This window comes from Microtus ochrogaster, linkage group LG3 (genome assembly GCF_000317375.1).
Source record: "Microtus ochrogaster isolate Prairie Vole_2 linkage group LG3, MicOch1.0, whole genome shotgun sequence".
NCBI classification, from domain to species: Eukaryota; Metazoa; Chordata; class Mammalia; order Rodentia; family Cricetidae; genus Microtus; species Microtus ochrogaster.
The window spans coordinates 12,841,220-12,963,692 of NC_022029.1; the positions used below are offsets into that span (position 1 = coordinate 12,841,220).

General features: G+C 40.4%; 1 protein-coding gene and 2 pseudogenes across 1 annotated transcript; 1 reads left to right on the forward strand and 2 right to left on the reverse strand.

The window, feature by feature from the left end:
* The first annotated feature begins 1,728 nt into the window (after positions 1 to 1,728).
* Positions 1,729 to 67,439, forward strand: Gprin3 (GPRIN family member 3). The gene is made up of 2 exons (XM_013351279.2): positions 1,729 to 2,066; positions 62,951 to 67,439. Exon 2 carries the CDS (start codon positions 63,059 to 63,061, stop codon positions 65,324 to 65,326), a length of 2,268 nt encoding a protein of 755 aa, XP_013206733.1. The 5' UTR covers positions 1,729 to 2,066; positions 62,951 to 63,058; the 3' UTR covers positions 65,327 to 67,439.
* On the reverse strand, positions 40,959 to 42,088 carry LOC101987243 (annotated as a pseudogene).
* An 18,120-nt stretch (positions 67,440 to 85,559) lies between the features above and the next one.
* On the reverse strand, positions 85,560 to 87,151 carry LOC101987796 (annotated as a pseudogene).
* Positions 87,152 to 122,473: the final 35,322 nt, after the last annotated feature.

Sequence of the window (122,473 nt, forward strand, 5' to 3'; positions counted from 1 at the left end):
GTTCGAGGCCAGCCTGGTCTACAAGAGCTAGTTCCAGGACAGGAACCAAAAGCTACGGAAAAACCCTGTCTCAAAAATTAAAAAAAAAAAAAAAAAGAATCACCCAAGTCCAGCTTATCTGAAACAGTCTCGATCTGTTGTTTACCATCCTGACCATAACCCTATATGGCCTCTGCATGGCATTGAAAGTATTTCTTGCCAGTACTTATTTACTGATGTCATTTCTTGAATGATTTTCACAGGTGAGCTTAAGTAGAAGAAACTTCCCAACAGTTTAAAACATCTGAACAAGAAAGGTGTAAGTAGAACCTAACAGAAGCTGTGGAACTTACTCTGTGCAATGGGAAAACAGAATGAAGACCCTGTGTATGCCCTGACCTTAGGAACTTATGAAGGTGTCTTACTTTATATTGCAGAAGAGATTTTTGCCTATCATTAACTGGGTGTGTATATGATTGAAATAATTATGGGAATATGGAAGAGGTATGTGCATAAGAAGTGAATATGCAACCTATTTATCAACTGACAGAGAGAACCACCCAAATTATGCCCTTGAGACCACACCTTTCTTCTGTGGCTTTGAGAAAGAACTCTCACTTGTGTGGTCTGCTGTACTGCCTGTCTTGACAGTGTAGCCCTGTGTGACACTACACTGCCCCTGCCCCCTGAATAAAGTTATCTTGCTCTGTTTCCACATCACTATGAGCCCTTTCTTTCAGTCTCTGCTTAAAAGTCTAAGAACCTGGGAAGACCAATCCGCACTCCAGCCACTCTTGTGAGACAGCTATTCCAGGAGTGACCTGGGGCCACTGCAACCTTTGCACTCCCTTCCTCCTTCAACCCAACAGAGACTCGAGGACAGCTTTCCACTTGAGTGCTCGGGAGCTACGATATAAATTCTCTAGCCCTCAACCCACCTTTGGGAAGTATCTATTACTAACATTAAAGAATCATATTTAAACTCTTGGCCCAGTGACTGAGACTTTTCCGTCTGACCTGGAATCCTTTTTAAAACTCAGATCCCTGAGCCCGGCTATAGTCGCCATTTCAACTGGATCCCTGGGAAAGCCCTGAGTTCTAGCTGGGAGGTCATTGCTTGGAGGGGTTGGCACCTCAACCAGGCTGCTCACTATCCCAATCTCAAGCAAAGTATCAAAACATGATGCGCTAAAAGGAGCAACACCCCCTTAATAAGTAGTTGTGAGAATTACAGCTGCATATTTTGCAAACCAGTACTCAGTTATAATAGTCCATGCGGTGTTATTTAGCATCATCTAACAGCAGCCGCTAGACTGCACCCTACCTATCTGGTGTTGCCACAGCAGAACAAAGGGGCTGTGTCTAAAGCCATCTAGGGGAGGTATGAGGGAGAGGGACAATTACAGTCACAATTCTAAATATTTTTGATGCTTTCCATTTTACAACACATACCAAACTCCTATGGTCTGCTTGCTTTCAAATCACAGTACATGACTTTAGAAGTAGCCATCTAGTCCTCTATACTCGGACAGTGGGCATGATGAACTGCTGGAGGGAGTAAGAGTCAGACTTCCTACGGAGTGGCTCTGGGTCCCCAGCATTCTTCCTTAATCTCCTTCTTAACTTTCCATCTGTCACTTGTCCCCCTACCGCAGAAGCTCAGCCTTCTAGTCCTCTGAGCTCCCTCTGGGCGCTAGGCTTCCAGCTCTGTGGCTCATCCGGTCGGCTAGGGCGGAGTTCGCCTTGCAAGGAGTCTGTGGAGTTGCAGCCAGGACTCAGCGGCTGGGGCCTGGCCACGGGGGCGCGCAGGGCGGGCACGGACCTATCTGCCAGCACGTGAACTCCACCTCCACGCTGGCTTGGCGCCGAGCGGCGGGGCTGCTGGTCTCCGCCCCGCTCCAGCGCCGCCTCAGCTCTTGGCATAGTAGTCTCTGTTCCTGATCGAGCGGAGCTGGCTCCTGGCTGCAGAGCACCGCGGCATGCCCCCCAGCGTCGGTGTGGCTGAGCCAGGACTGGAAATACGCGTGCGACTGGAAGCCTAGCACCGCGCAGGCAACGGCTCAGCCAGGGACAGCCCGCAGGAGCAGGTAAGCAACCCGCCGCCGCCAGAGAGGAGCCGCCCCCGCGGCCACCTGGCCCAGTGGCCAACCTTGGGACAGGAGCTGGCAATGTGCCCTGTGCTAGTGAAGGAGGAATTTGGTCCCACATTTTGGTCGTGGATTTTTTGCCTGTTGCTCATGTCCCCAGCCCATCTTGCTTCCCAAGAAAAGCCATGTTCCCCGCAGGTGATGTATTTCTCTGCAAGGTTATTGCTCCCTACGCTCTGACTCAAAGGTAAAAGAGGAAAGCCGCTTGATGTTTCCGATCTGGAAATCCTAATCAGTAGGATATGCACACAGCGAATATGCGAAGAGGGGCGTGTTTCTCTCTCTCTCTCTCTCTCTCTCTCTCTCTCTCTGTGTGTGTGTGTTGTGCTTGCGCGCGTGTGTTTGGCATTTTTATTATTTTCCTGTAAGGTCAAAAACCAAGTCATATGCACTATTCCCCCGTTTACATGCGTACATGTGTATGTATTTATTAATCTATTTGCATATGTTGAGGTAGGAAGGAAGAGAAGAGGAAGGTTGGACTGAGGCTGATAAAGGGAAATCAGTGCCGAACATGATCAGCGTCTAGAGGTGAACTTTGGAACCACAGTAAATCAAGGCAGCGACTAGTGGGTGATAAACCCTTCTCCGGGTAGATTATAAAGAAGGTCTGAGATGTTCATCCAGTACACAGCAAATCTTTTTGCTTCACAGACAAATGGAAAAGACAGGCGTAGGCAAGCTTTTAAACACTGGACAAAAGGGGAGGAGACAGAAGGGAGACTTGGCGCTGGAAAGTCAATTGGGGTGGAGGGAAGGCAGATCGGGCTTTTGAGGGGGTATAGAGAGAAGTCTCTGGTTGCATGTGGGCAGTTCAAGGTTAGGGTGATGTGAGAACAGCTGAGGAGGTGGGGGAAAGGCAAAAGACCGGAGTGGGTGCTTTAGAAAGGGAGCTATAGGTAGCCACCCTTCTGCAGCCGCCTTGTCTGAAGGTGTCCAATTCCCTCCATTTTCATAGCACATTTGTTCAGGATCCATAGGTCCATGCTTTCATTTCATTTTTTTTTTTTTTTTTTTTTTTTTACAGCTTATCTCTAGCTTTTTGTTTTTTTTTTTTTTTTTTTTTGTGAAATCTGGGTCATGCCACAATGGGAAGAAACTGAAGTGTTTACAACACCAGAAAGATTTGGAGAGAGAGTGATTAAGGCTTAGCTTCATGAAATATTTACACAGCTCTTGCGTGGGCTTTTGTTTGCTCTTGTTGGTGCTTCTGCATATTTTACCTTGATAATGCGTTGAGCAGACTTCTCCCGAAAGAGCCTATTTTCCGGCTGGAAACTATTCTTCCCTTTCCATTGTGTTCACCATTGGCCTGTCCTGAGTAACAGTTGTGGGAAGAAAGATACATGAGTCAGAGTACAAAGAAGAAAATCTCTATTGCTAGCCTCAGATGGCCAGAGTTTACATAGAGAATCTTCATTGATGAAGAGTAAGGAAGAATTCGTTCAGTTTTTTTTTTCCAAATTTGTGGTGTGTGTGTGTGTGTTTAGTGGGGAGACTGTATTGATCGTAAACAGGAAGACAATGTAGTAACCACAATTCCTATCACCAGTCTAGACGTTCTGTCACTAGAACGCCAAGAACTCAAGAAGACACAATTAGCCTGCTGCTTCAGGGTGGTGAGATGTCACCTAATCACCAAGTACTGTGGGGAACGTGGTATAGCATGGCATACTCACGGGGGTAGGGGGGAAGGAGGACTAGCTAAATCAGTTAATCTCAGTTAGTGAAGAAGTGTACTTCCGACAGTATGTACTAAAATTTGAGTGTTTTAATTGCCTCGAAGACTTTCCCAGAACCGTTATTAGTTCTTGATTATGTCTGAGATATACTTTAAAAGACGCATTTAGATACAGCTATCCTTCACTGTTGGAGTTCTGTCACAAAATCTGCCACTTACTGGGAAGTCGTTAAATATCAGCCATAGAATCCCAAAATGATAGAATACTGGCTTCAGACAGGGAAGGCACAATTTCCCACACAGCTTGCAGGGGGGCTCTCCAAGGTGGCTGCGTTCTCCCCTTTCTGTACTCGCTCCTTCATTCAGCCATCCAGTCACTTGCTCATTCAGGTACTCAACTTGTGTTTTCTTGAACAAGGCATGGCCCTTGAATGTGAAGAACAAGAATAAGTAAGACAGAGTCTGAGCTTAAAGCACCTAATGAAGAGACAGATGACGATGCCTAAGAAACTGTGGGAAGGAGCTTCAGTGGTCAGGTTGAGGAGGTGAGGCAAACAAGGCAAGTTTCCTAGGAACCATACCGATGAGAGCTGCCACTCTGATTAAGGGGAGAGGGAAGGCCCTTAAGTAAGCAGATGCCTTGGAAGGCAGTCCTGGGATGGGAGTCCCTAAAGGTAGAAGATGGGGAGAAAGAAGGAAGCAACTGTCTATTGCCAAGCTCAGTCCTGAAGGGCTTTGACCTCAGCCTTAAGGAAACTCTTCTGTTTGGAGACAACGAATCCATTCATAGCAGGGCTGTTCTAGATTATGCTTATCCACATCTATATGCTTCCAAGATCGGTAATTCATAGTTTAATTTACATTTGTCTGCTTAGAGGAGGGAAGGGCCTTTGAGTAAGCCGTGACTTTCTGTGCCTCAGCCACTTCATCCCCAGTGTCCATCACTGCTTGGTATGTTGTGAAGGCCCATGAAGGAGTAGAGATTGAGTTCATAAAAATGAATTTTAGAAATGTGGGGAATCCTTCCTGGTTTTGCTTTTAATTTGTATTTATTTACTTCTTTACTCATTTGTTTTGAGACGTGGTCTTGCTCTGTAACACAGACTGCTTTTAAACTCACAATCCCCCTGCCTCAACTTCTCAAGTTCAATGAAAGAAGGCATGCACTACCACACCCAGCTTGGAAATCTTATTTTTATGATAACAGAATTCAGGGATAAAGGATGGAACTAGTGACTACAGAAAGCATTTTAAATACCTAAAATGACTCCATAAGACAAATACAATCAACAAATAACAGTTATATCTGGAAAATGGATCAAAGAAATCCCAAAAGACACATAGAGGTTTGTGTTAATTTTTAGTCGAGAGATATAATTATATCAACCATGTGATAATTGGTAACCAACCTCGTAGACCTGGGCATTTAAAACCTCGAGGACAGTTTAGGGAATATGATCAATATTTTTATTGTTGAATATACCAAGGATAGCAGTTAAAGGTAGGTGCAGCCCAGAGGAGTTTTAAATGGTTTGTTTTTACGTAAGTACATAATAAACCATGATGTAGTGTGTGCTCCTGCTACCCATGTCCTGACTCATCCGGCTGCTACTTACTGCTTTAGGGTTACAAGATGCAGGAGTTGAACTAAGATCACCATGCAGGCTTTTTTGCACTGACCTGAGCAGTAGAGCTGCATCACTGAGAAGATAACACCTGGGAACTGCCCAAATGTGTCAACAGAAATTCAGAGGACAGAAATTAGTGCGGAATCCATCCGAAAAGCTTCAGCGAGGGGTTGGAGCTTGAGTTAGTTTGCGAACGATGGTTGGATTCAAGTGGGTAGTGAGAAAAGGGTGGTACGTAGACGTGTAGAAAATAGGTGTTTACTATATAGAGAAACCATCAACATATGAATCATTTTCCGAGTTGCTAATTTCTCACTGCCTACTCTCTATCCACATCCCACTCTACCTGGCAACAGCAACAGTCACTGATACAGCAAACTCTGAATGACTGCACCCTGTCATTAATGACTGCCTTCATGTTGTAGCCAAGAACTTTAATTGCTCTTCCTGCAGGTCTTCTGCTTTATGTCATTTGTCCTATACCTTTCCATTCCTCCCCATTTCCCTATAACTGATAGTTTATTCTCTATATCTGAATATATAGCATTTAGTGTTGTTGGTCATTTTATAGCTAAATTTTCTTTTCTTAATACTTGCAATTTCAGGAAAACCTAGATAGAAAGGTCATTGCAGCAGGAACCTGTCCTTTCCTTCATGGTTTTTCTTGTTACAGTCGTTCCCTGGTTGGACCTAGATTCGGTTGAATATGATAATTGAACTTCTGACTATTGACACGATGTACCAACGCGTAGCATGACTCATTTCTCAGAACACAGCTACAAGCACTCGAACAGAGGGGGCAGGGAGGTGGTCAGGTTATTGTCACGTTCAAACAGCAAACATGCATCATGAACATAATCCCAGGCTGGGCACCATCACTAAGCAACCACAAACCTAAGGAGCTTCAGTGGTCAGCACGCCGTTGGCCATATTTTCTTTCCTTTGGTTATTTGGAGTTATGACTGTCATTTTAGTCTAATGTTTAAATATGTTTGTGTGAAACATAAATATCTTGGGTTGGCAAAAGGGCTCAGTGGATAAAAACACTTGCTGCTGAGCCTGATGACATGTTCTATTCACACTTTCTGGAAGGAGGGAACATCTAGGGAGTGTATCCCCTATGCCAGACATATACTCAAGAAAGGAAGGAAGGAGGGAAGGTGGGAGAGAAGAAGAGAGGGATGGAGAGAGGGAAGGAAGGAAGGAAGGAAGGAAGGAAGGAAGGAAGGAAGGAAAAGTGATAAAATTAAAATTTTAAAAAAGGCAGTTTGCACCTGCATGCTCTGTTGTGGGTGCCTAATGGTTATTGTGAAGAGAAAAAGTCACAAGAGAAAGTTTTAGTGCCCTTAAAAACAATTTGACTTTCTCCCATGTCTTGCTGTCTCCCCTCTGGAATAAATCCACACTGTGATATTGACCCCCCCTGAATGAAGCTATGCCTTTACTCAGAACAACAGCACTAGGCCATATAGATTCATCAGCATGAGTTCATTGATTTGGAGTCAAGATATGAGGATTTTAGTGTTTCCCTACTCCATCGTTCTTTTCCTATAGCTGAGTGTTTATATTAGTGGTAATCTGACAGCTTAGCATTCCATTTAGGTTTGGGACGATAAAATTGGAGGCTGCATTTGAATTGGAAAGACATTCTTGAATTAAATGGGGGAAATGTCTATATAATCTTATAGCTTAAATGACTCAGTGTCTTGAATGCCAATGAAAAAAATCGCTCACTGATTTTTAACTGGGCATGTGTCGGAGTTAGCAACATAGTAACAGCACTCCAGTCTTCAAGCTTGTAATTAGATGGTCTTATTTTGAAGCCAGCTATAACTTAGGACCAGATCATAAAGGCCAGATAGCAATAACTGACCCATGACCAGACAGCTAAATGAAATGACGTCTTGGTTCCTAATCCCAAATCCAGGGGTGTTTAGAAATCTGTATTGTTTTAAGGCTCCCAAAAGATTCTGATAGGCATATTTTGGACCATTATATAGCAATAGCAGAGTCCCTGTGAGTCTGTAACATTTCTTCAGTCGTGTTAGGTTACAGCCCAGGCACAGGGCCCAGCGGGGTTGCTGCGTGGCAGTGGTAGTGATGATGTGTGCTGTCAGAGTCTCCTCCTTGGAGGCAGAAGAGACTAACATGTAGTCTTTCCTCCCAAATTGAGGGTGAGTGAAATGTGCCTTTCTAAATCACAAACTAAGATGAAAGATGGACCAAAAAAAAAAAAAAGCAAAAAAAAAAAAACCAACCTTCTGTTTTATGCAGTATGTCTCTCCTACAGAGTCACAATTCAGAATGAAAATCTGGAGGCCATGACCAATTTTGCAGCACAGAGAATTTGCATAGTGTGCTCACTAAGGGCAGCGTATGGGAAGAGCCATGAAAACTTCAGACCCACTCTGGCCCTATGGTTCCAGGTGATGCTGGATGGTTCCATTGGGAGTGTTTAATTCCTGGATCCTCATGACGATGTGTACCACCCTTGCTGCTGCTGGGAAGTTAGCTGTAGTCAGGATTCACAACCATGAGGCTTTCAGAGCCAAGAAATCCATCAAACAAAACAACAACAACAACAACAACAACAAAAAGACAAGTCCCAGGCCTCTCTGGGACCTCCATAGTGTTGCTAAGAGAGTGGTAACTATCACAGATCCAAAACTCCTTCAAAACTCACATTTATATCTAGCAATTTTCTGTAGAAAAAGGAAGCCTCAGACAAGATATTTTAAGCATACTGCAAACAAATCACTGAAGCGGGAGATCAAGTCTGTGAAGAACAAGATATTGATAGATTCCCGATTATTTTTCAGGTCTATTGATTATAAATAGCCTAAATGTTAAGTAAGCATATTGTGTCATGGGAAGTTCCTTATAACGGATGCAAATTTGCTTACATGTAATCCTTTAAGAGATCAGAGCCCTTGTGCTCTGTTTCCTGAGTGACGGGAGCACCCTCATTTCAGCACTTGTGGACCACTGATTTCTGAAGTGTAATTGGCTCTGCCCATGCACCCCCCTTAGTGAGCACTCTGTACAGATTCTCTAAGCTGCAGAATTTGGCATTGCTTCCAGATTTTCATTCTGAATTGTGCCTCTGTAGGAAAGAGATACTGAATTAGAGACGTCTTGTTGTTCCCACTCTGTGTTAGCCTGTGATAAGAGTGTGCTTTCCCATGATAAGCTTTTGTAAATTGTTATAAGCACTGTTCATTGTGAGTTCCACTTTGTTCAAATCTGGTCTTTGTCTTTGCTGTATGGCATTTAGAAATAAATGTTCATGACTTCTAAGTCAGTTTCTCAGTGCACTCAATCATAGGTTGAAGCTTTGCTATTTTCCCAAACCTTCCTTGATTCTTGAGCACTGTGTATGGAATTGGTGAATAAATAGCCTCAACGTTTTCACATGTGCTTAGTATATCAGTATTTAAGAATGCCCTTTAAAAAATTCTTCTATAAATTATTTTCCTTAAAAATAAAAGCCAAATGAAGCAATAGTGAAACAAATAGAGTTTTAAGTAAAGGCTGGTTTTGTTTTCATATTGAACATTCTCTGAAAGCAGAGAGCAGAAACTTGTCATTTAGGGGGTAGAGGCTTAGCTCTGAGTAGGTGTGAACCGGCTTGGCAATCCCCACCGCCTCAGCATGATTTCTTGTCTTTACCTTGCTTCTTAGAACAGATGACGGCATTTCAGGGATCCTCACTGCATGGGCCTCAGCTTTGTGGAGCTGGATAGGTACCAGCTCAGAAACTAAAACCCATCAGTCAGCAGGCTAGCCAAAGCATCTTAGCCTGCAGGTGTTTGATTTTCACTAAGTCAACGTTCAAAGATGAAATCTATTATAAAAACATGAAATACCGGCCCACGTTCTCTGGGTAGGCACAAAACAGCTGCCTGTGCTACCTGCGGTAACATTATTACAATCTCCACTTCCCCCTGCTGCCCCGCTGACCTTGATGCTTCCTGTAAGTCACTTGTGTTCACTCCTTCCACTTTCTTCTGACGTGCACGTAGGACTCCCAGGTAGGAGTCTTGGAACTCTGCACGGGGTGTTCCAAAGGGGCCACGGGACTCGAAACTTCCGTATCTCACCTAACTCCTTTAAATGGGCGAGCTTACAAAGTTCCCATCTTCAAAACATGTAGATTGTATAAAATCTTAATAAATGCAAGTTGAGTTGACCTAGCCTGTTAGTAGGACTAGAGGCGTTTTGTTTGTTTATTTGATTGGTCGCTTACTTGATTTCAAGTGTCTTGAAATTGCAATCATTATCAGTTTTTACAATAATTTATTTTTTTCTTTCTCTGAAAGAGCCATTTGAATTGCTTTACATAATTTTAAATGCATTGATGCTTACATACAACATCATATGTTGTTTATATATGCCATATTTGCATAGCCTTCTGAAAGCTCAGAGCAACTCCTAGGCTTTGGAGTATGGGTACTTGAACTAATCCTCCAAGAGTAGCATGGATGCATATCCCTGTTCCTGGCTGGGTCTTGTGAGCTGAGATAAATTCTCTAAGATGATTGCTGCCTCTGCATATGACCCTTCGCTGGTGCTAATTACGAATATGCTTGCCACTGGAGCTCAGAATTGTGCTGTTGATAAGGATAGAGGGATAGAGTTGAGGTGCCTTTGTCAGGGTTAATGAATTTGTGTTGCAAATAAAGACAGATGCCCCTTTGCTTATTTTGTTTGCTTTTTGGTCTTTGTTTTTAACACAAGGTTTCCTGTATCCCAGACTGATCTCTAACTGGCTGTACAGTTGGAGATGACCTCGAACTTCTGAGCCTCCTGCCTCTACATGCAGAATGTTGGGGTGTATATTCTGTCCTGACCAGATTTTGTGTGGTGATGGGAATCAAAACCAGGACTTCATTCTCCTTAGGCACTCTGCTGACTAAAATGCACCCCCAGGAGACAACAGGATGAGATCCCAGACCAACCTTTGGGAAGCAAAAGCTGCCTCAGTAGCTCTGAAGTCTCTCAGCCTTCTTCAGCTTTCCTTTCTTGTGAGCACTTCATAAGGCACCCCCACATCAGACCTCCTACCTTCTTTCTAAAAGCATCCCCTCATCTAATTATTAATCCTAAAAGTGTCGGTGCTGCAGCAGCTTCATGCCAGGAAGACAGTGCTGAGAATAGCATCATTGGAAGGGAATAGGGGATGCAGCACTGCATCCACTTCGGGCTCTCTGCAGCATTTCCTTGCGCCTTAGGAAGTGTGTAACTGTTGGTGCCATGCACTCTGAGATGCACTGATAGCATGGAGGCTCATGATCATAAAATTTTTCAGAAATAGTTTTTTTTTCTTAGTAAAGATAACGTAAGTTTAATATTTCTGTAAGAAAGTGACCTTTAGATCTCCTACTGATTATTTTGAGGTTTGAAACTGTAGTGATGGCTGAATAAGCAAATACCCCTGTGGGTTTTGTGACTTCTGAGAGGGGGGCCCCTCGAGGTAATAATGTAAGCCAGGATGGACTAGGGATATGTCAGCTCCTTAGCCTTTATAGATTAAAGAAAAGCGTTGATGGACTTATTCTGAAGCTGGCTTTTAAAAATGTGACTGGGGAAGTCCCTGCGTGGAGGAAGTGCAATTCATTAGTCATTAGTCTAAGCATACTGAGCCTGGGCTATGTGCTAGGGGGATCTAGAGTTGAAGGAAATAACCTAAGCATTTAAATAATCCCCAGCCTCCTGGAATACTGCTACCAGTAACTGTGATTCACCAAAGTAACAGTGGGCCATTTTCCCTGCCAGGATCTCAGGAATTCCCCAAGTAATCTGACAACAAACATCCCCGCCTCTGTCCCCTGTATCTCTTCCTTCTGGAGGCTCCATCAGTTAAACTTAGCTTCTGTGCATATTCCTAGTTTTACTACATGCTTGCTTCACCCATGTTTCTTTCTTCCCTGGTAGGTCAATCTGAAAACTAGAAATAATTCTCTGTCTAGTTTTAATGTTTCAGGAAATAAGACCTCAGACACACATCTTCAACTGTGTGCTAAAGTTAAAACTGTTAACATCCAGAAACCAAGGCACAGTAAGAGCAAAGAGGCAGACTAAAGAAAAACCTTCCAGTTTCTACTGATGGCTGGCCTTAGCACAGGAAGTCTCTTCTGAGTCACAGCCTTGGTAAAACTTCAAGAAAATAGCTACAAATAAGATAATCAAGAGTAACATTATTACAGAAATCATTTTATTATAAAGATAATAATATAACAAATGTTATAAAAGATTCATTATACTGATAAACCATTGCTGAATTGCTGGTGGTCCTCCAGTAAACGTTGAGTGGTTAATGACTATTGGTTTGGATAATTGCATAGACCTGGGGACACTCTCTACCCTAGAGCCTCATTATTGGGGCTCCCATTCCAGTATGCTGGAAATGTCCAGCTGTTCCCTTAGCTGCTCTTTCAAATGCCTCAGACCCTCTTGCATTGCCCTCCCCCCGCCCTGAGCCCCAAGTTGGTGCTGCCCATCACTATTCTGTGGATCTCCCCTCCGGACCACAAACCTGGGAACTGAAGTAACAATGCTCACCTCTGGAATTTTCAAGAGTGATTGTTTCTAGCGCAAACTGAGGGGAGGAGTCCTTGCTTTTTCACCCAAAAAGCAAGAGAGGAAGCTAACGGCAGGGTGCCACTTCTGTGTGAAAGAGCAACCAGACCTGTCGGGGAGATGGGGGAAATAGTGAAGAGGGAGCAGGAGCTGAGAGGAACCTTGCAGCCGCTCAGCCGTGTTGACTCTAGGCAGTAGGAGAAGGCTGGTGTGTTATATTCTATCCATCTACTTTTTAAGAAATGGATGACAAAGATTACAACTCATACAATTCTCAAACTGCTCTTCCATATTTCCTGTTGGTATCATTCTGCTGAACCCATTTCTCATGAAAGCTAGAAGGTTACCATGTTATCCTCCCATTTAAAAAATGAGGAAACAGGTTCGGCAAACTCTGCTGAAGGGAATACTATCTATTCAGAGGGCTTCCATATGCCATGCTGTGCTGAACCTCGAAAATTATCAATAGGAATGACTAACCAGGGTTTAATGGATAGATTTCTCCCAATTTGAATTTCATTTGATGATTCTTTAAAAATAAATGTGAAAACTTCTGAAATAGGCATTAGACATAGTTTTTAATAAACGGGTAAGTTTCTGGACAAGCCTTTTAAGTCTGTAAATCATTGTATAGGCAATAAAACCAGCAAACATGACTTTATCAGAATATCCAGGTAACACATATGTTCAGCAAACAACATTTCTTTGTTTCTCAAAAGCAAAGCTAAGTGCATTCTCTATAGTCACGTGCACAGGCAGTACACACATGTGCGCAAGCACGTGAACACTCACATGCACAGAAGGGATAGCCAGGCCTGTGTTTTGTTGAACTTGCCGTGGACTTTGGACTTAGGAACTATTTATAGAACTGGTGTTTCCGAGATTGCTCTTTTAATCTTAGATATTCATTACTCAGAAATGTTAAGCAATGCCCTATGATAGCTTGTAGCTAAGTGTCCTGCGTGAAAACAACTGAAAAAAGAAAACCATATGCACGGGAGGCTGAAGATAGCCTTTAAACTCTGATGCCACGCAAATGCAAAGGTCTTCATTATTGGTGTTCTTTATGGCACTCACTGTCGTACCAGAGCCTCGTCCATGCAGTGAGCTACTTCACCACTCCCAAGCTATGTTTCTGATGCAGCAGTGGACTTGAAATATATCGGTCTCAGTCAACTTCAACGATGAAAGTTAACTATTCTTAAAAGTCATTGATATTTTCCTAGTAAATAAGAAATTGAGGGAATTCTCCTCAGGGCTGGTTTTGTCCTGCTCCTCTAGAAGCCGTTCACCACCATTACCATGTCAAAAAACCCCTCTCTGTTGCAAGGGGTGGTGGCAAGTGTTCTTCTTAAAAAATAATAAAAGGGGGGCAGGTGTGTTCTTCTTGAACACGGGGCACAGGACAGACACGCACGGCGGAACAAACACAGACACGACAAGGCGGCTCCCACGTGGGTCCACTTTAATGGGGGAGGGAAACACAAAAGGGCGAAGGATGTGGGACACACGAGGAAAAGGCAGGACGAGAGGGGGGCCTCGTGTGGCCCTGCCTTTTAACGGGGGGCACAAGGCAATCTGGGAAGAATATCCCACACCTGCGCGCAGGTGTGCGCACAGGCAACCATAGTCCAGGGGGAGTCTGGGAGTTGTAGTTTTCCAAAAGAACAACAGCAAGGACTGTGCTCTGTTGTGTCTGGAGACTTCCAGTGGCTTGTGAAATGAACTTCGATAGTCAAGGGTTTTCTTCTAAGTTTAACTGTTACGAAAATATGAGTATGTCTTTTAAAAATATCTGACTGGCATGCCAAACCTGTGATATCATGGGTGAAATTCCTTCTGCAGAGGCTAATCTTTTCTAAATAGGTCAGTAGCTAAAGTCTACTTAATAAAAATATTCAGTAAAAATTAATTTAGATAAGTAGCATCTAAGAGAAGATCAAGTAATGGAAATATTCACGTGGTCCAGGAGGCCATGCTGTGGGCCTCAGTTCCTGCTGTGGATGTCAGCTCCAAGTTCTGCTCCTTTTCACCCCGTCCATCAGGGTTCGTTCTTTAGCCATGTTCCATGCTCATGGAGTTAAGATGCCCTTGACACTTTTTCCAAGACACATCCTTTTTACTATATACCCTTACTTACCATATACCCTTACATACACCCTTCTGCTCACCAGTAAGATTGCTTTTGTTCACTTATAGGTAGATTTTTAACGAGATGCTCCATAAAACACTCATGCTCTAGGCCAGTGGTTCTCAATCTGTGGGTTGTGACCCCTTTAGGAAAGTGTTGAAGGATCGTTTCACCGGGGTCACCTAAGGCCATCAGAATGTAAACAGAGATGTTTACCTTACAACTCATAATGGCAGAAAATTCCAGCTATGAAGTAGCAATGGAAATGATTTTATGGTTGGGGGTCACCACAACATGAGGAGCTATATTAAAGGGTCACAGCCGTAGGAAGGTCGAGAAGCACTGCATCAGGCAGTGTAGATACGTAGGGAAGCTGTGAAACTCCTCGCTGCCATCAACAGTGTTCTTGTGAGTGTTGAACATCTGCCATTCCTGCTGAAGACAAAGCCCTTGAGAGCCCTGTACCTCTGCCATAATCTTTTCTTTGTCCTTCCTGAACGCTTAGAGATCTTTGGTAGGAAGTCCCTCCATTGATAACGTGCACTGTAAGAGACTCATATCACAAACCTCAAGGTGTGTTCTGAAGGAAGGTATTATGAGCACAGACAAAAGGGCTCTATTCTCACAGCTAGACACGGAGACTCTGAAGCCACTTTAGACACTGGAGGAGAAACTGGTGCTGATTTAGGGCTGTAAGGTAATTCGTTTTTGTTCACTTGGAGATTTTACAAGGTCAAGACACATGTGAAAATTTAGCATGTCTGTTTCTTGGAATTTTAAAAACATCAGCGACATTGAGATGGGAGCTAGATTTCAGTAGTATTCCATTGCTTTTTTCACATAAATTACGCTCCCCCCCCCACACACACACAATAAATGATTAAGGTGAAACTATTACCGAGGTTGTTTGGCCTCAGGGAACGTTTCCGACCGTACACATGCTCCCCGATGCAGCGAACGCACATTTTCGCGAGCATCTGTGTACTGTCACATCTGCTTTACGCTGGCTGGCGATTCCTGTGATTTGAATTGGTGAAGAGGAAATGGCTGTGGTTTCCTGCCGGAGTTTCAATGCAATGGTGAGAAGAGCAGAAAAGGACACGGCCCTTGTGGTTGCCTGCCTGCCTGCCTGCCTGCCTGCCTACTGCTGCTCTTGTCTCTTTTGTGAACAACAGGAAGCCAACATTTGTACTTAACTGATTTCAACTCACGTTCAGGGAGGACTAATATGCACGCCAGTGTGGAGAGGATCAAATGAAGAAAAAAAAAAGATACCTACCTTGAAGGAGTTAATTCTAACAAAGAAGGTGAAATATCAATAATTTAGGCAAAGAAAAGCAAAACACAGGAGAGTTTCTCTATGTTTACTAGAAACACATTGTGATAAGTCTGATTAATTGGAATTGCTTGCACATGTATAATGTTATATTTCATTGTGAGTACATGTAACTCTTCAGGTAGCCTGAGATTAGGGCATGTTTTAAAGGAAGAACTGGTCAACTCTATTAGTTTGGGTGCTGATTGGTAAGTGGGTTGATTATTTTTGAGACAGGGTCTCACTATGTAACCTGCGTTAGCTTTGAACTTACTTTGTAGCCCAGACAGTGAGAACTCCAGGCATATCTCCTGCTTCAGTCTCCTGAATGCTGTGGTTATGGTTCTATGCCATCAATCCCTGCTATGGATAGTTTTTAAGTCTGCTTATTGAACCAAAGTACAAATTATTTTGGCAAGTTTTCTGTTCTTTTAGCATGAACTGAACTCCAAAATTAGTTATTTGGAATGTGTGTGTGAAAGAGTTCATGTGTGTGCACACACTCACACATGTGCATGCATGCATCTGTGCAAAAGAGCATGCAGATAAGCTTGCATGCCAAATCCAAAGCAAGACATCTATGGCCTTCCCTGTTGCTAGTACCATTATTCCCTTGAAACAGAGCCTGTCCCTGAACTATAAGCTCACAGTTTTGCCTGAACTGCTGGCAAGTGTGATCTCAGGGTCAATCGGATTGCCCTCCAATGCTGGAGTTGCAACATCTATGCCTGGCTTTTCACATTTTCACATCAGATGCTAGGGATTTAAACTCAGGTCCTCATAGATGTTCTTCCCACTGAACTACCTCCTCTGCCACAGTCTATTATTTTTATATGAAGAGAGGAAAACACATATTCCAAACCCCTGCCACAAAAAGGAAAAATAAAATGATATAGTTTAATAACTTAATACTATTTCCTGTGTAGTACCATAACTTTTCAAGGATTTATATTTGTTGATGTGAGTGTTTTATCTGTACATTATATGTGTCCCACATGAATGCAAGGCCTGGTGAGGACAAAAGAGGTCATTGTATCCCCTGGAACTGGAGTTACAAACTGTTGTGAGCTGCCATGTTGGTGGGAGGAACCAGTTTGGGTCCTCTGCAAGAGCAGTAAGTGCTATTAACTACTCAGCACCTATGATAATGTTATAATGGGCATACATAGAAAAACATTTATAACCCAACACATACTCTTAACAGCAAAGACTCCATGGAAAATTACTATGGAAACTAAACAGCTCTAACAATACACAATGGTGAATACATCCTAACCTTCACATTCTATACAAGGTGGGCGCCCCAAATTGCTTTTGCAATGACATAGTGCATCTTCTATCTTCTTTGTAGGCCCAGGAAATCCATGCATGAAATATTTCAACATTCCATTTGTATCACCCAATTCTCTTCTTTCTAAAGTGGGCAAATAAAAATGTATGGTTTAAACAAGTATCCATGAAAACCACTAAAAGTTTAAAATTCCAGGAAAAAAAGGAAGATGGTACAATGGTTTATGTGAAATTCTTCTACTATTCTAAAGAGATAAAATTAGACAATAGTACATGCCTCGGTTATGTTGGCGAATGTGTTAGTCTGTTCTGGTCATACAGGACTACTTCATACATAACCAAGTAGAAGGGGAGGGAACACTGAGCATGGCCTTACTATGGAAGTAGAAATATTATGAGACTAAAAGATTAAGTTTTCTAATTTTATGGTTATTCTGGCAAATGTTCAAGAAAAGGTGATGGGGAAATGCTGAAGAAAAAAAAAAAACCCTGACAACAAGTATAAGCAAGAACATAAGTCATCAGGGACTCTCTTTTGATGGTTATCTGAGGTCCTGGAACTGCAGGGGCCTCTATATTTCTATGCAGTTACGAAGATCTGTCTAAGCTAAATCGGCATTAGAGTAAAATGTATTTAGCGCATTAACTGAGCAGCTATCTTGACTTACAACGTAGAATAAACACAGAACTGGCTGTTTTCTCCTCTGCTTGCAGAGCTGAATGACCTGTGGCTCCCTGTCGCTGCTCAGTGTTTCAAGACAGTTTAATATTATATGTCTTTAGTCTGGACAAAAACCAGATCCCAAATTTGAAACATATTTTTTATTCAATGTGTATTGAATATCAGTGAAGTAAAAAAAAAAAAAGGCATTCAGTCAAGAGCTCTCTTGATTGTGGTGATGGTTATACCTTAAACATTTGCCAGGATTCACAAACATAAAAAGAGTAGATATAACTGTATGTGAATTTTCATTATTAAAAGCAATAAAATCCAGCTGAGAATTATGGCCCAGAGTATAATATCCTCCTTGTTCTGAGGTCAGAAATCTGAGTCATCTGGAGAAAATGCTTATCCTGATCCTGTTAACATGGACCTCAGATTTCAGCTAACAGCTCCATTGCCTGAGATGACACTGTGTAACCGCTCTGGTGAGCACGTGTGTGAGACGCACGTGTACGAGACTCACATGCCGTGTTCCCTCTGTTGTCTGTGTGATTCGGGCATCCCTGATAGCCACACTCCCATTCAGACAGGGGAATGATGCCTTCCCATTTTTCTGACTCATGAGCAGTGGCTTCCTGTCATAAAGGCTAATGTTGAGATACTTAGGGTCCCATGAGATGTGGGACTTGTAACCTAGCACGAAAGAAAGACACACGCCTCAGTAACTGTCATCCAGACTACTGCAAATCCTGTAATCGAGGTTGCTTCCCTGTATTGAGGCTATAGAGAGGGCTATCAGGAGAGGATTATTATACAGACTGGCATTTTTCCAGAAACTGAAATTTTCCCTGTTCCTAACCTCTTTGAGGAATGATTTTTTCCCCTGGCATTCTCACCAGCTTTTCTCCACACATATGCAGGTGTGGATGGTGGGGGCGGGGGGAGAAAGAAAGGCAGGGAGGACAAGCACGGTCAAGGCAAGCAATGCCTGTTCAGCCCAAGCTGAGGAGGACAGGCCAAACCGCTGCCACCTTCTAAAACTGGAATGATTCTTGTTGGCTGCGGTCCAGGCAGATTACTGGAAGCAATGTTTTAAAGCAGTGTTGGAAACACCATGAACGACTGGAGCTTTTTCACCGTAATGAACCACTGAAGGGTTTTTGAGCTCAGACTCATGGGATCAGACTGGTTTCAACAGGATGTCATTTGACACAGTGAGACTGGGAGATTGACTGGGGATCGGCAGCTACTGCACTATTCTACCTGGAGAACAAGAGGGAAGAGCTGGGACTGTGCTCTTCGTTTGACAGCAACACAGCACAGTGTCTGAAGCACGGGGTATCGGTGACGTCACTCTGGATGACCTGTGAGTGCTGTGTTGCTGAGAGCTGTGCTAGGATAGTTGAGTCTCAGCTGCTGCTGTCAGAATCAAAGTTACAAATACTTCTGGCAGATATGAGCCAGGAATCAGTGACTTCATCCCTGGAGGCAGGAAGGATGCCAAAACCACCAAATGACAGAGAAAACATTGGTGTTGTTAACACGAATAAGGATGCCAAGAGTTAGAGTCTGTGCGGGTAGAATAGCACTAAACCCAGTGGCAGATGTGGCTGGTGGCATTCAGACACAACACTCCGCTCAGCTGTCCAGCTGCACATGGAGCGCTGAGCAGGAGAGGGAACGGAGGCCTCAATCCGCAGTCAGTACCCTTAGACACTGATTCCCAGGGACTGGCGCAAGTGTTTTAACAAAGGGAATTCAGAGCCAGGAAAAGGGAAGTTGAAGTCAAAGCCACAAAGAAGCCATCTGCCAGCAAGAGGGAGCATCAGGCAGAAGTGACGGTAGCAAAATGATCCCAGACATTATTGCAATTAGGAATATGATTGGGTTTGCTGTGGAAAGGAAGTAAGATCTAGCACTAAGCAGTCTCACGCAAGAGGTGGGAAAGTAGGAGCAATTACCAGGCAGTCATAGAAAAAACACACTCACCTTCCCTCGCCTTTAGGGATGCTGAGAACTGTAACCCAGACCTTACGAGGGTTGTATATGATGCTGCCTTTTTCTTTAAAAAATAAATCGCAGGCTAAATGTGTTGCATAATAACATCTCCTGCCCTTTAAAGGGTAAAATGATGTAGCTCGCTTCAGTTTAGAAGAGCTGTGTTTTCCTGACAGAGCATACTGTTTTCAGTAGCTCCTGAGAATACCCTGTTTGCAAAAGCAAATTTTCCTCAACCAGGCTGAAGCTGAATCCCATCAAGTTGCATGAGCTAAGAGCAACTTGCATGCCAGCTTTCCTCTTCTCTTGAGTAGTGTGTATTAAAGACTCGGTTGCAGTCCTGACAGTGGCAGGCACGTGTTTTTATGAAAACGCAATTGGCTCAAAATCGATACTTAAGAGAAAAATTAAACAGAATGTTCGGTGGCATGAACATGCCTGTAATTTCCTATGCATGAGGAAGGCACAAGAGCATCATCCAGTCTGTTTGCATGGTTCAGGCCCGAGAGACTAAGCATCTCTACTTTGATGCACACAAAAGTCAGCTTGCTTTGCTGAGAAACAATTTGGAAAGTGTCTTTCTTCCAGGACCATCAACTTTTTACTATTTCAAATAGGCCCTTTAAAAAATGTCCGCAACTGAGAAATCACAGTGAGAAAGAAGGAAGAAGATATCTGCAGTTCCCCAGGAGAAACCACTGCAAGGAGTAGGTTCTTCCCACAATACATTATGGCATGCATAAAGGTGACTCATCAAAAAAAAAAAAATATCTGGGCACTCCCAGGGCTAAGAAGATGCCTCGGATGGAAAAGTAGTTGATATGCAAGCATGAAAACCTGAATTGATATCCCAAGCACTCTTGTCTAAAGCTAGCACACTTATAATAGCAGCCCCAAGAGCTGGAAACAAGAGGATCCCTGGGGCTTGCTGGCTAACCAGCCTAGCCAACTAATAAACTCTAGGTTCATTGAGAGACCCTGCCTCAAAAATAAAAGTCGAAGAGCAAGAATAAGACACAATGTCTACCTTTATCCTACACATGCACACATTCACACATGAATGCACACACATATATGTACACACACACACACACAGGAAATAAAATACTGTAGGGTTTCCAATAAAATATTATATTAAAAATATGGACACTCTCAAGAAAATTGATGCAAACATCTGTTCCTGATGCTGACACTCAAGTCAACACACAAGCCCTCTGGTGATTAGGACACTTGCTTGTGCATCGCCCTTCCACTTCCTTTTTTATTCTAATACAAGAGTTACCTTTATTGGTATAGCTTTCCTACAATGTTCAATTTGGAGGAGCACATCCAGATTTTGTATGTCTTAATTCATCTGTGTAGCACTTAAAGCACTTAGCACAAGGTATGTATAAGTGGAAGCCTCAATGTATATTTACTGAATTCATTTCTATTTTCCATTGAGTTTAGTACTGCTGAATGCCCCAAGGTCCTGAGACTTGATTAGTATATTTGAAAAATCGTTTGCTTTGTCAATATTTTTGTGGAGATGTTTCTAAATCTTTATACCATTTGACAGCGGGTTGTTGTTTTTAAATGTTTTAGTATGTTTATTGCAATAAGAAAACCATGTATTTCTTATCAGTACTTGGTTGATTTTTTTTTTCCTTTTTTATTTTGATTTTTTGAGACAAGGTGTTAATGCCACCCAGGTGCAACTGGAGCTCATGATACCGCTGCTGAGAATGTCCATAACCTGACCTCCACCTCCACTTCCCCCATGCGAGGATGGCGTGCATGTGCCACTGTACTCTTGAGTTGCCTTTTTAATTGCTTTCTTCTTTTTAAATTATTTTTTCTTTAGAATTTCATACCATTACTATGTTTAGATCATTTCTTCCTTCTTCTCCCCACTCCAATATATCCATTTACAGTTGCTATCATGTGTATGTATTTAGGACTGACAACTTAAATTACATAACCTAGAGGTCTTATTCCCACATAAGACTGTTATTCCCTCTCTTAGCAGCCCTTACTTGCCTGTAGCTATTAATTTGGGTGTGAAGCTTTCTGAGATGTCTCCCATCCACAGTTACATGTGCTGTCAGTGTGCATGTCTTGGTTAGGCAGCAATATTGCTAATATGTTAAGGCTGTAGCTCCCTGTCAGATATATAAGACATCCCACCTGACATCCTTGTCCTCTGGCTTTTACAGTCTCTCTGCCCTCTCTTCCACAATGCTCTATGAGCCTTAAGTATAGAGTTGGTATTGTATAACTTGGAGTTGGACACCTCATGACCACTTGCCTTCTTCATTTTAACTAGTTATAGACTTCTGTAATGGTCTCATCTCCTACAAAAAGAAGCTTCTTTGATGACGAGTGAGAACTATGATTACTTATGGGCATAAGGATGGGTATTTTGGATGCAATTACGAATTAAACTGGTTTAAGAAAGTGATGATAGTAGATTTTCTAGGGATCATGACCTCACCAGTTGGTCATATGTACAGTGTGAGGCATGAATTTCCTCCTCCTAAGTGATTCTTAAGTAAAACGAAATGACTGATGGTTACTTCCAGTAGAAGCCACTATTGCACCTTTGGTGCTATCTTGCTGTGATGGCCATTGTTGTGGTTCCTAAGCCTTACAGCTGACTGGAACTGTTTATTGGTTTTTTCCCCCTGGCAACTTACATTGCACCTTAAGATAGTCTAAGAGCTGGTCCTCAGGGAGGAGCCTCTAGGCCAGTTCCCACTTGATTCCACCAAGTCCTATGTCTGAAGTACGTAGTGTCTTCAACAATAAGGTCTTACTTTCAAGTTCTGTGGGGCAGTCACGGGCAATGACAATAGTCTATATTATTTTAGTCTTCTTGAACTCAAAGGAAGATTCCCCAGTCCTGGCCCTGGGGCTTTGTTAGATAGTCTATAACTCCTATAGAGAACAATAGCACAGCAAGATGAATAATTTCATTTAAACAATATTGCATACATATATTTGCTATATGTAGTTTTTAAAGGTAAAATAATTTATTTTCTATGCATTTTCAAACATCCTTATCCCTCTTCCTTCCCTCTCTTCTGTATTGCCCTTCCTCTTCATTCCTGTTTAAAGTCCTCCCATATTTCCCATTTCCTCTTTCATACCATCTCTGTCCCTCCAGCCCCCTCTCTAGAGCTCCTTGCCCATCCACCCATGGTTTACTTTCTCAGCTTCTGTAGTTATTTCAGATTATATACTCATAACCAACAGCTTAGAGATAGAACCCCAATATAATAGAAAATGTGCAGCATTTTCCTTTAGGGTCTGAGTTACCTTACTCAATATAGTAATTTTGGGTATCACTTATTTTACTTGCAAATTGCATGGTTTCCTTCTTTGTTACTACTGAATAATAGTCATTGTATATGTACCACATTTTCATTATCCATTTATCTGTTAAAGGACAAATAGGCTGCTTCCATTTCTTAGCTATTCTGGTTTGAACCTGTGAATGCTGTAACAGTGTCTGTGACTTCATATGTGTATTAGCCTTGTGCCTGGAAGCCTGGGTTCTTGGAGTCATTCACCACCTTTGTCTCTCATAGTCTCTCTGTCTCCTCTTCTGCGTAGATGCCTGGTCTTTGAGGGGAGGGTTTTGATGAAGACATTTTATTGAAGACTAAGTGCTCCAAATCTCTTGGCCCCCACATACTGTCCTGTTGTGGGTCTCTGTGTTAATTGCCATCTGCTGCAAGAAGAGGCTTCTCAGATGGGAACTGAGTGATGCTAGGCTCTAAGAGTATAGCGGTGTATCGGTAGGAGTCAATTTATTGCTATGTTCTTGCAGCAAAATGGTAGTAGCAGGTCTTCTCCCAGGACCAATCTATATAATTTCAGGTTTGTGGTGACTTTGGCACTGGCAGGGTTGTAGGTTCCATCTCACGGAGTGAAGATTAAATTAAATTAAAAAGTGGTTGATTACTCCTACTTGTTTCATGACTGCAGTCAGGTCATTACTGCAGATCACAGGGTTTATAGCTGGGTGATACTGATGATGACAGTGATAATAACTTTTTTGTATAGTAGCGTGTAGGTATCTTCCAACAATATGAGTACTGGTCAGTAAGGGTTAAGCTTCTTGGTGAGTACCAGCTTGATTTCTCTGTGTTCGATGACATAAGTAAATAGTGTCTTCACCAATATGGCTCTACTATCAGGTTGTAGAGAGTAATAGCCTTGGAAATGGTCTGTGATATTTAAAGCTGGGGGGCAGGGGTCCTATGAGACCTCTTTAGCCAACAATTCAACAAGATGTAGCTAACTCCTGGCATAGGAGGTTTTACTTGGTGGCATAGGGTGATGAAATCTCAAAGTAGTTTTAAGGATGAAGATGTTGGACAATTTTTAAGTGTTTCTCAGACATTTGTGTTTTATCTTTTGAGAATGCTCTGCTCAGTTCTCTACCTGATATTTTAATTGGGTTATTTGTTTAATTGATGTTGAGTCCTTTATATATTCTAGATAGGAATCCTCTATCAGAATTATAATTGATAAAACTCTTTTTACATTCTGTAGTTTCCACTTTGCCTGAATGCTATTTTTGTGAAAAATGTGCTTTTCAGGTTCATAAAGTCTCATTTATTAATTGTTGGTCATAGTACCTGTGCTATTGGTGTCCAGTTCAAAAGGCTGTATCCTGTGCCACTGAGTCCAAGACTATCCCTCCTCTTCTATCATATTTTAGTATATCTGGTCATATATTGAAGTCCTTGATGTATTTAGAGTTAAGTTTTGTGCAGAGTGATATAGGCCTAGTTACATTAGGTCCATATTTACATTAGATCTATTACAATAGATATGGATCTATTTACATTCTTCTACATGCAGTCAAACCAGTTTGACTAGCACAATTTGTTGAAGATACTGTCTTTTCTCCAGTGTGCATTTTTGGCTTTGGTGTGTGTGTGTGTGTGTGTGTGTGTGTGTGTGTGTGTGTGTGTGTTTGCAGCTGTGTGGTATTATGTCTGGATCTTCAGTTTGACTCCCTTGACCACTATGTCTATTTTTATACCAATGCCAGGCTGTTTTGATTGCTATAGATCGTTAATACAACTTGAACTCCATAACGGTGGGTGATTCCTCTAACAGTTCTTATATTATTTGGGATTGTTTTACATATATTGGTTTTAGGGAAGTTCCATAGGAAGGTGATTTAAAAAAAAATCTGTGAAGAATTGTGTTAGAATTTTAATGAGGAATAAATTGAATCTTTATGTTGCTTTTGTTAGGATATCCATTTTCACAATATCAATTCTACTCATCTATGAGTATGGGAGCTCTTTTCATCTTCTAGTGTCTTCTTCAATTTTTTTCTTTAATGTCTTAAAGATTTTATTAAAGAAGTTTTTTTTTTCTTGCTTGGATAGACTTATCTCTAGGTATTTTATTTTTTGGCTATTATGAAAGGTAGCTTTTTCCTAATTCCTTTCCCAATATGTTCCCTATTTGTAAAGAAGAGGATAGATTTTTGTACGTTAATTTTATACACTAAATTTTGCTGAGAGTTCATCAGCTGTAGAAGTTTTCTTGTGATGTCCTTAGGGGATTTATGTATAAAAACATGTAAACTGCAAAGAACGATGCTTTGACTTCTTCCTTTCCTGTTTGTATTCTCTTGTTCACCTTTGGTTGCCTTACTGCTCTTGTTAAGATTTCAAGTAGTGTACTGAGTAGCTATGGGGAGAGAGGATATCCTTGTCTTCTTCCTGACTTCAGTCAGCACTTTTGTCATAAAGAGATGTTGGGTTTTGTCAAAAGTCTTTTGTGCAGCTAACGAGGTGATAATGTGACTTTTGTCTTTCAGTCTGTTTATGTAGCAGCTTACATTTATCAATTTATGTATGTTGAATGATCCTTAAATTTTGGTGGATGATCTTTTTAAGTGTCCTTGTATTCAGTTTGCAAGTGTTTACTGAGAACTTTTACATATGTGTTCATCAGGGATACTGGGCTAATGTTTTTTGCTTGGGTCTTTGTGTGGTTTTGATATTAGGGTAGTAGGTGCCTCATAAAAGGAACTAGGAGGGGTTTCTTCAGTTTTCTATTTTATGGAATAATTTCAGAAGAATGGGCATAAGTTTTTCTTTTAATGTCTGGTAGATTTCTCTGCTGTGTTTATCTGGTCCTGGGAAGTTTTTTGTTGGGAGATTTTTTTTTTAATTAATGCTTCTATTTCCCTTAGAGTTATGTATCTTTATATTGTTTATATCATCTTTGTTTACTTGGTTTAACTTTGTTAGGTTATACATATAAAGAAGTTAATACTCTTTTAAGGTTTTCACTTTGATGTAGTACAGATTTTTAAAACATTTTCATTTTTCTCGTGAGTTTCCTTTGTGTGTGTTGTAACATTTCTCTTTTCACCTCTATCTTTATTAATTTGGATCTTCCTTCTCTGTAGTTTAGTTAATTTTGCTAAGGGTTTGCCAATCTTGTTGATTTTCTCCAAGAGGCACGTCTCTATTACATTGATTTTTTTTGTAATTTTTCTTTTGTTTGTTTATATCTCATTACTTTCCATCCTCAGTGTGATTATTTCTTCCCATCTTTCCATCTGCTGTTTGGACACTATTTCTTCTTGCTTTTTTATTGTTGCCAGGTGTGTCATCGATGGCTGTTTATTCCCATGACATTAATGGCATTATTGCACCCATGAGCATCTTGTCATTTATGATGGTTTGAATGAGGATACCCTCCATAGGTTCAAATATTTGAATATTTGCTTCTCAGTTGGCAGACTATTTAGGAAAGATTAAGCGGTATGGCCTTGTTAGAGGAAGTACATCACGTGGGTCAACCCATGCCATGTCCAGTCTTGATTTCTCTCTGCCTCCATCATGTGGATCAAGATTCGAGCGATCTTCTACTGTTCCAGTGCTTTGCCTGGCTTCCTGTTGTGATGCTCCCCTTCATGATGGAAATGAACTAACTCTCTGGAACTGTAAGCAAGTTCCCCTTAAGTGCCTTCTTTTATAAGTAGGTTTTGTCTCTTCACATAGCAGTAGAACAGTAACTAAGACACCATGGCACTTACTTTTTAGTTCAAATGGTTCACAGCTGGATCAGACTGTTTATGCTTCTCTTCAACCCAGCAATCTATATAACATCTTCTGATACTTTGAGCACCAGCTAACAGGAAAGGAGTATCCTGGTTGATACCAATATTTTTTTTTTCCATATCCTATGACAAATAAGTGTGACATCTCTAAAATTAGGGTCTTTTCAAGTTCTGGTTGGAAACCAAAAGCAGTGACAATTGCTTGTATTTTTTTCAGGGGTCTCTGGGACACCTCTGACCAACAACTTGATTTGTGATATCCAAGACCTGGCACTGACCTCTTAATTTGGCACCCTATAGCTTTCTGAATGAACATAATACACTACATAGGATACATAACTCCAATCAAACACATGCACGTATCTTATCAAATAGGTAGGTTTTCATGTGACTTTCCCAAACATCCTTAAAGATAGTTTTCCTTTCTGATACTCTTTTCCCCACCAAAAATAGTAAATCACTACAAAAAGGTATGACTATACTTGATTTCATGTTACAGTACAGAGCCGTAGTAGTTAGAATAGAATGTGGTACTGGAGCAGAAACAGACACAATGAATGGCAGAGGAGAATCAAGGGTCCACATACAACTCAATGAACCTGCAACCACCTGACTTTTACAAACACCAAAAATGAACACTGGAGGAAAGACAACATCTTTAACAAATAATACTGGAAAAACTGAATATCCACATATAGAAGGTTGAAACTTGATTCTTCTCTCTCATCCTGCAAACAAATTAATTCCAAATGAATCGAATATCCCCCAAAAGACCTGAAACTCTGAAACTTCTTCTTAAAGAAAGACCAGGGTTCAGGTTAGGATGTAGGTTCAGGTAAGGACTTTCTGAATAAGATTCCGGTTGCCTAGGAAACAAGACCAACAATCAAAAAGTGGGACTTAATGAAATTCAGAAGCTGTTGTGCTGCAAAGAAAACTGTTAATTGACTAAAAAGGCAGCCTACATAATGGGGGAAAATGTCTTTGCCAGCTATATATCTGACAGAAAATTATTTGTCTAGAACATACATGGAACCAAAAATACTAAAGACTGAGAAAGAAAGAAAAGAAATAGTTATATACTGGGCTATGGAATTGAATGGAGAATTCCCAGAAGAAGAAATATAAATAAATAAAGCATATTTTTAAAAATGCTCATCAACCTTAGTCATCCAGGAAGCACAAGAGAGAACTACATTAAGATCTTATCATGGACAGTAGGGCTGAGATTAAGAAAACAAAAAGTAAGATATCCTGCAGAGGATGTTGGAGATGGGGAACCCTCATGCACTGCCAGTGGGAGTGCAAATTGGTGTAGCTATTACAGAACCTTAGGAAAATGTATGGAACCAAAAAACAGTAGACAAAGTGAGGTAAATCCAATTCAGAAACAGAGGTATTACATAATCTCATTTCTATGTGGATCCCATTAGTCAAAGCTTCAGATTTGTATGCTTGATTTGGCATACCTGAAGAATCTTGAAGTTAAAGAAGAACCATCCTTAGGTTGAAGGAAGAAGTTCCCTAATGGGGGCAAGAGAAATAGAAGAACATGAAAGCACATCGCCTCCCCAACAAAATATCTGGTAGAAATTTAGACAAAAAAAAAAGAATTGTGTCAGAAGTCACCTGCCATTAACAATTTCTTCCCAACATCCCTACCCCCAGCTTGTGCATTGGAACACACTAGTTTTCATATTTCTTTTCCTCATCAATGTACATTTTTGCTTGTGCATGGGTGAGTATTCGGTAGTTTCCTTTAGGGGTGATTATGCAGATAGGATTAAATGTCCTACTTTGGAAAAATAAAATGATGTGCATTTGAATAACAGAACAAGAAGCTGAGGTTTATGCAATACCACCTAACATTCCCAGTGCACCTTTAGAGTTAAAATACCTGCCGTGGTTCATTATCCAGTTACTCTGTGAGGGATGGAGTAGATATTGTAAGAAAAGGGAGAGTATAGTAATATGTAGTGGAATGATGAGACTGGCCTAGTGGTGAGTTCTATTATTAATAAATAAGTAGATTAAAATAACAGATAATTGTACTACTCATATCACTAATGCTAAACAGCAAAATCGCTCTCATTGGTATATTCCAAACCTCTCCTAAGAGCAGACACTGGCACAATAAGTTAGGTTCTTTCATCTTTATGAGAAAAACATTATAAATGCTAGGCACCACATAAATATATTTACCTATGTAATATATTTACCTATGGTCACACACTAATGAGTGACAAGCTGGATGTGAACCTAAACAGTCCTGCTCTGGAGACATACCCCTAACAGCTGTTCTTTCAAGGACAGTATTTACGGTCAGGCACACAATCATTCTGAACAACTAGTAAAGAGTTCCTGGTTGTATCTACCATGTGCCATTGCTCTTCCTCCCCTGCTCCTGTTGCTTCCTTGACCTTCCAAACCTTCACTTGACTAACTCCCCACATGCAAGTCAAAGCTCAGGTGCCAACAGGGACACCGTCTTCCAAGGTCCCTAAAAGCGGGATGGGTCCCTTGTCTCACAGACTTACAGTGAACAGCCTATATGTGAACAGACGCATTCACAGTCTTGTTTCCTTTCAGCTGGCCTTAGAGACCTTGCCTATTTATTCCTCTTCTCACACGCACATGGTACGGCTGGAGCAATACCACGTATATTCTAAATCCATTGCTTCTCCAGCTGCCCTCTGCCTAGACCTTGGTCCTCTGTCTTCCCCTGACTTCCAACAGGGCACACCCTGGACTGTCCATCACCTGGTCCTACTGCAGCCTGCTTTGTCAGTTTCCTTTGGCCTCCTCCCTCAAGAGATGGCTGCTGTGCATAGAACGCTCCAGCAACATCCAGCTTTTCTTTGTTCCAGCCCCACTGCACCCTCAACCACTCCTCCACCGCCCTCTGCCAGCCAGCTGTCACTATACCTGGCCTTGTGTTCATATGCACCTGAAATGCCCTCTGCTCTCTCTGGCAAGCCCAAAAATGCAAGGTTGCCTACACTCCATGGTCCTGGCCGGACCTCTCCTGAACATAGTTACAGCGTGTGCTCCTGATGTTCTGTGCCTGACCCAAATGCGCAAAGCAATCCCATACCAGTTTGGACTTATTATTTAAAAAGGTTATTTATTTGAGGGGAAAAAAATTACAGAATGCCGTCCTACATGACCAGGAAAGGAGTTTAGTCAAACCGGTTTTTAAAGAGAAAAAGACCACGCCCCAGTGGGCTGGTATCTCAATGGCTATTGGCTGAAGGAGTGGAAGGATTTCTGCAGCATGGCCCTATCTAAGGACTGGCTGCATTGCCTTCCAATCTCTCTTTCCTTCAGCCACTAGGTGCTATCACCCAAGAGCCATCGTAAGGAATATGACCAATTAAACACTTAGGCTGATCCCGATGGTTCTGCTTCTAGAAATTTGCAGCAGATTTTCCCTAAATGCCCAGGAAGCTTTCTCTGATTGTAATGTAGTCCATTATGGTCTTGTATAGTATTAAAATGTCTACCACTGAAACAGTGTTTTAATAGATACAAGTCTCTCATGTACAAGATTGGGCACTGGTTGTCTTCCTGACTGCTTAACCTACCTGGCCTGGCACAGATTATCTGCTAAGCAATTTGGGATGGCCCAAAAAGTATGCTTAATACATGCATTCTCTTATCTCACAGCCCTCAACTAAACACGAGAATCTATGAGTGAAAGAGTAAAGCCCCCTACCCCAGTCCAGCTCTGCTTATTTTGATAACGGGTAATCTTCTTGGCCTTGTACAGGGAGAATATTATTAATCCTTTTAGGGGGAAAAGAACTCCATTACCACCTGGGGCAACATCATACATACACAGGAAATAACCAAAATGATGAATTCTGAAAAGGAAACCATTTCTGATCAGTATGTCGTTATTAGAAGAATCTCCAAAAATTGATGAGATTGTGGCTATGATTCCTAAGTTTCATGACAACAACTTGGAGATAGCTTATTTCGATCCAAGGAGAGGTTGCTTCTACGAAGTACCGTGCCTATGCTTCTGACAAGCAATTTCTTGGCTACCTTTATATATTTGGATTGCCCATTTCTAAATGAACTCTTGAATATCCAAGTGTTGATCCCCACAAAAAATGCAAAAGAGAAATCCCAACTCTCCCATGGTGCAGCTAACAAGATAAGCTGTACGTATTTCTGATTTCACTTAGCTTATTGTTTACAAGCATGTGTCTATTGTGTATAATTTATTACAAATTCCTATCCAAAGCAGAAAGACAGATTCAAAGCAAATAATTCATTATTGGATATACCATAGACATAATTCTCTTCATTGCTAGTGAATAAAATTAACCCATCAATGTAAATAGCTATTATTTTTATATTAATTTTGTTGGTAATGGACTGTATATTGCTGACATTCTGTGACGTCTTACTTTTCCCATTAATATACATCCACTCTACTTAATGATTTATTTGCAACCATTTGAAGAAAGTAAAATCAAACTTCTTCTAAAGCAAGTTGAAATCACCCAACCTTACTGGGCTCCTTCCTATTCTTTTCTTGCCTATGTTGTACAAGATATTGAAGATGTCAAGTAAGACACCCTCATTTCCTTCCTGGATTTCATCATGTATTTTGAATATAAAGACCAAAGCAAATGACAATATAGCAGTGAATATTCATAGATCTAGTCATAAATTCACTGAAAGGACAGGGACAGCTGAGTAAGGGGTTGGCATAGGCCAGGGCAAGTGACTTTCCCACGTTAGGTTATGCTGAATTAACTTGAGGTTAACATTGGAGAAAGAATCCAGACAAGCTGCTGGTTTTCTAGAGCTAGAACATTGAAATCAAGCAACACACATTTTTTTTCTATCATCATAATCTAGAGAGACTGTGTCATGCTGCCTTGGATTTGCTGTCTGGCAGTGATTTGTCAATCCACTGCGCCCATGTCTGTCTCAGTCCTGGTCAGATTTCTCCCGTGTGACTGTATTTATGAATACACTGGTCAGACGGGATTAAAAACCAACTCTAACCCAGAATGCCTTTATCATAAATTGATTATATCTGTAAAAAATTTATTGTCAAGTAAGATCACATTCACAAGTAGACCAGAAATTTAGGGAATGAACCCCGCTCAGACAACATTTGGGAAACAGACAACAGCGTGGATGAGAGCAGAAAAACTCTTGCTGTGTTTGAGTAACCATCAATCCTTCTCACATGGTTGAGCTGAAAGACTTTGGGAACCCCAACAGGAAGGATGAGGCATGAAGAATAATGAAAGCCTCATTGCACAGATTTGAGTTCCACACTCAAGAATGTGAATTCCATCCTGAAATGGATGTATGCCATTGTTCTAAGAGTCACAGGATGCAATTTGAAGTTTTAGAAATGCCCCCTTGGCAGCAGAGTGGAGAAATGAAGAAGGCACAGATTAGAAGAGGTGAGTTCAAGAAGTCACTGAAAAAATTCTGGCAAGGAATGATAGGAGTCTATACAAGACAGTTGTAGGCTATATTACAAAGAAAGTGTGTTTAAGACTTGGTGGCTGGAAGTATGGAGTAAGGACAGTGAGACAAGGATACCTTGGACATTTCTGGCTTGAATAAAAATAGAATTGCCTTAAAGGGGATGAGTGTGATCACAGTAAAAATGGATGTATGGATGTGTTGGGGATGTCTTTTACAAGGTATCAGAAAGACTAGTAAATGGAACTTGTCAGCCTTGAGACTAGTGGAAGCTCTGGGTGGAGACAGCTTGGATGTTTGGGGTCATGTAAGTGAGCAAAATTTTAGGTGGAGTGCATGGAGTGAAAAGAGCAGACTTCTAGGGAACGCAGCATTTATCAACTGACAAGGGAAAGGGGAAATATGTAATGAAATTATAGAGCCCTCCATAGAGAAGAGAAGAAAACAGACTAAGAGCAAACCACAGCTAAAGAAACTTCCAGAAGGAGAGTATCCTGAGATTTCTATTGCCATAATAAAATATCGTAGCCAACCTGGGGAGGAAAGGGTTAATTTCACCTGCCAGCTTGTCGTCTGTCACCTAGGCAAAGAAAGGGCAGGAACATGGAGGCAGGAGCTGATACAGAGGCAATCTTTACTGGCTTGCTCCTCATGGTTTGTTCAGCTGCTTTCTAACAATACTGAGGACCACCAGCCCAGAGGGAGCACCATTCCCTGTAGGTAGACTCACCTCATCAATCATCAATGAAGAGAATTAATGGCAGCCTTGCCCACACGCATTTTTTCAGTTCAGGTTCCCTCTTCCCAAATGCCTCTAGCTTGGCTCAAGTTGACATGAAACTAGCCAGCACAGACACAGTGGTCAAAATAACAAATGTTCCAGGGAGGTCCTCAAGATGGGGGTGGGGGATAGGGGCAGTGAGCCCATCCATTCTCACAGAGGCTAGCTAGTCATTTAACAAGGACCATTTCACTGACCAAAGAAGACAGCCAATTTGGGAGTGACTTCAGGAAAAAATTGTGAAGGGTTTGTAGCCTCATCACAAAGTTGAGTTGTGAGGGAGTCAGAGCTCTACACAAATCTATAGCCACCCTGGTCAGGAAAGAGTGTGCTATGATTCCACTCAGGTTTGAAAATAGGGTGCTATAGAATAGCCTCACAGGTGGGGCAGGACCTGGGAAGACATCGGGGCATCTCCCACATTGGGGACAAGGGGACATACTTTTTCAGGCAGCACAGGGTTTCTCACATTACTGCCGCTATTATTCATCAGGAATAAAATGGTTTCCTTCTTGTTCCATATCCTGAACTTTGTTCACTGCCCACCCTTCCAAGATCTGTTTTGGTGTTGTTGTTTGACTGCTTTCTGCAGCACTCCTGTGTTCTGCTCTTCCTATCTGTGTTCTATTTTCTCAAACCTATCAGTAAAGAGTGCTCCAGCCCCTCCATTCAGTGCTAACTAGGCCTCAAGTAGAAAATATTGGCGATGGAGACTTTAAGTTGGTAAAAGGATATAGGTGATGGGGATGATGAGAACAATATCCCTTGCCCACCCCTGTACATTTCCTGGCTTCCCCCTTGTTATGAAACTGCTTCCTTAGCTAACATCTCAATTTGTTCACATTGAACCTATGGAGAGGATGTAGTCCCCTTTGTCTTCCAAGACTTCTGAGTCAGTAAAGAGAAGCCATGAGAAAAATCACCTATAGTTTCTGTATGGGGACAAAGAGAAAGAATTGGGTTTTAAAAGGAAATTGCATATATAAATAATAAGCAAAAGTAAAATCAAATTTTGAGTAATAGAAGTAATTAGTAAAATAGGAAATGAAATGGGTCTATAATTATATTAAAAATTCACTAAAGCAAATTAGATTATCATCAGCTAATGTCTTGTTGCTCATATCAAGATAGTCTAAGAGACTTAAAGATTAACACACTCTGCAGAATAAAGAGAAAAGTAAATACATAAAACAAAAACATGGTTATACTGGTGCAGAGTATGTAATTTTCATCAATAATTTTCAAAGAATGACTGATGTATTTAAAAATTCATTGCTCATATAAAATGATACCTATACTGTTTACTGGAAGAGGGACAAGTTATCTCTGAAAAAAATCTTACTGTTTTTCCCTGTTGTACAAGTTCAGCCAAGAATTCCTAGAATTTATTTCTCTTGAGATAGATGATGCTCACAGAATGATCCTTTGGAAGAAAGTGTCCCTGACCTACATTTAAACTGTAGACATGATTATAATAGATTTGAGCACTGCATACAATGGCCCACATCCCTTTAAGATGAGTGAGGCAGACAGGGTTTTATCTTTCATATTCCTTTATAAAATATGTGACCAAGCATTAGCTCATCACATCAGAATCACATCAGATTGCATTTTAGAGGGGGCGTTATGATCTGTCATTGCTGGGGATGAGGACAGGCAAGCAAACAGAGGTCTGCTTCATTAAGGGAAGAAAAGACTCCAGGGAACAAGATAACCAGAGTTTCTGCAGCTCTGAGCTGAGCTGTGAGGGAGAAGAAGATTCTGAAGCTCGTCCCAAAGCAGATGTCATTAGTGTTCTGTTAGCTAGGGCACAAAACTGCCAGAGCGAATCTTATCCAACTGTTCACTGTTCTCAAGGAAAAAGAAAGCTGGCCCTTTGCTTCTTTGTCATTTTCCCCCTTATTCCAAGATAGCACATACAGTCCAAGGTCAAAGAGTACGCAAACCTCATCCAGCAAAAAGTACCTACCTGCTCTAAGCAGGTACGGTTATTTGAATATTGGTTAGACTTGACTAGAATGTACACATCATCAGACATTTTCAAGTAGAGTTCCAGAGTTTGTGTATGTTATTCAGATCAGAGACCCAGGATTAACTTGGAATGTAGCATTCTTCTTACACAATGCAATCGCTGAAAGAAAAAGTATCAGCTCAGGACCCCCACGACCAAGTTCTCAGACCAAAGGAAGTTTATTTGTCCGAGAAGGACAGAAGGCAGGAATTAAGAGACAAACACAGGGGACAGAGGATAATGGAGAGGAGGGGAACAAAGAAACGGTGGGAGACTTTGTTCCAGAGAGACAAAGGACTACGTCTGGATAGAGAGGAAATACATGGTACACAGGAAAAGGGTAGTTTCATCAAGGTAAAGGAGAGACCTCATGTTAGGAAGAGGGGTCTAATTTATTTGAGCATGTTAATTAGATGAGCCAAAGGGAGCTTTTGATTGCTGGACTTAAATACTTTGATAGCTGGATCTTGGTAGTTAGCCTCAGAAGGAGGAAATGGTCAAATAAGGGAATAGACCTTGGTGGGTAGTTTTAGGAATGAAATCTAATGTTTTCTTAGCAAGAGCGGAAATCAGAAGACGGCCACAACCTCCCAGATCTACATGCTTGAGTTGGCATGTGTCCCTTCAACTGCTTTACCCTCAGGGTAATGTGTGCCCAGCACCCCTTCCATGTGAAGGAAACACACACACACACATACACACACACACACGAAAGCAAGAGGGTGTGAGAAGGAGGAGAGGAAGAAAAGAGAAAGAGTTTGAGAGATAATCACTAATCCCTGTCCCTTTTCACCTTAATAGTCAGTCATATAGGGTGTGTGGGTGTGAAACACTCCCACCCAATATATTCATCTCTCAATACTGAACATTGTCAGGGTAGGATGACGGGATGGCAGCCACTTAGTCTTTATTTACTAGCCAGTTTCCATATTGATGTAATTAGCTAAGAAAGCTCACTGGGAAGGCAGATACGCTGTAAAGTTTAGGGTTGGAAAAGAATAGTTGCTGGCTGACATGCACTAACTCATTCTGCCTTCCCCACCACAGCATCAACCCAGGAGGCGCCAGTCTCTACAAGGTCCCATGAGTTCTTGACCTTGATGCCACAAAAACTGCTGCCCACCTTAGGTTTCTGCGTTCTCTCTCTCTCTTTCTCTCTCTCTCTTTCTCTCTCTCTGCCAATTCCCAGTTCCAGGCTAGGCAGAAGGCACTGCTAGAGCAAGCAGTTGGGGCTTAAGAAAGCTTCAAGACACAGCTTGGCAGGTAGGAGAAGCAGGGAAATATGCTCCCAATCAGATGGTGGCACAGGAAGCCAGCTCCCTAAGCAATCTGAGCTGTTCATTCACCAGATGGTCATGGGGCTTCAACTTAGAGTCTATGTGTACTTTATTGAGAGTGAATCTTCAGTGTTTGATAATACTTGCTTAATTTTCCCCCTAAGAATTAAACTGTTGCTACCCTTCATTATAACCTAGAGGATGTGGAGCAGAATGGATTGATTGGCCTTTGAACGAAGTTTGTCCTTGTGCATGAGAAATCTTTTGGCAGGAATGATTGCCCGTTAATCAGGCATAAGCCCATCAGACCAAAGAGATTCCATAAGAGAAGTAAGTGCTTCCATGTTGACTTCTATATGAAGCTGCTCCTGGTGAGCACAGAAGTTAACTCTATAGAATTGGGTGAACATACACAGCAATCTACATTTTCCAGAACTTTCCAGATCATCCTTATATTTGGGCCCACTCATTCAAGTCCACCCAATTGTTTCCCAGATGAAGATCCTGTTTCTTTTCTAATTCCCAAGTCTTCCTCCTTTCTAATCTTCCTACTGCTCCATGCTATCTTACAGCTTATTCTCTGGAAAAGCATCCCAGGCACCATAAGAATCAACACCATTACATGTACGGGCCAATCAACGATGGGAATGTGTTCTGAAAAGTGCATTATCAGTTCATCTCAAAATTGTGATGCAGTTGTGCTGGTCCACAGTATGGCTTCTTGAAGCAATCAAATGCGGTGCATAGGAATGTTGGAACTGCTGCAGGAATATTATGTGCTATTTCACAGTAGACATTTTTTAAGGACAAGTACACTCTAAAATAATAACAATTCTGGTACAGTAAGTAAGCAAACCAATATGGTCACCTACTATCATTAGAGAGAGTTACATCTGCACATCCTTCTTTGCCCAAGGCTTAAGCCTACTGTCAGCTTCCTTGTTTAGGATGGTAGCATCGCACTATGATGTCTAAATTGTCACCCTTATGACCTTATGGGAAAACTATTCTATATCTGGCCACAATTGACAGAAATGTCACCTAGGACTCATAGCTGCACTATCAACTCAAATATTTCTTTTTTGCAGCATCACTGTAAGCACAAGTCAGCTCCAACAAGCAGCATTAAAGACTGTCATGATTCATCTGGACATAAAATACTCAAACACACTTTTGTGTCAGTGTCTCTTGGTGCACCATGTTCTCTCCATACTTCTGTGTGTTGTGCATGCTTCAGGCAGTAGTACTATTCCCTCCCACACTGCTCAACTTAACCCCTTTGTTTCCTGCTCTCTATCCTCATAGACTTCAGCTATCCCTCCCCTATGTGCCTTGGCCACTCTGTAGTTAGCATTTCCTTAGACTCCTCTCTCTTGCTGATTTCAACCACTCTTCTTGAGATCAGAGTCCATGCTGATTTTGTGTCTTTAGTGCCTACAGCAGTTGTCTGTGAACTCTGGGTACTCTGGGTAATGGGTGGAGCTGAACTCAACTGCAATTGGAAACAGCAGGAAGGAAGATGTGGTGCTTGCGAAGGACATGGACCATCACATATAAAGGCACAGATGCCAGACACAAATCAGGGTACAGTGTGTCACACAGACTTTCTTGTTAAAATGAATCTTGGAATGGGTGCTTTTACAATCACAGAGTAAGTTCTCAAAGTTTGTGTGGTTTCTAGAAATTTCTGAGGCAGGAGTGAGTGACGATGCTCTGCTCTGATAATCTAGTCCAGACTTCTACTCCTGTGTCTTACCTCTGCTGTTGAAAATGCTTTCAAGCACTGTACTATTTAGATTTAACATGGCTATCGCTTTCAGGGGGTTAAACCTTATTTCTCAGTGATGGTTGGATTAGTGATATAATTAAGCATTTTGGTTAACTTGAATTTTAGGCTTGGGAACATATTTACTAAATTTTCATATAATATTAACAAAGTGAGACTGCCATTCAAGAAATGTTTAATGTTTCAAATTAAGATTGCACAATTGCCCAGTGGTGGTGGCTCACACCTTTAATCCCAGCACTTAGGAGGCAGAAGCAGGCAGAACTCTGTGACTTTGAGGCCAGCCTGGTATACAGAGTCCAGGACAACCAAGACTGTTTCAGAGAGAAACCCTGTCTCAAAAAAAAAAAAAAATTACAATCTACCAAGACGAAAGGAGTGCATTCACTCCTTTCTTTTTGTATCCAGCACTTCTGTGAACAAAAAACTGCAGGTCTCACCTTACACAGGAAAGAAGAAACTTTCCTCTGTAACCAAGCATGAGTGACAATGGCCTAGGAACAGAGTTAGGTTTTTCAAATTTCATGGTTGATGATGGAAGCAATTTCATGAAGTTAATTTATAGTAACAGAACAAAGAAATGAATCAAGTCACTTTGCTAATGCGCTGGTGAGAACATTAAGAAGGTAATTACAGCACAGCGGAGAAGTCTCAGCTATGGGCCTCAGATGCTGTCGGATGACAGGCTTTCGGTTGGTAGACACTAAGGTTTTGTTAAGTTATTCCATTATAAAGTATCTCTTTCAGATAGTCGAAGGGGTTAGGTCTGACACAGAGGGGGAAAGAAAAATCTACTGAAGGGGCTAAAGGTGACTCAAGGTAAATTTTAATTAGTAATGGACCTGCAGTATCCCAACCTCCACCTCATTGAAGTTCTGATCAGTTAACCAGACTTGCAGAGGGTTTGGTCTAAAGGTGCAGCTCTTTCTGGAAAGTTTTGTTCCCTATTCTAAAGCTCCATACACTGGGTTCTGCATTAGGCACCAGAGCACACACTCAGCACATGCCTGCACACATGTGTTCTATGTGTGTATCTCCAGTGAGTCTCTTTGGATTTATGAGAGCATAGAAGAGAAGTAATTTATAAGAACATGAGTATCTTGTCAGAGGCTATGCCACTGGAAAAAAAAATGCCTCTTCTTCCTCCATCAACCATAGACTGCCAATAATCTTCAGGGAAGATTGGAGCATCATGAACCTTTTTCCCTTTCATGACAGGATATTGAGGGTGTCGTTCTCAGGCTGATCGTGTGCAGCTGCTGAGAATTTAAGAGGCAAGACCTTGTTATTTCTGGAATACAGTGTTCCATAGCTCCCCGCCCCTTCTTCCAGCTCTTGCATTCGGTATGCCCTCTTCTCCATGATGGCCCCTGTGCTTTATGGCAGGTGATGTAGATGTCCTATTTAAGGCCGGTCATTTTACACTCATTCAGTCTCTCTCGGGTGTCTTGAGTATCAGCCTCAGCAACCCCACAGGGTCCAGCTAGATTCTCTATGGCAAAGTGAAAACCTGGCTAACTGAATCTGAGGATAAAAGGAAATAAATCTGCTCTCATTCTTTATTTCCTGGAGCGAAGAAACAGCAAGAAAGAGAAGTAGGAAAAAAAGAGGTGATCTCCACCAGGTTTTTAATTTTTACAGACATGGTTTAAAAAATTCCATAGGCAAAGATGATTATATGCATATCAAAATCACACAAAGGGCAGGTACAACCTGACAAAGCAGCAAAGCAGCGCCCCAGAACAGGTGGCACCACCCATGGAGTCAGCATCCAATGGGAAATACCTAACATTCCAAACCATTAGATAAAGTTACTAAATGTCCCTGAACCTGGACTTCATCCACACCAGACCTGTCTGACTGGTAAGGATGGAGTCTTTCTATTCTTTTGAAATTCCTATGTGATCTGTTAGTAGGTAGTTTTGTGGGACTTACTCTATGTAAATCTGAGTGTTAGAACAAAGAGTTAATGTTATCGCTCTAAGGCCTCGTGGTATGGGGGAATGGGAAGGTCTTTCCATTGCCCATGCAGAAGTTATTTTGGGAATGAATCCCATTTTGAAGGGAAAATCATGGCTTGACAAGGCTTTTATAGATTTGACAATGACTTTTTCCAAAAGACAAGTGTTCCCACAGCTCTGCTGAAGGGGTTACTCCATGTGGATGTGTATGTATACACTTCCTGTGGATTAGTCTATAGATTTGTCAGGGGTACATCTACTGTATAATACCTGTGGGCTCCAAGAAATCTCAGCACATTGATCAGTAACCTCCTCCCGCTGCAAAAAGAACCTTCTATGCCCAAATACAAAAGCAGCACTATGAATCTCTCAACTTAAACAGAGTTATTTAGAAGGCAGTTTGACAGGCACATCCTATCCATTTATCAAAATGTTACCAGTGGTCAGGAGTAGGTCAGAAGTTTCTAGGTTCTTGGCATTTTATTCAAAGACTTAAAATAAGTTCACAAAGGTTTTAAAGTAGCAGGGGAAACTATTTAAGGGCAAGGCAATAATACATTCAAGATATGTTTGTGAAAGGGGGCACATGGGGGAGAGCACTCGAGGGTCCCAAGTCACTGTCTGTCTTCTTTTGTGGAGTCTGAAGAAAGACAAGCTGTTTGCTAAGAAGTATGTGATGCTTTGAATGAAAAATGCTTCCCAGAGGCTCATGCATTTGACTTGATTCCCAGCTGGGTGGTGCTGTTTGGGGGGAATTTTAGAATTTTTAGGAGGCGCAGCTAGTGAAAGTACATCACTAGCGGTGAGTTTTGAAGGTTTACACGCTTGATGGTTTCCTGCTCCTCTCTGCTACTTCTTGTATACAAATGCAATGTGATCAGCCTGCTTCTTGCTCCTCCTGCCATGGCTATGGTCCCTCTGGAACCAAATCAACTTCTTTCTTCTCTAGACATATAGGCCAATGAAATAAACTTCTTTCTTCTTTAGGTTGCTTTTGATCATGGTATTTTTCATGGTAACAGAAAAGTAATTAATACAGGGTAAATTTGCATAATTCCCTATTTTGATTGACAGATTTGAGTTAGGAAAGCTTTTGATCACTGTGCACATCTTTTCTCATGATGCACTTGATTTTTTTTTTGTCTTTAGATATTTTTTATTTCTTCAATTTTTATTATCAGGAGTGACTGAAATAAAAAATATAATTGAGTCCCTTCATTATTGTCATTATGGAAATGGCTTTAAGAGAAAACTGGTCAGATGAATATTATTGCTTCCCACTTTTCAACTGGTAAATAGTTGCCATTGATAAAACAGACAAGCCCAGAGAATCTGTCTAGAATGTTCAAGATATGGTGTATTATACAACATGCCTGTTCTCGGGGAGAACACCTTCGACATAATTATGTGTACTTCTTGATCTCATCATACAAGACAAGCACAAAGGCACCCACCACCCATTCCCCTGAGAACGTTGGACCATGTACCCTTGAAAAAGGCCTTCCTTCGTCACGAGCAATCTTCCTCCAGCAGTTGATCGTGCCTGTGTACATGATGTCAGTTCCTTTGCGTCCTGACTGCATCATCATACGACGGCGAACCGTGTCAAAGGGATAGGAAGTCAAGCCAGCGACAGCAGTGACAGACTGTGCAATCTTCCAGCTGATGAAGATGTGAGTGTTCTTGGAATCTGGAAGCATTCCCTTTGCAGTGTCATAGATGCCAAAGTAGGCAGCTCGGTAGATGATAATGCCCTGGACTGACACATTAAAGCCTTGGTACAGGCCCCTAATCCCATCAGATTTGTAGATCTTAACCAGGCAGTCACCAATGCCTTTGAATTCCCTTTCAGCTCCAGCTTTGCCCACATCAGCTGCTAGACGGGTACGGGCAAAATCAAGGGGGTACACAAAGCACAAGGATGTGGCCCCAGCGGCACCACCTGATGCCAGGTTCCCTGCAAAGTAGCGCCAAAACTGGGTCCTCTTGTCTACACCACCCAAAAAGATCTGCTTGTATTTATCTTTGAAGGCAAAGTTGAGAGCCTGGGTGGGGAAGTATCTGATGACATTGGCCAGGTTACCACGCCAGAAGGACAGGACTCCCTGTTCCTTGGGGATACAAACCACTCAGTCTATACTGCCCTTGTATTGCTTATCTGCCGTGATTTGCTTGCTGGCATGCTGCACCTGCAGCAGCAGCTTGACCCGCTCGATGGGCGCTACCGCCGTCTTAGAGATGGCTGCGGCCACTCCACCAGCCAATAAATCCTTGGCGAAGGACACAGCGGCATCTGTCATGTTGAAAGAGAAAGAAAAGGCAGGGGAGCACGGAAGGGGACTGGCTTGACAACCGGCTTCTACTCCCGGACTCTGGGGCGATGCACTTGATTTTAATCATATGCACATCCAAATATGCACAGGTATAAAGAATTCTCCAAAAAGTTCCAAGTAGAGGACACACTTTACCATATTGCCTATACATCCAAAATTATTACAGGCCTGATTGCTCTCCCTATTCTGCACTACCTAGATATAGCTGGAGAGCATTTCAGTAGAAACTGTCTATAACTGAAGGTCAGAAATTACCAGGAGGAGAAATTATATTATTGTTCAGAGAAGGATGTGCACGCAGCTCCACACAGGGAAGGGTCGTAGGCTGCTATCTAGGTGTTGGTGCTCTGTTCAAAGAGGAGTGCCTGTGTATAGAACTGTCAGACAGAGGTCTATTATGGCTCTGTCCTTGGTCTATCCTTGACACACTTTTGGTTTTAATTTATCTTGTAACAGTTTTGCACACACACATAATCCATTCTGATCACATCAGTCTATTTTCTCTTTTCTTCCTGATATGCCTATCTCCTCTCCACTTGCCACCAAGTCCCCACCCCACTTGTGTCTTTTTGCTTTGTTTTGGTTTTGCTTTGTGACTCATTGGGTTTAACAAGGGCTGCCCAGGTGGACTTGAGTAAGAAGCTCTCTGCTGGAGCCTTGGTAACTCGACAGTGCTAGGGCAGCTTTTGATTAGATTGTTTGTTTTCTTCTTGTTTTTCTGGCTTTTACATTCCTTGTGTTATCTGGATAGTAATCTTCTATCAGCTGTGTAGCTGGTAAGAATGTTTCAAATTCTGTAAGCTATATCTTCCCTTGATTTTTTTTTTTTTGAATTTTACGAGCTCCCACTTTTCAATGTTTACCCTATTTCCTGAGCAATTGTTTGGAGAGTATCACCCTCCCTTTTTCCTCTATCCCTCACACACTTTCTGGACATTAAGGGGCTGAGTTTTGTACAAAGGGAAAGGTAAGAGTTTAGCTTTGCTCTTCAACGTGCAGCTATCCAATGAGAGCTTTTGATATTTTTGTAAAAAATGAAGTGGCTATGACTGTGTGAACTTTTACCTGCAGCTTTTGTTCTTCTGCATTGGTCTATATGTGTGTTCTTGCGGCAGGAGCATGCTATTTTTGTCACTACGATCAGGGATGGGGATAGGTTCAGGAGAGCGCTATTCTTTTTGCTCAGAATTATTTGATGATCCAGGATCTTTTGCACTGTCATATGAATTTTAACATTGAAAAATTTCTGGAGAATGGCTTTGGAACTTTGATTGGGAGTTCATTGGAACTACAGACTGTCTTGTAGAGATGGCCATTTTCACACAGACTCCTCTGATTGGAACTACAGACTGTCTTGTAGAGATGGCCATTTTCACATACTGACTCCTCTGATCCATGAGCACGGGAGGACTTCCCACCTTCTAGTGTTTTCCTCGGTTGTTTCTTCCATGTTTTCATCGTAGAGGTCTTTCACGTTTTTGGTTAGGTTTATTATTCCAAGATGCTATGTTTTATTTTCTGAGGCTATTGTAAATGGGATCAGTTCCCTCTTTCTTTTCCAGTATCTTTGTCATTGGTGTGACCCAAAGGCTACTGATTTTGTATGCTAATTTCATATACTGCCATTTTACTACAACTATCAGTTCTTAGAATTTTCTGTTTGAGTCTTCAGGGTCTTTTAGAGAAAATTTAATAAAAAAAAGCAGAAGATAAGTATTGCTTGTATCAATATTTGATTTGGGAGAAACAATAAAGCACTTAGATATAAATATGTATATTTGGTTTAATATATTTAAATCAGGTTGGATCAAAAGGTTTACAGTTCATTGATATACATGAATGATAGATAAAGTTTGTGTTTGTGAAACCTTAATATTTCATTGAATTGGTAATCCAATTAAACCACTTAGAACAATTAGAAACATGTTATAAAGAAAGTAAAAAAAAACATTTAGTGCAAATGCAAGTTTGCTTTGCACATTCAAGCAATTGGGAATGCGAAGAGAAAATTTTCTTCTTACAAATCCTGACTTCAAAAACGCTGAGGTTACCTTGACTAATACCATAGTGTGGTTGATTATGAGACTTCCGAAGAAGGCTTCTCATGGGACTGTCAGAAATATGTATACTGGGAACGTGGCTCTTCCCACTTCTGAAAGTGGGTCACACCCCTGTATAGAACATATACTAATGGAAATTAGGAAAAAATGGCAATAATAAAATCAATTCAAAATCAAACAACTAATGCATTTGAGAGGCTTCTGGAAGTATTCTCCCTGGTGTAGTAGAGACTCGGTGCAGCTTTATTTCTGAGCTCATAGCATGTGCACATTGCTGTCCTACCACACAGCAGTGAATACTGCCTGAAATACCTCCACTAGCATTCATGACACTGTGTGTTATGACCTGAAGTGTCATTACTGTACATATAACATCTTCTGCTTCTACAGAAACATAATATTTTTATTTCAAGACTTTTAATATTTTCTTATTGTAATTCCTCAGCTTAGGTCTTAGTATATATTTGGATCCTGTCATGTTAGAACATTTGGCTCTGAAAATTGCTTTTTAGTGGGCCTGCAGAAATGGCTCAGCAGTTAAGAGCATTTTCTGCTCTTGTAGAGGACCTGGGTTTGGTTCCCAGCACTCACATGACTTACTCACAGTAACACCATCTGTTACTCCAGTTCTAAGGGATCCAGGACTCTCTTTTGGCCTTTTCAGGCACCAGGAATACATGGTGCTCATATGAGCATACATTCAGGAAAACACACAAAATAAAAAGAAATAACTCTTTAAAAGTAGTTTAAATTGCTATTTAAGTTGCTGAATTGATTTATTTATTTATTAAAGATTTCTGTCTCTTCCCTGCCACAGCCTCCCATATCCCTCCGCCTCCCCCCAATCAAATCCCCGTTTCTCATCAGCCTGAAGAGCAGACCGGGTTCCCTGCCCTGTGAGCATCCAAACAGCCTAGGCTCCCACAAAGCCAGTACGTGCAGTAGGATCAAAACCCAGTGCCATTTTTCTTGACTTTTCAGCAGTCCTCATTGTCTGCTATGTTCAGCAAGTCTGGTTTTATCCCAGGCTTTTTCAGACCCAGGCCAGCTGGCCTTGGTGAGTTCCCGAAAGAACATCCCCATTGTCTCAGTGTGTGGGTGCACCCCTCGAGGGCCTGAGTTCTTTGCTTATGCTCTCTCTCCTTCTGTTCCTGATTTGGACCTTGGGGTTGTAAAAAAAAATATTTGTTGAATTTGACTTGTTATTCAAACAAAATTTGCATCATTTTCTGAGTTGGCCCTCAACAGACTTCTGCCATTTTGTACCACATATTTATGTGAAGCAACATTCTAGCATTGGCAGTTGTACAAAGTACATATCATTCTAAAAAGCAATACTCAGTGTCCTGAAGTGACAAGCATTCAACCAAGATTTAATTATTTATATAAAAGTAAACAAGGATTTGCATAGCATTAGTATGCAAATGTACTTTAATCTTTAATAAACAATACATTTATATGCATACCAAAGAACTGTCTTGAAATAAATTTATTTTAAATCTATCAGTAAATGTTTGTGTTGTATACTTTTTTTGTATAGCTATGAGAACTAGCAGAGCATTCTGGGAGCAAAAGTAACCACAAGTAAGAAAAGCTTAAAAATTTCTTGGTTGTATGATGTTACTGTAGCAGCCTTAACCGTTGCTGTGCTGGGTCACTGATGCCACCCCTGCCCGGCCTCTTTCTGCCCATCCCTTTACTCATTTATGAATCCTACATGTTGCAGACATTCATCATGGTACAGGCTGAATCCCTGGTTTTTGTCACAATCCTCCTTAGCATATTGATGTCTGTCTGAACACATTAGGGCTATGTGACAAGAACCATAGACCTGGCCAGCTTAAACAACAGGGATTTCCTCATGGTGCCGAAAAGGCATGGGCAGACTGGAAGTCTGGTGAGGCAGCACCAGAAGGTTCCTGTCTTCTTGTATCCTAGCAAGGCAGAAGGGCTGAGCGATTCAGTCCTTTTTACAGGACCAATGATCCCATTCATAACATCTGCGTCCTTAGGTTCTCATCATCCAGCCATCATTGAGATTAGCTTTCAAAATCTGAGTTTTGAACCACAATTATGCAGTCCAGAGTAGAACCCTTTTCTTACCTTTGTTTGATTACTTTGTTTGTTTGTGTGGGGTGTTGCTGCTGCTATTGATTGATTTGCTGGGGGTTTTGAGGTTTTTTTTGCTTGCTTGCTTGCTTGCTTGCTTGCTTGCTTGCTTGCTTGGACTGGATTTGGTTTTCCGGTTGCAGATGGGCTTTCTGAGACAAGGTCACACCTATCACAGTCTCCTCTAATTTCTGGGATCACAGGCACATTCTACCACATTCAACCGAGTTTACACAATTCTCTTTTGAAAAATATTGCTACAGTCTGGATATGGAGTGTCTCTCTCCAAAGAGTCGTGTTTTGCAAAATGGTCCTGAGCTAGCAGTACTATCAACTGATAACTAATCATGAGGCTTTTGATTTCATTGATGACAAGTTAATAGGTCAGTGGAGGATGGAGATCACTGTCACTTGTCCCTGGACCCTTCCTGTCCCTCTCTATCCCTATCTGTGTCCTCTCTACCATGAGGTGAGGTGCTTTGCTTTACTCCGTGTTCTCAGCATGACCCTCTGTCTCTGTATATACCATAAACCTGGCTACAAACAGTGGATCTAAGGAACCTGGAACTGAAGCCCATGAAACCAAGGCAAGCCTTTCCTCTCCAAGTTGATTAGCTCAGGTAATACATCTTCATGGGGGAAACTATTCCGATATAATCCCTCTCTATCTTCTCTTCCTACTGATTGTCTAGACTGTTGATTTAGCCATAGGCATCCCCCCCTTGTCCCCTGCAGTATTCTCTGATCCCGCCATTCCTGTCCTGGAATGATGTCAGTGAGCTAGGAAAGGATGCAGATGTGGGTCAGTCATTCTACTCATTTTTTTTAATCGGACTTTAGGGAAATTGATTAAATATTTTGAGCTTGGTTCATCAATTCTAAAGTATGAGTGAAATGAGTACCACCTCTCCGGATTATTGTGGGGTGTAAGTGAGAACTATACAGTCTTCAGAACACAAGGACACCTGTAGCAAGCCACGTGTACAACAGGATGTTTCCATCTCATAATTCGCTGTCCACCTACAAGAGACAGAAAGCACTCTCAGACTTTCCGTAGACTGACACATAGACTCCTACTTCACAGCCTGCCGCATCCCTGAGTGGTGTAGATTTGACCTCTCCTTTGGTGCTCCTTCTCATATGCATGCGGATTTTTCCAGCCTAAACCAAGTCCCCACTTCTGCATTTTCAAATTACTGTTTTTATCCAGCATTAAACACTATCATTTTTAATAGACTTATTTCAGAACATCTTTCTCATATAAACTAGCCCGAAACCTTTAACACTTGTCTACTTCAAATTTCGCTACAGTGAAGCGAAGCAATGCTAAGAACAGGAATGTGCAGTGCTGTGGCAGATATGACTCAGCTGGTAAAGGTGTCTGCTGCACAAACCTGGTGCCTGTGTTCAGTCCTGAAACCCAAGAGAAAAGAGAACCAGCTTGACCCTCCTCACATGCATGGTATGTGCGTGCCTACACATACACCTCCCCCAACATACACATACATGTTAAATAATGATTAATAATAACAAATTATTTTAAAAGGTGATTCAGTGTTTACAGTTCTTGTCCTGTTTTCCCAGCTATTCACTCAGTAGCAACATTTTTAGCAACCACCATTGCCAAATTTTTCCAAAGATTTCATAAACATAAAAAAAAAAACAATGTTGTATTTCTATTCCATGCTTTCAGGCAAAATAATTAGAGCCAACTGATGTGGTGGCTAGAACAAGAACTGACTAGTAAGCTGAGAAAGAGTTCCTGGCTCCTGCTGAGCAGACACCCCAAGACTGTCAGCTGATGGGACTCCATGTCATGGGCCTCATCAGTAAATTTGTTGCTGGGAACAAAAAGCTAGTCACTAGTTAGAGAACTTCTACTGTGAACCCTCTGGTGAGCTCCATCATGTCTATGCCAGTTATTTCACTTGCTTTTCAAGCTCACTTCCTATAGGTAGAATTATCAGGTCAAAGTTTACCTCAATGATATGGGTACCTCTAATCTTCTCCGTCTGTTCATGTTTTCAAAAACAGGACTAAAATGTCCAGTCTTACCCTGCCCATGTAACTACTGTGGCTGTAGCGTCAGTGGTAATTCACTTGGATGTAGTATCAGATAATGTAATGGAGTCTTTCATAACTGCATGTATATGAGTTCACCAAGAAACTTCCTTAATTTGCATCTTCTACACAACCTTTTGTGGTGGCTTGAGTGAAAATGGCCCCATACGCTCATCAGTTTGAATGCTCAGTCACCAGGGAGTGGTACAATTTGAGAAGGATTAGGAGGTGTGGCCTTGTTGGAGAAAAAGAATATGTCACTGGAGTGGGCTTTATGGTTTCAAAAGCACATGGCACAGCCCACTTCCCTTTAGTCTCTCCCTTCTTCTCGCTCTGCCTAAGGAGTAAGATGTATCCTTAATAAATAATAAATTAAAAAAATAAAAAATAAACTATTATCTCATATGATACTTAGTTACTTTTGCTGACATATATCAATAAAATGATATATATATATATATATATATATATATATATATTCATAAAAAAAAGATGTAACTCTCAGCTACTGCTCTAGCTCCTGCCTGCATGCTACCATGTTCCATGATAATCATGGACTAACCCTCTGAAGTTGTAACTAAGACCCAATTAAGTGTTTTCTCTTATAGTAGTTGCCTTGGTCCTGTTGCTTCTTCACAACATTAGAGCAGTAACTAAGACACCATTGTATAATTAATTGTAGCTACGAAGCTTATTACTTTGTTCCAAAAGAAATAATGAGAACAGCATTGTGATTTACACTGTTGCTTTGTACTATTATAGAAATTTTTCAAATAAATTATACTGGGTATGTCAACAAAATTGTAGATGCAATAGGAAGAAGTCACAGGAGGCAGGGAGGGAGGAGACCACCCAAGCATAGTATGACCCTAACTTATCATCAGCCTTAGACAAAATCGTAATAACCCACAACATATCCCACAACCTCTGTGTTCACAGTCACTTCTTGAGTTTGTCAAAAACCTGTGAATATGCAAACGCAGCTGCTCCCTAGACAAGAAGATATCAGAGAAGACTTCTTAATCTTTTACATGTTTCTGTAAATCAATTTACATATCACATTTTCCCCTAAGTATTTGGAACAAACAAATGAAAAGGCATTGTAAGCACTTTCTTGCCAGCCCCGATAAGCTTTACCCATCTAGACATGGAAATAGAAATTCCCTGACTTCTGATAGATATGAGATTTATCATCTAGATGAGTCACCCCTTTGGATTAAAACAGTCTGTTTATAAGTAAAAACTACCCCGGCACAGGGATAGTCCGGCACAAGTGACTTAAACAAGATTTGTTCTTGTAACTTCAAGACATCACTGCAATGTCTTGTCAACTATGGCCAATGAATATTACTGACGATGCCTGGAGCTTGTAGATAACCAAGAGAGATAAGTGTGACTTCTTTAACTACTTGTGACCAGCTGGCCTCCTTACTTAACAAAAAGCAAGTAGGAAGTGTCTTAATGTCAGAACAGCACAAACCCTCTCCTCTAATGGAAATGTTACAGGGTATGGACTATGTGAACATTGACTTTGAAATTTTTGTATTGTTTTTGAATGAATTATGTCACTATATATACATTAAAATTTGAAATGTATAAAATAGTTTAGGATAAAATATTTCTCTACCCTGTCCACTTCACTGCTCTGATCAATTCCATATTTATCCTAGCAGAAATAGTTCCTTCATGTATGAATGAAGATCTTTATGTCCACCTTTCAGTGAGAATGGTAGCACTCTGAAGACATTCTTTATCTTGACATTTTTTTAATTATTACTAGTTTTTTTGTTTTGTTTTGTTTGTTTTCATTTCACTTAAAATTGTACTAATGGGCTTGTTCCTTCCCATTTTGCGTTGCTGTCCTCATGAGATACGCTGCTCAGTGTGTTATACTCACCAGGTGCGATGTTGCCATTCATGCAAAGAATTGCCAGTGCATGCTCGTTTAAATTTCTTCTAATTTCATGTGCCAAATAACCCAGTGCATATATGCATTAGTACACTCCCATAAAGTCAGTACCTAAAGTGGCTCAAAGCTCACATGGCCTTGCATTTTTACAAAGATTTCCCTCCACAGGCTGCCCTAACTTACAATCCTCAGAGGTCGAGTATCAGCTATCAGAGCACTCTCTTTACCCTGAGATCAAACCCCCAGTATCTCTTCATGTTCAGCTGGAAGGAGTTATTTACTTTGCAGACATGTTTCTTGCTGTTAAAGACTACATTTACCTTTGCCCCACAAAGTTATTGGATGATTTCTAGAAACAGTCTAGACGGGTGGTTCTGAATCTGGGAGTGGCAACCTCTTTGGGTGTCAAATGACTCTTTCACAGGGCTCACATATCAGATATCCTGCATATCAGATATTTGCATTACAATTTATAGCAGTAGCAAAATTGCAGTTATGAAGTAGAAACTAAATAATTTTATGGATGTGGGTCACGACAATGTGAGGAACTGTGTTGATGTGTTGCATCGCTAGGGAGGTTGAGAACTACAAGTCTCAATTGTCACAAATAGAGGCTAGGTTGGTACTAGAATCTAGTGAAGAGAGGAGAGGAGAGGAGAGGACAGGAAAGGACAGGACAGGACAGGACAGGACAGGACAGGACAGGAGAGTGGGCTGCTCGGCCTCCTATAGCGCATAGGACAATGATCTTTAACCAAAAGGAAGCACAGAATGTTCCTAGTACTAGGGTCCCACACAGCATCTGCTTTCCCTTCATCACACTAAATACATTTTTTTGCAAAGGTCTACATCCTTTAGGGTGAAGTATGTGCCAAAAAAATAAAATGAACCCACTTCTGTGATACATTGGCCTTTTTATTTCTCTTCTCTTACAACATGCCAGTTTTACCCAACGCCTTGCAGGAATTGGGAGCCCCTCACAAGCACGAGGATAGTGCTTTGTTTTGTTTTTTTTTTTTTATCTTGAACCTGTGGCACAGAGAGGCACTCATGAGTACTCAGTCTTACCTTTGAGTCTGACTTAAAGGTTTTCATTTTAATCAAATCCGATTCTGTTTACATTTACTCCCCTGTTCTCTAGATTTTCATGGGCAGTTGTTTTTTCTGAACTTTCAGAATAACAGTGACAGGAGTTCCCAGCTGAATTAGTTATAGTGTCCTACAGATTTGAACACCTACAGGGTATGCTTCATTGGCACAGCATTAAGTCACTGTCACAAGTCAGCATTCTGGGGTGACTTCTGCCTTGATCCTAACCACAGCTGGTTTGTACATTCCAGGATAGGGGCATACTGAGTTCTGAGTTCACCCGTGTTGATTTTTCATACACTTTTATACCTCAATACAAAAAAAAACTACTTTAACATGATACAAAGGGTAACCATTACAGTTACTTGCTCCAATACTTGTTGAGGCATCAAACCACTAATTCCTGAGTAAATTTGATGTTTGGGGCAGTGAACCCACCCTAGACAAGTATCCTGCAGGCAGCCACTCCCTAAGTCAAACCTTTTATTTCAAAAGAAGGAGCTTGAATTCTCTGATCTGTGGTCAAGGTTCAGTGAATCTACCTCCTCGGGCCATCTTGATGTGAAAAACCCCAAGAACCACACCCTAGGTCAGGATATCTTGTTTTGTAGCCACATCTGTTGTCAACAACTTTGAAAGAGCAAAAACAAGCTCAAACTCTCTGACGTTCAGAGAAGCTGGAATGGGCTCACGTTTTTGTCTTCCCACAAGTCACTAATTGCATACTGTTGTGCTCACAGTTAGCCTGTGATTGAGATTGTCTTCTTTCTTTAAGTGGGTTAAGTCTCTAAGTTTGGATTCCTGATGCCTAGCGGTGTTTTATCAGCAGGAAAGCAAGATTGCTTTTGTTAGTATGCAGTGCCTTCCTGTTGGTCACCAACACAGGCTTTCTCTGCCCCCTCCTGCCTCCCGTTTTCCCATCACCCAATACTGCATGTTTGGAAAACCTCATAAAGAGCTTTGGTACTTTGCCACCTGCATTTTTGAGTGTGGGTGTCTGTTATGAAAATAGGGGGTTGATATCCTCAGGGAACTCATTGTTTTTAGAAGGAACACTAAAGGTGTAGGGAGTCAGCAGTCCTCATTTACCCTACGGTCACCAGTTAGGAGTGACACTGTAAATTTCAAGATGTCAATATTTTTTCTGTGAAAATGAACCACATTTTCCTTTTCCATTCTTCAGTCGAGGGGCATTTAGATTGTTTCCAGGTTCTGGCTATGACAAATAATGCTGCTGTGCACATAGTTGAGCACATGTCCTTGTGCTATTGAGCATGCTTTGGATACCCAAAAGTGGTATTGCTGGGTCTTGAGGTATGTTGTTTCCTAATTTTCTGAGAAATTCCCATAGTGATATCCAAAGGGGCTATAAAAGTTTGCACTTCCACCAGCAATGGAGGAGTGTTCCCTTTACCCCACATCCTCTCCAGCATAAGCTGTCATCAGTGTTTTTGATCTTAGCCATTCTTACAGGTGTAAGATGGAATCTCAGGGTTGTTTTAATTTGCATTTCTCTGATGACTAAGGATGTTGAACATTTCCTTAAGTGTCTTTCAGTCATTTTAAATTCCTCTGTTGAGAGTTCTCTGTTTAGGTCTGTATTCCTTTTTTTATTGGATTATTTGTTTTTGTTTTTTTTTTGATGACCAATTTCTTGAGTTTTTTGTATATTTTGGAGATCAGACCTCTGCCTGATGTGGGGTTAGTGAAGATCTTTTCCCATTCTGTAGGCTGTCATTTTGTCTTGTTGACCGTGTCCTTTGCTTTAGAGAAATTTTTCAGATTCAAGAGGTCCCATTTATCAGTTGATTATTTCAGTGTCTATGATGCCAGGGTTATGACCAATTTCATGAGTTCTTTGTATATTTTGAAGTAAATGGATGGATCTAGAAAACATCATATTGAGTGAGGTTACCCAGACCCAGAAAGATAAATATAATAGGCACTCACTCATAAGTGGCTTTTAGACATAAAGCAAAGAAAAATCAGCCTACAGTTCACAGTTCCAGAGAACCTAGACAACAAAGAGGACCCTAAGAGAGAAATACATGGATCTAATTTACACGGGAAGTAGAAAAAGACAAGAACTCCTGAGTAAATTTGGGGCATGGGGAGCATGGGAAAGGGTAAAAGGAGAGGGGAGAGGAGAAGAGGGGGAAACAGAGGAAAATATATAGCTCAACAACAGTTTGTTTGTTTTTTTTATTAAAAAGGGGGGAGTTGCCGGGCGATGGTGGCGCACGCCTTTAATCCCAGCACTTGGGAGGCAGAGGCAGGCGGATCTCTGTGAGTTCGAGACCAGCCTGGTCTTACAGAGCTAGTGCCAGGGCAGGCTCCAAAGCCACAGAGAAACCCTGTCTCGAAAAAACCAAAAAAAAAAAAAATTAAAAAAAATAAAAATAAAAAGGGGGGAGTGATATTGTAGTCAGTGTTACTTGCATCTCGGCTACAAGCACTGCTGTGAGTCACTTGCAAAAAAAAAGTTTCCTCTCATGTATGGAGCTGTTGGTGTGTGTGTGTGTGTGTGTGTGTGTGTGTGTGTGTGTGTGTGTACCTGCATACTTTCTGTCTTCTTTCCTTAGTTATACAATAGAAAGGAGCCAATCGTGAGCATTCATTCGAATTTAGTTAAAGAAGAGTTAGAGGTAGTCAGCCTTGAAGTGGTTCTAAATTCTGAGTTGCAGTCTCCTTCCGTTCCTGTAAAGGATGGGTAGTGTTTACACCATACTCCAGGTGCATTGTCAGAACACGGTTTCCTGGTTTAGCCTGGAGAGACAGAAATTACCTGGTGCTAGTGAGAAGGAAGAATGAAACAGGCAACAAATCCACTTAGGAGTTTATGGGGGGGGCGGTATAGGCCTGGTGAGGTGGGTGTACAGGAGGCTAAGATGGCAATCCAGCTTTTAAAGGTTACCTAGCGTGTGTGCACAGGGAGATGACATGACTATGTCGTACGCATATGATGAAGCTCAGGCATGCATGCAAGGGCTCCCGCAGCTGTGTCATGCATAGATGATGCAACCATGCCATATGTGGGTCACCCAGGGGCCCTTTTTGATACCAGGGCCATTAGGCACTTCTGTCCGAGGGCTTGTCTGCACATGCGTAGCCCTAGAACCTGGAAGTGTCAGCCATGGTGTGACTGAATCAGCCATGCTGTGGCTGAATCATAACAGAGACCAGAAGAATGTGCACCATGGGCACAGACCCCATTATACCGGACAACAGACTCACTTTCAAATACCTTGAGATTCATGAGTGATGCCCAGTTCAGACAGGGTTTGTGCAAGTTACCAGCAGGAAAGCAAGGTTGCCTATGTTAGTGTACTGATTCCCTTCCCTTTTTTCTTTCATTACCCTCCTGTCACCTCTCTCCCCTCCTCCCCACCCCCTCCGTCTCCTCATTTCAAAATTTACTTAACTCTCATCTCAATTCACAAGCCAAATCTCAAGGATCCTGAGTCTAGAAAAGAAACCTACTCATTCCCAGTAGCAGAGAACAGAGCACCCTGCATTCTTTCAGACACAAAGAGCAAAGGGGCTGCACAGCACAGAAGGAGCTGGAAGGCCCAGGCTATTTCCTGGTAATTTGTCTCTCCTGGGGTTTCTGGGACTTGGATAGCAGAAGCCCTATGGTCTTAGTTTGCTGTGCTGCTCACTTTCCACAGCATCTCTCTTCACAAGTCACCACCAGTGATGCCCTGTACACTTCTCATTCATCCACGAGAACCAGAAGAGGGACTCCTCACCACTGCTGCTTGATGCAGGCTGAAGGCAGAAGTCATTCCTAAGTGTCTGCCCACCGAGGGGCTTGCCTCAGCCCCTGGAAGATGCTTTTGCCGATAGGAAGATAGGAAACTGGACTGAGGAGAAGGCTTCATTTTAATGACTTGGATAGTTGGAGCGGAGATCAATGATGGAGGAGGCAGGGAGGGAGGCGGTAGGACCAGCCAGGTCAGGAAGGGACATGAAGCAAGGACAACAGTGTCACACAGAAGACTAAGTGATGCTTCACTGCAGCCAAATATATCCTACAAAAAACCAGGGTGGGGAGTAGCTTTGATCATATCTTATATGGGATTTCAAAAATGCAAATGCAAATACAGAATGCTAGGTTGACTTCCATTAGCGTGTTATTTAACCACCCCTTAGCCCTGAGATGCCCCTTTGCACGATCTTTGCAATTAAAATAAGCCGAAAATTGAAGCACTTCAAAGGTGAGTTGCAAAAGAAGAAAAACACACCAATGTGTGAATATCTATGAGGCGAACCAAGAAAGTGCTAGGAGTCAGCTTGATTACACAAGGTGAAAGTAGAAAACATAAATGTTGCAAAGGCTTATTCTCAAGAGTTCAAATTAAAAATAAAAAACCTTCAGGAATTTTTAAATGCTGATTTTATATTTAGTCACAAGTTAATCCGAAGGTAAATTTCTCAAGGTTACTGAAATCAGAGTTTTTGATTTTGCTGATAAAAGACCGAAGTATCTCCGTATTGAACTAAATCTGAAAAGAAGAAGGAGGGTTTATTGGTGTGCTGATTTCAGGTAGACAGAATGTTTCTTCCACAGGACCATCTTTAGATGAGAGCTTGAGAGAACATATAGTAAATGTTTTTAAATATTGAGCCATATGCAATACATTGCATAGTTTCTTCATAGACAAGCTTTGACCAAATGATTAAATGATAATTTTAAATTAATAACAATAACACATTATTGCTTCAAAGAGATGGGCCAAATAGTATTCACCTTATTTCATTTAAGCTCTCTCCCTCTCTTTAAGACAGGAAAATTTAACTTATTGATGTTTTCCTGTGGCCTCTGAGAAGGAGATCTATGTGCAGTGATGGGAAGATTTCCAGTGGTGTTAGGAGGCACTACCCCACAGGATGGTGCCCTGGCGTTCTTCCCTAAGCTGAAGGATTTAGAAAGTGGCAAGTGCTGAGAGTGCTGTCTGGACCCTTCCCTCAAACAAGTCATGACATCTCCCTGTACAAAGCCCCCACCCCTTACTCCATCAGTCAGAGCATCATTGTCCTAAGAGAGAAGGATTAAACACAAGATCAGGAGGAGGCCTTACCACGTCCTCCCAGTGCCCTGCATTAGCTGATTCTCTTTATTCTGCTATCTTCCATGATTTTCCAACCTACCGTAAAAGCACTCAAGCTCAGTCACTGCTTCCAGTCTTCATTTATTTATACTTTTAAATTCTTACTTATTATTGTATATGAATGTATATGATATATGAAGACACAGGTACAAGTGTACAGAGATAAGAGGACAATATTGAAGAGTTAGTTCTCTCCTTCCATTTCTATAGCAGGTCTATGGATTGAGCTCAAATCAACACACTTTCATGGTAATCACCATTATCCACTGAGCCAGCTTGCCAGGTCTTTCCTTTTCTCTGATATCTGTATGATTAGATACTCAGGATATGTCTAAACTAAAAGGGAATGGTTATTCTGTGCAAGAGAGGTGATGGGGAAAAGATCAGTCAGATATTGGAAGAGAAGAGGCTGAATGTGAGGAAACGGGTTCTGACAAAACCTCTGAAGTGAGGTCTGTGATAAAATGCACTGAAGCAAATCAGAGTCCATCCAAGAACCAGCTCCCAATAAACCAACAGACCACTGACCAAACTGAAGGGGGGAGCTGTCCCCAGAAATAACTCCCACAACTGCCTTTTGAAGAGGCACCAAAATGACTGGGCACAAAGGATTTATTCCCAGGACCTGGTGCCAATTCGGACAGTCATCACATAGAAGTGATCACTTTTGTAGCCCCAAATTGGGTATCAGACTGTCACCAGAAAACACATAGTGGGTGCCAGGCAACTGCTAGATTCTCACCTTCTGTCTTAGTCACCTAAAGTCTAAAATCAGCTGTCAGAGAACTAGAGACTGAGGTATTTCCTTGGGTCCCCAGAACATTGGGGTGGCATCTTTAAAGAGGCATGACATAGGCTAAGTGTCAGTCTGGGGAAGCAGCCACTCTGCTTTACTCAAAGATAATAGCTGTCTGAGCCATGCTGGCTTTGTCTTGAATGCACTGACATCCTCCTGGTCATCAACACAGGCTTTCTCTGTTCCTCCTGCCTCGTGTTTTACTGTAGTGAAGAGGCGAGCAGGCCTGCTTTATGTCCCACCCGACTCCCACACCGCTAGCTTAGCCCCGGAAATAATAACACGGAAACTGTATTCTTTTAAACACTGCATGGCCCATTAGTTTTAACCTCTTATTGGCTAGCTCTTATATATTGCTTCAACCCATTTCTAATAATCTGTATCGCCACTTGACTTTGGCTTACCAGTATGAGTCTAACGGGCAGGCATGGCGTCTGCCTCATTGCTTTCTTCCCAGCATTCTGTTCTGTCTACTCCACCCACCTAATTTTCTGCCCTATTAAAGGGCCAAGGCAGTCTCTTTATTAACCAATGAAAGTAACACATAGACAGATGACCCTCCTACATCAGGTTTTCCCATCACCCAATACTGCAGGTTTGGAAAACCTCATGAAGGGCTGTGGTACTTTGCCACCTGCATTTTTGAGTGTGGGTTATGAAAATAGGGAGCTTGGTGTCCTCAGGGAACCCATTGTTTTCAGAAGGAACACTGGAGGTGTAGGGAGTCAGCAGTCCTCACTTACCCTAAGGTCACCAGTTAGTAGTCAGTGTTACTTGCATCTCTGCTACTTGCAGTGCTGTGAGTCACTTGCAAAAGAAAGGTTTCTTCTCCTGTGTGGAGTTGTTTGTGTATATGTGTGTACGTGAGTGCGCACATGTGTAGCTTCAATGAAGTTATGCCACTTAGATAGACAATGCTTCCCCTAACAAGCAATAGACCATCTAAGGAGAACCTGTTAGTACCAGAGAATGCTTCAATTAACTCTTGCTTATTAAGAGGAAATAGCTACATGGCAGATCTTTTTAATTCAAGAAAAATTAAAAGCTGGGAGAAAGATGATAGGAAGAAGAGAGAAGAGAGGGAAAGGGAAGGAGAGGTTCTGCAGAAAAAAAAAATAATTCTGTCCAGGGACTACCTTTGGGGGGGGGGCATTAGTGTTTTCTGTATTTTGTCTTTATTGAGAAAGGGACTTGCCTGTAAGTTAACCTGAAACTCATAATCCCCTGCCTCACTTTCCCAAGTGCTGGAATCAGGGTGATGATAAAAGTATACATTTGTACTTTAGTGTCTGTTTTTCTGATGTGGCAGAGATGGAAGCTTCTACCGTTTGGTGGGGAAAGGAGGAGAAAGTGGGCAGTATGTCGGTGCTTGGATGCTGTGATGGCCCCATTACCTTGGATGTTGTGATGTCTATTATTATTATTATTATTATTATTAATTATCTGAGACAAGTATTGATTGCTTATCTACTAATAATAGGGGTTAGCATGTGTTAGAGGATAATCTTTTCCTCTTTAGTCTTAGATTGATGGATAATTTGAACTCTATTTGTTGAAATATGAGCGGCGGAGCTGCGTCCCCAGGCACCCAGCCGCCCACACGGCTAGCTTAGCTTATGCCCCGAAATAATTACACGGAAACTGTATTCTTTTAAACACTGCCTGACCCATTAGTTTCAGCCTCTTATTGGCTAGCTCTTACATATTGATCTAACCCATTTCTATTATTCTGTGTAGTCCACAAGCTGGCTTACCAAGAATGATCTTAACCTGCGTCTGTCTGGCGTGGGAGAACCATGGCGACTCCCTGACTCAGCTTCTTTCTCCCAGCATCCTGTTCTGTTTTCTCCGCCTACCTAAGGGTTGGCCTATGAAATGGGCCTAGGCAGTTTCTTTATTAATAAGAAATCATTCCCACATCATCTATTAACAAAACAGATTATAGGAATCACATTTCAACACTAAAATAGCACTGCAAGTATAAAATGGAAATAAGACAACTTATGGAAATTCAGTGAAGCCATTTCCGTTGAAGTCTTTTGAGTCTCAGATGCTAAACTTGAAGGCATTTCTGTTTTACAATTCTACTTGGCACATTCATTTCTTGGATCCATCCACATAACACAGGAGACAGACTGTACTAACTTTATGAGATCTACCAGCTTTTCATAGCAGGTATCCAAGCCTTGATAGTCTAAATGTGGATTATAGACACACACAGTTTAATAACCAAGACACTCTCGTTTTCTTACTTGCCCCTAACAACACTCTTTTTATGTTTTCATTAATATTTTGATCTGCAAATTAAAATATCCCATTACTTTGGATTTTTGGCAGGCCTTTAATAGTATCTACTTTAGAGGGAAACAGCATCATCTGACCTCTCTTTATGTATAAGACCCTGCCCTGTATCCTGTGGAGGGAAGAGGACCCATCCTCTCCCTCCTGTCTTCCCAAATGGTATGTAAAAATTTCAATTCAAAGAACAGAGATAACTAGTCTCTAAAACGACTTTAAAAGATAAAGACCATGGCTCAAAGACTTTAGAGGCCTTGGGAAAGAAAAAGAGATTCAAGTGGGGGCTTGCAGAACAGTGGGCATTTTCTAAGGATGAGGAAGACAGAGAATTAAAGAAAAGGTGCAAAGACACAAATCCAGAATAGTGAGAGAATGAAAGAGCTTGTTATGGCACGGGGTAGCTCTCCAGTGAGAACCAGGAGAATGGGAACTCCTAGAAATGATATCAATGTAGAGAGAGCAAAGACTGACGATGGATTCAACACAGTAATATCAACAGTAAGCTAGAAAAATAACTTTGGTTTATCCTTAGATTTCACATGATAGTGGCCCTAGGTAAATACTACTAGAGATAAAATTCTCTATAGAGAGTTTTGACTGAGCATTTGATAGTGAATCTGCCAGTGGGAGCTTGCCTATGTCTATATAATCATCCACAAAAAATTAGGGGAGAAACATAATCAACAATAAAACAACAACTAAAAATCTCCTTTTATTATTTAAAATATGGTAAAATTCTTTATTTAAAACAATCTAGACCTAATCAGATTTAATTTTTTTTCTTGAGACCTTGCAGCCTCATTTAAGAGTATCTGTTGATGATGTACTGTCCACCCTATGCAAAGAAGCAGCGCCCTTAAATGGTACAGTTTGAGAGACCTATAGAAATCATATGGTCAGATGTGCCAGTGAATTAATTCAGAGCCCCCAAAATTAAGAGTTTAGCTTAAAATAACTGCCTGCTTGTAAGAGAAATAAATTTTAATACAGTCACCACTAATTTAGGAGCTATTACTTTATCCACATGCCTTGATATCTAGTTATTTTTCCTAAAATACCAATACAGAAGTATGTATATAATTTTGCATATCCTAGGTCATATCAGATACATTTTGCTTTGAATCAGCATTTTCCCAACTAGCTCATCTATCTCCCCTTTCTGTCTCCAACCAGGAAATCTCTTTTGATTTATACTTAGTAGGTCTCATCCTAAATGTTTTTAAAATCTGTATACTCATACATGGACCTGTGTATACATGCGTATGAAGTACTTGGTTATCTTTTGCACAAGAATACATGTAAACACACACACACACTTTTCTGTGCCTTGATTTGCTCATACAGCAATATTTGAGGAAATCCTTGCCAAGGGAAAAGCTGAAGCCTCATTATGCCTTTATTTTACAGTTATATTGCATATTCCTTACAGTAGAATATGTCTTGATATTGCCTACTGTTTTTCTTAGTCTTTGTTTCCAGGTTTTGCTCTACCAATAACACCTGAATGAACATGCCATTTCTCTTTCCATTGATAAGTCTGCTTCTTGGGGTCAGGAATGTGCTTTAGCAACTAACCCCCTTCCCTGGAACAGCCAGAGTGAGATGCATCTGTGCTGGCAATCACTAAGATCCTTCCTCCACTCAGCCTCTGCAGGCCACACTGCTGCACATTTGCCTTTGCAAGAGCAGTTGCTGTAAAGTCAAGTCTCACTGTGCATTTTTATCTGGTGACAAATGATCTCGCCCTTCATGTCTGAAGCTCACTGGTTATTGGCTTCTTATTAACTGTGCTTTCCTGTTATTTTACCCACTTTTCCAACAGATTATTTGATCTCCTTTAAATTTTAAGGGCTTTAGGTATAATATAGATATGTTCAAATGCCTTCCAATTTTCACAAACCTTTTTTCCTCGAGTATGTAATCTAAAATATATTTTATGGAACTTTTTGTTATACGGAAGTTTTGAGCTTCAGGTTCCTACCCATTTGTTTTCTTTTTTTTTTTTTTTTTCTTTTTTACAAATGACCACAATCTGGTGATTTTCTTTTCTTTTTAGTTTATTTATTTTTATTTTATTCACATTGGTGTTTTTTCCACGTGTGTTGGGTCCCCTGGAACTAGAATTAAAGACACTTTTGAGCTGCCATGTGGGTGCTGGGAATTGAACTCAGGTCATCTGGATGAACAACCAGTGCTCTTAACCACTGAGCCATCACTCCAGTGCCCTGTTTGTTTTCCTTAATTCGTGCCTTATCACAAAGCATACTATTGCTGCCCTATTACGCTGATGGCTCCTAGATTTTACTTCTTACATGGTCTTTATTTGTGTCTTATATTTTAATGCTTTAGTCCATGTATATATATCTAGGATTTCTTCAACTGGAATATGATTAATAAAACAAACCTTCCCTTTCTTTCCTTTTAGAGCAATTGTTCCCAACCTTCCTAATGCTGTGACCCTTTAATATAATTACTCAGGTTGTGGTGCCCACCAACAATAAAATTATTTTTATTGTTACTTTATAACTGTAATTATATTCGTATTATGAATCATAATGTAAATGTCTGTGTTTTTTGATGGTCTTCAGTAATTCCTGTGAAAGGGTCATTTGACGCCCACCACCAAAGGGGTCATGACCCACAGGTTGAGAAAACAACTGTTCTAGCTCTTTTACTAGTCTTTTCGATTTGGTCCTTTAACAGACTTGAGATGCCCCTTTTTTCAAAGACTAAAATCCCCCTAACATCCAGACCCATTTCTGGGTACTCTATTGCAAAGATTCTTAATCTCCTCAGGTCTGCTTAGTGCTTCTCAAAGTTAGTCCCAGTAGCAATGTGGGATTTTATTTTTCTGACAAATCAGATTACAATGACGACTTCTGAGTTATGGAAGGTAGTTATGTTAAAAAACTCACCCAATGCACAGCACTGGAATGTGAGCAGAAACTCTCCAGTCAAAATAATATTAGTGCAGCTAGAATATTTTTTTCAGTCTTTCTACCTCAGGTAGATTTTTATATCAACAGATATAAGAAGTTTCTGTTGTCTTTGTGTGTGTGTGTGTGTGTGTGTGTGTGATTTTGTTGTCCTTTGCTTGTCAGTCGTAGAGAAGGAACATGTGTCAAGGGCACCACCTCCTAGGAACTACTCTGCTCTTGAGCTTTTCACGGCTTTTAGGAGAAGGTCTCCCTCCCTTGCCCAGGCTTACTTTCCACTGTCCTCTAGCCCTAACAGGCTTTGAACTTGTGACCCTCCTGCCTTTGTCCTCTGAGATCTGGAAAGACAGGTCTGTACCACCGATCTAGCTTCAGGTAGAAAGGTTTTAATGAGCTTATGTCATCCTGAGTGGTAGCTCACTATTCTCTTTTCTCCTGCAAAGGTATGGTATATTGACAACACCGTTTGCTTGATTCCCCAGGCCGGCTCTTCAGAGGACTCATCCCTGTATCTTCTCTCTGAGCTCTGACCACTTCCTGGAGAAAACATACATGGAACAGACGCTGGAGTGCTGTTGGAAAGAAGTCCCATGGGGACTGTACCTGAGTCTCTGAGAGTGACGAAAGCCTCCATAGTGACGACGTCTGGAAAGGAAGAGGGTCGAGGAGAGCTGCAGAGTGTCTCCCCACAACAAGCTGAGCCAGAGAAGAATGCCAGTGGCGCTGGCAGTGACCCTGCTGAACTTAGCATTGGGCTCGGCACAGCTGCTGAGGCCCTGATGCAAGCCTGTGTGCATGAGACCACACAGTCAGACATGGCATCTCCGGGTGTCCTCCATGAAGTGGGGCAAGTGTCACCCACACACAACACTCCTGATGACTCCCAGCTGCAAGGAAGCAAGGAGCTGGCAGTATCAGGCCCGAATCCTTCGGCAGAAAAGGAACTTAGATCTGTACACCATGCCATTCAAGGTGACCTGCCAAATACCAGCAGCACCTGTGTGGTACCTGAAAACTCCTTGGGCAAATCAAAGGCAAACTCAAACAGTGAGAAACCTGAGAAGTCAAATTGTCCTACCAGGGTCACCTGTTGCAGCAGCAAAAATCAAATGCTCTGTGATTTTCCATCTCCAGAAAATAGCCAGGGAATTGTACAGGCTTCAGATCCAGCAACGGCGGCTCACCCGTCCCCTTCTACAGACAGATCTGGTGGGGAAGGGCAGAAAGTCAACAGCGACACCACAATGGGGTCCAGTGAACCTCTACCAAGAAGAGGATGCTCAGAGAACAAACAACCCTCTGCCACTGCCTTGGACACCACGGGTGAAGGATCTGAAAATCTTCCCCCATCCTCCCTCACCAGCAGAGATTCCACCTGTTGTCCGGACGAAAAGAAAGTGGCGCCGCTAGCGCAGCTTCCGGCAGCGTCAAGGTTCAAAGAAGCCAGTACAATGACCTGCCATGCTGAAAGGGAGGTTAAGAAGGTCCCAGGCAGGGCTTGGCAAGACGCCGAGGTGCAAGCAAGTGTGGAGAGCAGGTCTGTCTCTACTAGCCCCAGCATCCTTCCGGCGTTCCTAAAGGAAATCCCTGCTCCTGAGCATGAGAATGGGCAAGAGCAGCTACGTGTAGTTTGCCATGGCAAAGGCAGTGGGGGCCACTTACTGGAACTCTCTAACAGCATGGTAGACCCCCAAGAGCCAAGGCAGTGTCCCGGCATTGTACCGCAGGTACACATCCAGCCAGCTGCTGCCACTCCTGCAGCTTTCAAGGCAGAATGCAAACCGGAGAATCAACCAGGAGAAGCCTTTAAATCCTCTCTGATGGCCTCCAGTCAAAACCAGGATGCAGAAGAAGATGGGCGGTCTTCAACAAGCAAAGAGGCAACTTCCGGGCAGCCTGCAGGAACTAATCCTGGCTCCCAGAAAGATAGCCCCACTGACCAAATTTCCCTCCTGACTGGGAGTCAAGCTGGGATAAATCATGGCTTGGGGAACTCTGAAACCAGGTCATCTGAATTTGTAGTGAAAACTACAAATGACCACAAAACACAGCCAGACCGCAAACCACCTGACTCCCGTGGAGGTGCCGGTAAAGATGACCAGCTAGAGAGCTCAAACCCCACTGATAAAAGAGGTGCAAAGGATGGGAAGCCTGCTTCTCCTCTTATTGTAAAAGAGCCCACACCTGGGACCACCTGCTCCGTAGATGCCAAAATCCTACTGCTGAATCCTAAATCTCAAGAAAATGAAGGTACAGGACCAGAGGCCAATCTTGCACCCTCCCCAGGGAGGAAGAGCCAGCAGAACACCTTGGAAGAACACAGACAGACCAAGACCGCCACAAGCCTGAGCCTGCCATCCGATGGCACCGGTGACTCGAGCCCAGGCTCCGGCAAGAGGACCCCTTCTCGCTCAGTCAAGGCCAGCCCACGCAGGGCCAGCCGGGTCAGCGAGTTCCTGAAGGAGCTCAACGTGACCGCGGCTGCTGCCCAGGTGGGGCTCACACCAGGAGAAAAGAAGAAACAGATGGGCGCAGACTCCAAGCTGCATCTGAAACAGTCCAAGCGAGTCAGGGACGTCGTGTGGGATGACCAGGGCATGACCTGGGAAGTGTATGGTGCGTCCTTGGACCCAGAGTCCCTGGGAATTGCCATCCAGAACCATTTACAAAGACAAATTAGGGAAAATGAGAAGCTAGTTAAAACACAAAGTGACCAGACTCGAAGATCTAGCTCCTCAGATTCTTCTTCAAATAAGAAGCTCAAAGGGAGACAGCAGGGCGTTCTGCAGTCCATGCTGCAAAACTTCCGGCGCCCCAACTGCTGTGTCCGCCCAGCGCCATCTTCTGTGTTGGACTGAAAGGAAACAGCACCGCTGTATGAGCTGTGGTATTTCTTATGTCTATCCTTATCAATGCTTAAGAGTTTGGATTTCTCTTTTGTTTGGGGTTTGTTGTCCTTCTTTTCGTTTCAGACTTAGCTATTCCAAACTATCTGGTCCTCCATAAATAAAATGCCATTTCGCATGGAAAGAACACAGGAAGTGAAGCAAAGCTTGGAGGTGAAGAAAGAAGAAATAATCTTCACTGAGGTTTTCCTAATACATAATTGTTTATAAAAACACATTTTCACTACATGTGAGTCGTGTGGTACATCCCCTCAGTCTGTCACAGGGTGGTATTTCCACTAAAATACCCATTTTACATTAAAACTAGCAAAAACCACTCTTAACAACACTGTGATGAGTTCTAGTCTTACTGAAGTAAGGATGCTAGTACCACAAAGGTTAAGTAGTTCATAAGAACCTTAACATAAAAAACTGAAACAAATTCAACTAATCCCTGAGACAAATAAGATAAAATGAAAGTAGTCAAAAGTATATAATAACAAATATGAATTGGCTATAAGCATCTGAAGCTTTTTATGTGAGCAAGTTCTAGTTAGAAAGGTTAGCTATGCCTCCAAACATGAGTACTGCCTGGACCAAACATGAATTTCTGTACATTTTCCTACACTGAAAGCAAAGTGCATCTCTGTCTTTCTGAGCAAATTAAAATGGTATTTTCTTACTCTAGGGGAAGTATCTGTAACTGGAGCCATGAAATTAAGGATAACAGTAAATTCTGAATTGTGAATTCCGATTCCTTAAATGCACAACCTAGATTCTTCCATATTTATCACTTTTCAGAGACATCCTTCAGAGATCTTTGTGAAATCGTAGCTTTGGGTGGCCATGTTGTCTCACTGGTTTCTACAGCAGGATAAACATGGACCATGGGATCATTGTTGGGGTGAAAACAGTAACTTGCACGTTGGGGTAGTATGGAGAAGGAGCACATTCATTTTCTCTAGGCAGTGCTGATCTGAAGGTTGCTGTTAACACATGTGAAAGACAGAGCGGCAGTTAACTGCCTTTGCTGAAATTACTCACCAGCAAAGAGGACCTACCATGTGGTTTCTGTTTCTTTTTTCTTCAGAGACTCAAATAGCAAGGGTATGGCCAAATATCTACTTTGGCTTTTTTTTCAATTTATTTCTATTTTGTAGATTATAAATATAAAAATTATACCTGAGCTCTAAAAACCAAAGCTGCATTGCCTTTGATGTCTAGGAGAGAACTTGACTGTGTGTAAGTAGGCCACGGTGACAGCACTCTCTGAGTCGGAGAATGATAATTACGGTGTTATACTTGGAGGCTTATAACGAATTTTTAATAAGGCACATTTTCAGTTTCCTACTAATTGGTCTCTGTTAAGAATGCTTTATAAAGTAGAAATTACTGTCAAATTGCTGATCAAATTGCTGTATTAATGATTAGAGATTTAGCATAAAACTCTCCTTTAGTATAAGTACCTTTGCTGGGACTTAACCTATCTCCCATCTTGCACACACTGGGGCCTTCTGTCACATGTCAGCACCCATGCTGTGTATACACAGATTACCCCCGTGCATAGCCAGGAGCAGCTGCCCACAGAGCCCACTCCAGATGGTGGGCCCTAGCAAGCCTTTACACTGAAGTGCTGCAGCAGGCTGCGCGTACAGAGAAGAAAGAATTCTGATCAGTAATAATGTTTGTGGGTTTAGAGTAAGCATAAAATGCCTAGATAGTTAATGAAGCAGAGGCCTGAGAGAGCTGTAGGCATCTGTCCCAGATTCAGTAAATCAATAGTCTTCAGTTGGGTGTGATAGTTGTACCTCTCAAATCGAAAACTAAAGAAATGTTTGATTACTAAGTTTGGTTTTCTTTGGTACTAGAACGAAATACTTAATTTCTACAAGACTCTAGAAAGCATCACAAAGTGGTACAAAGAGGTTTTGGCTTTGCTCCCTCTAGAAACAGCAGTGGAAATGACTTACCAAATGGATACATTAAGCTGGGAAGCTGTTCAGGAGTTTATGTCACAGAACCTACCCGTAGACACGCTCGTAGTAAAATTGCATTTGAAGTTTTTCCGTTCCATAAGCCTATGACACAGCCCAGCATTTGACCTTCAAGACAGCACTGGAACCCCTCACCTTCTTTAACCAGGGAGACACACGGTGTCTTTTGTGGCACATTCACCCTCCATCACTTGTTCTTCTTGCTTTATCTGTGTGACACACACTGGCTTGAGAGTTATTTGTGTCTCTCATTATTTTGTAACATGCCATTTAGACCTTCCCAATACATATTAGATTTTAAATATATATTGTAAATGCTTTATTAAAGAAAGAAATAGAAAAGATTTCTTGTTATCAGTCGTAAAGGAAGTGAGAACTCAGCATCTAGAAGTTCCTTCAGCATTTACAATGTAAAGATGCTATACCACTTACGAAGAAAATAGTAGAATTCTTAAACTGTAATTATTCTGTTTCTGTGACCATGAGACAAACACCCCAGCTTCCACTATTTGTTTATCGTGAATGATTTTATAACAATATCTTTCTGAATTCGTGGTTTTTGATGCCAGGGCCGCCTATGTAAAATACAGTAAAACCCTGATCAACCCATCATTTTGGATCAATGACATAAGATAAATATTTTGTTATATCAAAGTTAACCCAAAACCCGTGTGTATGTATGTATGTTCAAAATGAAATAGTTGTAAAACAGATTCATATGTTTTCCTACTTTGATTAGTTCAGCTATCCAGACTGTAATTTGATTTTTGATAATTTTTTTATTCTTAGAAATCGTCCAACACATTATTTTGGATATCTCTATTGCCGGTGTTATAGATTAAATATAAAGCTGAAGTAAGTTGGACTGAATGTGTATGTAAAGCCTCTACTCAGAGGCTGGACTTTGTAACCAAATCCTTAGCAGGAGCTTGCTATCTTGAAGAGAAAGATGAAGATAAGGAAATTGTCATTTGGTTGGATCTGAGAATCTTGGAGTTTGGCTGCCCTCAGTTTGTGCTGTTTTGCTTCATTTGGGGATCCTCCATCATTCTGGGTATGGTGTATATACCACACCAAAAACAGAACACAATGGGGCTTCAACTTTTATTTGTAGGGGGTGTATGAGAGTGTGCTTTTAATGTCACCTGTCCAGTCATTTTTCTATTCACTTTTACATTTACTGAAAATACGTGAGAAACTACTGTCTTCTTTTACTGCTACAATGGAAGTATTTTTAAAAGACCCCCTTCTAGTGCCACATAATCCTCCATATTTCTTGTCTACTTTTCCAGATCAGTATAAAGAAAACAATATATTAGGATAACATCTGCATATAGGTATATATGCGTTTATTAGACCCTGGCCAGTCATGGCCTTTTGTAGACTCAGATTCACTAACTAGCTACAGTGCAGCCATGGAGCCGAGGCTGTCTACTCTCTCTGGCTTTGTTCTAAGTGGTGTGTGAGAAATGAACTTGTGAACTCCCCAGTGCGGTGACAAAGTGAACTCCAAAGTATCTTAAGTGAGCTGACAACATTGTCACTACCACTGCGTTGCCTACATGATGAGTCAGAAGCCTTCTTTCTGACCATGTCAGTACCCACTGTTCCACATTCATACCCGAGCATTTTGATTTGTTAGCAGTGTCTCTTGATGTGTGCGCAGCCTCTTTGATTCTTTCCAAATGCAGCTCAGCTGCTGCTGCCCCCTGGCAAATGAAACTGCAATCTGTGAATCTCCTTGGGACCTTACCCTCCCCTAATGAAATTCTGTAACTGATAAGTGACTATAAAAGTCATCTGTGTAGACACATAGGCTTATTAATAACTATATAATTTTGAACAATTTTCCAAAAATAGCTTTGTAAATACTTAAGCAGTTTTTCCATGAACTTTGTCTTACTTTTGGAACAGAGACTATTCTCTTTGACTAAAAAATTCAAGTAAGTTTGATTTCAATAACCAAGAAACTAAATGAAGAAGTGATGTGGGACATTTCTGCCTGATGGTGATAAATGCCAGAGGTCTTTACTCCTTCGTTAATGCTGAATACTCACCAGCTCAGCTACGCACTTGCCACAACCGAATAACCTCTCTCAAAGTAAATCCAATACATCTGTAAATGTGTATATAAACCAACAACGGATGATCCTGAAGACAGTTTGGCTGTTAGGAAATCCAAGGTGACAATAATTATAAAGGACATCCAAATAACTGCAGTCTCAATAACATGGTGGTGGGGGCCAGGATGGTGCAACAAGATGTTATTTCCACATTTTTTCTAAAAACCAGATATCTCAGAAACCAATTTGAGGATAAAGACTGTTGACTGTGAAACCAAAGCCAAGCAATACCATGCCAAAATGAGGCAGTTGTACCAGCAAGCGCATCAGCTGTGGGCACACATTGTGTAAGTATAGCTTCCTCTGTGAAGGTTGACGACCTCAGAGAATACGTGGAGGGACAATTTCTGCTTTCTGTTGGAAAGCCTGGTGAGATGCATTACAGATGGAAGCCGCACCCATGACCAGGAGCAAAGGTTAGCTTGCATCTCTGTTTCATTCCAGCCACGCCTGAAGAGGAATCACTAAAAGTCTTGCTGGCTTCCAATTCAAACCAGAACCTTTGTCAAATAAAAGGATTGAATTTACAGGAATTTTTCTTCCAGGACACTAGCATGACATATGCAACTCTCTTAACTTGACATAGTGGATTGCCAGATGTGGCAATGAAAAGCAGGCTCCCAAAAGTACTGAAACACAAGCCCTTCTAGCAAAAGGAGCCTCAAATAATGCCTTACAGAGGATGTTCTAGACACTTTCTGAATACTAATGACTCGTCAAGTGTCTTTCTGGGTTCAAGTTCAAAATTAATTGGCTGCAAAATATTAGGAATTAAGTCACATATTTTGCACTTCAGGAAAAGGCACTGATGATCAGCCAACAAATGATAATAATGATGAGATGTTCTCATGATTTGCGAGCGCTATGGAGAATTAAATGGGAGAGAACATTGAGCCCCTAGATCTCTTCAATGTGAAAATGTCATTGGTTTTCTTTTCCCTAGGTATAAAATTATAATTTGGGTTTGTTTTATTTTAACATTGCTGCTAGTATTAACTTTTCTTATTTTAAAAATTAACCTGTCTCTTTTGGGAAAACTTCTAAGTATTAAACAGTTTCTTTCTGATTCATGTGACTTATTAACTCTCTGTGAAGGTGGTGTGTGGAGCAAACCACCCCCGATGAGCAAAAGGAGCTTGTCTTTGTCTGGAGGCATTCTTTCTAATTTCAGTGTGGATTCATGGGCATTCATTTTAGGCCATGTCTTGAAGTAAGTCACGTCTTACCATGTCTTGAAATGACACATTGTGAAATGACAGCATCTAGTCCTGCATTAGACGGAAGGAACTACTACTAACGCTTGCTATCAGGGGATCTACAGGTACCTAGTATTAAAGATGACAGAAGTCCACATGGCCTGAAAAATCAAGAAAAACTTTCAAGTAGCAATTCCTAAATCTCTATATTTATTTACCTCTGCTGTACTAATGTGTGAAAAATATGTTGTGCATAATACTGTAGCTGGTTGTGGTATGTCTGTACATTCTATAAGTGTGTGTAGTCTGTGAGTAACTGCCACTTTCATGTGTAGGGAAACAAAATCGCATGCTATAGCCCATTTCAAGGCTATTTCCTATTGCCAGGTAGGCACATTCAGGAGAGTGAATAAAACCAACAAAAATGTGCATGTATGTTCAGTAACAGAGTAGATACTTTCAGTTGATGATGATCAAGAGGGACCAGGCTTGGTTTGGATTTTTTGTTTGGTTTGGTTTGGTTTTTATTATCTACAAGAGTAGCCAGCATAGTTACCGCAAAGGCTGAATGGAGTGGTCTGTACATTTACATGTTACTAAATATGCCAGAGCTAATTTCACATGTCATTAGTCACAAGTAAGGTCAGTTCTTTGACCACTGGGTTGACTGACATTCTTCACACATCCTCTGTGTTAAGTGTGTGACAGTATGTACATACCATGGGTGTGATTGTGTACATACCTTGTATGAATTATCTAAATTCTCTAAGCAGTTGCAAGAAAGCAGAATGAAGAGATAATTATTCAAAAGCCTCAAAAGGGCTAGTCAATATGGATTTCCATTTTCTACACATAAAATGTGTATATAGCCGAATGTAAATATCATATCCAAATTGATGTGCACACAAAATGCATTTTATTCATACATTATTCAACATTTGAATAAATCGTTAGCATATTAAAACAACTAATTAACAGCTACATCTTTCCATAACTTTCCTATTGGACATCTATTAGTATTGAACTCAATGATCCCCCGTGAGTGATATTACACCCAAATGGCAGAGTTTATGTGTGTGAAAGTCCCGCCTATTTAACGTCTCACTGAGTCTGGTATTTGAACAGCTTCAGGGTATTAATACTCTTTTTTAAATAGAGCACTGTATCTGGAAATGACACACACTGGGGGAAACTACTTATATTTTGGAAGCTGAATTTGGACCTTTACCAGTGTTTATACTCACAGCCTGACAGAAAGCTTACATTTCTGCCGAAGTCTCCCTCGCTTTCTCCAGCGTACATAATCATTCAAAGTAGAGATAACCGTAGGCCTCCTCTTGATATTAGTCAAACCGTGTGTCCCCACACTGAGGAGAAATAAAAGTTCAAAGTGAAAATAAATGATAGGTGCTGTTGGTAAGAAAGGATAGCATGAACAATTGGAAGTTCCTTAAGAAAGACTCAGGTACTCTACAGACTAATCCAAAGGCCAGAGCCGTTAACCAGTTATTGGCAATACCAAACAAAATTATACAATCTATCCGTTTTCAGAAAGGAATTGACCAAAGTTTTCTCATTTCTTCTCAAAGAAAATCCTCTGCTAAATAAAAATTAGAAACTGACATTCTTAAAAGTTAGTATAATTTGACCCCAACACTATGGCACTAGAATCTGTTAGCTAGTTGCTGGGCTGACAATATGAACAGAAATATCAGCGTTACTCCTCGATAGAGAATTCTATTCTGTACAAATACAACCACTTTCACTAAAGGTTATGAATAGCATTTGAACACACATTCATGGGTTAGGAAGTGGATGTATAGTCTTCACACCTTAATGATGGGTAAGGTTAACTATTGTACAAACACTACATGACAGCAGATGGCTGGGTTCACCTGTGATAGAAATACAATTCCTGAAATCTTGATCTTCACCAATTTTGCTCTTGCATAAAAGAAATGTATGTTCTCTTGAGAAATGTATACAATTTAAATATCACCAAAATATTCTATCAATGTGACAATCATTTACAGACACTGACCAAAATGAACTACCATATTTAATCACTGAACAAATGGTAATATTCAAAATTGAAAGTATGAAACTAGTTATGGCATAATGTCTTCTATAAAAGTCATAAAATAGTTTGTTTAAAAAAGTTCTCTTTTCTTGGACGCTGTTCAGTAAATTCATTTTCGTTCATGGAAGGTCATGTTTATATAAAGATAATGATTTCTTAGACTGCAACCTTAATTTTGCATTTGCCTTTGGTTTTTTAATTGGTATTTAAAATACTGAGATTCAGCTGGCTAGCTACTTTTGTCCTTAAACGTTTTGAAATATAATTTTTTGCATCTCGATCCCATAATAAATATAATATGAAATAAAATTTCCTACACTTCTATTGCTGTTTCTATTGTCACCTTTGCTGTGGAAATTGTTTCGGGATATACCAGTCACTTGATCTCCTGACTGACATTTTTCTACTAGGAATGTGGAGTAGAGCCTAGAGTGTTTACCATGAAAGAGATGTGCTTTCCTTAGATTAGATAGAATTCTTATTGGGTCAGAAATGCCTCCTGATTATCAAAAGCACAAGTTCTCTTGCACTTGATAGAGGGAGGTGGTGGGGAGATTGAATATGTCTGTATGTTTATGTGCATTTATCTTTGTGTGCTTGTGTGTATATGTGTGTGTGCACATGCACAAGCCTGGATGGAGAGATATAACAGCTTACTGCTGCTGGAACTATAGGCAAGGTGGTGGAACCTAGATTGCCTTTTATCCACACCCTGCTGTCTTTCCAAGATTATTGCTGTGCTCTTCCAACCTCTGTTCCTGAGTAAGTTATTGGATCCTGTTATCGTGATTCCCAGAAGGCAAAAGGAAGTCCAGTCTTGTCCTTGATTTGGTCTTGATGATTAATTATATGAACACACTTTGACCCTTTTGTTTCTTTAAATTTGTCTTCATTTTATCAAAGAACTTTTAAGGAGAAGTATAAGATTTATAAACTTAAACTTTACAAAAATCTATTAATTTTCCATAAACTATAAACCAACTGTTCTCAACCTATGGGTCATGACCCCTTTGGGGGTTGCATATCAGATATTTACATTATGATTCATAATGGCAAAATTACAGTTATGAAGTAGCAGCAAAATAATTTTATGACTGTGATCACCACAACATGAAGAACTGTATTAAATGGTCATAGCATTAGGAAGATTGAAAAACCACTGCTTAAAACAACTATTTGTTTAAACAGTGATAGCTTTAAATTTTCCTGTAGTCATTCAGTCTTTCTAAATTAACATGTACATCTAAATACATCTAAACATATGCTGTCACAGTGTCAAATGGTGCCTGGGGTAGCTATTACTCTTCTATACTAAGATATTCTATCCTGGCCAGGCAATGGTGGCACACACCTTTAATCCCAGGACTCGGGGGCAGGGGGAAGGCAGAGGCAGGTGGATATTTGTGAGTTCCAGGCCAGTGTAGTCTAGTCTAGTTCCAGGACAGGCACCAAAACTCCAAGAAACCATGTCTCGAAAAACAAAAACAACAACAAAAGATATTCTATCCTGGCTCTGTTAAGCCTCAAACATTTCCCTTCTAGGAGACACTGTCTGGCAGTGGTCACAGGGTGATTACACTAGATTGCTGTCTTCTTAAGTGACTCTTCTGCCAACTATTCTCACCTTCCCCTATTTTTAGGTTTGAGAAATGTGCAGAGTAGGTCTTTCACATCATTTGGCTTAACTGGAGTGATATTAAATAAAACTTCATGTGCAAATAAAGTTGTTTGTGCAAAATGATATACTGTGTGGTACACTGCAGCTTCCATGGTGAGATTTTTTTCATCTTTATTTTAATTTTTATTTTCAGGGGGTGGAGATGGTGGGGTGAGAAGATGAGTTTGGGGTACATGATTTCATTGTGAAATTCACAAAAAATCAACAAAAAGCTAAAAATGAAAACAACTATTGTTTGTGAAGAAAGACCATCCCTTTCCAAGCCTTGCAGGATGATTTTCTGAGTACCAGGCCATCTGGGTCTATTGTAGCTACATAATACACATCATCAACTTGGTGGTCCATCAATATATTATTCACAGCTCCAGGGGCTGAAAAGCCCATCAGAAAAAGTTGGTTTGCTGTCTAGTGGGTGGCTTCTTTAGCTTAAAGATAATGTTACTTCACTGTATTTTCACATAACAGACGTAGCAAGGAGTGTCAGGCTTCTTTTATAAATGAAACAATAGTCCCATCTGTTCTTATGCCCTAATCACCTGCCAAAGATGGCACCTCCTACCACCACATCAGGAGTTATGATTTACATGCAAATTTTTGGTGAATAAATACATTTGGACCAGAGCAGATATTTATTTTTGTTTTTTTTTAATTTTCTATATAAGAGTGTTTTGCCTATATGTTTGTGCCATGTCTACAGTGACCACAGAGGCCAGAAGAGGTCAGTAGATTGACTAGAACTGGAGTTACAGGCGGTTGTGAACTGCCCTGTGGCGTGCAGATTCTGGGAATTAAATACAGATCTTCTAGAAGAGCACCAAGTGCTCTTAATTACTGAGCCATCTCTTCAGCACCACTGATACATTTTTAATGAACTTGTCAATTTACTAATCTATAACTAATGTTGTAAATGCCAACATTAGTTCAATTTCACCCACACCATTATAAAGTATTAGTGAGCTAATTTTTAGAGTTTCAAAATTTGTAGGTGTAGTAACTACACTAACGATGTTCTGCAGCTAGCTTTTCTGAATAAAATGTAGAGAACTAACATGATTAAATTCGTATTATCTGGATGAATACTAAACATGCTTGAAGTGCTTCTCTGGAAGGAAGATTGGCATCTCTGGAATCTCTAAACCTGGTTTGTCCCCACTTTACATGCCTCAGTTAAACTGTGTTTACAAGGAAGTTAGATTTCATGAAGGGCTGGAAAGGATTTACTTGATATCTATATTCTTTAGCCTATGATGAAAACTAAGATAATAAACACATACCAAGCATTCATCTGAGTACTTCCATATATACCTGAACCTCGGATGATGCTGTGTAAAAATGGACACCAGGTCTCAGTAACGTGTCCTTTTTCCATTGGCAGATTCTTCAAACAATTTAGATGATCAAAGGGATGCAGGATAGACACTCTTGATGTCAACAGATCCTTGCTTCAAATCTCAGCTTCAAATTTATGAACTGGAATTCTTGACTGAGTAATTTAATTTTCTGAATATGGAAGCATTCATATATAAATTGAGGGTAATAATAATCTCAAAAAACAGTAGGAATTTAATTGGATAGACAAAACAATTCCATTCCCAACTACCCTAAGTTTTATCATTTTATTGCTAAAAGCCTAGAGTTTTGCCATTTTCTTCTCCATACTACACTTTCTGTAAACCTAGATAACTGCTCAGAATAGTTTTAAACATGACTATGAGACATCAAATTGACTTTTAAATTATTTCCTTTTGTTGTTTGAAGTATGAGGACAGGCAATACTTCAACCACTTACAGTTGTCATATCTTTGAAAAATAGGAAAAGATTTTGATTAATTTTGTCACATCATGTATGATTTATAAGATTAAAGTGAAATATTAATATAAATTGTTCAAAAAAGGAGAGAAAGTGGAAACAAACTTGGAAACTTTAGCTATGTGAGAACCTAAGCCTTAAATGTGATTTAAAAAAAAATTTTACATACAAATTTCTAGAAAAGTGACATGATTGACATGATTTGTTAAAACATAGGAAGAACACCTACAGGTCACTTTGAAGGAAGACCAACTAAACAGAAAATCTTGAGTCCACAAAGTTTTATCCTGACAGATGAGAACCTCCATGTTGCTAGAGGTTAACCTAGGAGTCTACAACAAAGGGTCAAGAGAAAGTACTTCAACTTATCAAGAAATATCAAACTGAGCAACTGAGGAGAGGGAACCTGAAATGACCCTATCCTATAGCCATACTGATGAATATCTTGCATATCACCTTAGAACCTTCATCTGGCGATGGATCGAGACAGAGACAGAGACCCAAATTGGAGTACCAGACTGAGCTCTTAAGATCCAAATGAGGAGCAGAAGGAGGGAGAACATGAGCAAGGAAGTCAGGACCACGAGGGGTGCACCCACCCACTGTGACAGTGGAACTGATCTATTGGAATCTCACCAAGGTCAGCTGGACTGGGACTGAATAAGCATGGGATGAAACTGGACTTTCTGAACATGGCGGACAATGAAGGCTGATGAGAAGCCAAGGACAATGGCACTAGGTTTCGATCCTAATACATGAACTGGCTTTGTGGGAGCCTAGCCTGTTTGGATGCTCACCTTCCTGGTCCTGGATAGAAGTGGGAGGACCTTGGACTTCCCGCAGGGCAGGGAATCTGGACTGCTCTTCATTCTCGAGAGGGAGGGGGAATGGAGTAGGGGGGGAGGGTACGGAGGTAGGGGGAGGGAAATGGGAAACGGGGAGGAGGAGGAAATTTTTTTTTGCAACTAAAAAAAATAAAATAAACAAAAAAAAAGAAATATTAAAGTGAAGCTGCCTGGTGGTATTTGAATCTCTGCATGCTGCTGAAGAGGAAACATTCTGCAAAGAATCTACAGAAGCCATGGTCAGATAGATGGGAGCACATGCCTCTTCTGAGACTGCAGCACCCAAAGGAGAATGAACCTTCCATATCCTCTCTTCTCCTCCCTCCTTTATCTTTACCCAGACTGTCAGAAACAAAACTTTTGAGAGTAGGAGAAAAGATTCAAAATCACTTGACCTACACATTCATCATCTCTCCATTGTTCTATTCAAATACGACCCTGGCTACTTATGAAGAAATTTATCTAGCCCACTTGTCTGGAGACTCAAGGGGCACAGCACTGGTTTGAACTCCAGTCTCAGCTGCACCACATTGTGGTCAATAGCATAATGAGCATGTGTGTAAGAGCAAGCATGTGATTATGTGTTGAAATAGGAAAACAGGGATAGAGAATGGGTGAGTGAGGCTTTCATCCTTTATGTCAACCCTGTCATGAGAACTACCAAAGAAGACATGTCACAGCTACCTCACACTCATTGACATAAAGGTCTAAAAATAGATTCTACTTCCCAAAGGTGTCACCCTGGACATAAAGTTTTCATTCACAACGGGCCCTTTGGGGGTATAAGTTATATTAAGAGCACAATATCAGCCAACAGAAAAGCCTTCAGATCATAAAAAAAGCATGACTGTTGTGGAGGAATTGTCCATACAGACATTCCAGTGTGCCAATAAAGCAACCTTGAATCTAGGATGGAATCACAATTGGCTGACAGAGATTACCCATAAAGTTCATGGAGAACTTTACAGGGAGGTTAGAGAGGGAACAGAGGAACCTGGGGGGAGTTCAGGGTGGGAGCAGGGGCAGGGGAGTGGGGTTCTAGCACGCATATTCCAGAAACATGGTCATCAGTCTTTCCACTTTCCTTGGATTCTTCAGTTTTTTAGTTCAGTTTCTGACTCCTGAGTTTTTATTATTACTAGAATAAATTAGACAGTCATTTCATCTGGCAGTTACACATTCCATTTTTATTCACATGATTGTCACATGACACTGAATAGTTTATCTTGGAAACGAGACTGCATTTGTAATGTTTAATGATATGATGATTGAATCAAGTGATGAACCCCCCAAAATTAGGTAGATATCTTCACTAAGTATGTATTTGCTGTATTTGAGCCATGTGAATTGTCAGCCCCAAAGGAATTTGTATTTCTTGATCATCTAGAGGTCCTTGAGTTACTACATATTTTAGAGGTCAATAACATCAGACCTTGTACAGGAAATGGAAGCAGGAAATGAAAAACCCTGCTTTATTTCTGGTCACTGTGTTTTGCAAAATCTCAAGATAGCTCCTAAGATTTCTTCTCCCCACTTTGTGTGCCTTCCCCTAGTTATTGAATCACTGTTGCATGCCATTTGAGTCCAAAGTCAATTGGCCTTAAAATACAGTTATCTAAGACTGACACAATCATCACGAACTGTTAAAAAGTTTCATCCAATTGATTCTCAAAGGAAATGTCAGAGAAACAGTTTCCAGCTAACTGTCCTCTAGGAAAGCCACATACCCCAGAGCCCACATCTACAGAAGTACCACCTGACTCTAGTGCTGAAATCGGACCCTAACTGGCAAGCAAGGAAGAAAAAAAGCACCCAATCCTTCCCAGAGTTGTACAGAAATCAATCCTGCCAACAACCAGTCAGCTTAAGGGAGAACACTGCATTTAGGGAAGAGATGCTTTCTTCATCATCACCACTCTGGATGTTTGCCAAGCAAAACCTGAGCAAAGAAGTGAGCCACACTGACCTACAGCAATTGTGAGCCTGTAATTATGATGGTCAGCTTTAATTGTCACCATGTACAGTCACCTGGGAAGAGAGTCTCAATGTGAGACCTGTCTACACTGAGTTGGCCCATGGATATGACTTGGGGAGTGATTGCTGTGAGCTAATTGATGTGAGATAACCCAGACCAACGTAGGTGGCACCATTCCCTAGTAAAGAGTCTTGAACTGTATAATAGTGAAGAAGGCAAACCAAGCACAAGCAGAAAGGTGAGTGTATGTGACTGTGGATGGGATATGACTAGCTGTCTAAAGTCGCTGCCTTGACTTCCACACAATGGTGGACCATAAACTGGAGTAGTCAGCTGAAGTAAACCCCTTTTTTGCCTACGTGCCGGAGCCCACAGAAGTGGATTCATTCCACCCTGACTAAAGGTCAGAGAAATCAGGCCTATTCTTGCTCCTTTAAGGTTATTGACAGGAGTTTTGACTTAAATTGTAGCAACTACCAGGATATCTTGATCTAGGGTGTGGTTAATTGGTGTTTGGGGTATTAAGATAGTAATTACTTTGATTGTGTCTTGTATCAAGGTAAGGAAGTCTTTTGACTTCCCTCTCCCTTTTGGATCAGGATATTTAAAAATCACAAGAAATAAACACAGTCTCTGTTTTATTTTCCTAACATTTTTTCCTGACATTTCTAACTCACACCTCTACCCTGAAAGGTATGAACCTGTCAAGGTTAGACACTGACAGATGTTGTCTCAGTATTGAGTAATGACAGATGGCCCCCAACCTGCGGCTCAAACCCATGACCCTGAGATTAAGATTCTCATGCTCTACTAAGTTGTTTTTCTTCAAAACATTTTTTTTACCTCAGCAATAGAAATGAAATTAGAAAACTTATCTTGAGTTAGATTAAGTTGCTCAGTTTGTGGTCATTCATTGTGTGGGAATTGAAAATTAATATAATACCATTTTATTCAAGTGGAGATTCAGAATAGCTAAAATTCATTTTTGTATTCAAGGATCTATTTATCTCCATGCTACCCACATCAAGAAACACAGACCCTCCCATTCTGAAGCATCAATATTAATGAAATATTTAATAGTATTTATTATATGATAGCGACTTTCAATGAAGGAGAATAATACTGGTGCAGAATAAAAACTAAGTTGCTATAATGTATAGACATATATACTTCATACTGCATAGCTAATGAAAATATGTGCCTTATAGTCCTCATTTATCAAGTGGGATAATTTGTTGTATTTATTTTTTGCTTATAGGAAACTTATACATAAATGGGTATACTTTGGCTTTTTTCTAGGCTGCTAAATTAAATTAGCAATGAGAAGTCACTGTTTAATCTATGTTAGTCATTATTTCAAGTTTCTTATCCTACTGCTCACTGTAAGAGCCCTGTGACTTTATCATTATGATTATTATCATGCTTATTTAACAGATGAAACGGTCAAAACACAGATAAATTAAGAGCAATGGGGAGTTAGTGATGGCACCTAGACTTCCCTGATATCTTTGTTACCTACTCAACTAGTCCAGTGTGCCCACCTTTCTGCACACTGAAATGCTGAGACCCAAAATCACTGGTAATCAGAAAGCCAGATGCTATTTGAATAGCAGTTATCTTTTTACATCCTAATGTTTTCTCCTAGTAGGCATTTTAACGTTCTACTAACTCGGGCTGCCAGAAAATTGCTTGTTGTCTTTAATAAAGTCAAGAGAAATATTTCTAGTAGAAAATGAAGCTCATTTCTACTAATTACTACCCATAAGGGCAGAAAGCAAGCAAGCATGGATAAGAATCTTTTGTTTGCATACAAAACCTCCAAAAACCCAATTTTTTTCCTTTATCAAGAAAAGGAAAGAGTAACTTTAGTTTCAGTAAATATTTTTTCTATTTTTGCAGTTCTGGAATTAATTCTTGTCAAGATGAGTATAAGATTTATTTATGTGTCAGTTGAAATACAATTGCACAAATTAGGAGGGTTTTTTTGCTCTTTTTGTAAATGATATTATAGCAAATGAGATTTCTTTCTACCCTCACTGCTATCTTAATAATTAATTATTAAATTAAATTTTTATGAGCTTTACAACTCATAAAATGTATGAATAAGCCTTGAGCATATTTTAAAGCAATTAGTAAAATGATTGGAAGGTATACATTTTTAATCGGATCACCAGTCTTTTCAATAGAAGAAGAGAAGTCTATCCTGACTTCTTTTTCCCTTTAAGATAAAATTCTTGTCAGCAAAAACTGATCCTAGTAACACCAGAGACAAATGCATGATCAGGATATTAAACCAATTAGGAATTTATGAATGATGGAATCCTTGTATTTTCAAAAATATGTGTACTTGCTTTCAAAGGAGATATGTTTTCACAAAGTACTAGTTTTATATTCCTGAAACAGTGCTTAAAAGTATTCAGTCTTTTCCTAAACCTATAGTCTTCTGGGATTTTGAGAAGGCACAACATACAGGAGTAACCAACTGCTTTTTTTTTTTTAATTGGATTTAAGACCTGGAATCCATACTAGCAACTGTTAATGAGGCCAAGAACCTGAAACTAGACAAATCATAAGCCTAGGGGAAAACCTACTACTATTATTCTACTATATGAACACAGTAATAAAATTACTTTTAATGACATATGCTAGACCCACAAACTAGAGTATGATTCCAATTCACGGTAACTAACAGAGATTTACAACTGGACAATTGTGCTAAGAACAATTGACTTAGAAGCTCTCAGTCCTAAATAGGATTTCTTTTTCACACTCCTTCTCTCAAGCTCAAGGTTCTATGTGAAAGGACAAAATGATTGTATGAGCCAGAGGCAATGGGCAACTCCAAAGAAACAGCTTTCCAAACAAAACACAACTGATACACATATGAACTCAGAGACTATAATGGCACATGAATAACATGCACTAGTTCAAACCATACAAAATCCCAGCTTGGAAAAGGGGAATAGACACAAAGTCCCACCCCTAACCAAAAAGGCTTTTGTGACTGGTAACAAAGGGCGGGGAGGAATCAGCTTTCTTCAATGGAGGGAGGGTCTGTGTGGGATACAAACCATACTCCAGGGAGAGCCTGATGTTTGGAAGTAACTGATAAACACAAAACAGACTCTAGATTTTTGTCCTTTTTTATTTGTTTTGTGTAATTTGTTTGTTTTCTTTGGCTTGTTTTGGATTTTTGCTTTTGTGCTTTGAAGAAAGACAAAAAAAAACATAATTTGATTGGACGGTGTCTGGGAGGATTTGGTGGGAGAAAAAATATTACCAAAGTTCACTATATGAAAAAAATTAAGTTAAAAAACAATAGAAACAGCTCTTTAGGAGAAACTAAATGAATTTGAAAAAAACAGAGAAGTATCAGTTCTTTCTGAGAGAATTCTAATAGGCATGCAAGCAATCTAAAATTATAACAGAAATCCTTAAAATTAAAATACACTCAGAGAAATTAAAAGGATCTTAGAAGGTACACATCACAGTATAGGTCAACAAGAAAAAAAAAGAGTAAATCAACAGAAATATAACCCATTTAGCAATATCCAACTGGGGAAGAAAATGGAGTAAAAAAAGCTGGCAGAAACTTTAGTACAAGGTTAAAACAGCAAATATTTGGGATAGTGTTCAACAAAGACTTAAGAATGCCAATGCCCAAAAAAGATTATTCAAAGAAAAAGTAACCCTTAGCTATACTCATCCAGGTAGTTATGGTGTATGTTTTTTATTGGCATACTGTGTTTGATTTGTTCCCATTACTTCAGATTCAATTTTTTTCTGAAAAAATACAACAATATGGCAACATCAGCTTCTTAAAATGCATTTAAGTCTTTTTTTTAAAGAAAGTTGAATTCATAGAAGTCAAGAGGAGCCAGGCGTGGTGTCAAATGCCTTTAATCCCAGAATTTGGGAGGCAGAGGCAAGCAGATCAAGGCCAGCCTGGTCTACAAAGGAAGTTCCAGGACAGCCTGGGCTACACAGAGAAACCCTGTCTTAAAATATCAGAAGCAAAGAAGATGGAGGAAGAGGACGAATAAGAAGATATCAAGTGGACAGTTGTGGTTACCAGAGGCTGAGTAACCAGGGTAGGGAAATGCTAATTTTTTAAAAGATGTTTCTCTCTGTGTGTATGAGTATTTTGCCTGCATGTATGTCAGTGTACTACATGCATGCAGTGCTGGAGGAGGCAAAATGATGGTATCAGATCCCCTGTAAATGGAGTTACAGATGGGCATTGTGTAAATGGATGTCATGACTGATCAATATTATGATTAGGAAAACGTTTTTATTGTACAAATGCGAGATAAAACAGCTAGAGGCATGCAGAAGAGTCCAGAACAGAGAGAGGAAGTAGACAGGACATGGGCAGTTGCCTGGACGTGGCCAGCGCTATCTGTGAGAGAGTGGAAGATAGCAGGGGATAGAGAAATCATAGTGAGGGAAGCAGGAGGAAGTCAGAGAGGGAGGCAGGGAGAACCTAGGAAGAATAACAGGGATATAAGGAGAATGAGTAGGCGTGGGGAGGGAAGCCTCTGAGCTGGAGAGAGTATAGGGTAGGTGCAAGGTGAGAAGGGCTAGCATGCTAGGGAGGACTTTTAAAATGTGTAACAGGTACTTGTGATGCTGAGGGATCTTGGAGGACATCATGTGCTTTGTTTTGTTTTTTTAATTTTAACATTGTTTTAATCAAGTAATGTAGCTGTTTGAAACAGGAAACTTTTTAGGACACCTCAATAGAGCAATGAACCCAGATTGTGTGAATTTGAATCCCACTGGCTTGGCACCTGACGGAACAGTGGCTGAAGCCCAAGATCCTTCCAAGTATTGAAGACCTGACTGTAACAGCCTGAGGCTCAATGTGCTGATCTACTTGACAATCTCAGAAAATAGTAACAAATGGATGGGAGGCCGTGCAACAAAGAATCTGAAAGCTAGGAGTGAGTTTGCAAATGCTTCTTCTTTGGTGTGACACTGCACATTTCCTTGTTAGTATCCATTCCAGGTTTATGGCTCCCATTCCATGCTCAGCAGACTCAAGGTTTTAATTTTACCAAATTATTTGTATTACTTCAATACAAAAAATTTTACATACATTTATTAAAGTTTTATAATCTGTGAGATGGATGACACAAGGTAAAATCTAAACAATGTTATAAGCTAGTATGCCACACAAATTAACCACATGGGATAGCTCCCAGAATGCACTTGTAAAAGTATATGCTAACTAGTTTTTAATGTTGAAGACAAGTATGCAAACACAATCAGAAACCCAGATGGAGTTTACACCAGATAGCAGGTAAGAAATTCACTTGTGTGTAGTTCAAGGCTCTGAACGGGCTGGTGAGGCCCTAGCAACTGTACCCACTCTCATGTGCCCAGCTAAATTAACATGAAGTTAAAAATATCCCAAGTCTTACACCAAAATACAGGCTCTGACTCAGAAGTATGATTTTAACTTTCTCTTTAAATAAGACAATTAGGGGGAGGGGGATCAAGCTTGAAACACAATAACACTTATTTTGGCAAGACAGCAACCAAAATCTAAAGTACAAGCTATCATATCCAGATTAAAAGGCATTGAAGAATAAGCCATAATATTGGGGGCAAGAGGAGAACACATCAAAAACAAGATACAGTATGTCTAAATATCCTGAAATTATAATTTAAGGGTAAAAGCTGAAAAATTATGCTGTTTTAGCTAGAGATTAAGTGCACCTTTTCCTGTTTCTCCCAAATAGAATCAGAGTTTACGATTTAATCACACCTCAAAGCTTTTCTCTCAGTACAAAGCAACCACTAAATAACACACAAAATACTTGTCAATTATTTCCCTGGCTCATCCAACGTGCAATGCACATGACTCCAAAGATTACAATTCGGGGTGAGTGTACGCAAACTGAAAAACCACAACTCCAAATTTCAAAACTTGCTCTTAAAACCATAGGACATGCAGGTCTTTACTGCTCATGAAGATGTCACACTGTCATTTATTCATCAGCCTCCCTTAGGATGAAAAAAATTGTCAGTTTCCAATCTGAACAGATGGGGACTGAAGACACAACTTTTAAAACACTCCATTTCTTAATGGCTGAGTAAGATCATTGCAATTGTTTACATTCTGCAAGTTTCAGCACCTACAATCTACCAGGTTCAAGGACCTTAATAAACGGTGTAACATCCTAAAAGTAGTCAATCACTTCAGTATAAGCTATTCAGAGCGCAAAGTCTGAAGAATGACCAAAATCAAATCTTTATTTTTTATAACTATATAAATGTGATCCAAATGTGTCCACCACTAGTTTTTCCAAAAGAAACATACTATAAATAAGCAAACTACAACTGTTCACTGTTATGTATGGACTCCCTAGATGTCTCATTGGGCTTAATTATAGACCACTCACAGTAATAGCTTTTTAGTATCAAGTGTAAAATGTTAAGCCATTTTAGCTTTTGCACATACATATTGCACTTCTGGCTGATAATGGAGAAAAATTGCAGCATTACACTGTTAAGCTAAGTTGTATCCATCCTTTTAAATGGCATCAATATCAATGTCATCATTCTTGTTGTCAGACTTCACAGTTTCAACTTTTGGTACACTGGCAGTCTTTGAATATACCACCTCAATATTTTCATCTTCATCTTCTTCCTCACCACCAGAAGATTCTTCCTCTGCTTCCTTCAACCATTTAATAAGTGGTTCTGCTTTGACACGAATCTCTTTGGCAAGTTCTTTTGAGACATATTTCTTAGAGGCCTTTTGCGACCAGCTGATGATAACCTCTTCTTCTAAAAAGGTCTGCATCATACTTCTCCTTCAAGATATGTGGAATCTTGGAGATCAGCTGAGCTTGATGCATTGCTACCACACATTCCAAACCGTGAAGAAGGTACCGCTGAGCCTTTTTGTTGTTATGACAAAATCTTAAGAAATGGCGCCGGTGTTTCTTGATCTGCTCTCTTATCTTCTCATTAAAGAGAACTTCAGTCAAAAACGAGAGGACCCATGGCTTTTACATCCAGTCTTTCTGCCTCAGCAACAATTTCTTTATCAGATGAATCAATAATGCCCTCTTCTTTCTTTTTCTTAACAAAATCAAACAGGATGTTAACACGCTCTTCTACAGTTCTTTCCAAATCGTCACTGAGTGTCAGAACTTTTGCATGATCACTGATTCCATCCATTCTGCGCCTCTGAGCCTCCTCAGTTGTACCCTCCCCCCAATCATCCTCCTCCTCCTCTTCCTCGGCCTGTGGAGGAGGACTAATTTCATTTGGTGGTGGAGGTGGTGGTCTCTCACTGCTGGATACGAAGCCATTTTCCTTGTCCCTGCCCTTTCTATTTTTCTTTTCTTTCCTTCCTGTACCACTGTCACTATTCTCAGGTGGGTTTTTGAGAATGAACGTACAGAGTTTATGATGTGTGTCAAGCATGCCTCGGTACCCACAGGCTTTACAAGAATTACCTATTGTTTGCTTCTTTGGATTGACATGCAAATCTGTTTCAGGATTCTCACACTCAGGACAAAGAACAAATTTTTTAATGAATCCATCCAACATGTCTTGCAGCTTATTCGCCTCATGAGATCCATTGACAATGTAGCCGTCATTCTTAACATCAAACTGGGTCTGGTGCTCCCAGCTCACAACCAAAATATTTGGTGGGTTACGTTGGAGGCCTTTGCAACGTCAACCATGTTGACTATAACTGTCTTGATTCCATTTCCTTTGCCCTCAACCTTGGCAATCAGACGGGGCATCTTGTAGCAATAGAACTGGTCTGACACGCTGCGGTTGACGTTGACAGACATTTTGGCTTATTAGTGACTTTATCAATAAGATGAACAGATCTTTGATTGCAACTTTTTGGTATCTTCTGTCTGGAGAAGAAGGGATGACATAAACGACTGCAAGAGTTCTCGGTCTCTGACATGAAAAAATTTTCGCCACTGAGGCTGTAAGCTTCTTGCTTGTATGCTATGTTTCCCCAATACAGGTACCAATGGCTGCGCAACAGCCCGTTTTCGTCAAATAAAGACATAAACCCAAAGCAGCTCGCCCGGGACTGGGAGGAAGAGGCGCTGGAAACCGGGTCCCGAGTGGCGGGGCGGGCGGCGAGCGGAGGGGCGGCTGGGCAGGTGCCTACGACGCCGAGCAGCAGGAGGGGCTGTCCCAGCGACGTCCGTGTCCACACCAGCAGCGCCCAACATGTGCTTTGATATGCAGATAGATACTACAGGCATCCATATGTCCCTCTTGCCAGAAGGTAAGGGAAATGACATCTTCTGGTAGAGGGAAACTAGTTTACAGGTTTCTGAGGAATGCTGGCTTTTATCTGATCACCAGAAAGAAATCCTCCATAGTTCAGCTTGCACTCATTGGACTGCCTTTTGGAATTTGGGGAGTTGGAGCTCTCTTTGACTCTAACAGTTGAGATCTCCCATGTGGATACTGACTTTCAAATCTAGGTCCTCTGCAGAAACAAATCCTGAGCCATCTCTCCAGCCCAGAAGTGTTGGTTATGGGTGAACAAGCAATATGTTGTCGCGAAGTAGAAACAGGAGCTCTAATCCAGCATTGCTCCTCCAGTGCTCATAGAAAAAAAAAAAACTGTTCTGAACATTTCAGATGAAAAGAATTTGAAAGCTTTCAGTATAGAGACATAATGTTAGAAATGATGGACATGCATAAGTTAACTCAATGTGAAACATCAATATATGGAAACATAACACATACTGCATTAATATACACAAACTTACTTTATATGTATCTACTTAAAAAATTGGTTTTAGTTTTCTTTCTTTGGACATTTTTTTTTTGTCTCTTGGAAGATACTTAGACAACCAAAACCTCAATCAAATGTTCATATTGAATTCTAACAGATTTTCTGAAGAGACAACCAAAACAAGGAAAGGAAAAGAGACCCTTGTTTCTGTGTCCTGAGGGAAGGAAAAATCTCAGGACCCTTCTCCCAAGGTCCTCTCTGGGAGCTAATGGCTCACTAAATGTTTTCCACCTCTCTGTAGTTTGGGAAAGATTTTCTTTGCACAACAGAAGGAGCTGCTCTATTATGGGCCCTAGAAATGCATCAGCCTGAACTAACCTGAAATAGGAAGTCTGAGTGACAGTTGCCTTCTGCGGCAGAGCTCCAGGTGGGCTACCCCCAGGACACTTTGGGGAAACCCAGAAGTCAGCTCCCCTCTGCTCAGTCTTCTGCCTGCTAGGCTGGGATGCTCACTAGGTCACTGCGATAGCGTTCACTCAGCTCAGGCTTCAGCTGTCCTCTCAAGACTCCTTAGACATAGGAAATATGTCCTGGATCTTTGCTTTTCCACAGAGATGTCCTGACCTAGGCTTGAGATTCTCTCCTTCCCAGTGGCCCTCACCTCCAGAAACATCCCACAAAATGCTCATCTTTAGAACCGAGATGGGCGCATGTGGTACCAGCTCAGTTAACTGCTACAGTCTACCCACTGCTTTGTATATATTAGTAAAGACTGCTAAAGGCTGCACAGAATGACGAGAAGGGATGAAAACAGCAGATAGGCCATCAGAAAAAACAGACTTAAGGGTCGGAGAGGTAGCTGAGCAGTAAAGAGACTCTGTCCTGCTCGTGAAGACAACCTGAATTCTGTGTCATGCACCTCAACATGCCTGTTACTCCAGCTCCAGGGATCTGACATCTATGACCTCTGTGCACCTCTGTGCTCACACACAACCCCCCCCACACACACACACTCTACACATAATTAAAAAGAAAAGGCAATAAGAAGAAGAGACTCAAGTTCAAATGCTGGTTTTATCACTTTGTGTTATTTTCCTACATCCGAATGAAAGAAATGAACTGATTCCTAGAGATGGTAGAATCTTATGAGCTATGACCTACAAGAGTCCTATACATAAATGAGAGTGCATATACAGCTAAAGTGGTAAGCTCCCAAAGAATTTAAGTATAGTACTTTCATTATTATTTAATATGCAAGTATTAATTTTATCCTACATCAATATACTTGGGAAAGTTAATTATATAATTTTTAAAAATCATACATTTTTTTCACTCCCTTGTGAATTTGAGTGACTTTAAACTTCACTACAACCAAAGTATCTGATTGGTACACTCTTTTGCCTTAATCTTGTCTGTAGTAATTACATCTATAAATTTCTAAACAGCTGAAAGAAATATCAACAGAACAGTGAAATTATTTCCTTTTCCTGTCTCCTTGATGGTATCTGATGTAGGCTAAGCCATCTAAGACAGTAAGATGATGTAGAAATCTTGATTCTGAGAATGTCTCCCTGCCTGGAGGTTTAAACCTTATGCCAAATCCAGGGGTCACTAAGGCCATAAGTGTGTTCCGCATGAGTTAAGTTACATTAAGCACAAAAAGAGACAAACCTGCCTATGTTAGTTCACACAAACCCATGGAACCTGACCAAGCAAGCAGGACACTAGTCACTAGATTCTCAACTCTTATTTTATAGTTTTGTTCACCAATTACCCACCCCATCTTTATTCTCTAGACATAGAGGGAGGAGAACATTTTCCTTTCCAAGTTTCCTTCTACATACACTAACTATTTCATGGTATATACCATCTCATGGCAAGCTGATTGTTTTCAATGGCATCCACAGTGCTAAATAAGGCCTTTATGGTGATCAAATTTGAGCTCTGAGATAGGTTATCTTCCAACTCATCTTTTTGAACTTTCTTTTTTTTTTTCAAAATTAAGATATAATTACATCAATCCCCACACACACTTCTGTTTCCCCCTCCAAATGTGCTCTGCTTTACTTCCCCTCAAACTCTTGGCCTATATGTATGTAGATGCATAAATTTATAAATTCAGCCTGCTTAGTCTCTTTAGTGTTTCTTGAATGTAATGATTTCAGGACTGAAGACTTGGTTTTGGATAATCAATTAGGCGCTTTATCTATGGGAGTCATTAACTGTCCATTTTCCTTTGTCTAGGTGTGGATCCCTGTTATATTTCTCCCTTCCGTGTTATCAAGTCTACTGGTGTTTTACCCATTTGAGTCTTGCTTAAAAACCACGTGTTTAGGTATTTTGAGTGAAGCTTCATTCTCAGTTATAGGAGAAAAGACCTCACAGCAGATATCCTGGACCTGGGGACCTTTCATTCATTCTGGCCAATCTTCTGGGATGTTTTTCCATTGAGACTGGGAACTCCACAATTGGTTGTTCTCTATATTTTGATCAGTTATAGTTTTCTTCATTTGTTACAAAGAGACATTCCTTTGAGGAGAATTGGTAGCTATATTTATCTGTAGTTATAAAGACAGATATTCAGAATGCATTTCACAATTATGCTTGTTTAGTAAAGCAGTAGTAGAAGACCTAAGATCTATGACCTCATTATCTCCAGGAATTTGGATAAGTTCCCAGTACCAGGCATGATTTCTCTCCTATTGGGTGAACTTTTTCTCATGCACAACTAGTCACTCGGACCTTTCCTGCCCAAGGATCCTTATCTGATCTCCTGGAAGGACTCTTCTGTCTCTTACCAGGGTCACCTCCAACCAAATGAACTCCTCCTCTCAGACCTGTTCACTCTTTTTCCACCTAAGAAGTCTTACATCTCATCCCGGATGCCTAAACGAACCATTTAGTTTTTCATATATTTAGATGCCATCAAAGAGTGACTGGATAGTTTGAAATTGGTAAGTTTCTTTATATAATACAAGTTATTGAGTGAATTAGAGATATTTTATGTTATGTTGTAATAAATGAATCCTTAACCCCACTCAGAAAATTTAAAAAAAAAAAAGGTGATTTGTTCTTTGTCCATCAAAAAGTCAGAGTAAGGGTTCAAAGAGTATATTTTCAAGTTCAATTCCAACATCGCTACCCATAAAGCTAAGAATCAAAATAAATATCACCAGTTTCCTTTGCTCAAACTCATTAACACATCCTCAAGAGAGTCCTCCGGCCCTTAATCAGAGGCTTTTCAGTCTAATCTTAATCACAATTCCAGATGATCAGTTTTCAAAATTTTGTTGGGTAGGAAACAGCATTTTAAAATCACTGAGACGAATAAGAGATATGATTAACAGATTCAAAGTAAAATACATAAAAAACCACAGAAATTCATCTCATATACTGAAAACAAATACCAAAATCCTGTAAAAGTAGGACTACATAGATGCACATGTCTCTGTATTCTACTGCCAGATTAATTCAACAGTCAATGTTAACAAATATCTGGTACATCTTTCTGTCACTCTTACGACCTTCAAAGAACCAGCAGCTTTGAATCTCATCATTCTTTTTATTTCTTGAAGTTAGCTTTCACTTAAAGAAAATAATTGGCTCTTCTTTGGAAAGCAATTGATTTTGCCAAATTAAATTTAGAAACCATTTGGGGGTTCTAATGGTGAAGAGTGCATGCAGCATGAATTCATTTTTCTAAAGCTTATAAGGAAGCAAAACATAAAAAATGTTTTATCTTGAAAGATATGACTGAGCAAAGTTTTAAATGCAAGGGAATAATGGCTCTAAAATTGGAGGATGGGTTTTCCTCCAGGAGGTGGCAGGGCCAGGAGCAAGCAAATAACCTAATCTAAGAGGGATAAATGATCTGAATAGATATTTGATCAAGGACTATGTGTCAATATACTACTAAGATGCCTATAGGGCATATACAGACATGATCAATATTAAATAGCAAAGTACAGATCAAAGCCACATGGAGATACCACTGGTATATGATAATTAATTTGGTAATTAATTTTTGGAAGGCCCTACCGATCAGTGGTTGCAGTCTACCATGGCCTGGAAGCTCTCTCTGTGCTCAGGAATGTGGAGGACTCCTCCCAATCCCCACAGAAGATACCCTTACTCTACCTGACCTTATTTGGAGACTGTCTCTATGCCTCTATGCCTGACTTACCTCTAGTCTGACCTTTGCTGCAGTTCCCCACAGAAGCTTTCCCTCTGCTACCCATATGGTAATTAGCCATTGTGCTAGGAACATTACAATAGGACAATGTTTCCACATATGACAGCTAAGACTTGAACTAGGAGCCTTATCATAGGAGTGTGCTGTTAAATGCAAATTAGGTGCTGCCCCAGCTACTGTCCCCACCCTATATATCTCTCCTCATTCTGGAATAAATTTGAGCTGACTCAGTGAAGCTGTCTTCCAGAAAACTATCTCTGCCCTGCTCACAGGCCTCATACAAAGTTTTCTGTCGCTGCTTCTGCTCCTTTGTCAGTGAAGACTGTTGGCCAACAGACTGTGAGAAAAAAGTTGACCCCAAAATTAGTACTAAATATGAAGTGTAATTGGTAATTGTATCTAAAAATTAAAACAAGTTGTTTTCAAGATGTTGAAAGACCAGAACAACATGCCATGCTAGTGAAATTGTATTATGGTCACTCTCGTTATGGACAAACATGCACTATGACCTAGCATGTCTGTTGTCTTGGTCAATTTTCTTTTGCTATGGAGAACCATCATGACCATAGAAACTCTTATAAAGCAAAACTGAGGCTAGCTTATATGTTTGGAGGTTTAGTCCATTAAGAGCATGGCAAGGAGCATGGTGGCATACAGACAGACATAGTGCTAGAGGAACTGAGACTTCTACATCTGATTTCACAGACAGCAGGAAGAAAAGAGACGCTGGGCCTGACTTGAGCATTGGAAATCCCAAAGCCCACCCCCAGTAACACGCATACTCCAACAAAGCCACACCTCTTAATCCCTGTGAAGTAGTGATACTCGCTAATGAGCAAGCATCAAAAATATATGAATCTATGTATGTGAGGCATTCCTAATAAAACCACCACATTCCACTCTCTGACCCCTGTAGGCTGGTAGACATATCACAATGAAAAAAAAATGCTTTTGTTCCAATTTCAAAAGTCCCCAGAGTCTATCACAGTCCCAACACTGTTCAAAAACACAAAGCTCAAAGTATCTTCTGAGACTCCAGGGAATTTAATTATAATCTTCTGTAAAACCAAAATCAAGAAGCATATTGTATACTTCCAACAATGGCACGAACAGAGAAGACCATCCCAAAAGAGAAGGAAAGAGAACATAGTGAGGAAATGCTCTACCTAAAACTAAGATAAAACCAGCAGAGTTGTGGAGGCTGAAAAATGCAGGCCCATTTTCACCTTGTCTGAAAGTCAGCAAGTTTGGAGATTGACAAGCTTAGCTGCCCATCCCAACTCAGGAGGCTCAGGATGCGATTGCTTGGTTCTTTTGAAATTAAGATAAGTCCATGCCATCCTGACAGAGGGTGTCAGGATATGCAAATGTACTTTTGCTCCTTCTTTTATAACTGTGAGGTCACCTAGGAAAGAGCAGTCTTCAGGATACCTGAACTAGAGCACCTTTGCTTACCTAGAGAGCAGAATGCTAAATAATTTGATGTCTCAGAGTAATAAAGCGATTGACTGTGTGAGTTATCCTTTGTATTATGTTAATAAAGTCTTTTGTTACCTTCTCCCCTGTTTATGTTGAGTATAAAAGCTGTGGTGGAAAAATAAACGCGGTCAGATTTCAAGATTTCAGTAATCAATAGGATACTCCCCTGATACTTTCTATGTTTTCTGCCTTATTATTTTTATGCATCTTTATATTCTTTACCTATATTTCTTTAATTCCCATGCCCATATTCTGTTAAGAAGTATTTTTGTCGTGGCTGATCCTCAACATCTGGCAGCCCAACATGGCACAGCCTTTGACACATGGGAAAACTCCAAATTCTGCATTTCCATGACTGATTCCACAGCATTCTAGGATCTCCGACTCCTTTCAGATTTGTTGACTACAACATCTTCTCTCTCTTGAGTTGGTTCCACTCCACGTTAGCAGCTCTCCTTGGTTTTTCTTTAATTCTTTCTCATAAGTTGAAAACTTAGCTAGGTGGGGTCTTTCCCTGAGGTCACCGCTCCCTTTATTCCATTTAGGGTCAGACTTCTCTCCTTAAGCACGGGATGTAACTCTACTCTACTTCCTAGTATTTCTTTCTTCCCCAGACTGTCCATTTTGAACTTTTCCTTGTTCTGCTTGTTCCTATTCATTATTGATCTGAATAAAAGTCACCACTATCCGTGGCCATGCTGTAGCCATGGTCTGTGTTGATATCCACACCTTCTGAAACTGTCAAAGGTCATGCAGATACCCAAGATCTGAGCCACCACTGGGGTCCTATTGTTGTATGAGGACCATCTTGCAGCCAGGGCAATACTATTCCAAACTGGAGTCATAGAAACATCCAGGTCCGATATACCATGAATGGGTCGTGGGTCCGTGGTTCTACTGCAACCTGTCTCTGTGGTGCTGTCCATTGCCCATGTTGCCCTAAAGGCCATAAGAACTTCTGGCCTCTGGTTCACTACCTGTTGCCATGCTAGAATCTAAGGGACATGTCGCTGTTGGGGTCATGTCAACCTTGGTGGCCTGTGCTGCCACTTGTGGCCTTGGTATTGCCTGGGCCCAAACTGTTGCCAAAGGCCATGTCTGGGCCCATGACCCCCACTACAGTCAAAGTCTGCATCGCTACTGTCCAAGGCTCCTATTACCACTGAAGGCAATGCAGAAGCCCAGGGTCTGGACCCCAGCATGGAAAACTGGCCTTACACTAACTGGAGAGCTGGGCTGCAACCCTTGGGAAAGCTCAACCCACCCTTACTATGTGCCTAGAAGAGCTGGCTGTACCGCTCAGCAGAGAGGAATGGTCCCAACAGGGCCGACTGACCACCTCAGCTGCCACCTAGGCACATATCTAGGGCTTGGAGGAGGCACACCCAACAGGAGGTTGATTCTGTGGGACCAAGACTCAAGGCAATAGCAGGATATTGGAAAGGAATGGCAACAGGGGTCCAGTTTTGTTGATGTACCAAAGCCAGAGGCTTTGAACCTGATCAACAACCCATTACACAAGGAACATTTGCAATCAGTGCTGTTTGGACGAAAGGGTATACTGCATGATTCACAGACATTCCAAATGCCTCTAAGATGGATGCAGAGGTGATGGAGTGGCAGAGAAGCGAATGGCTTTTCCTTTTTTAAAATTTTTGTTCATTTTTATCTTATTTTAAATTGATTTTTACCTTTCTTTGAGAGAGAATCTACCAGAGTTAGAGATGGATATGGAAGGACTGGGGTATGAGCAGGATTAGGGTGCATTGTAGGAGCCCACTCCTACAAGATCAGCTAGGGTTCCTGGATAAGGGATCCTTGAGGCCAAAGAAAAGTCAGAAGAAACGGAAGACAGGATAGAATCGGGAGGTTTGTCTGGTCATGCCGAAGCAGCCGAACAACTCAGAGTTTATTTCAGAACTTGCTTATATACAAAAACAGAACAAAGCGCAGCACAAACAATCAGTCAGCACTTAGCTACAAGACCATCCCTGTCCTTGAGTGAGCAGCCTCCTCTCCAACATGTGCTTGTTTCTTGGAAGCAGCCGTACTTTCTATCTTGATGTTCCTGTGGTTTGTCATCAGCAGCATACTGTCTAATAGATAGAGTGTTCTTTTCTCACGGCTAAATCAGAAGTCTCTCATAGCCCTCAAGGTAATAGGAAAAAGTAGAGCAGTCAAGCTTGAACTCAAATAATTTCTTTAAGTCAGAAATGACTCCAGATGGACACTGAGTCACATGTGGGCTCCCACAGTGCATAATGTGCAACGCCCAGAGTCAATTATAAAAGATCACCACTAATAATCACATGGCAGAGTCAATACTAGGATGACCGGAAATCTTCTCTGCCAATGTCATTAATCCTAATCTTTTCAATTTAGCCTCAGACAGATTTTTTTTTTTTTTGGATAGAAGCCACATTTTTTGGTCAAAATATCACAATGGTCTCTAGGTCATATACTAATATTCTTTGCTTCTGACACTTCTCCCACAGTTCAAATAACTCTCAGCACCACTCTTTTATGCTTCTGTAAGATGACCCACTAAGCTCCACTTAAAGTGTCCCGTTGCTTTTCCAGTCCAAAATGCCAAAGTGTTTCATATTCCTCCAAAGAAAAGTATGGTCAGTCCTATCACAGCAATACCCCACTCCTGGTACCAACTTCTGTCTTAGTGTTTCCATTGCTATGCAGAGACATCGTGACAACAGAAATTTATAAAAAAAAAAAAAAACATTCAGTTGAGGCTACTAACAATTCAGACATTTAGTCCATTATTATCAGGGCAGGAAGCATGGCAGCAGATAGAAAAGCATGGTAATGGAGAAGCTGCAAGCCTTACATCTATGTCTACAAGCAGGAGAAAGAGAGAAACACTAGGTCTGGCTTGAAAATTTGAACCCCATTGCCAGTAATACACTTCCTCCAGCAAAGCACACCTACTCCAGCAAGGCCATACCTTTTAATTCCTGTCAAGCAGTGTTACTCCCTAATGACCAATCATCCAAATATATGAACCTATGGAGGCCATTCTTATTCAAATCACCACATCTGCTCTTCATAATCTGCCCAAGAAAAGTAAAAAGTATACATAAATACATGAAGCTATATACATACATAAATATTCATGGGAACATGACTCATCATGGTTTAAAAAAGAAAACTGGAATTAATTCAAATATTCCTCATCTAGGGAATAGTTTTTAAAGTGTGATATAACTGCAAAATGGATACCTTCAGTAAGCACAAGGAATAAAGTACTGATAGGTGCTGCCCATAAATGAGTGTCCAAAAGCAGTCCAAGCAATGCTTGTACAATGCATACTTTACCCTGATGTCACCATTGTTGAATGTTCATAAATATCAGAATACCGAACTACCCCATAAATGTGTAGTTTTAGGTGACAATTTGAGAATTAAAATAGTATGCTCCCTGAAGAAAGATAGATATAGAATACCTATTATGTTAGGAAGGGCCTTGGACTTTCTCCAAAGGAATGTGCCTTACCCTCTTTGTGAAGTGGATGGAGGTGGGGTAGGGAGGTTAAATGGAGGGAATGGGAGGAGGGGAGGGAGTGGGAACTTGGATTAGTATGTATAATGAAAAAAAGTAGTTGGTTCTCTTTTTTAGAAAAATTTAAAAAGAATACCTACTATGTAATTCTGTTTATGTGAAATGCCTTAGAAAAACAAGACAGGAGAAGTTGAGTACCTATTGCTGGAGGCAGGGAGATGGAGGGACTGGGGACAGGCACAAAGTTCATTTTAAGGTGAGGAATATATTCTACAGTTAAATCATAGACACGACTGTACAACCTGTAGATAGGGCATGTAAATTTTCACAGAAGTATACACCTTAAACAGTGAATTTTATGACATGGAAAGTCTATCTTAATAAAATTATTTTAAGCTGAGTATGGAGTCTTTAAAAAGAATCACTCATATGTTTGGACACTTGGTCCCCAGTTGGTGGAACTGTTTGGGAAGGATTAGGAGGGATGGCCTTGTTGGAGGGAGTGGGTCACTGGAGTCAGACTTTTAGGTTTCAAAAGCACAAACCATTTTCAGAATCAATCTCTCTCTCTCTCTCTCTCTCTCTCTCTCTCTCTCTCTGCCTCTTACATATAGATAATGATATAAGTTCTCAGCCACCTCTCTAGAGCCATGCACGCCTGCCTGCTCCCTTGCTCACCACCGTGATGTTCATAGACTGAAATCTTCTGAAACTGTAAGCCCACAATAAACTCTCCTGCAAGTTTTTTTGGTCATGGTGTCTTTTCATAGCAATAGAAAAGTAACTAAGGTACAGCATATTTAATTTAGCATTTTAATCGCCTACCCACATTATTCAAAGTCTGCCCAGAAATGTTTCTTAATTTAAGAGTCACATGACCATGCAACTCATCTAATTTCATCTGCATAACTGTCAGGAGAAAGCAGAAACTTAATTGCCCCCAAATTGCTCTCATTATCATCCCCACCAATTTAAACAACCACAGTGCCTTTATGAATAATGTCAGTAACACTGTGTGACTTCAAAGTCCCATCAACAATAGGAAATAGTGACAGTGAACTTGGCTTCACTCTCTCTGTATGATGCATGCTGCATCTTGTCCTAGCCCTGTCTCTGTATTAGGTTATGTTACAATATCCTTACCTTTTATTTTAAAGCAAGCTAATAGTAGCTTTTTTAATAAAACTCAACCATTCATGTACTTTATGATTTTACGATATATGGCAACTTAAAAAAACCAAGCTCGTGGGTGCCTAGAGTAAAATGATAGTTGCCATTAGTGAGAGGTAAGGGACATGGGGAGATATGAGTCAAATGATGAATAAGATTTAGGGTTTACATCAATAATCACATTCAGCAAATATTGTATTCTATACTTGAACCTTATTAAGAGTAGATCTTATACACAAAGAAGGAAAATCCTTTTTTAAAAAAGAATCTATCAGGAGCTTTTCATGTTAATTTTTCTTTTTTGTGAGGATGTTTCATCTTTGGGATAAGATAGGGTAAGTGAAGTCTTATTCAAACAAACCTCCTCTTGGAGATGTATTTTCCATTATATCAACAAGTTCACTTGTTTCTTACCAAAAAGATGATCATGTTTGAACGTTTCTATCATTGAAATATCTCCCAGGGACTCAGATTAATGTTGCCGATACAATTGTTTTAAGGGGAAGAATAGGCCTTACATTTATGTCCAGTGCATTATTGTTCTGTGCTGTTCATGTGCACTTGGTACTTTTAGTGGGCTCCTTTGAACGCCTTGCAGATGGAGGGCGCAGAGAGTGCTACACTCATCATTTTCCACAGAGCAGGTTGTCACAGACTCTGCAATGTGAATCGAAGTGCTGCTTTATATGGAAATACATCAAACATAGAGCAGCAAGCTTTTCTCTGGCTTGTGGAGTGTTCCCGCAAAGCTAGAACATTCGGACAAATGTTAGAAACAAAAGGCCCTGGAAAGCACATTAGCCCTGAGAGCCCCCATATAAACAGTGTCACCGGTCGTTCAGTTAGAAGATGCAGCAGAGCAGTGAGTTCCATCTCTGTTTATCATGGCTAGTCACCCTAACAGCTGCCTACGGGAACAAAACACAGCTCTGGAGAGCTTTTAATTTTTGAATAGAATAATGGAGTTTGAATAGATGTTCTTCTCAAGGAAATCTGGACGATACATATTATTATTATTCAGGGTTCACCTTTCTGGAATATCTACATTTGGTAAAATTAAAGTTCTTTGTACTGAAAACAAACAAACAAATAAAAGAGACAGTGGAGAAATCTGAGCAAAATCAGCAGTTTAGTGCAAAGTATAATTATCAGTATTAAGGTCTAAGCTCTGATGACTGTGCCAAGCATAATATAAGGGAAGGGCAATTTGCAATAAAAAGGAAGGTGGGTGAAGGATATACAGAAATTATCTTTGCAAGCTCAGAGCAAAATAACCATCTCCCTCAGCTTAGACTCATAAAAAACAAAGGAATAATAAAAATCAGATATACACTGGGTAAAATTGTAAAGTATATATACAAGATACCCAAAGGCTAAGTAACCCTCAAAAAAGTGACTTTGAAATCCATCTTTTAGACAATCCTCAAAAAAGAGGATTTAGAGAAGTGATGAGACAAGGAAAAAAGAGTTTTGAGTCTGATAATGGCAACTTTGGGGGAGGAAAATAAATGACAGAAAGCACAACTACTAAGGCTTGTTAATACAAATACATCCCCTGATTCCGACTGTAGGTCAGTTAGGAGCTACAGCTATTTTCAGTCTTTAATCTTTACTTCCTCTGTAGAAGGCAAGAGGCTTTGTCTTTGTGTACCTATGTCTCGCTTTTGGGGAAATAGCAGGAAGTAGAAATCTGCTGCCTAAAATTGCCTTGAACTCAATGACACATTTTAGAACAGCATAGTCTGACCCCAACACAAAGGCTTCCTGAAATCCAATACATGTCTGGATACAGCTATTAAAGTTGAAACTACACTATAGAGCAAATACTAAACTCAAAACAGCACAATGTCTCCTCATATTTCACCTATACACAGATATGAGCCTTCCCATGGTGTCAAATCCTACACCATGGTGAGAGGGAAGCTTTATATCTTACTTACTCACGTAACCTTTCATTTTCATGTAGCATATATCATATCCTCACTTTTATCTCTGACGCATATACTTAGTCTCACCTGTAAGGAAGGCAAAATGAGCTGAAGTCTGAAATATGGGTGATGGGGGAGAGTCTTCTGTTTTGTGTTAATTTCATTGGTTAAATAAAGAGACTGCCTTGGCCCTTTAATAGGACAGAAAATTAGGTAGGAAGAGTAGACAGAACAGAATGCTGGGAGAAAGTCAGGCAGCCGCCATGATTCTCCCACTCCTGACAGACACAGGTTAAGATCTTTCCTGGTAAGCCAGCTCGTGCTGCTACACAGAATATTAGAAATGGGTTAGATCAATATGTAAGAGCTAGCCAATAAGAGGTTAAAACTAATGGGCCAAACAGTGTTTAAAAGAATACAGTTTCCTTGTAATTATTTCGGGTAAAGCTAGCTGCGTGGTGGGAAGCAGCCCCGCTGTTCCCACTACTCCATATGGGCTTACCTATTTTGCCTAACTTGGTCAGAGGTTTTGCTGTTCTTGTACCTTCATCTAGAACAGTAGTTCTCAACCTGTGGGTCATGATTCTTTGGACATCTGTAAGCTCTAAATACCCACCTCCTCTACCCCCTCCCACATACACATGACATACTTCCTCTAGCAAGACCACACCCGTAAACCTACCCAAACAGTCTTGACTGAGGACCAGATATTCAAATGTCAGAGACAGTGGTGAGGATTTATCATTCAAATCACCACACCAGGTAAACAAGCTAACGCAGTGAGGTAGTGGGTTTCGGGGTTTGTGAATCTGCCAAGAATCAGGTTCTACTTAGTGTTTTGTCTCGGGTTATTAGTGTTCTTTTTGTAGTGTTTGGATTCAAAAAGTAAATAATCATGCCGTATCTGGTGCCATCCATCAAAGGTTCTTGTCATCTACAGAAGAAGGCAGAAAAGGCACTATCCCTGACACACAAAGTATGTTTTCTCTTTTCTATCTCTCTCTGTGTTACACACTGTGCCTCCCACTGCCACCTCAAAGCTCACCACATCTGAGGAGTCTTCTTAGACATCCTCAGTGCTTCTGCAAGTATTCTACTATTGCCATTACCATATTCTAAAGCAGACAGCTTACTGTAACCCTCTGTTAGTCTTTCCTGTGTGCTTTGGGGCTTACAAGAAAAGGATAGTGCCAGAATACCAAAGGATTTTCAAATTGACAATGTGCAAATGTTTACTAGTGTAAGCTCAGACACTCTCTCAATCACTCATTCTCTCTCAAAAAAGAAAGGGGGCGGTGACTGAACATTTATTTGTACCTAGTGGCTACTAAGCTGTGCAGGCTGAAGATACAACCCACAGCAAACGTAAAGTCCTACTCTAAAGGAGCATATACTCTTTAGGGAGACAGAGCTGCAAAGACCTCTTTGTAATGTGTTGGGGAGGATGTGACAATTGAAATGTTCTAGAACATTATGGTATCATAAAAGAGCATTTCACACTGCAAAGACAAGGAAGGGCAGATTAGGCAAGGAAGGCATCCTTGGAGAGGAGAGAACTAACTGACTTTGAAGGCATAGCTATTGTAAAGTCCCCCTAAGAACTATTGAAACTACTGGCCCTGGGAGTCAAACACATACATCCTGCTGCAGTTGGTTTGGGATGTTGCCTAGGTGTGAGCCTTTGAAAGCTGTAATATTCCAAAGAGTGAGCAGAAATTGGCTATGCTGAGAACAAAGTACGAAAGGACATGGAACACAAGATACACTGAGAAAAAAAAAAGATAGAAGCAAAGAGCAATACAGGCCTTGCCACATGACCAGGAGGCCATGTGTTCCAGGTTGTGAGTGCAGACTACAGCAGAAATGGGTAGGGGTTAGGTCTGCCTACAGAAGAGAAATGGCATGGCCACATTTTCACGACTCTGTTTCATGAGTGGAGGCAAGTGGATACATTAGGATAGCGAGATGAAGAGATTACTAGATCTTGAACCAGCACTAGGAAATGATTCCTAAAAGTAAACTATAAAGCCATATTAGGGGATCTCAGGTATTGCATGCATTTGGTGAGTTAGGGGAGATGGAAATCTGGTAACGGGGAGAGAGATTAATACCTACTGAGAAAGAAGGCTGCTAAAGGAGGAAATATGGTGTGCTCAGTTCACACAAAGCTTTTGAGAAGCCTGCGGAGTGTTCCGGTGGATATTTAACCTTAGGCCATCTGTTCCAGGTTTAAATCCGGGAAGGAATGTTTACCTAGACTCATTTAAGATTGTTTTACTTTAGCGTGAGGCTGAAATAGAAAATAAGCAAGGCAAGATAAGTACGCATAGGCTGGTGGTGGTCCTCACTACCTCCATTGTAAGTTAAGTATTCATTTGCCCATTTAAAAGAAAACCTGACAGAGCTATGGGTTTGCAGATTTCTGACCTTGGCTGTATCAGAAGCTCAGTAGCTTATGGGCCCATTTTAAGCCACAATTCTGCTACTCCACAAACCATGTCATAGGCTGACCATCTGAGTTCTGGGCTTTGAAACTCTAAATACATTAGCAGTGGAAAATGAACCTTATCTGCCCATGTTAGCTTGGTTATGCATAGCCCTTTGGTCCTTTTTTTATATTCCAGTGACCGATAATATTTAGCCGTCATCAGATAAAATCCAGGCCTTCCTATGACATCAGTAGTAGGTTATGAACAAAGCAAGGCTTAGGACAGACTGTACCATGCAGGCAAACATTTGGTATTATTCTGACTCTGTTGTCATAACAAACCACTCTAAGAACTAATGGGTTTTAAAAGTCAGGTTTTATTGTTATCTGTCACAGTTTGGAGTCTGCCGCTACGTAAGCTGGGTTACTACTTCTTGCGAATTCTCAGAACTCACAGCCACTGAGGTTCTAGAGACAGACTCGCCTGAACATGCAAAAGGACCACTTACAAGCTCTTTTCGGCTGGACAGTCCCCCTACACAGCCTGGCATCTGGGAGCAGACATCAGCAGGGCAGTTAAGGGGTACTTGGAGGATGGGCAGAATACTCTGCCACCTTCTGTTCCCAACACAGCCAAAATGACCATCCTGACTCAGAGCAGGGGAAGGAACAACTTCCATATCTCGATGAGGAAGGCTGGAGACACATTACAGATCGTTTAATCTTCTGTGGGAAATGCCGTCTGAGTGAACTAACCATGGAAAACAGTCAGTGAGCAAGGCCAGCACAGTCACACAGCACGTTCCCTCAGAATGCTGACTGCTCTGTCTCTTCTCCGTTCTGCTGCTTCACAAGTGTGTTTGATGAAAGCTTTACCAGAGCGTAGGCCCATATTTCTGTATGGTGTAGCAGGCAGGCATAAAAGGCATAGGTCCGGTCTGAGCTGATCGCGTAGCTCTGCAGACAAGCTGTCTTTGCGTAACGATAGCCAGGATGTGCTGGTCCTTTCTTCTTTTGTTAGAAATGTAGATCTTCTGAGAAGAGGTGTTGGCTGAAACTGGTCAGGATGTTTGGTGCTTATTTCTTGGTAATTTGGAGGAAGTCTTATAGAGATGCTAATTCATGGCCTATGTGACAGCCAGCACAGGTAGATGCAGCCATGACTAAAGGCCATTCACCAGGGTTACCTAGGATACAGCCTAATGTGTTTCCCAGCTCTGTTTATGGGATTGATATATAAACTGTTCGGAGAATAAAAGAGAGAGATCATGCCCTTCCATGACGATCGTGTAAGTTGTGTCTGATTATTCCTAGCCACGCCATTTCAGTCCAGTTAGGGAAGATAATTATCTGTGTTGGACCCACATGGGCTTCAACACCAGAGGCAAGTTAAAGTCATTCCAGAGAAAATGTTCAGCTTTGTTCTTTGACTGTACAGTATATATGTAGCTTTTCACTATTTATGAAATAATAGTAACATGCACATATCATAACAAGATTCCCGGAACTTGCCATGTATAGTTGCTTAGAGTATTCTCATAATAAATTTGCTCCTGAAACAGCGCAGATGATAGAAGACCGTTAAATACGACAATTCAAGCCTCAGCAGCGAATTTAAAGTTAGAAAATTCAATTTAGTAAACGTCTAGACAAACATTTTAAACTGGTTTCCTACTTTAAAAAATTAAGCTGAATGAAATAACTCAGAGCAGGGGTGATGAGGTAGGAAAACTGATTTCTGGTTAATCTTGGGGTGGGAACATCACCATGGAAGGGCTCCCCTATGGAAGAAAACCTTGGCTGCATTAAGAGAAAGATGGTGTGGCTAGCCAGCAATTGTGAACGCAGAGAAGCAGTCAGTGGGGATGTAACTAAGTGTTCTCGCTGGCATTGTCAACACAAGTCACAGTGGCTTTAGCAAACGCATTTCAGTGAGCTGTGCCCAGAATACAGATAACTGGGGCAGGAGAGAGGCCTGCAAGGCACAGAACTGAAGGCTGACATTGAGAGTGCTTGAGAGAAAGGCAGGAGAAGATGTGGGGTAATGGACATGTGTGAGAAGCTTTGCTATGCTTCCTTGCTGTGTGCAAAGACTTCCGGAAGCTGCTCAAGAGAAATGACAATCCTCGCCTGGAAGGGGGAAGAGAGAAAGAGCAAGGCTAATGAATTGTCTTCAGAAGAGAAGGAGAAAAAGAAGAAAGGAAGGAGGGGGACGGGAAGCAGAGGGACAGAAGAAAGGGATCTGTTAAGGAAAGGGGACAGAGGTATCTACAGAGGCAAATGAGCCGCACATTTACTGATCTGTGGTTTACTTTAAATTACTTTTACGAATATGTTAACTTAAAACTATTTTTAAAAATATTAATTTTTTGAGAACTCCACACTTGAATTCATTATATTGTGAGTGAATCTACCTTCAACTTCTCCCCCAACACCTGCTAGCCCTCTCCCATAACATCCCCCTCCCAACTTCATATTATCTACTCCCCTGTTGTTTTATTACCTTCCAGTCTAATTAGTGTGCCCATACATATATGATCTAAAAATGTTCTATTACCTGTGACCTCTCGGTGCCCTAAGACCAATTTTTCCCTCCTCATTGGTTTCTTTCTAGTTACCAGTCTTCAAATACACACACACACACACACACACACACACACACACACACACACACACTCACCCCCATGTAAATACGCAGACAGAAGCTAGACTCCAGATATAAGAGAATGTGCACTATTTGTATTTTTGATTCTGGGTTGCCACACTTTTTTTCCCATTAAATTGTCCTTTCACCAGTACGTGCCTGGGAGGCTCCACTGCTCCCCTCTCCAAGGCATCTGTATATTAGATGGACAACAAAAGTTTCTATAAGACAAACCACTACCCAGTTTCTGTGTTTGAAGGCTGAAAGTCATTGTCGGAACCCTGCTGGATCTCGGTTGAGGAGTGTGTAGCACTAAGTAACTTCAAGAGGAGATACTGAAGAAGAGAAGGTCAATGCAATTTAAAGCAGCTTAGGGCATGTCCCAAGGAAAAGAACTGCTAAGTAGCTGAATGCTTCCCAGAGATGGCTGGCATGACAAGGAACAAGAGGAGCAAGCAGGGCACGGGATGGAGGCAGAGTCATGCCCATCTCTCAGAGAATGAATGGAGATTGGGGAGCTGCCAGGCTTCGTTCAGCTTGGCCTTCAGGTTTGGGCTCTGAGATACCAACAGCAACTGCAGCAGGGGGAAATCCCTGTGAAGCAGCCTCAATATTAGTCATTAGGCTATTGACTGCTACTGTAATTTTGGAGATATATATATATATATATATATATATATATATATATATCCAAGAATGTCAAAGTAAGCACTTTCTGTCTTTATCTTTAAAATTTGCCTGAAGCTAAATTGAAAAGTAATAAGCAAATTTATTTGGTGGAGATGTCAAGAAAACTTAATACTGACTCTGTCATGTGTTTATTTTGCAGGTCTACAATGAAAAAGAGCAAGTCATGTGGGTGTTTCAGGCAGCACCCACCCCCCATGCTTTTTGGCTAACCCCATCACATGGGCTGGGAACCCTCTTAAAGACGCCCTCAGATTGAGATTCCATCCCATGGCAATTGCCCTTTACGGGGTTTTCCTCCCTGTGCCACCATTCCTAATTCTCTCCTACCCTCTCCTTGTTCTGTTCCTGGAATTCTTTACATCACCCTTGTTGTCTGTTCTGTCTCAGTTCCTGGAGCTGCCTCTGTCTCTAACCGTGGGCTCTTCCCATTCAGAATTAAACCATTGACTACTTCCCCGCCTTTTCTAATCTCTTCTCCTCTTCAAGCACAAAGATTCTATTAAGGTGTTCTGTGTTACTGCAAACAATTTGGTCTCAGTACAAACTAGATAATTTCTCTCAATCACCAAAATGTAGCACACTTGAGTTCTAAATTCTCATAGATTGTGACAACTTCTGCAACTGCACAAGCAAATGATTCAAACATCCATTTATCTTCAGCGTTCTCTACTTTCTCCTTCTGAGAATATCTTACCTCTCATCCTTCTTTACTGCCTACTCTCATTCCTCCCTCGGATCACTGGATTTAGTCTTACAGAGATTCAAACATCTTTGGAATATGGATAATATTGGAATGTTGTCGCATGCTGATTTATTCTACTGCAAAGCTGTCTGTGGAGATGGGATGTGGCCTGACCACTCTAGACCCAAGAATGTTTAATTAAAGGTGGACTCCAAGTTACAGTGTCCTGGGTCAGGATGGCCACCTGTCTCTGTGACAGGAGGAAGAACAACAACAAAAGGACATCCTAAAAAGAAGACACTTTGCACATGATAACCATTGAGAGGTAAACTATTTCCAAAAAAGGTTTCTTTTTTTTAATTTATTTTTTTATTAAAGATTTCTGTCTCTTCCCCCCAGCGCCTCCCATTTCCCTCCCCCTCCCCCAATTAAGTCCCCCCCCTCCTCAGCACGAAGAGCAATCAGGGTTCCCTGCCCTGTGGGAAGTCCAAGGAACCCCCACCTCCGTCCAGGTTTAGTAAGGTGAGCATCCAAACTGCCTAGGCTCTCACAAAACCAGTACATGCAGTAGGATCAAAAACCCATTGCCATTGTTCTTGAGTTCTCAGTAGTCCTCATTGTCCGCTATGTTCAGCAAGTCCGGTTTTATCCCAGGCTTTTTCAGACCCAGGCCAGCTGGCCTTGGTGAGTTCCCGAAAGAACATCCCCATTGTCTCAGTGTGTGGGTGCACCCCTCGCGGTCCTGAGTTCCTTGCTCTTGCTCTCTCTCCTTCTGCTCCTGATTTGGACCTTGAGATTTCTGTCGGGTGCTCCAATGTGGGTCTCTGTCTCTGTCTCCTTTCATCGCCTGATGAAGGTTAATATTCAGGAGGATGTCTATATGTTTTTCTTTGGGTTCTCCTTCTTATTTAGCTTCTCTAGGATTGAGAATTATAAGCTCACTGTCCTTTATTTATGGCTAGACACCAAATATGAGTGAGTACATCCCATGTTCCTCCTTTTGGGCCTGGCTTAAAAGGTTTCTAATAACTAGCTGTAATCAGATGTTCAACTCTCTGAATTACCCTCCTCTTTTCCTTGGATTGGTTTATTATATTTGAAGCTTATTTCAGGATTTGAAAAGTTCTTTAGGTGTGGCTCCACAATCTGTAATATCTGCAACAAAAAGTCAGTTTAAAAATTCTAACAAAAAGTTTGATAGTTCAAAAGTCTGTGTATAGGATGTCTGTTATTCATCATCTTAATTTTCTATATCATATGTACAACATGGATTCCACTCTAATTTTCTATATCATATGTACAACATGGATTCCACTCTAATTTTCTATATCATATGTACAAAATGGATTCCACTCGAATTTTGGAAAATAGATTTACTACAGCATACTGGGATTTAATTCTTGTGTATTAAAACTAGAAACAACTAACAACAAATGTTTGATTAAGGTTTATATATTCTTAAATTTATAATGGTATATTGGTCCTAAAAGAAATTGACTTAAAGATGTATGCCTAACTGTTTACGTCTTTGATGACTTTGCTAAGCTTTAGCTAATTTGAGAAGCTGAGTCATACAAAAAAGTTGTGACATTTTGTAAAAGTACTCTGTAGAAAGAACAGGAAAATGAGCTTTCTAATCTCTGTGAACTGCATCTATGGTTTAAAATTTATTTTTATACTAAAGGATCTTCAATACAAAATTATAATTCTTTAGTTTTAAATCTCAATCTAATGCAAGTTGCTAACCTATTGTATACAGTTAAAGATAATTAAGACTTACAAATTAATAATCAGTTATCTTTAAATTATCAAATTCTTTTTAATGAGCTCAACACTATGTTTATAGTCATGGTAAATACAAATGTAGTTCATTTACAAGGACAAGTTTTAACCTTTTGTATATATTGTCTAAGTTAAGCGTAAGCAAGTAACTGAAAGCAAGTAAACATTGTTTAATATAAAATAATATTAAAAAACCCCTCAGAGAGATCTGTTGATTGTGACATTTAAGACATTCAGTGGAAGGGAGGAACAGGAAGGGGCAGAAAGGGTTTTGTGTGTGTGGCTAAATTGCTTATCCTTTTGTTCAACCAACTTCTTCCAGCATTTTTCCCCTCTTTGTCCACAAATGACACCAATGTTTCACCCTATCCTTTCTCAAATTCCCTCTTTGACCCTAAAGCACAGGACACCTCCTTCCCTTCAGTGGCTTCCCATCATCCCCCATTATGATTCTACTCGGATACCCTATCTCTTACTAGTGTTGCTCTCAATACCATATCCTTTTAAAACATAGACAGGGCTTAAAACCTATTATAAACACATTCTTAATAAAAAGACATCTCAGGAAACTCGCTTGCCCTATAACATCCACATCATGCCTGTCCTGAAGCCTGATGCCTCCTACCACTTGGTCTAGAACTTCAGGATTATTATGAAGCAGTTCTTCCTATCTACCAAGTGGTGCTTAATCCTTCTACTCTATTTTCTTAGATACCCTCCTCCATTTCTGAAGTTTCTGTTCTAGGTTAAGATAGGTTGAGTTGAGGTGTATTGTGTTGGGTTGAGATGGGTTGGGTTGGGCTTGGAAACCAGTACTCCAGTTATATTTATCACATTCTAACTCAATACAGACAGTTGTCCCTTAAAACTTTCTTTCAAGACTGACTCACATAGCTCAAATGCTTCTAGTTTACAAATTGCCATCTTAGAAGTCTTTACACATCATCAAGAAAAAGAGGGGAGAGAGCCTTTAAGTGCCTGCATCTACTTTCAACTATTTTAAAGGGAAAGTAAGACATATCACTTATATCTCTGACAGGAAATCTAAATATAATCTACAACCTAAATATAAGGACCATGCTTTCTTCTTTTGTCCCTAAAATGAGGGATCATAGAGTCAGCCATACCAGTAATAATGAGGACATGAATATTACTAATATAAAGCAAAATGACCAAGTGTTCAAAATCTTTCAGGATAGTGTTTGAAAAACTAACCAATTAGCTGTTGCCTTTATGGCTGTTGTGAATGCTTTGGTATGCAGTCCAGACTCCTTTTACTGATGAGAGACAGGCTACAGATGTACGTCACTTTTGTAATTTTCTTGACAGAATATAGTCATCTTCATCTAACCATATTTGCTCAATGAGCAATGCCATATCCAAAGCACTTGCAGAAAAACGTGGCCCTTTTCCTGAACTTGGAATAGCTGTGAAAAGCCATCCTAGTATCACCGGGCTTTTGAGACCTCTGTTTAACTTCATCTTTTCAATATTTTTCCCCTTCACACATGATGGCACCATGACCAGTTCCAATAATATATGAAAAGCCCCAGCTCAGAATCTGCTTCCTGGGAACCCAATTTGTAATGAAAAAAAATTCAGGATTTCCTGTGAAATTTATGGAGTGCAAAACAAAAATGTGCCTTTTCCAAAATTTAAGAATTTTAGGATGACAGTAGCAAAGCATTCAACATGAGCTCTTCTAAGCACGGCACTCATTTGGTTATGAGGGTTGCATAACCGTAAAACTAGCTATGTGATGGCCCACAGATACTTTAAGATTTTTAATTATGAGAATATAGGTAATTGGTTAGCTAAGTGTTTTGGGTGATGAATAAACAAAGGGTCAAAGTCCCAAGTCATTTAAAGAACTGGGACTTTGAAGGCTCTATTGCAATGTAGCTTCATACAAGGCCAGAAAAAAAACAAAAAAATACCAAAAGTGCCAGCCCCATAAACATGACTTCAATACATCCACTCATAGAGAATTAGTACCTGCATAGAGAGCAGTGTCCTCTAACAAAACGCAGATTTGAGTCAAGAGAATATGAAAAAGAGAGTTTGTGCATTTTTATTTCCACATAAATATATCTCATCTCATTAGATAGCCATCTAATATGTAGTTAATATTATGTACATTAATATGTAGATATGATCTTTATCTCTTGTTGTTTCTGCATTTGCACAGATATATAAAAATTTTCTTAGCCTCCTCCCAAATCTCAGCTATCTGAGAATGAGTATCTCCCCAAATAGGCTTTGATCCATTCACCTGATTAGCCATTCCTATGTAAAATAAAAGTTCATTTTAATAAAACAGACCTTCACTTTAATCATGACATTGTATGATATGTAAGATGGGAGGACCTTAACTGCAAGGGAGATTTGGAAGTTATCTGTTTTATTTGCTCTTGAGGGCACGTTTGTCCTGGTCTTGTCTGTGTTTTGGTTTGAGCAAACATGCAAAGCCTTGAAATTGCATCTTCCAATGAGTGTTATTGAGCTATTTATGAAAAGTCTTTATAATACTTAGCTGTTGCTTCTCTATGTGTCTTTGATATAAATCACAAATAAATTTGGTGCCACTTTGAAAGTTCTTGCTGGGTCCAATGAAGCAGAAAGTATGAATTACGCTGCTTGGGGGGCTGGAACATAGTGACCAGTGTCTGCTGCAGTGCTTGAAATTCCATGTTTCCTATTCCCTTAACAAATGAACATAGTACACCCTTGGTACTTTTCACTTTCTTCTATCCTAGGGAGGCAATTGTACTTACTACTTTCAAAGGAATAGACTTACCTGTTAAATACACTGTCTAAATTTATGCAAGATTGTTTTCTGCCAGTGGATAAAAATAATTGTCGAGATTTCATGTAGGAGTACTTGGGGCCCACAAACGACTCTTGCTAAACTTTTTAAGAATTGAAACTTTAAAAGTCTGTAACAGACTAAAATTATATCTGGCTTGGATACACTGAAAATTCAAATTATTACAAAAATTATTATAATGAAGCAATTAAGTAGATGATGATAAAGAAGTTGTACAAAGCAAACTGTTCATACTTTCAAAATTTCCAGTGCCAGAGAATCAGGGAATGAGTAACTGCTTTGATCAGAGGGGACTTGTGACCGGACAAATGAATGATAGGCATGACTTTGAAAGAAGATAACTAATCAAACATGCTAACACAAGTTGGGAGTTTAAATATGGGCCAATGCTACCTAGAGGTCTGTGTTAGGAGAAATTATCCAAGTAGAACTTTGAATGGTGAATGAAGGTTAGAATTGCATTCTTATAAGGTATAGAAATGACGTGAGAGTGACATGTTTATACCTCTGCACCAACCCCTCATGTGATCCAGCACCTATGCACACAGAAAGGAAAAGAAGCAAATCTGTAAACATTCAATCAAGAATAAGCCTAGAACATGTTTAGAATTATATTAGCTTAGGAGGACAAAATCCTGCTTTGTTGTAAGGATAGATTATCTTATAGTTTTATTAGCTGGTTTAGAGCTTCTCGTCTGTTCAGTTTACTCTAGATCATTAATGCATTCATTTAAAAAATATTTGAGAGCCTAACCCACTCCAAAAGCAATTCTTGGCACTGTGGTAACATCCACGACTGGTAAAGGAAGGAATGCTCCCCTCAGTGATCTTGTATTCTAGCGGAAATGCAGATGGAGCATGGGTGAGAGATAAATGCCAAGCATTGTAGAGACAATGAAGAATAAAAACATTTCTTCACTGTTGAAACTAAACATTCTGCTAGGAGAAAGAATGGATCATTTAAGGGCAAGACAAGTCGTCACCTCTTAGTGGGTAACCTGAACAACTCAAACCAGGATCTCCAAGAAGTATTTGTACACCCATGCATATTTCAACATCATAAGAAAACAAACCAAGTGTCTTAGTTAGGGTTTCTATTGCTATAAAAAAGCACCATGGCCATGACAGCCCTCATACAAGGAAACATTTAACTGTGGTGGCTCAATTATAGTTCAGAGGTTTAGTTCATTACTGGCATGGCAGGAAGCAAAGTAGCATGCAGACAGATATGGTACAAGAGAAGGAACAGAGAGTGTTAAAACTTGACTCACAGGCAACAGGAAATGTCTGAGACACTGGGTGTGACTTGAGCTTATATGAGATCTCAAAGCCCTCCTCCACAGTAACATACTTCCTCCAACAAGACCACACCTACTCCAACAAGGCCACACCTTCTAACCACTCCCAAGTATCCATCAACAATGAATGAATAAAATGTATTATACAAATACAATGAAAACTGCTAGACATCCTTAAAAAGAGAAAACCTGTCATGCTACAACATGGATGAAACTCAAAGGCGTTCTAAGTGAAATAATCTAGTGAGAAAAGACAAATACTGTGTAATTATGGAAACAAAAAGTCAAAAGAAGTATTCCAAAAGCATTTAGACATTCATAAACAAACTGGTTTCTTGTTTGAACCTTAATCTAATTTGTATTTGGATTGCTTTATTCTAAGATTATAAGATAACACACAGACACACACACACACACACAAACACAATGATATAAAAAGAAAATATGCGAACCAAGAAGGGATGCTATATGCTGCACTTATTGATTATCTTGTCATATGTTCAGTAAATTTGTTGTGGGTGAGGACTACTTTTGTATGTAAAGGAATAAATAAGCCTGCATGGAAAGATTACCTCCAAATGTTCCCCAAAGCAAAGCAGCTAATATTATAAGCTTTCAGACAGAGTTGAAATCACCAGGTTCTTATATTTTAACACTACTGGAAAATATAGCATCTTATATTTCACCATAGGAAAATAAAAAAATGGGGCATTTGCTAAAACAATTACACTGTCACTGGTGCCTTTTCTTGTCATTTCATGTGCACAGACACTGATGTATTTTCTTTTCCACAGGGATAGGTAAGATAGTACTGCATCCACCTCAGGCCATATCTTTGTCTAATGAGAAACATCCACCTGGCAGATCTCTGAAGGGGCTTTGTGGGTCTCAGCAGGAATACAAGCTCTAAATGCAACCTAGATTGTATCACATGTAGTCTCAAGCCTTTCTATCAGTTTGAATTCTATCCTTTGACACAGAGAAATATAGCACAAAGACTGTCCAGTTGGAAGCAGAAAGAATGGGTTGTCAAAGCACTGTGCTTCATTCAAAGCAGCAGGAAAGTGAAGCATGCAGTTATGTCCACCAAGAGGATGTGTGCACAATTGCTAGTGCTCAGCGGGCTCCCTCCTTTTCATTCACTCTCTGTTACATATGTCAACTTTATGACTATGGTCATTTGAATAAGAAAGACCCCCGTACATATATTTGAATTCTTGTTCATGAGGACATGGCACTACTTGAGAAGGATCAGGAGGTGTGGCCTCTTCAGAGTAGATATCACCTTGTTGTAAGAAGTGTACCATTGTGGGTGGGCTTTGGGGTTTCAAAAGCTCAAGCCAGTCCCAGATCTCCTACTTCCTGCTGCCTGAAGATCTGAATGTAAAACTCTCAGCTACCTTTCTAGCACCGTGTCTGACTGTGTACCACCATGCTCCCCACCATGATGAAAACAGACTATGCCTCTGAAACTGTAAGCAAGCCCCAGTTAAATGCTTCCTTTTATAAGTGTTACCCATAGTCATTGTGTTGATTTGAATAAAAATGACCCACATGAGAATCTTAGGTAGTAGCGCAATTAGGAGGTGTGGCCTTATTGGAGTAGGTATAGTCTTGTTGGAGGAAATGTGTCACTGGGGCATGGGCTTTGAGGTTTCAGAAGCTCATGCTAGGTCTAGTGGATCACTCTTCCTACAACCCAAGGATCCAGGTGTAGAACTCTCAGCACCTCTTTAGTACCATGTCTGCCTGCACTCCATAGTGCTCACTGCCGTGGTGATAATGGACTAAACCTCTGAACTCTAAGCCTGCCACAGTTAAATTTTTCCTTTATAAGAGTTTCTGTGGTCATAGTGTATTGTCACAAGAACAGAAACCCTAAGACAGTCACGGAGTTTTCCTCACAGCAATAGAACATTGACTGAGACAATGACCAAGATTAGACACCACATTCCAGTTATGATTACTAATAAAATCCCCAGTCAAGATGTTAAGAAAAGTTCATATATTGTTGATCAGAATTTAAATTAGTATAGACACTGCAGAAAAGAATATGGAAGTTTCTTAGGAAAATAGAGCCATTTAGGATTCTACTCTCTCACCATATATATATGCTAGTCAGCTTTGTGTTACCACAAAGAAATAGGAGTCAATTAACTTATAAAGATAAAATATTTATTGATGTTTTTCTAAATGCTAATATTGCTGAACTTCCCTCTAAATAGTTATGTTTATAGCCTTATGTCTGTGCTACTTTCAAACTTGGTCAGAGAAGCTTTTAATTATGATGGATAATAATTAATACAGAAATTCATTACTGTTCAAATGTGCAGAGAGTAAGTGACTGCGGTCACTTTGAGTAGTTATCTCTACACTAACCACCATCCACTGGACAAAATTTCTCTGGTAAAATTTGAGAGCTTCACTAATCTACAGATAAGGAGATATGAATTTAGAATACAACTTAGTACTGTGTCCATTAGTCAGGAAGATCGTGGTGCACTAGCTTGCATTCCAAGCAACAATAATTAGGGTTCCTCATCCCTCACATGCTCACCAGAATCTGCTATCTTTTCTTTTCTGAATCTTCGTCATTCTGACTGGGTTAAAACAAAATTTCAAAATAGCTTTAATTTGCATTTCCTTAATGGCTAAAATTAGTGAACACTTTAAAAATATATTACTTAGCCACTTACATTTCTTATTCTATGAACTTTATGTTTAGTTCTATAGCTTATTTTTCAATGGAGTGTTTTCTTGATGCTAAGTTTTTGGCTTTTTTATGTACTAGTTACTAAATATTTTGTAAGACCATTGGGAGAAATGTGGACAGTGAGGCCTCAGCTTCTGAGGTTTCTAAAGGAAAAAAGGACTCTCTTATGGAATGTAATAGGGCAAAATGTGTGATATTTTGGCCAAGAATCTGATTTCGTTATGCTCATACACCGAGATTTTTAAATAGTTGTATTTAAAGGCAGAAGATGAATGTGTTTGGTGAATGGAATTTCAAGATAAAAAACATTCAGGCTGGAACATGGCTACTGCTTATTCATCCAAGTCTACCAGAGAGCAAAAATACTGGAAGCAAAAGATACTATAAATGTGCAGTTCACCAGTCAGGAAAAGATATAGAGTATTTTAAAAGTTACAGTCAAGGCTTGTGGCTAAAAAGAAAATGTATTCATTAAAGAAGAATTTAATACTATGCAGTGTGACAGACAAATGTGTCCTAAGGGCAAGACCTTGTCAATCAAAGTTTTCGTTTTGTGAAAATGCACCCTCCTAGAAAGGAGTAAGGCCAGGCTAAGAATACAGCTGAAGAGGCTTCCTGCTCAGCTGCCTAGAAAAGTGTTTCTTCTGCATCAGCACACAGAAGCAGATCCAGCTGTGGACCAAGGGGATCCGACTGCAACTCAAGTTGACAACTTGCCGGCATCATCCACATGTTAGTGATTTTTCAGGTATGAAAAAATGAAAAGTTGAAGGGTCATGAAGTCTTGCCTCACAGCTTTAGAGAGCATATGAAGTCAAGCAATGAACTGCAGGGTCAGATTCCAAGGGAAGAGTCCCTGAAAGACAGCTATAGGGAACTCTCAAGTTGAATCCAAGGTTGCAAGAGAGATACCAAGATCCTTGGCATGGCATGGGACATCCACAAAGGAAAATCACCAGTATGGAATGGGGCTGGCCTAAAAGAAAGGCTGTGTATGTTGTAGGCAGCCCAGCTAAAAGACTGGAGATACTTTAGTCATTAGGAGATCATACAATTCCATTATGAGCCCCAGATTTTAGAGAATGAGTTGTTGCATTTGATGTTTTCTCTGTTTGGTTTCCTAATTGCTTTGGTTCAGTCATTCTTTGCTATGTCCTGACCCTTCCATTTTGGAATTGAAATGTTTACTTTGTACTTTTGCATAGTAAACATATTAACATGTTTTTACCTTGTAGAAACTCATATTTAAGAAACTTCCTTGAGTCTCAGAAGAAATTTTGGAATTCTAAACAATGTTGGAACATCAAGGACTATGGGGACTTTTGAAGATGGACTAATGTTAGGAGCCAATTTTCTCCTAAAATCATTACAGGAATCATCACTCTGGGGAGTCTACAGAGAACCCCACACCCCTAATTATGTTAGGAATCATTCTATAGACAGAGCTTACCCCACACCCAAATTGGCTGATGGAGAGCTATCTGGAGAGCTATCTGTTAGCGGAACCTACCCCACATTCCAAACTATTTAGGGAACTAGGTGTGGCAACTTGTGACTTCTTGGCCTACAGTGACCTGACCGAAGGTAACCTCCTGGCTACGTGACCAACGTGAACCACGTGGCAAGAGCTCAGACCCCTGTGCCCATCCCCCAACTCCTTACCATATATAAAGCCGTACCCCATCTCTAATAAACGGAGGCTCTGACAAATGTAGCATGGCCTTCTTCTTCTCTCCTAGCCCATTTATCTTACAGATAGTGCCTCTCCGGGACCCTGGAATAACTGACCTGCCAGACGGTTACTCACCCTAGACGAGGTAACCCGTCAAGGCAATTACAGACTAAATGCATTTTGCATTGTGATATGACTATATGACTTTATGGCAACAATGGGAGTAAGTTACCACTTAAATGTGATATTTTCATGTCAAATTGACAAGGGGTAGACTTATAAATATTGCCAACCTGACAGGATTGAGCAACACCTAAGAGATATACCTGCAGGCATACCTGTAACGGATTATCACTGTAAATGTGTACCTTCCCAAAGACACGTGTTTTGCACCAAATAAAATAGGAGAAAGCTTGATAATAATGAAAGCAAAATGAACACCCATGGCTTTCTTTTCCCTGACTTAGGATAAAATGTGACCAATAGCCTGATGTTCCCAATGTCTTCTGTACCATCTTGAACTTCCCATGGAACTACAAAACAAAGTTAAACTCCTTTTATCTTAAATTGCTTTTCTTGGGTATTTTACCACATAATAGAAAAAGTAAATAGAACAAGGGTTTCACTCCAGAGCTCTTATTTTGGAAAATATGGAATATTGAAGTCACTCACTGTCATGGCAATGGTCATTGGTACTATCTCTCCCTTGGTAGTTGGTGGTATTTGAAGTCTAAAGTCCATTGTTCCGGCATTCAATGAATTGCATTACCTTCTTGGAAAACTTTCTTTTTTCAATATACAGAGACCACCTGACCAATATTAACTAACAGTCTGTTGAATCAGATATGAGGATAGCTGCCCTTGCTTGTTTAGGGATCACATTTGTTTTATGTGTTATTTTCCATGCCTTTACTTTTTGGTCTCTCTGTCTCTGTCTGTCTCTGCCTTCATGTGACAGTCCTATCTCTACTTCTCTCATTGTATGTAGAGAGCTGCACATTTCTTGTAAATTGCATAATATTAAGTACAGCCAACCAATCTGTATCTTTAAGTTGGAGAAAGAAGATGATTGACATTCAGAATTACCATTGAAAGGCATGTACTCATTCTTTCATTTATTTGTTTCTTCCAGTTGATTTGAAGATTGTGTCTATTTCTTTTTAGGATTTGATGATTTGCTACATGAACACTGAAATCTTTCATACATTCATTTGCTTTTCTACTTTTCCAGTGAAGTTTATTCATTCACATACATAACTCTTTTTTTTTTAATCTCATTCCCTTTCCCAGGTGTGGAGTTCTTAATTACGTTTTTCGGTGCTCATTTAGTGCTCATGAGTTTCCTTAGCTCATCCTTAATTTTAAAAGGTCTTTATCTCTCCTTTCAGTCTTGAAGGATATTTTTGCTGAATGCACACACAGTGTAGTAGTGGTGCTTTTCCTTCAGGGCTTGAAATACATCTTTCTGTGCCATTCTGACCTTTATAGTTTCTGCTGAAAACTTTGCTGCTATTCTGACAACTTTGACTTTATATAAAACTTGATGCTTCGGTTTTTATGCTTTCAGTATTTTTTTGTTGTTCTGTGCTTAGGCTGACAGTTATAATATGCTATGAAAAGATTCCTTTCTAATTAGGTATTTCAGGATCTAGATGCCTCACATGTCTGGATATTTACCTTTCCTTCAATTTAGAGAATATTTTTCTATTACTTCATTAAACAGGTTTCTTGTGTCTTTAGCCTATTCTTCAATGCCTTAACTATGTACATCTGGCCTTTGAATAGTGTCCTGGAACTCTTTTGTGTTTATTCTATTCTTTCTTAATTTTTTTTATTTCATATTGTCTGCATGTGGTAATTCATCATTTTTGTTTCAAGCCCTGATAATATTATTATTCTTCATCTGCTGTATTGTAAGTCTTTAAATTGGGGCTTTTAAAAATCTGACTTACTGTATTTTTCATTTTCAACATTTGCATTTGATTATTTCTCAAAAATTTTACCTCTTTAATTAGTTTTCTCTTCCATACCTGCACTGTATTCAATAAATTCAGCTGCTTATGTATATTCTCTTGGAAGTTGCTTACAATAAAAGAAATCATTGCTTTGGGATAAATGGCATTCCATCTACCCCAGTGTCTTTGAAGTAAGTAATTGAAGACTTTAGGTGGTGTTGCATAACATGTGTTTTCATAACTCTTTATATTTTGTGATGAAGATTTGCATATTTTCTGAGATGGGCATCTTTTTCTCTTCTACGTTAAGGGTATTTTAGAATCATTTACATGATGATTTTCCCTGGCATATCAGTCTATTAAACAATGTTGATTTTAATTCCAAATGGAATTCATAGTATAGGTCTTTTACATTTATTTTTTAGCTGTGTTCATTGGGTTTTGACACAGTGTATGTTGTTTCATAGCCTGAAACCATGCCATTTCTGTAGGTTTCACAAAAGTGCAGATTATCTGGTCATTCAGGCTGGTGCATTTGTCCACAGCAGGAGTGAGTCTGGCTGTTCCTCGAGTCTTGTCAGTCCTGTGCAATCTGAAAGAGTCTGAGAGTAGTCTTATGTGAGGTCCTTTGTAGGAACAGTGCCCACAATAGTTTGGATAATTCTTTACAGGAATGGATGCACAAAAACAAGCCATGAGCGCATTCCACAAACAGCCATGCTTATTTGGGGGCAAGGCCACTGTGTTTACCTCCTCTATTCTTCAAGTAGAAGTGTCTGACATTGTCAAAGTTCTAATACATATTGTAGCTAGAGTAAGATTCAGGGATAGTAATAAGAACAACACAAAAAGTGATAGATATATTAGAACTTCAACAATGTCAATAAATAAATAAATAAATAAATAAATAAATAAATAAATAAATAAAAGCAAAACCACAATACCAGTAACAATGGACAAGAAAGAGGCAAGAGGAATAGAATGCTTTCCCAGTCAAGTTACCTGCCCTAGCTAGGGAACTGGGATAGAAGTGTAGAACCACTTTACTTCTCTGTGGGGTGCCTTTGCAGGCCTCTGTGCTGCTCAGGTTTTCTGTAAGCGCATTATTGGTTCCCACAGTTCTTCCTTTCTTTGTCTTTTCAGAAAACAGATTCCCTACTTCCTTTCATGCACAAAGGAATTTCTCAACTGCTACCTGTCTCTCTCACAGTCCAGGTCTTTTCCTAGTCAAATTGATAGAAATGTTTGACCCAACCACGGTATACATAGAGGCAGCATTCCTCTTGGTCTGTAAATTCTACACAACAAAACCAGTGCTATCATCAGTGCTTGTCTTTAATCATGTCTGACAGTTAACAATGAACCAAAAGGACAGTGGAAATGTAACGCTCAAAGTTAGAAGTTGCTGCAGTAGCCCTCAGCTTTATAGAATGTGTTGTCACATTGTTGGAGAGAACACAGCTTGCAGCAGCACTAGGGAGAACTGATAAACAGGCAGACCCTTCTACTCAACAGAAAGGATGTGCACACCTGTTTTCCATCCAGAAGGCTGTGAATGAAAGGGTTAGCACCTGATAATCTTTTCTATTCTGTAAAGCCAGCCCTCATCAAATCCCTCAGAAGTCTGAACATTGTCTCTCAGTCAATTGAACCTATCTTTTTGCTTCTTATGAATCCTTCCTCCCTAGACCCTCATTCTGTACAGTTTCTCTGTCAGTTGAGCCCATTCTTATGGTTAGAGGTCACAGGTGCTTCACTAGCAATGTATTTTACAAGGGGGTTTCAATGTAGCTGTGTCTAAAGCTTTGTAGTCATACTTGCAACATTGAAACCTTTCCGAAGTTTTATTATGTTTAAATGTTAAAGAAAAATAAACGACTTGGTCAGACTCTAGAAGTTTTGACTCAGCATTTGCTAAAATCATGTTGACCAAGTTTCATTTTTACCTCCCTCAGAGACTTCACTTCTGTGATATTTTCTCCAAGTCCCAAGGTCATTCAACTAAATGTTATGCTGATATTTTCTTAGTTTTGTGTATTACAGAGGCAACAGGCAATTTATATTATTTAGTGTGTATTTGGGTGCTATGGTAGACTCTGTATATGATTGATGCCTTTTTACTCCTACCAACATCAGTAAGGTAAAGTATTTTACTGATGAAGTAACAGGCTCAAAGAGGCACAGACCTTTCTTCATAGCCACAATACTAAAGAATGACAGATTTGAACTTTATCCTGGATCTAGGTATTGACAAATCCACAATGTAAAAACTCCACCAAAGAAAGATGCTGCTAATCTTTAAGAGGGAGTCGTCAGAAATGCTTTGACCAGACCAAAAAAAAAAAAAAAAAAAAAAAAGGAAGAAAAAAAATGTTCATACTTCAGGCTCATCATGCACTTACGATGTTCTCTCTGCAAACTTTGAGGAATTAATTCTAAGTAGAAGGTCTGATGCCCCAGCCACTCCTCTCACTGAGGGTAAAGGCTGTGTTCAAAGGCAGAGTGATGCTACCCACTCCCAGCTCTACTTTTGTTTTAGAATACCACGACACATTTTAAAGATAGTACATCCCTATTCATGCAGCACATATATTTCAGACACGTGAGCTCATCACCCTCCTTTGCATTTGAATATATTTTCAGTACTTGAAAGTTACTTTATCCATCTTTGTAGAGCTACATTCAATAATTGGATCAGAAAATTTTTACGTTGATAGTCTCCTGATTTCTCATGTATTAACCTGGAACTTTTTTAAAATATAACTTAGAATATTTTTCTCTTTGAAGATTCTTTTTTATCTGAGTTTTAGAAGCTACAACTCTTAACCAGAGCCTGCATGTTCTCTGCTTACATGTGAGTTCAATTCAAGTGAAAGGAAAAAGGGTTGGTCTTGAAACGGTCACCTTTCTGTCACACTCATTGTGTGACCCATATTCATTTAGGACCCTCTCCAGCACACTCTTGAGTCCCTCTGTGATAGAGGCTGTGGTCTCTTTGTGTCTAATCCTTCTGTCCCTGAAGAACCTGAGGGTCAAAAGCACCCACAGGTAAAGTAGCTGAAGGTTAGGTTTGCATCCCCAAGAGCACATTTCCAAAGAACATGGAAAGGAAAGTAGAGAAAAGGCCAAACATGTCTGGGGAAACAAGAGTTCATGTCACAAGAGGAGGCAGTGAAGCTGGGAAGAGCAGGGAACTAGTCCTCTCAAGTCCATGTCAAGACTTCTAAGGTAGGTGTGAAAACAGCATTCTGCCCAGCATGTGAGCTTTGAGCGTGAAAACTGTACCTTTCCTCCTCTAGCCAAATGAAAGGGAAACAGCTAATGGCACTCCGGTACTGTTTCTCCCTTGAAGCTAGTTAAAAAGGCTGTCCAGTGTGGCCCAAAACTCAAGCTGGGCATTTAGGAATGGGAAAAATCTGATCGAATCTGTCACTGTGAGTTTATCTTTTATCTTTCCTTTGTTTGGGCGAGGAAAGTTGTGCTAATTGTATGTGGTGTTCTCAGGACGCCTCTTAGTTTTTCAGTCAGCTTAAAGCCCATCCTCCTCTTTGAGTTTCCTTTTAACCGAAAACTGACAAGCAGTTTGCTGGTTGCCTTCTGAAAGACTAGTGGTTGGTAGCTTTAAACTGCCTCTTTGAAAATCTGCCTCCTTTCTCAATTCTTTTTTTTTTTTTAATTTATTTATTTACTGAGGATTTCTGCCTCCTCCCCGCC

Excerpts from the sequence above, each read along its gene's own strand:
- Gprin3 (XM_013351279.2), top strand. The coding sequence starts at position 63,059 with ATGGGGACTGTACCTGAGTCTCTGAGAGTGACGAAAGCCTCCATAGTG.